This window comes from Leucoraja erinacea, chromosome 36, assembly GCF_028641065.1.
Source record: "Leucoraja erinacea ecotype New England chromosome 36, Leri_hhj_1, whole genome shotgun sequence".
Taxonomy (NCBI): Eukaryota; Metazoa; Chordata; class Chondrichthyes; order Rajiformes; family Rajidae; genus Leucoraja; species Leucoraja erinaceus.
The window spans coordinates 7,766,385-7,900,635 of NC_073412.1; the positions used below are offsets into that span (position 1 = coordinate 7,766,385).

At 45.5% G+C, this 134,251-nt stretch overlaps 1 protein-coding gene across 1 annotated transcript; it reads right to left on the reverse strand.

The window, feature by feature from the left end:
* Positions 1 to 4,451: 4,451 nt before the first annotated feature.
* furina (furin (paired basic amino acid cleaving enzyme) a) lies at positions 4,452 to 112,126 on the reverse strand. Its single transcript, XM_055662599.1, has 15 exons — positions 111,855 to 112,126; positions 56,239 to 56,337; positions 42,756 to 42,851; positions 38,427 to 38,555; positions 36,128 to 36,204; positions 35,095 to 35,183; positions 31,957 to 32,129; positions 30,923 to 31,135; positions 29,118 to 29,218; positions 24,886 to 24,989; positions 20,124 to 20,241; positions 12,867 to 13,046; positions 10,282 to 10,406; positions 9,136 to 9,261; positions 4,452 to 5,079 (listed from the first exon to the last, which is right to left on the reverse strand). The coding sequence occupies exons 1-15, from the start codon at positions 112,026 to 112,028 to the stop codon at positions 4,511 to 4,513; spliced, it is 2,373 nt and encodes a 790-aa protein (XP_055518574.1). The 5' UTR covers positions 112,029 to 112,126; the 3' UTR covers positions 4,452 to 4,510.
* Positions 112,127 to 134,251: the final 22,125 nt, after the last annotated feature.

The window sequence follows — 134,251 nt, forward strand, 5'->3', positions numbered from 1 at the left end:
CAAAGGTAGACACAAAGTGCTGGAGTAACTTAGCGGGTCAGGCAGCATCTTCCAAGGGGAAAGGATGGGTGCAGTTTCAGGTCGGGACCCTTGTTCGGATCGAGGGGTCCCGACACAACCCATCCTTTTATCGTGGGAGGTGCTGCCTGACCCGCTGAGTTGCTCCTGCTCATTGCGTCTATCTTTAGGTAGATTTGGGCTTGCTTTTTCAGCTGAATGCTGGAACAAGTGGCCCTAGAACGCTGCTGGTTTGCTGAGTGGGGCATCTGGGATTCAACAGACTGGAGCCTAAAGTGCGTTGGCAAATGTCGGAATGTGGAGTTGGCGGACAGTGAGAAGGGTTCGTGGGGGGAACAGAGGATTCGGAGCAGAGACTGAGTTGGTCCCACCAACCCCGACACCGAGACTCCAGGAGCCAGGCTGGTAGAAGAATTGCAGGGAGCACCCCCTGTACAAGATGGTTGCATTGCAACGCCATGTCACGTGCAGCTCTGCTCCCTGCTCCTCCAAATCCCCACACAAGTACCTCGCAAAGCACGACAAACATACCAGTAGAATAGGCAACGTCATTTTGCCTCCACAGCCAACTTAGCACTGAAACAATCAATGCAGGACTCCCTCCTGACAGACACATACACACTGCTCAATTCTTTTACACTTTAAGTTGCATATTATCAATTTAAGGTTTAATATATATATATTACAATTTACAATTACTTCTTACCAACCATACGTCTGCCACAAACCCCAAGGCCCACAATTATATTGCTTTAGTTAAATAAGTCACACGGTGCCAAGTTCAAAGAAGCCACAGTGACCCAGCCGAACTAACGATTCAGTAATGGTGTCGCACCAGTGTTAGTGCTTGGATTTACACGATAGAAAGAGAACTGTGCATATGAAAATAGTGCAAAGTCAGGAGATAACAATGACTTACTTGCAAGGCTGTTAAACCACTCAGGCCTGCACTGTTACTTCCACACCATCACCCACCCCCCCGATTGAGTGAAGCCATGCTGTGGCCATTACCCCATCTACTCATCATGGTTTGAACATTGCAATAAAGTGACTTCTAATCCCGCCCCCCCCCCCCAAGGACATTTCCCTTCCCAATAATTCTCCTTGGGTTATGGTTGCTCTGCACATCAAAGTGTCCCACCCACATGTGAGAAGCCACTGAGTCGACAGCCACTGACTGGAGCTGGACACAGATGTCCACGTGTGCCAACGCATCAATTCTGATCAGGAGCAGAAACTTTGGGGGACCCTTCGACCCACCTTGTGGATCTCATCGCCACTCACTTTGGTCAATGGGGTTTCTATTGCACAGCTCACAGTTCAAACAAGCCCAGCCTCTCGCACCATTTCATTTGGCTTGTCAGAACAAAGTTGTGATGTGGGCGTAGTGTTTCACTGAAAGGCATCACTCCCAATTTACAAAGTTATCCCAAGGAATAAAATCTAATTTCCCACTATTTCCCCAGCCCAGTTAATAAACAAAATCTCCAGCAGTCGAAGTCCATCTAAACTCTTCCCATCCGCTGGGAGGTGAATGTGCTTCCCATGCATTCTCCTCCTCGGCCACACCTGACAGCGAAGGAACTTGCAAAAAGTAAAATACTCAATTCAGGCGAGACCTGTGATAGCTAACACACCGTCTATGAACTCCTCGACCCCCCCCCCACCCCCCACCAAGACCATCCAGATGTGTGGCAAGTGTGTGATATACAAAGGGGGCTAAGCCTGAAGCTTGTGCATTAAATGTGGCTTTTGTCCTGGGCAACAAACCTTGAAGCACCAGGATACAGTGATGTAGGGGACGTGGATAATAGTGGGGGTTCATGTGGCAACGAATTGGGGAAAATCGGTCTGTTGATTGTGTTCTGCACCATACCAGTGCCAATATTTTAACAAAGTCCCGTGACAAACCAAGAATAAAACCCACCAACTCCTCGCTTCCCAATGGAATAGACACAGAGCTTGAACTGCACATGGCATGCAGCAGATTCAGCGGAGCTCCGAGGAAGATTCTGAAACTCCTCCAACTTCTCTTTCAAATCTTCACTATTTTATCGATCCCATTTGTTATTGTTACAAAATTAAAGATAAAGAAACTTAAAAAAGAAAATCAATTCTTGAGACTTTGCTGCACGGCAAGACGGGAGATATCAGTGGCTCGCCCTGAGAGGGATTTGATGATGTGAGGAAAGTTCTCCGCTCCTATTTCACTTTAGCAACCCGCACTCTGAAGAAGACATCTAGCTGGTGGTGTTTTGTGCTCATTGTTTTCGTCGAGGCTCTCTCAGGGCACAAGCAATTTTCACAGCTCATCGTCACAAATCTCCGCACAGAAAATTCCCCTCAGGCCAGGAGGCACGAAAGGTTGATGGGGGAAAAAAATGATTGTTGTCTGAACTCAGCTAATGAGGTAGAAGCACTAGAAAACTGTACAGGACATCGCAGAGGCTACATTTTGTGGCTGCCCATCGGAGGCACAAGTTTGTGGACTTCACATTCAGAATGGGAAATGGCGCTGCACTCTCACAGACGCACAGCTTGCATCGTAGAAAGTCCTTTGCCGTGGTCAAACTGAGGGCAGGGATGGTGTCCTAGCTACTGCAGGTACAGCACAGATTAGATGCTGAGGGGAGTTCCAGAACAGCATTGCTGGAGACAATTTGCTCCTCAACCTGATCTTCAAACCATGTTGCCCATTGAACAAGTTAGGGGGCAGTCTGATTTCAGTAAGTCCATTTTACATCAAGCGGGATCCTTGCAACTCATGGTAGGGGTTCCATCTGTCCAGACCTCTCTGGATTTGGTACCAAACATGAAAAAAGCATCATCTAACCCATTATCAGGAATATCATTCCTTCAATGGCAGCGATGCCTCGAAAATGTCACCTCTGGACATTGCATAGTTGAAATAATGTGATTAAAATAAATTAAATTCTATCTATAATTCCTGGATAGCAGGCTTACCTCAAAAGAAAGTTAAGAACATGGGAAACCCACCGTTTGAAATCACATTTAGTGTTCAATTTAAACCAGCCTGACTTTGGCCCTCTATACAAGACTAACCCATCATTGAAGTAAAACAAAAGAGGTGCTATTGGAAAATTGTATGCTCAGTAGGAATTAATATCTATACAAAGTGCTTTTGAGGAGAGTTGCATCAACCAGCCAGTAACTTGCGTGGAGTGCAATGAATATTACTGAGGTGGTATCCTGTGTTATTGTGGTCCGCGGCTCCTTGGGACGGAGAAGATCTCTAATCAAGACCCTTCTGCCCAAACACGGTGTCGCAGCACTGCTCGCAAAATCGCACCCCGTGACAAGTTTTCATTTACCGCGCAACCCCTCCGATCGCCAAGACAGCCGGAGGTTTGTCCCTTTTTTGGGGATTACACAAAGTATGGGTTTGCAGAGAATTCTGACAGGAGAGGACAGCGATTGTCTCGGTCAGTAAGTAAGGCAGGGATTTAGAGGTCAGAGCGTGCATAGTATGCTACAATGCCAGCTCTTGCTGGGAAGAGCCACACTCAGGCAGCAAGATCAGCCCCATATTGAGGTGGCGGTACTGTTGGGGAACGCTCGCTGTCTATCCGTGTCCTCCATTTCAAGTGCGCTCTGTCCGGATTAAAGGAGGTACCGGGCCATTAGTTGCCGGGAATTCTGTAACCACATCCCTATCCCGGGATAACAGTAACACACGCGTTTACACTGTAGATCTTCAGTTGGCAAGTGCTATCAGATGAGTCGAATCAAGATCAAACCCGGCCGACATCCATATATACTTAGAGCAGGAGCCAATCTGATGGATTCCTTCCCAAGCCCCGAGAATTCCAATTGATCCAAGCCCGTCATCCGGCACAGACCCGGAATATTCCGCCTGAAACGCCGTCACATGCTGCGCGTCACGCGAATCGGAGGGGAAGTTGCAGAGGAAAAAGTTGTTACAACTAAAAATCACTTCCAACTTCAGTGAGAGTTTTAAGGGGTGGATTTTTTTAATTTTTGTTTTTTTTGTTAAAGTGCAAAAAAAAAACCGGTACCCCTTGAAACTCTCGCTGTTGCCACGGCACACACGGGGGGAAAAAACCTGCCAAACATCAGAAACCTGTCCGCACTTTTCAAGGTGGTTAAAATAATTCTAAAATTTTCCAGACTGTAATAAAAATTCCTCAACTAAATGATTTCAATTGATCCAGATTTTTTTTTTTTTTAAAGACACAGGTAGTAGGGGTCTTTCCATCACCACCGTTCCGTCTTCCCGTCCAAATCCTGCAAGGAACTACAGGTTCTAACCTACCTCAGTTCAAAGCTGCGAAAAATGCCCAATTTCCAGTATTAGTTCAGCTGCAGGGAACCAGACCCCCAAATACCCCATTCCCCAGACAAAAGTGAGTGTGTGGATTCCTGTTCCCCAATAGACACCTTTTCCCCCGAACGTCCATGACACCAATAGACACCTAACCCTTCATTAATGAGAGGATACTTCGACGGAAGGCTAGAGGACACTTTGTATTTTCTTTATAAAAGCAATTCTCTCACTTTGGCCCTCGACGTCAAATTCATCGCAATCCGATTCGGATAAATCACCATCCTTCCAGGAGTCAGAAATTCCTTTGTATGATATAATCCCTTTGCCATTCTGCAGTGTGTACACCTTCACTTTGCCAAACTGGAATCCAGACCTGACCTGAAGAACTATAAATATGATAAAAAAAACCATGATGATAAAGGCACAGATAGTCAACGCAAACCACACGGGTACGTGGGACACAGTTAACGGCTCGACCACCTCCTCGTCCTCCAGTGGTGACTCCCTGCTGACCTGCAGCTGAGGCGAGCAGCTCATTTCAGCTTCGTTGTAGCGCGAGTGCGGGAGGCAGGATAGGCAACGGGTGGAGGCGAAGCTGTTGCAGGTGCGGCACGAGGCATGGCAAGACACGCAGGCCAGCACCTTGGGAGGAACAATGTTATTCTCCAGGGGGCCGTCGATGATTCCTTTGTAAAAACCGTCTGGGCAATTCTCCACGCAGCTTTGCTGGTGCAGGAAGTACACATCTTTACATTCTGCGAGAGAAGAGAAGAGAAGTAAAGAGGTCAGGGACAATTCTCGTGGAGAGCACTCTGCAGCTGTAACTGATGGTCTGTAAAAGAACGTAAACGCAGAACCGCTCATTCACGCTAAATTCATTTTTGTTTCATTGCCTGTGGAGCCTCGAAGCTTTTCAACAAACTATAACATGGGGCGGCACGGTAGAGTTGATGCCTCACAGCACCAGGGACCCCGGGTCGATCCTGACCAGTGTTGCCTGCACAGAGTTTGTACGTTCTCTCTGTGACCACGATGCTTCGGATTCCTCCCGCACTCCAAAGACGTACAGGTTTGTGGGTCAATTTGGCTTTGGTAAAAATTGTAAATTGTTCCTAATGTGCAGGATAGTGCTCGTGTACGGGGTGGTCGGCGCGGACTCGGTGGGCCAAAGGGCCTGTTTCCGCGCTGTATCTCTAAACTACACTGATCTTTCAAACTAGGAAGATCCGTCAGATCATTTTAGAGTGTTTCTGTATACCAAGAGAGGATACAGTTCCATAACTCCTCTGCAGTTGTACAGAGCCCTAGTGAGACCACACCTGGAGTACTGTGTGCAGTTTTGGTCCTTAAATTTGAGGAAGGACATTCTTGATATTGAGGGAGTGCAGCATAGGTTTGCAAGGTTAATTCCCGGGATGGCGGGACTGTCATATGCTGAGAGAATGGAGCAGCTGGGCTGGAGCAACATGTTCCCGATGTTGGGGGAGTCCAGAACCAGGGGCCACAGTTTAAGAATAAGGGGTAAGCCATTTAGAATGGAGATGAGGAAACACTTTTTCTCACAGAGAGCTGTGAGTCTGTTGAATTCTCTGCCTCAGAGGGCGGTGGAAGCCGGTTCTCTGAATACTTTCAAGAGAGGGCTAGATAGGGCTCTTAAACATAGCGGAGTCAGGGGATTTGGGGAGAAGGCAGGAACGGGGTACTGATTGGGAATGATCAGCCATGATCACATTGAATGGCGGTGCAGGCTCAAAGGGCTGAATGGCCAACTCCTGCACCTATTGTCTATTGTCAGAGGGCACAGCCTCAGAATAAAAGGATATATCTTTGGAAGATGGGGAACAATTTACTGAGCCAGAGGGTGGTGATTCTGTGGAATTCATTGCCACAGACGGCTGCAGATGCCAAGTCATTGGGTATTTTTAAAGTGGAGATCAGGCATGATCTAATGGCCTAATTCTGCTTCTATGTCTTGATCTTATGATAGATGGATTTGACGACAACATTGTACCATTTCACTTTTAAATGCAAAGATAGGCAAAGACTTTTAAATGCAAAGTTAGGGGCGGCACGGTACAGTTGCTGGCTTACAGCTCCAGAGACTCGGGTTCGATCCTGACTACGGGTGCTGTCTGTACGGAGTTTGTACGGTCTTCCAGTGACCGTGTGGGATTTCTCCGCATGCTCTGGTTTTCTCCCACACTCCTAAGACGTACAGATTTGCAGGTTCATTGGCTTTGGTAAGAACTGTAAATTGTCCCTCGTACTAGTGTGTGGGGATCGTTGGTGGGCAGGGACTCGGTGGGCCGAAGGGCCTGTTCCCGCACTGTATCTCTAAACTAAACCAGGTCAGGATTGCAGGGATTATTTTCGCAATTGCTGCCATTTCTTGGTAACTGTTTGCAATAGTGAACGGTAATTAAATGTTCAGCTATTGGTGAGTAACACTGAAGCAAGACACGGCAGGTTAACCCTTGAATGCCAAGTTTGTCGGAGCATGAATGCTTGTCAACTGGAAGGTATTTAATGCTGTAACTAGCCTAAAGCGCTGTCATTGCTCCAAGTCAAACATTACAGGGCCAAACATTATTAACTTTGTTCTTTTCAATGGATTTCCCTTCTAATTGGTTATCTCCTCCACCACCCCTGCCTCCTGACACTGGCATTTGGAAAGGGCACTAATTAAAATTAAGCCAGTTTTGGACCTTGTCCAAAATAAAAATGATCAACATTCATTTAACAGCAAGTTGAGAGGCAACTTTGTCCACACAGAGGGATATGGAACGAGCTGCCAGAGGCGTGAGTTGAGGCAAGTACATTAACCACATGTTAAAGGCATTTGGACACGTGTTTGGACAGGGAAGGTTCACATGGATACGGGCAAATGGAACTAACATCTGAAGGGCCTGTCCCACTTGGGCGTCATTTGCGCGTCACGCAGATGGGCGCGCGAAGATTTTGTACGTCCCAAAATCCTGGGGCGACCACGTGTCACTGCCTACGTCACCACACACCATGTGCGCATAATGCGCACATCACGTGCGCGTGGTGACACGTAAATGATGTCCCGTAAATGACGCCCAAGTGTGACAGGCACTTTAGTAGTCATAGACAAGTTGGGCCAATGGGCCCGATTCCATTACAACTTAAAGGATCACTGCCATAATTTATATTAAATCGCTTATATATTTAGGAGATTCATTAAGATCACCAAACGATAATACCTCACACAAGCTCTGTACCAAGCTTCATGCTGTACAGACTGTGTCAATACTGATTTCCCAGTTAGACACAAAAAGCTGGAGTAACACAGCGGGTCAGACTGCATCTCTGGATGGCTTGTGATTCAGTCTGAAGAGGGGTCCCGACCCGAAACGTCACCTATTCCTTTTCTCCAGGGATACTGCCTGACCCACTGAGTTACTTCAGCTTTTTGTGTCTCTCTCCGGTTTAAACCAGCACCTGCAGTTCCTTCGTACTGATTTCACAGTTCCTATTTTACATTTTTTTTTAAATCAAAGAATATAAAAAGATGTTGGTTAATTTAAACCAAATATAAAATTGCCTGTGGACAACTTTCTCTAACCCGCAAACTCCAGTAAATATAGGAAGCACAAATGTGAAAGAGGTAGTAAAAATGTCCCAAAGACTAATTAGAATGACAAACTTCAAAGGCAGGCAATTCATTTTTTAAGCCACCTATTAAAAATCCCCCACATCTAAACATGGCTCAAAGGGAGATCAAAACAGCAGATTACTTTTCATGTTTAAGAAGGAACTGCAGATTTTGGAAAATCGAAGGTAGACAAAAATGCTGGAGAAACTTAGCGGGTGAGGCAGCATCTATGGAGCAAAGGAAATTTCCTTTGCTCCATAGATGCTGCCTCACATGCTGAGTTTCTCCAGCATGTTTGTCTACCTGCAAAAATATTGTTGCTGTTTCTCAGACTGATGTAGGGTGGGGGGAGAAGAAAGGAGAAAGGAAGAGGAGGAGCCAGAGGGCTGAGGGAGAGCTGAGAAGGGGAGGAGACAGCAAGGGCTATCGGAAATTTGAGAAGTCAATGTTTATGCCACTAGGGTGCAAACTGCCCAAGCGGAATACGAGGTGCTGCTCCTCCAATTTATGCTGGTGCACACTCTAGCCACGGAGGAGGCCCAGGACAGAAAGGTCGGATTCAGAATGGGAGGGGGAGTCGAAGTGCTGAGCCACAGGGAGATCAGGTTGGTTAATGCGGACCGAGCGGAGGTGTTTGGCGAAACGATCGCCAAGCCTACGCTTGATCTCACCGATGTAGATCAGCTGACATCTAGAGCAGCGGATGCAATGGATATGATTTAGGAGATGCAGGTGAACCTGAGTCGCACCTGTTAGTGTAGCTGCTTGGGTCCTTGATACAGCGCCATCGGCTCACCGAGTCTACACCGACATGCGATCCCCGCACACTAACACACACATCAGGGACAATTTTACACATACACCAAGCCAATTAACCTAGTTAACTTGTACGTCTTTGAAGCTTGGGTGGAAACCGAAGATCTCGGAGAAAACCCACGCAGTCACGGGGGGGAAGGTACAATCTCCGTACAGACAGCGCCTATAGTCGGGATCGAACCCGGGTCGGTCCAGATGATGGTTTACAAAAAAAGACATAAAGTGCTGGAGTAGCTCAGCAGGTCAGGCAGCATCTCGCGAGAACGTGGATAGGTTATGTTTCGGGTCGAGGCCCTTCGTCAGACTGAATCATTTTAATCCTGTCCATAGAGGGCGCTCCAGGGAAGACGGTTCGGCTGGCATTATTTTGCTGACTTACCCACACACACATGCTGAAAGTTCAGAGTCTTGCAGTTGGCAGGCAGCGTGATGTTGGCAGGATCAAGCTGGTCATCGGTCACTGCTGCTGTACCATAGAGGACCAGTGTAAACTGCCTCAGGGTTCCTGAACAAATAAGTATTGGTTGCAATTTAAAAAAAGATACATCTTTTTTTTTAAAACTACACACTTTTACAAAGATGTAAGAAAATGGCAAGAAAGTAAGGGGCTGTCTCACTTGGGCAACCTAATTGGCAAGTTTAGAAGAGTTTAAAAAAAAAAATGACATGTTGAAGACATCCTTTGACTGTGTAGAAGACCTCCTTTGACTATGTTGATGACTAGCTTCGACCAGCTATGACTAACTTTGGGAAAATTGGACAGTGGAGAGTGAAGATGACCTCCTTCAACTATGATGAGGACTATCTACAACCACCTTCGACTACCCTCGATTGCCTACGACTAACATGCCGACCTACTACGACTAAACCTACGAGTAAAAAAAGTATCAAATTTTTCCATGGCGACCTTTTTTTAAACTCGCCGGCGTTTTTTTTAACATATTGATAAGAATGGCGCGACCTAGCTGAGGCCTCGACTACGCGGAGACCACACTCGAGCATGAAGGAGAGGAGGAGCCAGAGGGGTCTCCAAAGTGTTGGAGTTACTCAGCGGGTGCAGCAGCATCGATGGAGCGAAGGAAATAAGCAACATTTCGTCCCGAAACCCTTTGAAACGTTGCCTATTTCCTTTGGGTTTCGGCCCGAAACGTTGCCTATTTCCTTCACTCCATAGATGTTGGAGAAACTCAGCGGGTGCAGCAGCATCTATGGAGCGAAGGAAATAGGCAACGTTTCGTCCCGAAACCCTTCGGGTTTCGTCCCGAAACGTTGCCTATTTCCTTTGGGTTTCGGCCCGAAACGTTGCCTATTTCCTTCGCTCCATCGATGCTGCTGCACCCGCTGAGTTTCTCCAGCACTTTTGTCTACCTTCCATTTTCCAGCATCTGCAGTTCCTTCTTAAACGCAAATGACTGTGAGGGAAGGCAGATACAAAAATGCTGGAGTTACTCAGCGGGGTCAGGCAGCGCCCCCTGGAGGCAAGGATTCAGACAAGATACAATGGCTCTCCATTGGAAATACAAACCATAGTTGTTTTGGTCAGACATGTTCTCCAGTTCCAGAAGCCACTCGCCGGTTGCTTTTTCGTCCCATGAATGCGTGGACATGAAGGCCCAGTCTGTAAATCCCTCAGACGAATAGTCACGTTGTCTGTCAGCATGAAAAACGTACAGCTCAGTACTTCAGGCACAACACCCATCAACAACACACATCCCCCCACCTCCCTGCTTTGTCATTCAGAAATTTCTGGCCACCACGTTATAGGAAAGATCTTCTTCTTGCGTATGGCGTGCACAGCCTAAAGTTGTAGGGCAACTTGTTCTATTTGATCTTACTTGATTCTGCACGGCAGGTTGTTTGCATCCGTCGAAACAGTGCGGACCACGTGAGGTTTGCAATCTCCCCACCCCAGGAAAGACATTGTCAAGCTGCAGAGAAATTGACGAGGATGTTGCCAGGACCCGAGGGTCTGAGCTTGTAGGGATAGGTTGAGTAGGCTGGGACTCTATTCCTTGGAGCGCAGGAGGATGAGGGGTGATCCTGTGGAGGTGTTTAAAGCCATGAATAGATGCACAGAGTCTCTTGCCCAGAGTAGGGGGATCGAGGATCAGAGGGCAGAGGTTTAAGGTGAAGGGGAAAATATATAATTCCTGCTCCTTCAACTCCATAAATGAGTGTACAGTCTGCTTCCCTGCTACCTCAGTTGCAATACAACGCTGAGAACTATATTCTGCACTCCGTATCTTTCCCTTTGCTCTACCTGCGGCACTAGAGTTTAGCTCCATTGCACTTGTGTATAATATTATCTGATTCGATTCGAGAGTACTTGAAACAATAGCGGAGTACTTTTCACTGTACCTCAGTACAGGACAATATAATAAACCTAAACCTATCTACACTGCACGCACAATAGGCAAAGTAATCAAAGACCACTCACACCCTGGCCATTCGCTCTTCCCCTCTCAGCCGTCAGGCAGAACATATTTTAATCTTGAAAGCACGCGCCACTAGATTCAGGAACAACTTCCTCCCTGCTGTTATCAGACTCTTGAATCGACAATAGACAATAGGTGCAGGGGCAGGCCATTTGGCCCTTTGAGCCAGCACCGCTATTCAATGTGATCATGGCTGATCATCAGCCCCCCGTCCCTGTCCTCTCCCCATATCCCCTGACTCCGCTATTTTTAAGAGCCCTATCGAGCTCTCTCTTGAAAGCATCCTGAGACCCTGCCTCCACCGCCCTCTGAGGCAGAGAATCCTACAGACTCTCATGTGCCAAGTTTGTAGGAAGGGGTGGGATATTGCAACCTTCACGTGGTCCACCCTGCTTCGACCAATGCAACCAACCCGACGTGCACAAACAAATACATGGAGTGTTTTGGTGTCTACAACTTTAGGCTGTGCACGCCAAACGCAAGTAGTAGTGTGGGGAGGAAACAGATACCAGTTTAAATCAGATAGGGACAAAAAGCTGGAGAAGGAAGAGTCTCGACCCAAAACTTTGCCTATTCTTATTCTCCAGAGATGCTATCTCCAAAATGTGATGGGTAGAGACTTAATGGGCTGAATGGCCTAATTCTGCTTCTGTCACTTATGATCTTATGACCCGCTGAGTTACTCCAGCTTTCTGTGCCCATCTCATACGCTAAGGATGAATTCCTCTTCACTCCATCTACCTCCGACATAAATCCAGGAGCAAACTTAATAAGTGTTTCCACCAGATTACTTGCACCTAAAGCAGTGCCGCAGTTTAAGAAGTTAGCTCACCACCACTTTCCAGGAGCAAATTAAAAAAAAATATATATATTTTGTTATATGGTTATATTATGCCCTGGCCTTCACTGATATCCAGGTCCCAAAAAACCCCAATAACTTCAGCCTCTCGTTATATGGCATTGCACTAAACTTTAAAATCCCCAATAAAAATAGACAATAGACAATAGGTGCAGGAGTAGGCCATTCGGCCTTTCGAGCCAGCGCCGCCATTCAATGTGATCATGGCTGATCATCCCCAATCAGTACCCCATTCCTGCCTTCTCCCCATATCCCCTGACTTCGCTATATTTAAGAGCCCTATCTAGCTCTCTCTTGAAAGCATCCAGAGAACCTGCCTCCACCGCCCTCTGAGGCAGAGAATTCCACAGACTCACCACTCTCTGTGAGAAAAAATGTTTCCTCGTCTCTGTTCTAAATGGGGGGTATGGAGAGAAGGCAGGTATATGATACTGAGTTGGATGATCAGTCATGATCATATTAAATGGTGGTGCAGGCTTGAAGGGCCGAATGGCCTACTCCTGCACCTATTTTTCTATGTTTCTATGTTTCTAAATGGCTTAATCCTTATTCTTAAACTGTGGCCCCTGGTTCTGGACTCCCCCAACATCGGGAACATGTTTCCTGCCTCTAGTGTGTCCAAGCCCTTAACAATCTTATATGTTTCAATGAGATGCCCTCTCATCTTTCCAAATGAAACAGTGACAATTTAAATTTAATCTATAGAAACTATAGTGTTGAATTGACTGTTTTCAGTCGCTCCAAAGGATATCATTCACGAATCAAAGGATAATATTCACAATGTGTCGCTGATTTTATTCAACAGTAAGTTCATACCTTAGTGGCAACAGAATAGACCTTGTCCCCATGGGGCTGGTGAGGTATAAAGCCAAGTCTCCACGCTTGCTAAATGATAGTGTGATCCTTGCCTGCACATGTTCTAAGGACTGAATAAAATTTGGTGTCCCCAGGCAAGCGTCGACACTCTTCCGTATTTCCAACCGCCTCTCGATATCCCTAAAACGGAAAGTGCAACATCAGACCATCACTTAAATAAAGGAAATGTCACAAAAACCTCTGAAGTCATTGTTCACATATACAATGCACACAAGATCAGTTAATTCTGTCCCAAGCTCGTGTAGAACCAGTCACATCCATGTTGGCTCAGTTTAGTTTAGAGGCACAGTGCGGAAACAGGCAGTTCGGTCCACGCCGACCAGCGATCCCCGCACACTTAAGCTACGGACAGTTTACAATTATACCAAGTCAATTAACCTACAAACCTTTAAGAAGGAACTGCAGATGCTGGAAAATCGAAGGTAGACAAAAAGGCTGGAGAAACTCAGCAGGTGAGGCAGCATCTATGGAGCGAAGGAAATAGGCAATGTTTCATCCTGAAACATTGCCTATTTCCTTCGCTCCATAGATGCTGCCTCACCTGCTGAGTTTCTCCAGCATTTTTGTCTAACCTACAAACCTGTACGTATTTGGAGTGTGGGAGGAAACTGGAGATCCTGGAGAAAACCCACGCAGGTCACGAGGAGAACACACAAACCCCATACAGGCAAGCACCCGAAATCAGGATTGAACCCGGGTGCCTGGCGCTAAGGCAGCAACTCAACTTCTAAGCCAACGTGCCACCCATAAAACTCTGGCCTTAAAAATGAGACAGTGAGAGTTTCCTCATCTCAGTCCTAAATGCCCTTCCTACACCTTATTCTTAAGCTGCGACCCCTGGTTCTGGACTCCCCCAACATGGGGAACATTTTTTCCCTGCATCTAGCCTGTCCAACCCCTTAAGAATTTGTGTAGGAAGGAACTGTAGATGCTGGTTTAAGTCGAAGGTAGACAGATATGTTTTTCCTTATCTTGGTCCTAAATGGTCTAGCCCTTAAACTATGACCCCCCTGGTTCTGGATTCCCTCAACATCAGGAACATTTTTCCTGCATCTAGCCAGTTCAATCACTTAATGGGGTGGGAGATTGCAACCTTCACATGGTCTGCCCGGTTTCGACGAATGCAATCAACCCGGCGTGCACAATCAAATAGAACAAGTTGTCCTGCAACTTTAGGCTGTGCATAGCCACACGCAAGAAGAAGAATCCCTTAAGACTGTTACATGTTTCTACAAGATCCCCTCTCATCCTTCTAAATTCCAGTGAATACAAGTCCAGTCGATCCATTTTTTCCAGCAGGTCGCTGGTACTGCACCACTGTGGCGCCCTAAACTGCATTTAAACTGGGGACAGTTGACAAACACACAGACACAACACAGTGAGCGAATGCAATAGCTGCACATTCACCTCATAGAGAGAGTGACAACTATGAAAGGCACACAGGGTGGAAGAATGGCAGCAACCTCGACACAAAAACCACTTGTCAAAGTCTCACAGTTTTGTGGTTAAAAACGCTGCCGACAATTCACTCCTCGCCCTTTGCGTGGGCATCTAATGTAGCTGTTAGCAAATTAGTAACGAGCAACTTCGAACATCTGCCGATTAGGGATCTGACAGCACACATCAGAGATAAAACTGGAGCAAACATGTTCCCAAAGAATTACATTTCCCAAAATTGCCGCTGGATGTTTGCCATGTACTTATTGTGGTTCAGAGCACACCCTTGAAACCCCGAGGCAAGCAGGTTTGATGGAGCAGGGTACACCTTGTGTGCATGGGACGAGTAAAAAGATAGCACCGCAACTGAAAGCTTTTCACCAGCTCAGTGCATCTCCGGGAGCGGAGGAGATGGCAAAAAGTTGTGACCACTGCCCAGTCCATCACCGGCGCTGACTTCCCCGCCATCGAAGGGATCTATCAAAGTCGCTGCCACAAACAGGCAGTCAACATCATGAAAGACCCACACCAACCTGGGTCATCTCACCACTGCCATCGGGAAGAAGGAGCCTGAAAACTGCAACGTCCAGGTTCAGGAACAGCTTCTTCCCTACAGCTATCAGGCTATTAAACACAACACCAAATAAGCTCTGAACGACAACAGACTATTTTTGATTGATTTTTATTATTTGTTGTCTGAAGAAGGGTTTCGGCCCGAAACTTTGCCTATTTCCTTCGCTCCGTAAATGCAGCTGCACCCGCTGAGTTTCTCCAGCTTTTTTGTGTACCTTCGATTTTCCAACATCTGCAGTTCCTTCTTCAATAGGCTATTTTTATTATTGCACTATATTTATTTATTGAGTATGCGTACATGTGTATATACCACACACTGAACCTTAGATCCCCGTGATGTACTATGTTCACATATTCTGTTGTGCTGCAGCAAGCAAGAATTTCATTGTCCCATCTGGACACATGACAATAAAGCACTCTTGACAATAAACGACACTAGTTTTGTTGTATAGATACACAATAGAGGGAATAACCATTAGTGCAAGATAAAATCTGATTAAAGATAGTCCCAGGGTCTCCAATGAGGTAGATAGCAGCTCAGGACTTTAGTGACTCAGTAGTTCTTGGTAGGATGGTTCAGTTGCCTGGGTGACCCTTCTTCAGCCTGAAGTTCCTTCAACAAATTGGTAGTTGAATCAGCAGTTGCTCGGAATACCCCCCAGGATATGCAGGGAGCTATCAGCTCCATGACTGAAAAAATGCACAGCTGTAAAGATTCGAGGAGCTGCAGATGCTGGAAGCTTGAGTAAAACGCAACATGCTGGAGGAACTTCAGTCTGAAGAAGGATCTCGACCTGAAAGGTCACCCATTCCTTCTCTCCAGAGAAGCTGCCCGTCCCGCTGAGTTACACCAGCTTTGTGTCGACCTTCCCTCTGCAGATGCTGCCGGACCCGCTGAGTTCCTCCAGCATGTCGCGTTTTACTTAAACTTCCAGCATCTGCAGCTCCCGGTGTCATTTCAGTCATGGCGCGAGTCATTCACTGCATATCCTGGAGGATAGTCCTAGCGACTGCTATTGCAACTGTGTACAATTTGTGGAACGAACATCATCGAGAATGGCAAGGATTCATTTATCCTCATTGCAGACACCCCAAAGTATTCAGACAAAATTCAGCATAACCAGAAGGAGCTACTCAAATGCAAGCAACTGTATCTGATGCTCCACACACTGCAAGCCTGTCCACAAGGCCCAGAAATAGCACTATTCTTGTATAATTAGAATGAAGGAAACTACTTATCTCAACAGCTGTTAATTTACTGACACTCCATAAATAGTGATAAGAATTTTTAAAAAGTGACGTTAAGTTCATTAGAAAATTGCACAGAACTGGTTATGTGACAGAAGCTCACATAGAAAATAGGTGCAGGAGTAGGCCATTCGGCCCTTCGAGCCTACATCACCATTCAATATGATCATGGCTGATCATCCAACTCAGTATCCTGTACCTGCCTTCTCTCGATACCCCCTGATCCCTTTAACCACAAGGGCCACAGCTAATTCCCTCTTAAATATAGCCAATGAACTGGCCTCAACTCACGGAGCTGTACATCAGGAATCTGGGCTGACACCCGATTTCATTCCAAGTTAAGGGCCTGTCCTACTTTCACGACCTAATTGACGACCTCTGCCGGGTTTGCCCTTGACTCATACCCGCAGCATGGTCATCATGAGGTCGTAGCAGGCCGTGATGCTAGTCGTAGGTACTCGTGGCATCAAGTAGGTCGGGGCGTTTTTTCTAGCCTAATGAAAAATGTCCACGAGTAAAAAAGGTCGTGAATTAGGTTGTTAAAGTGGGATGGGCCCTTCAGACACAACTGGATGTCACAGCTCATATTTCAGGCATCAATTACTTTTACATGGCACTGAAATTACTCATTTCTAATTTTTCCCACATAATAGGATGTTCACAAACAAATATGTCACGAATGGTGTTCTCTCAGGAGTGGTGGCAAGAAATCTATCATTCCCAGCCAATTTGAGGGGGAATTAGTGCAGAAAGGAACTGCAGACGAGGCTTTAAACCAAAGATAGACACAAAAAGCTGGAGTAACTGCGGGTCAGGCAGCATCTCTGGAGAAAAGGATAAGCAGACATTTCGAGTCTCAACCCAAAAGGTCACCTATCCCTTTTCTCCAGAGATGCTGTCTGACCCGCTGAGCACTCCAGCTTCTTGAGGTAGAATTATGCAGGTTAGTTCAAGAAACTGATAAAGACAATATCACATACGAGCAGAATTAGGCTATTCTGCCATCTGGTCCTCTCCGTAATGGCTGATCTACATTTCCCGCACAATCCTATTCTCCTGCCTTCTCTCTGTAACCTTGACATCCTTGCTAATCAAAAACCTACCAATCTCTGTTTTAAGACATGGTCTCCACAGATGTCTGTGGCAATGAATTCCACAGATTCACCACCATCTGGTTGAAGAAATTCTTCTTCATCGCCATTCTGAAGGTACGTCCTTTTATTCTGAGACTGTGCCATCTATTCCTAGACTTCCCAACATCCACTCCACATCCACTCTATCTAGGCCTGGAGGAAATGTTGGTTGGAAGAAAGTTGCTTTTCCTGACTTTAGACCCAGGACATACAGCGTGGAAACAGGCCCTTTGGCCGCGCCGACCAACAATCTGTACACTGGCACTATCGTACACACAAGGGACAATTTACATTTTTAACCAAAGCCAATTTAAACTACAAAAGTGTACGTCTTCGGAGTGTGGGAGGAAACTGGAGCAGCCATGGAAAACCTGCGCAGTCACATGCAGAACGTACAAACACCACCCACGGTCAGGATCAAACTCGGGTCTCTGGCGCAGTAAAGCCCCTGTTCCACTGTACGAGGTAATTCACGAGTTCTCCCGCGTTTTCCCCCCGATTCGAACTCGGAGAATGTCCATAGCGGGTCCGTAGGAGTTCGTGGATGTCTCGTAATGACCAACTACGAGTAAAAAACAACCATTTTTTTCATCGCGAGTATTTTTTTTTTTTTTAAACTCGTGGACATTTTTTTTACAGGGATGAAAAATCGTCACGAGTTTACCGGACGTCCTGAGTACCTACCGTTAGCATTACGCGCCGCTACAGGACATAGACAGACCCGCTATGGACATTCTCAGAATTCGAATCAGGGGAAAACTCGGTAGAACCCGTGAATTCCTTCGTACAGTGGGACAGGGGCTTAAGGCAACAATACCACAGTGCTGTTATGTTTAAGAAAGAACTGCAGATGCTGGTAAAATCAAAGGCAGACACAAAATGCTGGAGTAACTCAGCGGGTGAGGCAGCGTCTATGGAGAGAAGGAAATGGTGACATTTCGGGTCAAGACCTTTCTTCAGCCATGGAGCCACCCCACAAACTCATCTCCCTCCCAATTTGAGGCCTGTGTTTGTGCTGAATCCACCCATTTCAAAGCCGGGTCTTCTGAGGCGTGTGATTCCTTTCTCCTGTGCTTTATTTAATTGGGTTTGATATTTTCCCCAATAGGAAACAGGCTTTACACTCAAATCTTCTCCACAGAATAACTAGAACTGAGGGGACAAGAGGGGTAAAACTCTTGTGGGAAAAGTGTTTCTGCAGTCAAGAAGTAAGCAGCCTTTTGAAGTTCATGTCAGGATTTCGTTTCTTTACATCCTTGTTGAAGCAAATTGGCAGAAAGACAGAGGGGAACTATGGCAGATCTATTGCAGGGGCTCACTAATCACATGGCTGACAGACACAACCGTCCTTTCATTAGAAATAGGTTGGTAGCCAAATCAGTAGCTTGGTTCTTAAATATATTCACAGCGATTCAACTTTCAACACAACTGCCTTTAACTCTGTTGCTGCACCAGCAGACACTGCTCTGTGGCAACTGATCTGCCAGCTTGACGCTACAAGAATCCTCAGCACAATGACTACACGTATACACTGGTAAATGAAACGATAAAATACCCAGTACCAGCACATTTAATGGCCTGTCCCACTGCGGCGACCTAATTGGTGAGTTTAGAAGAGTTTAATAAATGTCATATTGAAGACTAGCTGCGACTAGCTTCGGGAAAATTGGACAACGAATAGTGGAGTGTGAAGACGATCTCCTTCGACCTTCCTTCGACTATAACCATATAACAATTACAGCATGGAAACAGGCCATCTCGGCCCTACAAGTCCGTGCCGAACAACTTTTTTTCCCCTTAGTCCTACCTGCCTGCACTCATACCATAACCCTCCATTCCCTTCTCATCCATATGCCTATCCAATTTATTTTTAAATGATACCAATGAACCTGCCTCAACCACTTCCACTGGAAGCTCATTCCACACCGCCACCACTCTCTGAGTAAAGAAGCTCCCCCTCATATTACCCCTAAACTTCTGTCCCTTAATTCTGAAGTCATGTCCTCTTGTTTGAACCTTCCCTATTCTCAAAGGGAAAAACTTGTCCACATCAACTCTGTCTATCCCTCTCATCATTTTAAAGACCTCTAACAAGTCCCCCCTTAACCTGCTGCGCTCCAGAGAATAAAGACCTAACTTATTCAACCTATCTCTGTAACTTAGTTGTTGAAACCCAGGCAACATTCTAGTAAATCTCCTCTGTACTCTCTCTATTTTGTTGACTATGATGAAGACTATCTACGACTAACTTTGACTACCCTCGATTACCTACGACTAACATGCTGACCTACTTCGATGAAACCTACGAGTAAAAAAAACAAATTATTTTTTCCATGGCGACCTTTTTTTTTTTACTCGCTGGCATTTTTCAACATGTTGAAAAATCCGCCACGACCTAGCTGAGGCCTTGAGTACGCGGGGACTACTCTCAAGCATGAAGGAGAGTTGCAAAGACCTCCTACGACCTGGTGTCGGCCATACTGTGAGTATGAGTCGAGGGCAAACTTCTAAACTCGCGGATTAGGTCGCCGCAGTGGGACAGCCCCTTTAGGACGCCTAATGGAAAATTGTCTAGTTTATTAGTTGAGTTTTACATTCACTCAGTTGGTCGATAACGTTTGAAGATTAAATTTAGAACATCGACCAGTTGAGTGGTTCTACAATAACAACAATGTAATAGTGACTTGTTCACAAAATCCCATATTTCCACAATCCCACAAACAAACAAAAACGTTTAGGTAAATGGTATCAAATGTTGGTACAACTGCACCTTTGCGAGAAGTGCCATTAATAAAGCTCCACTTACTTTGGCTCAGAGGTGATAACAATGACACATTTGCGCTGATTCCCCACATTGGTCCAGTTTTTAGCCAGTTCAACCATCGCTCCAGCATTCAGAAGTCCATAGCCATAGGAGTGACTGACTGTAAGGACAGGGAAACATCACACTCAGACACCGTAGAGCAATAACCTGCCTCTTTCGCACGGATGCATTACATTAGGGCTGCATACGCTTAGTATTTTAAGAAAAGGGTAAGAGAGATATGGGTCAGGCACGGGCAAAAGGGACCAGACTTTAGAAATACAGTATGGAAACAGGCCCATCGGCCCATCGAGTCCGTGCCGACCAACCATCATCCCGTACACTCACATTATAATGAACAATTTACAGAAGCTACAACCCTGCACGTCTTTGGAGAGTGGGAGGAAACCGGAGCACCCGGAGAAAACCCGTATGGTCACAGGGAGAATGTACAAACTCTGTACAGACAGTGGTCAAAATCGAACCCGGGTCTCTGGCGCTGTAAGACAGCGGCTCTACCGCTGTGCCACTGTGCTGCCCTGACGCCGCTTGGATGGGGCGTGTGGTCAACATAGATTAGTTGGGCCGAAGGGCCGGTTTCCTTGTTTCATGACCATGACTGTAAAACCCATTACAGTCTCTATGATAGAACGAGGCAGAATGGAGTTGGGGGAGGGGGTTGATGAAGAGAAGCAAAGGCAAAAGGAATTGGGCTAAGCAGGGACAGTGGTATTAGTCCACCCAACCCCTGCACAAGTTTTTCCAACTTCTGCCATCAGGCCGCCGATATAAAGTCCCCCTATCCAAGAAAAACATCCACACAAAAACTCATTCATACCCATTGCCATAAACAGCTTAAATAAAAAATGAACAATGGACAAATTAACCCTGACGCAATTGTCACTTTACACGTATCCACAACTTTTATCTTGTCTATTTTTAGAAACATAGAAATAAGGTGCAGGAGTAGAGGCCATTCGGCTCTTCGAGCCTGCACCGCCATTCAATATGATCATGGCTGATCATCCAACTCAGTATCCCGTACCTGCCTTCTCTCCATACCCTCTGATCCCCTTGGCCACAAGGGCCACATCTAACTCCCTCTTAAATATAGCCAATGAACTGTGGCCTTAACTACCCTCTGTGGCAGAGAGTTCGAGAGATTCACCACTCTCTGTGTGAAAACATCTTTATATTTGCTTTTAAGATCGATACACACTGTGTGTGCTCGCAGAAATCTGTGCTGTACGACTGCTTATCAGTACATTGTCCTGTCTATATGTTGAGCCACGTCAAAGAAGTTTTTCTGTTACGACAGACAATAAAGTTTTCTGAATCTGAATCTGATAATGACTGAAAAGTCGATTCTCTTTCCAACGTAACTATAAGAAATCAAATGACAATATCGTCGCCAAAATCAGTGGAGTGGAGAAAGCTCAAGAGATGCGAGGTCATGGTATCCTGCCTTCCATGTGGGGTCCAAACTGATGCAGTTGACACCACAAACACTAAATGCCTTTGCCTGGTTTTATTTTTCCATCTGTGAGCGAACCTGATGTAAAATGACACCAAGAAGGACAACGAATAAAAGGAGTACAAGGGTAGAGTTGCTGCCTCACAGCGCCCGAGGCCTGGGTTCAATCCTGACTACAGATACTGTCTGTACGTTCATTTTCCCTGCGACCACGTGAGTTTTCTCCGGGTGCTCTGGTTTCCCCCCCCCACACTCCAAGGACATGCAGGTTTGTAGGTTTGTGTTTCAAGAAGGAACTGCAGATGTTTGAAAATCGAAGGGAGACAAAAATGCTGGAGAAACTCAGCGGGTGCAGCAGCATCTATGGAGCGGAGGAAATAGGCCCTTTGGGTTTCAACCCGAAACGTTGCCTATTTCCTTTGGGTTTTGGCCCGAAATGTTGCCTATTTCCTTCGCTCCATAGATGCTGGAGAAACTCAGCGGGTGCAGCAGCATCTATGGAGCGAAGGAAATAGGCAACGTTTCGGGCCGAAACCCTTTGGGTTTCAACCCGAAACGTTGCCTATTTCCTTTGGGTTTTGGCCCGAAACGTTGCCTATTTCCTTCGCTCCATAGATGCTGCTGCACCCGCTGAGCTTCTCCAGCATTTTTGTGTACCTTCAGGTTTGTAGGTTAATTGGCTTCTGTAAATTGTCCCTGGTAAGTAGGATAGTGCTGGTGTGTGTGGGCAGTGGCTGTCAGCGGGACTCGGTGGCTGTATCTCCAAAGACTAAAGCAGGTTTACCAGGATGGTGGCTGGAGAGGCCGGGGGTTGTTTTGCCTGGAGCGGAAAAGGCGAAGGGCATGTGGTGGAGGTACACTAAATCGTGAAGGGCACAGACTGTTGGGAACTCTCCCATGACAAAGGATGCAGTTTAAGGCAAGGAGCACGAGGGTTAGAGGGCTTTGGAACAACTAGATTAATTAGCTTGTGTAAATTGTTCATTATAACGTGAGTGTACGAGATGATCGGTGGTCGGCACGGACTCGATGGGCCGATGGGCCTGTTTCCATACTGTATCTCTAGAACACAGTAGTGGAGGAAAGTACTCAGACATTTAATAAATATCCAGACGAGCATTGGAATTATGTAGAAACATAGAAAGAGGTGCAGGAGTAGGCCATTCGGCCCTTCGAGCCTGCACCGCCATTCAATATGATCATGGCTGATCATCCAACTCAGTATCCCACCCCTGCCTTCTCTCCATACCCCCTGATCCCTTTAGCCACAAGGGCCACATCTAACTCCCTCTTAAATATAGCCAATGAACTGGCCTCAACTACCTTCTGTGGCAGAGAATTCCACAGATTCACCACTCTCTGTGTAAAAAAATGTTTTTCTCATCTCAGTCCTAAAATATTTCCCCCTTATCCTTAAACTGTGACCCCTTGTTCTGGACTTTGTCCCCAACATTGAGAACAATCTTCCTGCATCTAGCCTGTCCAACCCCTTAAGAATTTTGTAAGTTTCTATAAGATCCAAAATTAAAGCATCATAGATGACAGACCAAGGGTGGGCACATGGGATCAGAATAAAAAGGTATTAGATGGATAGCATAGCCACGGTGGGCAGAAGGGCCTGCTACGCTGCTCCACACCTCTGAAATTTGACACAATTGAGCTACAGAAGGAAATAAGGACAAAGTGGCCAAAAGTTGGTCAAAGAGGCCTGAAGGTTTTAAGTTGCATTGGCCGTGAAATAGGATGTGTTATTGGAAGGAGGAAGTGAGGTTAATAGGAGGAAGTACATTGTAAAAGCTGGACACAGTGTTATATTGAGGCAAGGCCTCCCTCCACATACAGCATGATGGAAAGATTCACTGAACATACTGTTCTCATTAACACTCTTTGCAAAAGATGTACTTGTCTTAGCAAACCCATTTTGCAAGCTAATGTGAGAAAACAAACACGATTACAATCGACAGAGAGGAAAATGCATACATACCCGATTGAAACGCAGATTTGAATGGTAATGGCAAAACAAAAAATGGATTCAAGATATAAAGAGAATTACCAAACATCTGACCTAACTCTCGGAGGGACCTTTTGACTCATTGACCAGTCGATGCTGAAACCAGCTAGGCAGACGAGAGGGAGAATCATCAGGAGATAGACACAAAAAGGTGTAGTGACTCACTTGAGAAAAGGAATAGGTGACGATTCGGGTCGTGACTCTTCTTCAGACTGAGAGTCAGGGGAGAGGGGAACGAGAGGTATAGACGGTGGGATAGAGAGATGTAGAACATCCTCCACATTTGGTGGATAGCAGGCTGCAGCAGTAGAGTTAGCTGCCCGGGATGAGCTGAATCAACACCGGGTGGGAAAGAACTGCAGATGCTGGTTTAAATCGAAGGCAGATACAAAATGCTGGAGAAACTCAGCGGGACAGGCAGCATTTCTGGAGGGAAGGAGCGGGTGTCGTTTCGGGTCAAGGCCCTTCTTTATTCTGACCCGAAACGTCACCCGTTCCTTCTCTCCAGAGATGCTGCCTGTCCCGCTGAGTTACTCCACCATTTTGTATCTGTCTTTGAATCAACACTCTCTTACCCTTGACTTTGGTTTCATAACCAGCAGCAAACAACGAGTATAAACAGACTCGGCTTGTACTCGCTAAAATTTAGAAGATTGAGGGGGCATCTTATAGAAACTTACAAAATTCTTAAGGGGTTGGACAGGCTAGATGCAGGAAGATTATTCCCGATGTTGGGGAAGTCCAGAACAAGGGGTCACAGTTTAAGGATAAGGGGGAAGTCTTTTAGGACTGAGATGAGGAAATCATTTTTTACACAGAGAGTGGTGAATCTGTGGAATTCTCTGCCACAGAAGGTAGTTGAGGCCAGTTCATTGGCTATATTTAAGAGGGAGTTAGATGTGGCCCTTGTGGCTAAAGGGATCAGGGGGTATGGAGAGCAGGTAGGTACAGGATACTGAGTGGGATGATCAGCCATGATCATATTGAATGGCAGTGCAGGCTCGAAGGACCGAATGGCCTCTACTCCTGCACCTATTTTCTATGTTTCTATAAAGGGCCCGGGGGCATTGTTAGCCGTGGGATAGTTGAGAATGAGTTGCAATGAGACTCAATAAGAGAGGCTAGTTTCTTGCTGCCAATGGCTGCTATGTTTCTATGTTAATGAATGCAGGCAGGCAGGTAATTCATTAACTTTATGTGAAATAGTGCCTGAGCCTCGAGACCGTGCGAACGGTTGTCTCAACTTCCACCACAAAACACTTCAAACAGGCGGTCGTTACCTTTGCGGCCAACTCCATTTGTAATCCAGTCCTTGGAGGAGAGGTGGGCTGGTTTGGATGTCCGGACTACAAGGTGTTGCATGTCCCGCCAGGTCAGGTTCTTACTTTGGAGGGAAGAGAGGAAGAATTGCAGTCAATCTGATGAGCTTCTTAGCAGCACTGGTAATGCCGAGTACAATTTTCCACAGGGAACGGCTCCCTTGTTCTTCTATGTCAGAAATTAAGAGAATAGCATTTTGCAAAGGATGGCAACTGGAGCAATTTAGACGGCCCAGCTTTGGAGATACCTGGCAAAGGTCATCAACTGAACCCGGTGCAGTCTTGGGGAATGGCCACAGCTCACGGGGCCCGCCCACCATCGCATACACAAGGACAAGACCCCATGCAAAAGATAGTTCTGTTTCATTTAGCATTGCCATGTGTACCGAGGTACAGCAAAAAAAAGCTTTTTTGACAGCACTAACATCAGTCTTGGAACGTGCATGAAAAATGTTGATTACATGTGATAAAAAGACAAATAGAAAGTCTCATTCCATGAATGGCGGCATTTGAACGTGGATTATACATTTAGCTAATTGAATTATTTAAATATATGAGGTAGACAAAAGTGCTGGAGAAACAGCGGGTGCAGCAGCATCTATGGAGCAAAGGAAATAGGCAACGTTTCGGGCCGAAACCCTTCTTCAGACTCCGTTTTGTTTCTTCAGATTTTCTTTGATTTTCCAGCATCTGCAGTTCCTTATTAAACAAATGATTTAAATATATGATTGGAATGTCTCTGCTGAAGCACGCCTATGCCGTACGCACTCGTTTTCTGGGAAGGAGGAGAAACTCGCCAGGCAAGATATCATGACTGTAATTAATTCTCTTGAAAGGTCAACAACATGAAGCACCATGTGTAGGAAGGAACCGCAGGTGCTGATTGAAATCGAAGAGAGACACGAAATGCCAGAGTAACTCAGCGTGACAGGCAGCGTCTCTGAAGAGAAGGAATGGGTGACGTTTTGGCTCAAGGCCCTTCTTCAGACTGATCAGACTGAAGCAGGGTCTCGACCCGAAACGTCACCCATTCCTTCTGTCCAGAGATGCTGCCTGTTCCTGCTGAGTTCCTCCAGTATTTTGCGCCTATCTTCAACATGAAACATTATCTCGATGCTGCCTGACCGCACAGTTAAAGTATAAGGAGTAAGCCATTTAGAACGGAGGCGAGGAAACACTTTTTCTCACAGAGAGTGGTGAGTCTATGGAATTCTCTGCCTCAGAGGGCAGTGGAGGCAGGTTCTCTGGATGCTTTCAAGAGAGAGCTAGATAGGGCTCTTAAAAATAGCGGAGTCAGGGAATATGGGGAGATGGCAGGAACGTGGTACTGAATGGGGATGATCAGCCATGATCACATTGAATGGCAGTGCTGGCTCGAACGGCCAAATGGCCTCCTCCTGCACCTATTGTCTATTGACCTGCTGATCATTTCCAACAATTTTGGTCTATAGTTTGGATTCCTTGCATCTGCGGTTCGTTTGGTGGATCATGGAAACTGGTGGGTTGTTGTTGCCTTGGCCGTGAGCCAAGAGCTGCTGCCATTTGAGGGCAGAGGAACTCGTAACAATGCTAAACTCAAACGCGGGATGAGAGAAAGTTAGAAGGCAGAAAGCCCGACTCACTGGCGATCGTATTCATTTGCGATTGAGGTATCAAGCATTGGCCTCCAGCTCTGACAGCATGGCAACACACGAGTCAGGCATGAAAAATGAAACTTGTGAATTTATGGAATTCCCTGCCACAGAGGGCAGTGGAGGCCAAATCACTGGATGGAGAGTTGGATAGAGCTCTAGGGGCTAGTGGAGTCAAGGGATATGGGGAGAAGGCAGGCACGGGTAATTGATAGGGGACGATCAGCCATGATCACAATGAATGGCGGTGCTGGCTCGAAGGGCCGAATGGCCTCCTCCTGCACCTATTTTCTATGTTTCTAGTAGGAACCAAATACCAGGAGGTGGAGAGAGAGAGGAGATGGAGAGTGCAATTGGGCAGCAGACGAGGCCAATATGGGACAACAAAGAATTCCACAGATTCACCTCCCTCTGACTAAAGACATTTCTCCTCATCTCCTTCCTAAAAGAACGTCCTTCAATTCTGTGGCTATGAGCTCCAGTCCTAGACTCTCCCACTAGTGGAAACATCCTCCCCACATCCACTCGATCCAAGCCTTTCACTATTCTGTATGTTTCAATGAGGTCCCCCCCCCCCCCCCCCCCCCCCCCCCCCCCTCCCCCCCCATTCTTCCAAACTCCAGCAAGTACAGGCCCCAGTGCCGACCAACTCTCATCATAGGTTAAAGTGAGAGGTTGTACATTTGAGTAGAAGGAATGAAAAAGCAGACTCTGATCTCAATGGTCAGAGAAAGTAAATAACAGAAGTACAGAGAGATCTAGGTGTTCTTGTGCAGGAAATGTGAAGTTAGCATGCAGGTGAAGCAAGTCATTAAGAAAGAAAATGGGTCACTGGCCTTTATTGCCTGGGGAATGGAGTATAAAAATAGAGAAGTACTGTTACAGTTGCGTTTGTGAGCCGCACCTGTGGCTTTGTGTACAGTTCTGGTCCCCTAGTTTATGACGTGCTAGCATTGGAGGCAGTCCAGAAGAGATTCACTCGGATCCAGGGATGGGAGGTGACTCTTGTCACAAAGGGCGGAAAACGTTGGGACTTCTATTCTACCGAGTTTACAAGGATGAAGGGTGATCTATTGAAAGTACGTAGGGCCATTGCCTAGAGAGGGAAGCCACTGAGCTGGTCCCAGCTCGTCCCCCGAGGACTGGAGATGCGGAGAGAAGGATGGGCTGAGGGAGCCGGCGATGGTGGTAGCAAGAGAGTGAATCTTGAATGATGGGATCACGTTACAAAAGGGCAGTCGACAGATCGATCGGACCACCATAGACACAAAATTGGGCGCTGACCTGGCGGGACATGCAGCACCTTGCATTACAACCGCCAGGTTAGTGTACATGGTGATCGCTGGTCGGCACTAAGTTGGTGGGCGTAGGGGTTATTTCCACACTGCTTTTCTAAAGTCACCCATCGGCATTATCCAGGGATCACAAGATCATAGGACATAGTAGCAGAGTTAGGCCATTTGGCCCATCGAGATGCTGCCTGGCCCGCTGAATTACTCCAGCGCTTTGTGTCTTTTTCATGTGATTGTTTTTAGTTTAGAACTATAGTACAGACACAGGCCCTTCCACACCGACCAGCGATCCCCGCACATCCAACGCTCTCCTACACACACCAGTGACATTTTACATTTCTACCAAGCCAATGAACCTACTTTGGAGTGTGCGAGGAAACCGAAGATCTCGGAGAAAACGCACACAGGTCACGGGGAGAACAAACATAGAAACATAGAAAATAGGTGCAGGAGTAGGCCATTCGGCCCTTCGAGCCTGCACCGCCATTCAATATGATCATGGCTGATCATACAACTCAGTATCCCACCCCTGCCTTCTTTCCATACCCCCTGATCCCTTTAGCCACAAGGGCCACATCTAACTCCCTCTTAAATATAGCCAATGAACTGTGGCCTCAACTACCTTCTGTGGCAGAGAATTCCACAGATTCACCACTATCTGTGTAAAAAAAGATTTTCTCATCTCGGTCCTAAAAGACTTCCCTCTTATCCTTAAACTGTGACCCCCTAGTTCTGGACTTCCCCAACATCGGGAACAATCTTCCTGCATCTAGCCTGTCCAACCCCTTAAGAATTTTGTTTAAGAAGGAACTGCAGATGCTGGAAGATCGAAGGTACACAAAATTGCTGGAGAAACTCAGCGGGTGCAGCAGCATCTATGGAGCGAAGGAAATAGGCGACGTTTCGGGCCGAAACCCTTCTTCCCTTAAGAAAGAATTTTGTAAGTTTCTATAAGATCCCCCCTCAATCTTCTAAAAGTCTAGCGAGTACAAGCCGAGTCTATCCAGTCTTTCTTCATGTGAAGGTCCTGCCATCCCAGGAATCAGTCTGGTCATCCCAGGAATCAGTCTGGTACCACAAACAAGCCCCGTACCGACAGCACCCGTAGTCGGGATCAAACCCGGTTCTCCGGACGCTGTAAGCACTATACCGCGATGTCACCGTGCCGCCCGTTGGAAACAGCAATGCATTTATTAAAATACAAAACTGGCAGACCGCTACAAGAAACAGATGCCGGCAGCCGCCACAGGGAATCTTCCATGTTGCTTACTTTGCTTCCAATGCCAGGGCAATGATTCCAGCAGCAAGCGGAGCTGAAGCTGACGTGCCAGTGTGCGACTCTGTACATTTCTGTCTGAGATCAGTGGTGACCTGGGCGGGCAGAATCACAAGGAACATCTGTTAACGAGGTATAAAAACAACCAGAATTTGCAAGTTCAGTCAGACGTTGGAAACTGGCTCCGAGTTGTAAGATCCCAACATAAAACAGGCAACCTGCTGGAAACGCACAGTGGGTCTGTCTGCAATAGTCTCAAGCTAAGATGAGAAACAATATTCTCTGTTTCAGACGTTACATTTTCTGCCATAATCACAAAACACCAAAAAAAAGACATTTGAGCAGACATGCCCCATTGATTCCGTCTCCTCCTTCCTGCCCATCTGATGACCCAACACTAACGAGTCTTTGGACCCAGATTGAGTCAAACAGTTGCTTTACGTTAGCTGCTATTAATTAACAACACACTCGGGATTACGCTGCATGGGGTCGGAATGAGATCAAAGTGCTTTCATTCTGCAATCACCACAACTTTTAAACAGCAGGTTCCACCTAGACTTTGTGTCCTAATGAGCAGATACGCCTTTGGTGAGCATTTAGACTTTCAACATGCAGCTCGGAAACAGGCCCTTCGGCCCATTGAGTCCAGCAATCACCCCGTACACTAATCTACACACACACACTAGGGCCAACTTACCGAAGCCAATTAAACTACAAACCTGCACGTCCTTGGAGTGCGGGAGGAAACCCGAGCGCTCGGAGAAAACCCATGCGACTAAAGGGAGAACGTACATGCTCCGTACACACGGTACCCGTAGTCAGGATCGAACCAGGGTCTCTGGCGCCATGAGGCAGCAACTTGACCGCTGCGCCACTGCGCCGTTAAAAAAAATATCTTGCTTCCTCAGAAAGCACCAGTTTGGCAAGAAATCTGAATAATTGTCCACATTCGTGGCCGTTTCACAAAGGCTCAAAACCGTTTGCAGGCTGGATTTGAGTTGCAGCCAAGTTAACCCTGCGTTTATCACCCACCAGTTAGTAATCGTAGAAGCAGAGATGTGCAGCCCATTGCTCGTTCATGCCCAACAGCTCGCCTATCCATCTTCTCCAGATATGGTGGCTTATCTGTGTACCTGGCCAAATTTACTGTTCTTGTTGCACCTACCTCAACTACCTCCTCTGGCAGCTCGTTCCATACACCCACCAGAACCCCTTTAAATGCTTTTCTCACATGCCCTCCAGCTTTGGACTCCAAAACCGTGTGGAAAAGACCACTCACCTTATCCATGACCCCACGTCTACTCCAGGGAAACAGTCCCAGTCTACCCAGCCTCTCCTCACGACTCAAGCACCCCAGACAGTGCAACATTTTTATGAATCTAAAATCTTGTAAACTTTATCATGGGATAACAGTTAAGTACAAGGTGGTTCAACGGCCCACAGCCAACAATGGACCATTGTGGACTCTAACGTTATTTTTTGCATACCTTTCATTCATATTGCTCTCTATATCACCATCAAAATCTGGAGCAAAGTAAGAATTTCATTGTCCTATCTGGGACACATGACAATAAACTCTCTTGACTTGACACAAAATGTCACCCATTCCATCTCTCCAGAGATGCAGCCTAACCCGGTCGGTGAGTTACTCCAGCTTTTTGTGTCTATCTACGGACAAAAGGAACTGCAGATGCGGTTTTACCCCAAAAAAAAAAAAGTTCTGGACCAACTCAGCGGGTTTATTCGGCGGTCCCGCTGAGTTACTCCAGCACTTGGTCTTGCCTTGAACTATTACTTACAATCTGCTTTTCAAATTGTTCTCCGCTGCTGTAGGTGGTAGCGAGCGTTGAGGAGCACGCCTCACTATACCAGGGCACGTTGCCGTTCTGCGTGGTGCTGCTGATGGATAGGGTGTAAATGCTGTTCGTGTAGCCGTCACAGTTACAGCTGTCCCGCTCCCGACCACCGTTTCCAGAGGCCCACACGAATATCGAGCCGCGACCTCCGCGTCCCTGCAAACATTCAACCAACAGGCAAGTTAGACCTCCCGCCCCAACCCTAGACAGGACTTTAGAGATACAGTGCAGACACAGGCCCTTCGGCCCACCAGTTCATCCCGTACACTAAAGGTCCTGTCCCACTGTACAAGGTAATTCAAAAGTTCTCCCGAGTTTCCCCTGAATCAAAGTCGGAGAATTACGATAATAGCCACTCGTAGGTACTTGTGGCTCTCGTGGACATTTTTCACAGTGCTGAAAAAAATTCACGAGTTACCACGTTTCCCGAGTACCTGCCGTTAGCGATACGAGCCGCTACGGGACATCCCTGAGCTCCGACGTTGCTGCTACGTAATTCTACGTCCTTACCACGAGTTTGATTTCTTTTAAACTCTGGAGCGCTCTTGAATTACCTTGTACAGTGGGACAGCCCCTTTAGACCTCCCGCCCCAACCCTAGATAGGACTTTAGAGATACAGTGCAGACACAGGCCCTTCGGCCCACCAAGTCCATGCCCACCAGTTCACCCCGTACACTGACACTTTCCTACACACTAGGGATAATTTTACAACTTGCCGAAGCCAATCAACCTGCAAACCTGTGCGGCGTTTGAACCGCAGTTCCCGGCAGAAACCCACACTGTCATGGCGGGATCGTGCAGACTCCGTTCAGACAGCACCCGTGGTCAGGATCAAACCCAAGTCTCTGGTGCTGTAACTACCGCTGCGCCGCCCTCCAAAGCTGAAGCTAATTTAGTGACTGGGTAATTCTTTGGAGGTTATATTTTCCAGACCTGCTGATGTTCACCTTCCACAGAAACGCAGCATGCACTTTACCTGAGTAATGCCTTTGAAGAATGCTGCCTGTGCGAGCTTAGCGGGCCCATCCACTGTCTTCCCATCATCTTCCGGGCCCCAGCTGGCGCTGTAGATGTCAATGTGCTGTGGATTCATGCTGAGGGACTTGGCTTCGACCGCATCAGTCACCTCTCCGTCCAACATTCGCACACCTACAGAGTCCCAAACAACAAATGGCTGAACCAACTACTGTGGAAGAAAGCTTTAAGCCCCTGTCCCACTTTCCCCGAGTTACTCACAAATTCTCCCGAGTTTTCTCCTCGATTCAAACTCGGTGAATTACAGTAATAGCCAGCCGTAGGTACTCGGGGTTATTTATTTACTCGTGGACATTTTTCAACATGCGGAAAAAACGTCCCGACTTACCTGATGCCCCGAATACCTACGGCTGGCATTACGAGCTGCTACGAAATATCTACGGCCTCCTACGGACATTCTCCGAGTTTGAATCAAGGGGAAAACTCAAAGAAAGGAAGGCGATTGAACTTGTTTTGCCTGTCATCACAGTGAGGAATATGGGGGGAGTCGCTGTGGTGGATGTTCATGTTAAACATTTATTTGGGCGTCTTGTTGCTCTCTATTGGTATAACTGTATCGCAGATCAAATTCCTCGAAGGTCGCAAAACATATTTGGCTAATAAAGTATCATCATATCGCTATATTTCATCACATTGTATATTTTCACAGGGTTTTGTTTTCAGTTGCACTTCCCAAATCTGATATCTACCTTCCACAAAAACAAAAGCAAGAAGGCTCTGGGGTCTGTACATGCCGGAGTTTCGAAGGATGACGGAATATCTCACCGAAAGCTACAGAATCATGAAAGGCCCAGAAAAGGTGGATGTGAAGCGGGTGTTGCCACTAGTGGGAGAGTCTCGGACCAGAGGGTTCAGCCTCAGGCTAAAAGGACGTACCTTTAGAAAGATGAGGAGGAATTTCAGGTGAATTTATGGTATTCATTGCCACTGATGGCTGTGAAAGCCAAACCATTGGGTGCTTTTAAAGCGGAGATTGATAGATTCTTAGGTAGACAAAAGTGCTGTAGAAACTCAGCGGGTGCAGCAGCATCTATGGAGCGAAGGAAATAGGCAACGTTTCGGGCCAAAACCCTTAAACATTGCCCATTTCCTTCGCTCCATAGATGGTGCTGCGCCCGCTGAGTTTCTCCAGCACTTTTGTCTACCTTCGATTTTCCAGCATCTGCAGTTCCCTCTTAAACACATTGATAGGTTCTTGATTGGTAAGGGTGTCAAATGAGATGGGAGAAAGCAGGAGAATGAGGTTGAGAGGGAAGACAGATCAGTCACAATAGATTCGATGGGCCGAATGGCCTAATTCTGCTCCTGCCTTATAGACACGTGAACAGCATCATCAGGAGCTATGTCCTCTGCAATATTACCAATCCTTTATCCTGGCTAGATCTGAATTCTGGAACGTCATTGGGAAAAAGTTCACCAATACATTGCAGAGGTTCAGGAATAGAAAAAGAAGAATAGAATGCCTTTTATTGTCATTCAAACAGACAAGGTTTGAACAAAATTTCATGACATTACAAAAAAAAAAACCAAGACACACACTTAACACAATTTACACAAACATCCATCACAGTGAATCTCCAACACCTCCTCACTGTGATGGAAGGCAAAAGTCTTATCTCTTCCCTTTGTTCTTCTCCCGCGGTCCAGCAGTCCAACTGCAGGGTTGAGGCGACTGGGGCTCCCGATGTTAAAGCCCCCGGCGGGCGATGGTAAGTCCCGCGGCCGTTTAAGCCGCGCGGGGCGATGTTAGATCCCGCTCCGAGTCATTTAAACCCCGCGATTCCAGCGGGAGAATTTGCCGTTGCGGGAGCTCCGAAAAGCAGTCTCCCACCAGGGACCCTTGAGCTCCCGTTGTTCCTGTCCACCGGGCCTGCAGCTGGATCCTCCGAAACTCCGAAGTCGGGTTGCAGCCGCGTGCCACCACAGCTCTCCCGTTCTGAAGTCGGCCAGCTCCACGATGGCGAGTCCGCAGGCTCCGCGACTGGAGCCCTCAGGTTGGTTCCGGTTGGAGGCCACGATGTTAGGCCCAACGACACCGGAGACCGGACAGGGAAAAAGTCTGGTCCCCGTACAGGGAAGAGATTAAACGGTTTCCCCCACCCCCCACCACATATACACAGCTAAAAAATAATAAAAACTAGAACCAGAAACATACATCTAACGGGATAAAAATTAAAAAAAAGACAGACGGACTGCAGTCGAGCCGCTGCCGTTAGGCGCCGCAACACTCCAGGAAATACTTTAAGGAATGTAACTGGGGAAGGGCAATCATATTGTCCTTGCCATTAACGCCCAGTCATCTCAAGGGAATTAAATGAGTCATTGTTTAACAAGTCAGACAACAATAACATCTAACAGGCACTTGGTACAATAACAACATTATTAAGTGCATGGATAGAAAAGGTTTAGAGGGCTATGGGACTAGCTTGGTTGACATGGATAAACTGGGCTGAAGGATCTGTTTCCGTGCTGTTTGACCTGACGACTTTCTCTCTGACCAAGTCAGGAGGCCATCAATGCCACTGACCTTACTGAGTGCAACAGGAAAATGTAAACCAATTTCCTACTTCTTGCTAAGTTTATATAGAATAATGATTCCTCAAACTTATCGATATTAGTCAATAATTGGGTCAGTTGCTGGCAAATCTGTGGAATTCATTGCCACAGACGGCTGTGGAGGCCACGTCTGGGTATTTCTGAAAGTGGACATCAGACATGTTCTTGGATAGCAAGGGTGTCCAAGGTTACGGGGAGAAGGCAGGAGAATAGCATTTGTCTATCTTGAGATTTGTCTATCTTGAGAAAAGCAATAGCATTTAGGGAGAGAGATAGAGTGGACTTGATGGGCCAAATGGCATAATTCTGCTCCTATGACATGAATTGGGCTTTCAGTTTGAGTGGAATGCTGTTCATAAGTGATAGGAGCAGAATTAGGCCATTCGGCCCATCGAGTCTACTCTGCCATTCAGTCATGGCTGATCTATCTCTCCTTCCTAACCCCATTCTCCTGCCTTCTCCCCGTAACCTCCGATACCTCGGTAGCACTACGCAGTGATTGGAAGAGAATCGTTGAAGGTACCTCCTATTTTGGCATTGTAGGCCACCCCCACGCCACATATATTATTGTTCGCAGCAGCAGCGACTTCCCCAGCACAACGAGTTCCGTGCCTGTGAAATGGAAAACACAAGAACATTGTAAATCATGGATGCAACTATTTACATATACAGGTGTTTTTCGATAAATACATTTGCACCTCACCACTCCGATCGCTTCAGTCCCATCTTCAACCCTGTCTTCACATTTGCACCAACATCTGAACCACCGCAACTGAACCACACAAGACAAAAACAGGCCCTTCGGTCTCAGGGCCCTGTACAACTGCAGTAGGACCTCTTTGCTCCTATACTCAATTCTTCTTGTTAGTAAAGGCCACCATGCCATTCGCTTTCTTCACTGCGTGCTGTACCTGCATGTAGGTGAGTTGGCTTCAGTAAAATTATAAATTGTCCCTGTGTGTAGAATAGTGCTAGTACGCATGGCGATCGCTGGTCAGCGCGGACTCAGTAGGCCAAAAAGCCTGTATCTCGAATCTAAAGAGACTCAAAATTTCGTAAAATGCCCCAATTCCCACACAGGTCTCCATTTGATGCGTTGCTCGCATTGGAGTCCTGTCATTCACACCAATAGGACCTTTTAAACTGATGTGCAGGAAGGATCTGCAGATGCTGGTTTAGACCGAAGATAGACACAAAATGCTGGAGTAACTCAGCGGGACAGGCAGCATCTCTGTAGAGAAGGAATGGGTGACGTTTCGGGTCTGAAGTGGGGTCTCGATCCGAAACGTCACCCATTTCTTCTCTCCAGAGATGCTGTCCCTGTCCCGCTGAGTTACTCCAGCATTTTGTGTCCATCTTTAATGTTTTCTTCCTGCAGCAAACCTGGTGTAGAAATTATGTGCAGGTGATCAAATGCAGGGTTTCGCTTGAGGAAATATTAAATTATCGGCATACTGAGCTCGTCATCAAGTACAATCTTGCCCCCCTCTCCCCAATGCTGCCACCACCATCCTTCAGACTCCATTTCAAGCAGGTCTTTCAATATAATAACCCACCGGTTATCATTCAGCTGTGTGTAACGAGGTTGAGGGTCAGAGTCCTCATTGTTCACATCGTAACTGGCGTCAGCATCCTACAAGAGGGAAAGAAAAGACTGCTTTAGTTGCCTTGTCTCTCTTTCTCGCTACAGAACACTTCAAGACGGGCAAAGGATTGAACATTGTTCCGATTCCTGAGCTGATGCTTAGTAACCGATTTATCGGTGAGATCATCCGAGATGGAACCATTCGACAGCGAGATAACATGGAACTAGTGTGAATCCCCGTTGGATCGCAACCTGGTCGTGGTCGTGTGTCTCAGTGACCCCCAGAGCTACGCCAGCGGGAGATTTGTCTCCTGTTAGGGTCTCCCATGCTGGACGGGTCGAAGGGTCGAGGCAAGACGAAGAGTGATCCACTGGTCCTCCAGGTTGGAGGTTGAGCACTAGGGCTAACAACCCTGCCTCGTAAAACAAATATGTTAAGGAAACAGCAACTGAAGGAATCTACACTGCTGGGCGTGATGGACTTCCAGGGCTATCGACCGGTGCCAGGATGAATGTACAGCATCCCAAGAATAAGGTTCTTATAATTTTAATAAGATTTAAGGATAAGGGGGAAATCTTTTAGGACCGAGATGAGAAACACATTTTTCACACAGAGAGTGGTGAATCTGTGGAACTCTCTGCCACAGAAGGTAGTTGAGGCCAGTTCATTGGCTATATTTAAGAGGGAGTTAGATGTGGCCCTTGTGGCTAAGGGGATCAGGGGGTATGGAGAGAAGGCAGGTACAGGATACTGAGTTGGATGATCAGCCATGATCATATTGAATGGCGGTGCAGGCTCGAAGGGCCGATTGGCCTATTCCTGCACCTATTTTCTATGTTTCAATGTTTCTAATAGCCCTGCACTGGACACCGGAAGGGACAAGGACTATGGACCTGACCTGGGGGTAGTGTTCAGGAGCTAGCCCAGAACAGACAGGAGTAGAGGACCTTCGTTGCTGCCCTACATGCCAGGAGGCATCATAGGCAGTAAGTAACTAGTGTGATCGGTGGTCAGCGTGGACTCGATGGTCCGAAGGGCTTGTTTCCATGCTGTGTCTTTCAATCAATCACTTTGGGAGTTGCTCAGATGTCAGATGCCTGTGGCAACAACTTGTCCCGAGGTCTGGCAATCAATGCCTCCACATCTCTTCATCAGAGGTAAATCAAAGGGTGGAGCGGGGAGGAGGGAGGGCGAGATTCTCATCCAACTCATTTGACAGTAAAGTCCATTCCGGTTCCAATATCAAATCAGATGCCAATTTTTTAATGTTTAAGAGGGAACTGCAGATGCTGGAGAATCGCAGGTTACACAAAAAAGCTGGAGAAACTCAGCAGGTGCAGCAGCATCTATGGAGCGAAGGAAATAGGCAACGTTTCGGGCCGAAAGGGTTTCGGCCCGAAACGTTGCCTATTTCCTTCGCTCCATAGATGCTGCTGCACCCGCTGAGTTTCTCCTGCTTTTTTGTGTAACCTGCCAATTTTTTAATGTTTGCCTTTATGGACTGAACGGACTGGATTTTATTTATTATTTCTACATTGCTGGGATGACAGTGATGTGCTCTGCCCTTGAGCAATGTCAAGTAGATTAATTGGTTACTAAATTGCCTCTGATGTGGGCGGATGGCATGAGAATGAGCATGTTGATAGGTATTTAAATCAGAACAAGTTACAGGGAAGTGCCTGGGAAAATAGGATTGTTTGGAGCCAGTTAAAACACAATGGATAAAATGGACTTCTATGCAAAAGGATTAACTTTGGGCTTGATTTTTACGTGGAAGAAACATTATACATGATTGAATTATTCATTGGTTTATGATTAGCAAGTTTTAAAGATACGTTTTTCCCCTAGCTGTATTTTAGGACGATTCTGCGATGTTTTTTGTTTTTTAAACCAGCAACCTTGTTCAGCAGCATTCCTTAAAAGATCATTATCTTGGAATCTTCAAGAGCGAGTCCCACTGTAAACTGGAGGAGCAGCACCTCATATTTCGCTTGGGTAGTTTACACCCCAGCGGTATGAATGTTGACTTCTCCAATTTCAGGTAGTCCTTGATTTCTCCCTCCTTCCCCTCCCCTTCCCAGCTCTCCCACTGTCTCAGCATCTTCCTTGCTTCTTCCCGTCCCCCACCCACCCCCACATCAGTTTGAAGAAGGGTCTCGACCCGAAACGTCGCCATATCCTTTGCTCCATAGATGCATTTTTATCTACATTTTGGTCAACCTTATCTTGGAATCGGTTGCTGTAGCAAGAATGTAATACATCCACTTACATAATTATCTTTTAAGTCCGGGTGATCCTTCTCGATTCCATCATCCAGAATAGAAACCACCACACCCTTCCCTGTGAAACCTTGTCTCCAGGCATCTTGCACATTCAGGTCATGACGATTTGAATTATGCTAAACATAAAAAACACAGAATAATATTAAACTTGAAGAACCGTTTTGATAGCACGTGGACTGAATGAAGCCTTAAAGCCGTCCCACGGTACGAGTTCATTCCAAGAGCTCTCCCGAGTTTGCCCTGATTCGTACTCGCAGATTTACGGTCGTCGGTACTCGGGGCCCTCGTGGACATTTTTCATCATGTTGAAAAATCTTCACGAGTCTTCCCGTGCTTACCTGCCATTAGCGAGTCTTCCCGAGTACCTGACGTTAGCGCTAAGAGACGTCCCCGAGCTCCGACGTACCCGCTACGTTCATTCTCTGTGCTTGCCACGAGTTTGATTTATTTAAAACTCGGGAGAGCTCTTGGAATGAACTTGTACCGTGGGACAGGCCCTTTAAGCTTTGCTCTTTCGAAAAGTATACTCTAATTACTCGAGTCTTGGGATCCCCTTTGAAAAGTTCCTAAGTAGTGGAAAACATTCCAATAAGTTTAAATTTCAGCACAGGCGAGCAAAACTCTGATAATTCAGCATCTGATTGTTCAGAAATCCTGATAACGTGATACCTGGCTTACTGATTAGTGTGGTATATCCCAATGGGGTCGCAGAGTGCAACAGGATGAAATGGCACTGTTTGGAGCAGTTACAGTCAGAGCCTAGACTGTGGCTGGATACCCAGTCTGGTATGTGGTAGAGGTCGGGAGCGTGTGTGAGATTTGCAGCCGGAGCCAGAAACCAAAGAGTTTGTTCATTTACCAATTGCATTTTAACTCAAGGGTTTCTTTGGACAATTTATCGTACAGCAGTGTAGCACGTGGTGGTGGCAGCAGAGGGGCGCGGTGGTAGAGTTGCCGCATTACAATGCCAGAGACCCGGGTTTGATTCTTACTACGGGTGCTCACTGTATTGAATTTGTACCTTCTCCCCGTGACCACGTGGTTTTACTCCAGTAGCTCCGGTTTCCAGCGGGTCAGAGCTAACCCAACAAATAAACAATATGGAACCAATGCCTGCATACGGTTGATCTTAAAAGGTTTTATTAGAGCATTAGGGCAGCACGGTGGCGCAGCAGTAGAGTTGTTGCCTTACAGCACTTGCAGCGCTGGAGACTCGGGTTGGATCCTGACTACGGGTGCTGTCTGTACGGAGTTTGCACGTTCTTCCCGTGACCTGCGTGGGTTTTCTCCAAGATCTTCGGTTTCTTCGCACACTCCAACGACGTACAGGTTTGTAGATTAATTGGCTTGGTGTATGTGTAAATTGTCCCCAGTGTGTGTGGGATAGTGTTAATGTGCGGGGATCGCTGGTCGGTGCAGACTCGATGGGCCGAAGGGCCTGTTTCAGCGCTGAATCTCTAAACTAAACTAAGCAATCTGAGCTGCATCTCTGAACTGGCGAGGAGCCAAACTTCCCCACCATGCACAAAACAGACCAAAAGCAGTTTAAAAATCACACAACTGAATCCCCGTTGTGTTTGTCTGAGTAGCAACACTATTTACAAGGTCAAGCTTTACAGAATTCTTTGTAACATATTCATTAACATGGGAAGGTTCAGGGCTGGAAACTAATAAATAAAGGCGTCAATTATTGTTTAGTAGCAGAGTTAAGGGGATGGTTACATTGTTGAAGCGAGCATCAATTCTCTAAGGTAGACACAAAATGCTGCCTCACTCAGCAGGCGAGGCAGCATCTCTGGAGAGAAGGAATGAGCGACGTTTCGGGTCGAGACCCTTCTTCAGACTGATGTCAGGGGAGGGGAGGGGAGGGGACGGGACAGAGATAGGATGTAGTCGGAGACAGTAGTGGGAGAACTGAGAAGGGGAAGAGGATGGAGAGAGAGGGAAAGCAAGGGCTATATGACGTTAGAGAAGTCACTGTTACCGCTGGGATGTAAACCACCCAAGCGAAATATTTCTCTAAGCACTTGCTCACCTCAGTCTTAAATGGCCCCCCCTTTATTCTAAGACTGTGGCCCCTGGTTCAGGACTCACCCAATGTTGGGAACATTTTTCCTGCATCTAGCTTGTCCAGTCCTTTTATATGCTTCTATAAGATCCCCCCCTCATCCTTGTAAACTCCAATGAATACAAGCCTAGTCTTTTCAATCTTTCCTCATATGACAGTCCCGCCATCCCAGGGATCAATCTCGTGAACCTACGCTGCACTGCCTCAATCACAAGGATGTCCTTCCTCATTCTCCTGCCTTCTCCCCATGACTTCTGACACCCGTACTAATCAAGAATCTATCCATCTCTGCTTTAAGAATATCCATTGACGGCCTCCACAGCCGTCTGTGGCAGTGAATTCCACCGATTCACCAACTTCACTCAATTGTTTTCAAGCTCGTCTGAATTGTTTGCCACGATATCTTTGCCTCTGAACCAGTTCTGCAACTTCTACCTTCTGCAACGTCTAGTTTTCTTAGAACACGCTGCAGTTCCTTTAGCTGGAATCCTTTACCACAGTGATGCAAGAGTTGCACTGCTAGCAACCAATTCTGCACCAAACTGAATATCATCACAGCTTGTCCAAAATGGGAAATAAGATGTGTTTAAGAGGGGTTTCGGCCCGAAACGTTGCCTATTTCCTTCGCTCCATAGATGCTGCTGCACCCGCTGAGTTTCTCCAGCTTTTTTGTGTAACCTGGGAAATAAGATGGCTAGTTACGAACCCACTTCAGCAGAAGACACACGACTCTATCTCAAATCCAAATCATGTGTTCAACATTAGACAAGCATGGGCGCGGGCTGGTGGAATTTTCTCTGAATTTTCTACCTCAGAGTTTTCTCTGACAACAATCTCTTGAATTTCTCAACAATTCTGTACAAAGCTCTTCTTTCATAATTTGAGCGTGTCTTGCTGTTTTCCCTCCTCATGGGGACAGAAGGACAGCTCAATTCCAGCATATGCAGGAATAACTAGAACAGGGGTGGGGGAACCTGAGGCCTTAGGGCTGCATGCGGCCTTCTAGGTCATTAAGTCCGATTCAGATTCAGATTCAGATTCAATTTTAATTGTCATTGTCAGTGTACAGTACAGAGACAACGAAATGCATTTAGCATTTCGTTGTCTCTGTACTGTACACTGACAATGACAATTAAAATTGAATCTGAATCTGAATCTGAATCGGACTTAATGACCTAGAAGTGTGGCATTTTGAATGAATCCAAATTTTGTAGAACAAATCCTTTTATTTTTATTAATATGCTTTTGTTCGTCTTTTATTATTTTTATTTTAATCTTAAAATGAACGTATTTAAAATACCAAAGAGTAAAAGAAGATTCAACAAAATAATCCCATATCAACTTGAAGTTTCTTGGGTGCAGCCTTATTCGATTACAGCTAACTTAATGCGACCTTCCAACATGAAAAGGTTCCCCACCCCTGAACTAGAACATGAGATAAAGACACAGGAGCAGAATTAGGCCATTCGGCCCATCGAGTCCGCTCTGCTATTTGATCACGGCCGATCTATTTTTCCCTCTCAACCCCATTCTCCTGCCTTCTCCCCACAACCCTTATACCCTTACTAATCAAGAATCTGTCAATTTCCACCTTAAGAAATACCCAAAGACTTGGCTTTCGCAACCATTAGTGGCAATGAATTCCACAGAATCACCAGCCTCTGACTAAAGAAATTCCTCCGCATCTCCTTTCTAAAGGTACGTCCTTTAATTCTGAGGCTGTGCCCTCTGGTCCATTGCTCTCCCCCTAATGGAAACATTCTCTGCACAACCACTCTATCCAGGCCCACCTCTCCAGGTTCACAAATACCCAATGACAGTGGCGCAGCGGCAGCATTGCTGCCTTCCAGTGCCAGAGACCCAAGTTCAATCCTGACTACGGGTGCTGTCTGTGTGGAGTTTGCATGTTGTTCCTGTGACCGCGTGGGTTTCCCCCGGGTGCTCCGGTTTCCTCCCACATCCCAAAGACGTGCGGGTTTGTAGGTTAATTGGCTTCTGTAAAATTGTCCCCAGTGTGTATTATAGAACTAGTGTGCAGGTGATCGCTGGTCGGTGTGGACTCGGTGGCCCGAAGGACTTGTTCCCACACTGTGCTTCTAAAGTAAATTTGGCTTCCACTGTTGCCTGTGGAATGAGATTCACCACCCTCCCTCTGGCTAAAGAAACTCCTCTTCATCTCCATTCTAAAGGTACGTTCTTTTATTCTGAGACTGTGCCCTCTGGTCCTAGACTCCCCATTATTACTTACCAGATACCACTGCAGTGAAAACTTGGGGTCATTTGGCTCAATGTAAGTATCACGCTTTGTTCTTTTTTTCGCAACTTGCTGTTCCAGCCATTTGACCTATTACAAAAATAAAAGAGCATCTTACAGCAAAACAATCCATACAATAAACAATCCATCTCTGAAGGACAGGCAGCATCTCTGGAGACCCGAAACGTCACCCATTCCTTCTTTCCAGAGATGCTGCCTGTCCCGGCTGAGTTAAGGACCTGTCCCACTGCACGACATAATTCAAGAGCACTCCCGAGTTGAAAAAAAAAATCAAATATGTCGGAGCTCATGGATGTCTCGTAGCGGCTCGTAACGCTAGCGGCAGGTACTCGGGAAACGCGGTAACTGTGAAAAATGTCCACGAGAGCCCCGAGTACCTACGAATGGCTAGTGCCGTAATTCTCCGAGTTCGAATCAGGGGAAACTCTTGAATTATCTCGTACAGTGGGACAGGCCCGTTAGTCCAGCATTTAGTGCTTACCCTCGGTTTAAACCAGCATCTGCAGTTCTTTCCTGCACATCTCCGAAAGACATTGCAGATAAGCTATTGTTTAACTGAAGTTAGAAAAACAGCTGGTGCACAAATTGAAGTGGAAGGAAAAGGTGGTGGATTTTGTATTTTGTTCAGAAAACTCCACCAAAGTATGAAAAGTTTACAAATAAAAGCTTTGTTTTTGAATTACAAAATGGTTCAAAACTATTTGGTCAAATGGAAATGCAGCCTTTCAGAACTCCTTTCAAGATGATTACATTTTTGGACATTTAGAATCTGAGGCGCCCAGCATGGAAACAGGTCCTATGGCCCACTCTGTCCATGCTAACCAAGTTGGCACTCTTGGTATTGAGGGAGTGCAGTGTAGGTTAGACAATAGACAATAGGCGCAGGAGTACGCCATTTGGCCCTTCGAGCCAGAACCGCCATTCAATGTGATCATGGCTGATCATCCCCAATCAGTACCCTGTTCCTGCCTTTTCCCCATATCCCCTGACTCTGTTATTTTTAAGAGCCCTTCTAGCTCTCTCTTGGAAGCATCCAGAGAACCTGCCTCCACCGCCCTCTGAGGCAGAGAATTCCGCAGACTCACCACTCTCTGTGAGAAAAAGTGTTTCCTCGTCTCCATTCTAAATGGCTTACTCCTTATTCTTAAACTGTGGCCCCTGGCTCTGGACTCTCCCAACATCGGGAACATGTTTCCAGCCTCCAGTGTGTCCAAGCTCTTAACAATCTTATATGTTCACCAGGTTAATTCCCGGTATGGCAGGACTGTCATATGTTGATAGAATGGAGTGGATGGGCTTGTGTACTCTGGAATTTAGAAGGATCAGAGGGGATCTTATTGAAACATGTAAGATTATTAAGGGTTTGGACACGCTAGAGGCAGGAAACATGTTCCCGATGTTGAGGGAGTCCAGAACCAGGGGCCACAATTTAAGAATAAGGGAGAAGCCATTTAGTTGTGAATCTGTGGAATTCTCTGCATCAGAGGCCGGTGGAGGCTGGTTCTCTGGAGGCTTTTAAGAGAGAGCTAGACAGAGCTCTTAAAGATAGCGGAGTCAAGGGGTATGAGGAGAAGGCAGGAACAGGGTACTGATTGTGGATGATCAGCCATGATCACATTGAATGGCGGTGCTGGCTCGAGGGGCCAAACGGCCTTCTCTTGCACCTATTGTCTATTTAACTGGAGAAGCAATTTTGGCCGTAGAGTTAAAGTAGTGTGAGTAAATACTGAAAACATCCCCACAAGCACACAGACTCAGAACCATGGCTTCTGAACAATAAGTAGGAGCCCTCTTGACACTCAGCTACAATAAATGGGCGGCACGTTGGTGCAACGGTAGAGTTGCTGCCTGACCGCAGCAGAGACCCGGGTTCGATCCTGACTACAGCTGCTGTCTGTAGGGAGTTTGTACGTTCTCCCCGTGACCTGCGTGGGTTTTCTCCGGGATTTCTGGTTTCCTCCCACACTTCAAAGGCGTGCAGGTTTTGGCTTCAATGGCATTGGTAAAATTGTAAAATTGTCCCTAGTGTGTGTAGGGCAGCGTTAGCGTGTGGGGGTCGCTGGTCGACACGGACTCGACGGGCCGAAGGGCCTGTTTCTACACTGCATCTCTAAACTAAACTCATTTCTTGAAAAGATAACCGATAATTAAACAGAGGAGAAGAAATCTCACTTTTTTTTCCCCCGATCCTTTCTTACTGTTATTGACAAGACATCTAAAATTGGCCATTTATACATTTTGATACGCTGACCAAGAGCTGTGACCAAGTTATTTAATGGTGCAAAATCTATTCGGAGACACCAACATTTTAGCTGATGAGTTATGGACAAGGGAATTCACGGAGGTTTTGTGTTGCATAAGAGCTAATCTAATAATGATGAACATTAGCCCAACATCAGGATAATTCATAGCAGCCACACAATCACAAACGGCATCATCTCAATGGTATGTACTGCCACGTAGACATGCTTAGCGTCGACCCTAGGATAGGCCACTGTAGCATTGCTAATGAACATTTCAGTACCAAGCAGGATATCTTCGCTGCTTGTCCAAGATTCCCTACCAAAATCAGCAGAAGACCCACTGTTCTACATTACAATTTAGTTTATTGTCACGTGTACCACGGAACAGTGAAAAGCTTTTTGTTGCGTGCTATCCACTCAGCAGTAAGGCAATACATGATTACAATTATGCCATTAACAGCGCATAGATATGTGAGAAGGGAATGACGTTCAGTGCAAGGTAAGGCCAGCAAAGTCCGATCAACGATAGTCCGAGGGTCACCATTGAGGTAGACAGTGGTTCAAGACTGCTCTCTGGCTGTGGTTGGATGATTCATTTGCCTGATAACAGCTGAGAAGACACCGTCCCTGAATCTGGAGGCGTGCGTTTTCACACTTCTATACCTTTTGCCCGATGGGAGAGGGGAGAACAGGGTGCGACTCGTTCTTGATTATGCTGCTGGCCTTGCCGAGGCAGCGTGAGGTATAGATTGAGTCAATGGAAGGGAGGTTGGTTTGTACGATGGTCTGGGCTGCAAATTCGCTGCAATTTCTTGTGGTCTTGGATGGAGCTGTTCCCAAAACAAGCCGTGATGCATCTTGATAAAATGCTTTCTATGGACCCTCCCACCACGTCCACTCCCCTCTGTTCCTGTTCTTCTAGACTGCAAAATATTTTGTCTGCTAACTTTGTCACTCCGATGAAAGACCGTCAACTCGTCTTGCTGACAGCAATTGTTTTCAAAGACTTCCACCACCATGCACAGTTTTTGCTTTTAGAACAAAATACATAAATCATTGAACCATCAGAGCTTTTCACTACTGCACAGTGAAATTAGCAGCCTTGTTCACAAGCCATCCAGTCGCATGTAACATTATTTGGACGATAATATGTAAAGCACTTTGGCCAACGAGAGTTGTTTATTAAGTGTGCTATAGAAATAAAAGTGACTTGACTTGACACTTTAGACTGAAGAAGGATCTCGAGCCGAAATGTCACCCGTTCCTTCTCTCCAGAGATGCTGCCTGTTCTGCTGAATTACTCCCACTTTTTGTGTCTATCTTCGGTTTAACCCAGCATCTGCAGTTCCTTCCTACACATGATGGATAGAGAGCCCTATCCATGTTCTCCTGCGATGTTGCCAGACCCACTGAGCTACTCCATTGCAGTCTCGTCTGATCTACATCAGCAACTTGGAGGGTCTGGGAATATGTGACAACAAACTGATTCTGCATCTGGGATGCCAGGGTGGGAAAAGGGAAGGTGATAAGCAACCATCTGTTTTCAATGAGGCAACTTTGAGAAATGTGAGAACCCAGCAACTTCGAGAAATAAAAACCCGAGTATCAGTTAGTAACAGCCTGAGGGAGATCAGGCCACACAAAAAAATATACAGTGACCCTTTTAAAAAAGAAAATGTGCGTGTCCTTCTGGATTTAGACAGCAGCTGCACATTCACAAACCAAAACTGCGACTTAGGGAAATATTCCTCTCCTCGTTATTCAAAAATATTTATATGATAGAGTCATACAGCATGGAAACAGGCCCTTCGGCCCAACTTGCCTACACCGACCAACATGCCTCATCTACACTAGTCCCACCTACCTGTGGCCCACATCCCTCTAAACCTATCCTATCTAAATGTTTCTTAAACGTTGCGATAGTACCTGCCTCAACTATTCTGTTCTATACACCAACCAACCTGTGTGAAAAAATTACACCTCATAAATCTTTCACCCCTCACCTTAAACTAACGTTCCCTGGTTCTCAATTAGCAGACTCTGGACAAAAGTGTGCATTTACCCAATCTATTCCTCTCGGCAACTGCCGGTACCCGTCATAGTCGCAGCAGGTCGCCGAAAATGTTCAACATGTTGAATGTCCAGCGGCGACCAGAAAAAGGCACGACTCTTTGGGCGACTACTCACGACCAAACAGGCGACACATGGGGTGACGCCTGTATTGAGAGCATGCTGACCGGTTGCATCGTGGCTTGGTTCGGCAACCTGAGCGTCCAGGAGCGGAAAAAGCTGCAAAAAGTTGTTAACATAGCCCAGTCCATCATCGGCTCTGACCTCCCTGCCATCGAGGGGATCCATCGCAGTCAATGCTTCAAAAAGGCTGCTGGCATCATCAAGGACCCACACCATCCTAGCCACACTCATCTCTCCCCTGTCATCAGGTAGAAGGTACAGGAGCCTGAAATCTGCAACATCCAGATTCAGGAACAGCTTCTTCCTCACAGCCATAGGACTAATGTCATGTCCTATCTGGGACACATGATAATAAACTCTCTTGACTTGACTTGTCTTGAGTCCAAGGGTTCATTTTGGCAGGTTACATTGTCCGCTTTCAGAGTTTGCTCCTTTTCCTTTTATTTCGAGGTCATTCAAAACCCAACAAGTTTTACAAACCCACGATGGGCATCTAGCCTGCATTACTTGATAAACCATTTTATTTTGGTGCTGGGAGTGATGATTTGGTCTACAAAGAAATCTAATCTGCATGAATTCATAACAAGAGGCCAATTGTTTAAGGACATTGCAAGGACTATAACAAAGGGCCTGTCTAACTGCTGACTGCTTTCTGCAGTCAAATCAAAACATCTGCCTCCAAGATAGGAGATTCCTCTCCCTGTCCTCTATCAAGTTAGAAAGCCATCTTGGCTTCATTAAAGAAGTCGGATATTTTCTGTCATTGCTTTTCCGCACAAACACAAGAGATCAATTCTCTGCAGGAGAAAACAGATTTGAATAATCCCGGTCCAATATAAATTGTTGCTTGAAAATGGAAAAATATTCAATTCATGTATCATATTCCCATGGTATAAAGTGCAGTAGAGGGCGATCGTTTCACTGAGCACCTGCGTTCAGTCCGCCTGGACCTACCTGATCTCACGGTTGCTAAACACTTTAATTCCCCTTCCCATTCCCACACTGACCGTTCTGTCCTAGGCCACCTCCATTGTCAGCGGGAGGCTAAACACAAATTGTTGGAACAGCATCTCTTGGGCAGCTTACAACCCAGTGGTATGAATATTGATCCCTCTAACTTCCATTAACCCGTGCATTCTCTTTCTCACTCTCTCTATCCCTCCCCCACTCAAGTCGCACCAGCTTCTCGTTCTCACCCAGCAACCTGTTCAAAATGGTCGGTTTCCTTTATCATCGTTACGTTTCTGCATCTTTCATTCATTGTTCTCTCGCTCTCTCTGCATCATCGATTATATCTCCCGTTTCCCTTTCCCGTGCCTTTCAGTCTGAAGTCGGGTCTCGACCCGAAACGCCACCCATTTCTTCTCTCCAGAGATGCTGCCTGTCCCGCTGAGTTGCTCCAGCATTGTGTCTATCAGAGTGCAGTAGAGTTGGATAAAATGAAGTCTTAACTTGAAGTCGCAAGCAAGAAATGAAAGACCATGAAATACATGGATAGGAAAGGTTTAGGTCCTCTGAGGGAGCGCAGTATGTATGTATGTATGTATGTATGTATGTATTGTAAGTATGTATTTATGTTAGATCTATGTACCTGCACTGATGTAAAGCACTTTGGTCAACGAGAGTTGTTTTTAAATGTGCTATAGAAATAAATTGACTCTACTTGACTTGACTAGAAGGACACGAGCCACACGCAGGGAAGTGGAACTAGTTTAGATGGGGCATCTTGGTTGGTGTGGACAAGTGGACTGTTTCCGTGCTGTATAATTCCATGATTAAGACCCGTGAACGAAAAGGGTTCATGCCAAGACTTGTTGAGGGATAGACCAACGCCCAAAACCTCCGCTGCAGATCATTCCATTGGCATTATAGCAGCCAGTATGTCCCAATTCTTTCTTCCCCCAGCAACCAGCTGTTTGGAAGCAAATGAGACATTGGTGTTCATTTCAACTGCTATTATTGGAAAACACTTTGCACCCACCTGCTGCTGCACTTCAAACACATGGCAGATTGCAACATGCCCCAAGGACTACTTGCTCTAGTGATTGAGGAACCCGAGCAAGTGCCAATGCTCCACTTAACGGGTCAACTTAAAGTGAGGGTGATTGTCAGGGTTATGAGGAGTTATGCCTGCCAGCAATGAGCAATAGAAGGCCATGAGGAGATTGAGAGGGGATCTTATAGAAACTTATAAAATTCTTAAGGGGTTGGACAGGCTAGATGCAGGAAGATTGTTCCCGATGTTGGGGAAGTCCAGGACAAGGGGTCACAGCTTAAGGATAAGGGGGAAATCCTTTAAAACCGAGATGAGAAGAACTTTTTTCACACAGAGAGTGGTGAATCTCTGGAACTCTCTGCCACAGAGGGTAGTTGAGGCCAGTTCATTGGCTATATTTAAGAGGGAGTTAGATGTGGCCCTTGTGGCTAAGGGGATCAGGGGGTATGGAGAGAAGGCAGGTACGGGATACCGAGTTGAATGATCAGCCATGATCATATTGAATGGCGGTGCAGGCTCGAAGGGCCGAATGGCCTACTCCTGCACCTAATTTCTATGTTTCTATGAGACCAGTGAAGGGTAGTGTACAGCTTTCCCCCCTGATGGGTATAGGACATTTATCCTTTGGAAGACCTTCTCAGGACAGGAGTCTTGTTTAAGACCTGACCCATTCTTCACTCTTCAGCCTTGTGGAGGGGGTGGAAGATTGCAACCTTCACGTGGTCCGCTCTGTTTCGACTAATGCAATCAACTCGACGTGCACAAACGGAAGATCAAATAGAACAAGTTGTCCAACAGCTTTAGGCTGTGCACGCCACACGAAAGCAGAAGAAGAAGAAACCTTGTGGAGGTGGATGCGAGGAATCTATGCACACTTCTCCAGGAAGACTGCATCTGATCAACACTAATGATAAACCTGAAGATGCTTGGTTGAACAGCCTCATGCACAAATTATCATAGCAATTAAAATCCAAGCTCACACTTGTCTCCTGTTAATTTATTATTTATAGAGTGGCAAACTCATTAGGTCAAATTTTCCCCCAAACAGGTGCATCTACATACATGTCCTCATCGGGGAACCAATTATTCTTGTGTAGCAAGGAACGGCAGATGCTGGTTTAAACTGAAGATAGGCACAACATGCTGGAGTAACTCAGCGGGACAGGCAGTATCTCTGGAGAGAAGGAATGGGTGACATTTCGGGTCGAGAACCTTCTTCAGACTCGACACGAAACGTCACCCATTCCTTCTCTCCAGAGATGCTGCCTGTCCCGCTGAGTTAATCCAGCATTTTGTGTCTATGACCAATTATTTTTGTTATGAATGTGGTGATCCATTTCCAGACCACTTGGATCCAGAGGTAGATAAAAATGCTGGAGAAACTCAGCGGGGTGAGGCAGCATCTATGAAGTGAAGGAAAAGGTGACGTTTCGGGTCGAGACCCTTCTTCTGATTTTTCCAGCATCTGCAGTTCCTTCTTAAACACTTGGATCTGGATCAAGAGGCTCTGTTGTGTGTTGAGCAGTTGCACCCTTCGCCATTTCAAAACAGATCACCGGTTTTAATATAATAGTCGTTTCTTAGCCAAAATCATTTCCTTTTGGCAATTCAAATGTCGGAAAAGTCTTCAGCAATTGAAGAGTAACTTCCTGGCTCTGCATTGAGTAATCCAGGAGAAATTCAAATGAACATTCATAATGAAGTTACTTCAAAGACTTGCTTATTAGTTTTAATATATTAAAAGACAGAAAAAGATAATAGTGTGCCTGCACAATGTTATTAGCAGCAAGGGGCAATGATTGAACACTGTGGAAACATTGGACTGGGGTAGAGAGGGAGTGAACAAATACTTCCACGTGAAGTTCCTCGGGATAATTGTGTGCCCGAGGCAACGGAAATGACAAAGAACTTCATTATCCCTACCCACCACAGCAAGTGAGCAGAGAGTACACATTGTGTAGGAAGGAACTGCAGATGCTGGTTAACAACAGGATAACAAAGGGTAGTTGAGGCCACAGTTCATTGGCTATATTTAAGAGGGAGTTAGATGTGGCCTTTGTGGCTAAGGGGATCAGAGGGTATGGAGAGAAGGCAGGTACGGGATACTGAGTTGGATGATCAGCCATGATCATATTGAATGGCGGTGCAGGCTCGAAGGGCCGAATGGCCTACTCCTGCACCTAATTTCTATGTTTCTAACAAAGACAGACACAAAACGCTGGAGTTACTCAATGGGACACAGTGAGACATCAACTTCAGACGGAGAGTCAGGGGAGAGGGAAATTTTAAGGAGAGGGAGCTGCATGGGTGTCAGAGGTTACGGGGAGAAGCCACGGTGGCGCAGTTGTTGCTTTACAGCGCCAGAGACCCGGGTTCGATCCCGACTGCGGGTGCTGCCTGTACGGAGTTTGTACGTTCTCCCCGTGGGTTTTCTCTGAGATCTTCGGTTACCTCCCACACTCCAAAGACGTACGGGTTTGTAGGTTAATTGGCTTGGCGTACGCACATTGCCCCAAGTGTGTGTAGGACAGTGTGACTGTGCGGGGATCGATGGCCGGCAGGGACTCGGTGGGCCGAAGGGGTCTGTTTCCGCGCTGTGTTTCTAAACTAAAAACGGGGTTAGGAGGGAGAGAGAGATCGGCCGGCCGTGATTGAATGGCGGAGTAGACTTGATGGGCCGAATGGCCGAATTCTGCTCCTATCATTTATGACCTTATGATGATCTCTGCACACCTGACAGGGGTGGATGGTTTGCCCTGTGACAGCTGTACTTGGGAGTTTCTATTTTGATCTGACAGAACGGCAGAATCCAGGGGGGTCTGCTTTAGATGATTTGTTTACCTTAATTACAAGGCAGTTTACACACAATGAGTAGACTATAGAGAACAGTGAACACCCAGCTTTCACAGTGATCGGCAGACAAAGGGTGGATTAAGTACAAAGCACGTTGCAGCTTTGCTCTCTTTGCATGCAAATCTCAGGTCGCATGTTTGGCGTGCATTGTTTGCCTTTGCCAGCTGCTTCCTGCTGGGTACGCTCACAGGGAAATGAAGATTAATAATGAAGCCTTTGTACTTCAAAATCCACCCATCCCCGCCATTGTTTCCTTAACAGGCTAATTTACCTCAGCCTCTCGTTGAATGGGGATAGTTATGGCAACATAGCAGGCAGGCAGCAAACACAAATAGTAAACATACAGGAAGCTTTCCGGAATCTCCACCCCTCCCGACTCTCAGTTCAGAGAGGTTTCTGCACCAATTACTCTCGACATGGCAACAGCCTCACCCTCTGCGGGCTGTGCCACAGGCAAAGTTGAACCATCGACCCACCTCAAAACCTGATGCAAGACGAGCAATGGAGAAATGCGTGAGAAGAACTGCTGGTTTAAACCGAAGATAGACACAAAAAGCTGGAGTAACTCAGCGGGACAGGCAGCATCTCTGCACAGAAGGAATGGGTGACGTTTCGGGTCGGGTGGAGAACTAAAATTTTAGACGAATCAATGATGGCTTTTTTACAAGATGGTCAATCAACGTTTCCTTTCCCCAATATGGAGAAAATCATGTTCTGATCGCCAACTGCAATAAAGTAGAAAAAGTGTATCTCAATCACTGCTTCACTGTGGAGTGTGTTGGGTTCCAGGATGGTGAGTGGAAAAGTGAAAAAAGAACATGCGCAGCTTCCAAATCAAGTTGCATTAAGGGCCTGTCCCACTTATGGCCCTGTCCCATGGTACGAGTTCATTCCAAGAGCTCTGCCGAGTTTGCCCTGATTCGAACTCGGAGATTTACGGTAATGGCCGCTCGTCGGTACTCGGGGATCTCGTGGACATTTTTCAACATGTTGAAAAATCTTCACAAGTCTTCCCGAGCTTACCTGCCGTTAGTGAGTCTTCCCGAATACCTGCCGTTAGCGTTACGATCCGCTAAGAGACGTCCCCGAGCTCCAACGTACCCGCTACGTTCATTCTCCGTGCTTACCACAAGTTTGATTTTTTTTTTATAACTTGGGAGAGCTCTTGGAATGAACTCCCGTGGGACAGGGCCATTAGGCTATTTTTAGGCGACTGTCATAGTCGGACGGACCAAGTCGCCGAAAAAACAGCAACTGGATCCCTCCTTTGACATAAAATTTGAAATAGAATCATTACTTTAACAACAACAAAAAAACATAGTCAGCATCGGCGACAACCTATGTCACCTGGCGACAACCTACGACAGCGCCTACGTCAGGAGAAGTCAAGCTACGCTCATTGGCGTCAAACCCAATGTCGCCGAATGTTTTGGAAAATATTTGAACATGTTAAAATCCAGCGGCGATCAGAAAGACGCTACGACTCTTTGGGCGACTGAGGAGACGACTCACGACCATACAGACGACACCCCGGCAACCATGTGGCGATAGCCTAGTTGCCTGTAGTCGCCTAAAAAATTGCCTAAGTGGGACAGGCCCTTTATTCTATTTTGTATGTACTCGGGTAATGGAGGCTTTAAGAAATTAACGCCTCTCACGTTGTCAATAAAGTGCAACATGACATAGTTCACTTTTGAGACGGATGAAAGGTTTAACTGCACTTATGAGTCGATGCAATTTGTACAAGCCCTTGTTGCAGTTACTCCTAACAGCATTATTCACTGTGTTCTCAATGTCACCGCTGCACAGCTGGTTTAAGTGTTGCGTCCAAAAGTCACAACAGGATCCATCCGAGATATGAATAATAGGCTCTGCTCCAGGAGTTGTACATGTAGCATTATTCACAGAGAAGACATAGGTTTGAGGTGAGGGAGGAAAGACAGGATCCTGTGGGGCAACTTTTTTTTATACAAAGATGGTAGGTATATGGAATGAGCTGCAGGAGGAGGTGGTTGAGGCACGTCCTATCACAATGTTTAAAAAACATTGGGGGGGGGGGGGGGGGGGATTGCAAACTTCACTGTGGAGATGGAGAAACTCAGCGGGTGCAGCAGCATCTATGGAGCGAAGGAAATAGGCAACGTTTCTGGCCGAAACCCTTCTTCAGACTTTTTTTTAAAACTTCTTGAGGAATATGCTTCTCACTTGCAAGACACTTTGGAGCAGAACACACAAACATGACCTTGTCTGATTTGGTGCATTTTTAAGCAAATCTGGGCCAGTTCGTGGGTAAAAATGATTTCAACAAATGTTATTAGATCACATGTAATTAAGTTTAGATTCATAAAAAGATAACTGAATTTGTGGTGTAAAGGAACTAGAAATTTAAACATACAAAATAAAATCAGTCAAGTCGACAATATCTTGAATTTAGGGAGCCACAAAATCTTCTCTTGCTAAGCCCATAAGACATAAGAGCAGAATTAGGCCATTTGGCCCATCAAGTCTGCTCCGTCATTTGATCATGACTGACCTATTCTACCCAATTCTCCTGCCTTCTCCCCGTAACCGTTGACGCCCTTATTAATTAATAACCTACTAATCTCCGCTTTAAAAATACTCAGTGACTAGGCCTTTACATCAGTCTGTGGCAAAGAATTCCTTCGCTGCATTGATGCTGCTGCACCCGCTGAGTTTCTCCAGCACTTTTGTCTACCTTCGATTTTCCAGCATCTGCACTTCCTTCTTAAACACTAGTGTAGATGGGGCAAGTTGAGCCTGTTTCCACGATGTATGGCTCGATGATATTTGACGCTATCTTATAAGTGAGCGATAATGCCTAACCTTGCCTGCAAGACACTGCACCTCAATAACAAAGCTTTTTACCAACAAGAGTCCATGCACTTAATCTATTCGAGTCAATAGAAAGATGCTTCTGTTTGGTTCCCAGTTGAAAAGTTGTTTTTGTTTTTTTGAACATGGGAATTAATGCCCCTGTCCCACTTAGGAAACCTGAACAGAAACCTCTGCAGACTTTGCGCCCCACCCAAGGTTTCCGTGCGGTTCCCGGAGGTTGCAGGTAGTGGAAGCAGGTGGGGAGACTGACAAGAAACCTCCGGGAACCGCACGGAAACCTTGGGTGGAGCGCAAAGTCTCCAGAGGTTTCTGTTCAGGTATCCTAAGTGGGACAGGGGCATAAGTAACAGCAAACAAGTTACAACCACCCAACCCAGCATAGGAACGTCAGAGCAAGCAAATCCAATTATGAAACTTTCAAATTCCTCAGGAATAGTTTTCCCATCAGGAGGTGTGTTGAAACTAAAGCACGCAATCAAAATACCACGGGAGAATATTCTGGTCACTCAGTAATTATCCACATGTATAATCTGCAGTAATTCTCAAATGGTAAACAACTTAATGCATTTTCTGCAAATAAGTCCCAAGACTTGGTTAAAAAAATCTGATGGTTGCATTACTGGATATGCAGCATAGTGGTGTAGCGGGTAGAGCTGCTCTCTCAAGAGACTCGGATTCGATCCTGACCCCGGGTGCTGACTGGGTGGAGTTTGCATGTTCTTTCTCGGACTGTGCAAGATTCCTCCGGGCGCTCCGGTTTCCCACGTCCCGGTGATAGGTTAATGGGCCTCTGTAAATTGTCCCTAGTGCACAGGGGGTGGATGGAGAAGTGGAATAACATCCAACTAGGCCGAGCTGGTGATCAATGGTCAGCGGGGCTCAATATTTTCAATAGAATTACACAGTGGAGTTGCTGCCTTACAGCGGGGCCAGAGAGCCGGGTGCTTGTCTGTACGGAGTTTGTACCTTCTCCCCGTGACTTGCGTGGGTTTTCTCTGGGATCTCCGGTTTATTCCCACATTCGAACGACGTGCACAGGCTTGGTATAATTGTAAACTGTCTCTAGTGTATTTGGGACAGTGTTGGTGTGCAGGGATCATTGGTCGGCACGGACTCGACGGGCCGAAGGGACAGTTTCCGCGTTGTATCTCCAAACTAAACTAAAATTAGGAGCATCATTGTCGTCCCACTAATGTGTAAATGTATTGAAAACCATGCACTTACCTGGGAATAACGTCCCATATAATAAACTAATTCACAGGTTAATAGAAACAATAGAAAGGACCAAACTGATCCAAATGTGGTTGAGACTTACCTCAGGTGCCTGCCGCAGTCTATTGTGATGGTGAACATGGGCATTCAATGACCGTTTCACTACTCCTTGATGCCGAAAATGATGGTAATCATCGAAAATCTGCAGGACATACATAATATTCAAATATTATAAATTTAATATTAAAGAAAACAGCCGTAGCCTTGATGCCACAGAGAATTACGCAAGGCAGAACTATTTTATACCAGTCAAGATAACCATACGAATTTTTTTTTTTTTTTTTTTTTTTTTTTTAAACTAGATAGAACTAAAGAGATAGATGAAGTAAAGAAAAAAAAAAAAGAAAAAAGAAGAAAAAAAAAAAAAGAAAAAAAAAAAAAAAAAAGAAAAAAAAGATAACCATACGAATAACCAACACCACAAACTTGACGCGTCTTCATTCAATCTGCTTCAGTTTCTGTATTTTACAGTGTATTTTACAAATAATAAATGAACTGCCTCGGCATGTAACTAATAGAAGGCCAGGTCATCAAATGGCAAAGGTGCATTTTTATGGCATTGATATTAATTGTCCCTCATCTTTCCAGGCGAGATCAGCATCAAACACATACCGATTTGCCCTGTTCCAATGATCTGTCTACACCGTAGCAAGTGTGGATGAGTTATTCCACCATGAAGGGGAGCCGCAGCTGACTATCAATTTCCATCAAGGTCTACATCTGATACCACACCCAGGTTTTTTCCCAACCATTGGTCAAGAACACAAGGCAAACTGTAAACCAAAAAGCCCTCAAACCTGCGTGACCATTTTGCAGGATTACTAGATGCAATGTTGGCTTTCATATGCGGGATGACCGCAGGCAATATGTACCGTTAGGCTTGTGCCAACTTGGCTGATCAAAACTTTTCCCTGCATGTAGAATCAACACCCGTGGCACATATACCAGCTTGACTCTGCCTTCAGGGAAAATGAGGGGGCAGGGAAGCAAGCGGGCCTGTGAATGAAAGTGAGTCATTCCATTCATTTGGGATTCGCACTGACTACAAGCCATGGGCAATAGACTGGAACAACTCCCACTATCAACCAACACTGGCTTACCTTGGACCATATGCTTCTCCCAAAAGTAAAGCACTTGGTAATGGCTGAAATTATTACTAAATAATATTAAATACAACACCCTGCAAAGCCTGCAAGAGACGGTAGACAAAATTGCTGGAGAAACTCAGCGGGTGTGGCAGCATCTATGGGGTGAAGGAAATAGGCAACGTTTCGGGCCGAAACCCTTCTTCAGCCTGCAAGAGACTTTTATGCTTCAGACTTATAATACGCGTGAAAGGTTTCTCTGCTGATTGGAGAAGCTATTTTAAAGTGCACACCACCAACTTTGAACTTTCAGCAAAACTTAAATTATGGGTAAAGTAGATTAAAATAAATAAAATATTGGCAATATTTCGGGCAGAAACCCTTCTTCAGACTTTCTTAAACTTCTTGAGGAATATGCTTCCCACTCACAAGACAATTTGGAGCAGAACACACAAAACATGACCTTGTCTGAATTGGTGCATTTTTAAGCAAATCTGGGCCAGTTCATGGGTAAAAATGATTTCAACAAATGTTATTAGATCACATGTAATTAAGTTTAGATTCATAAAAAGATAACTGAATTTGTGGTGTAAAGGAACTAGAAATGTAAACGTACAAAAGAAAATCAGTCAAGTCGACAATATCTTGAATTTAGGGAGCCACAAAATCTTGCTAGGCCCATAGGAGCAGAATTAGGCCATTCGGCCCATCAAGTCTGCTCCGCCATTTGATCATGACTGATCTATCCTACCCAATTCTCCTGCCTTCTCCCCGTAACCTTTGACGCCCTTATTAATTAAGAACGTATTAATCTCTGCTTTAAAAATACTCAGTGACTAGGCCTTCACATCAGTCTGTGGCAATGGATTATATGGATTCACCACCCTCTGGCTAAAGAATGGTGCATAATTCTCCATAATCTGGCAACAATTTGTACAAGATGGTGAAAAATGAAGACAGTTTGACCCACTTTAGTTCATCCACTTTCTAAATCTCTGTTTCAACATCTGCGTCTGGTTAGATTGAGCCGTTTTAACCAGACATTTGTATCCCCAATGTGCCATGTTGGAGCATCCCAACTACTGTATGGTTCAAGATTATCTTCTTCATTTCATTCATATCACTTGTGCCTGATATCTCTTCATATACAAGTAGAAAGCTCTTGCCTTGCTGACAAGTCTTTCTTTGTAAGTCAGATTCAACAGTGGGGATTAGGCTTGTGGAACTGTACTGCAGAATTCAACGTTTAAATAAACATTTCCACTGATTTGCACAAAACAGTGTTTAAGGTGTTGTCAGACTTGAGGGCGGCAAGGTGGTGTATCGCTGGAGCTACTGCCTTCGTGCCAGAGACCCGGGTTCTGACTATGGGTGCTTGTCTGTACGGTGTTTGTACGTTCTCCCCGTGACCTGCATGAATTTTCTCCAAGATCTTCGGTTTCCTCCTACACTTCAAAGACGTAATAGCTTGTAGGTTAATTAGCTGAGTATGAATGTAAAATTGTCCCTAGTGTGTGCAGGGTAGTGTTAATATGTCAATGTGTTGTTAATATGTCAGTCTCCCTACCTGCTTCCACTACCTGCAACCTCCGGCAACCACCTGCAACCTCTGGGAACCGCATGGAAACCTTGGGTGGGGCGCAGAGTTACCAGAGGTTTCCGTTGTGGTTTCCTAAGTGGGACAGGGGCATTAATGTGCGGGGATCGCTGGTTGGCGTGGACTCGGTGGGCCGAAGGGCCTGTTTCCGTGCTGTATCTCTGAACTAAACCAATAAAGGAATTGAAATAGGAGCAAATCTTTGCACTGAAATTGACAAAATAGATCAGCCTGAATAATGATTAGGAAATGCCGAATATTGTGGGAATGCTGGAGTGACTAAGCAGCTCAGGTAGCATCTATTTCCAGGTGAGACAGAGGTTCACGTCCACCTCTTCTAACCTCATCCACTGCCTCCAGCGTTCTCTATGTGGTCTCCCCTACATCAGCAAGACCAAGCGTAGACCCTTTGTGAGTTGATTTTTACACCAGCATCTGCAGTTTCTTGTTTCTCTATATTACCGTTAATTTGAGGTGATGTGACAGTGCTCAATGCCCTGAGGATTCGGAGCTTCCAACAACAACCTGTTTAAGAAGGAACTGCAGATGCTGGAAAATCGAAGGGAGACAAAAATGCTGGAGAAACTCAGCGGGTGAGGCAGCATCTATGGAGCGAAGGAAATTGGCGACGTTTCGGGTCAAGACCCTTCGTCAGACTAATCTGTTAGTCAATATAGAAATTAAAAATGCCATTTTACCTCAATGTTTTTTTCAAGTTTACCTTCAAATTTGCCTCATTCACCAGTTAGTTAATTAAATAAACAAAATATCCAGAAATGAAAAATCTACTTGGCACAACACAATTGAAGACGCAAGCAACTGCAGATGCTGGAATCTTGCGTAGAACACAAATTGCTGAAGTTACAGTGGGCCACTCAGCATCATTGGAAACATGGATAGGCCGTTTTGGGTCAGAAACCTTCTTCGATTGAATTGAATAGAATAGAACTCAATTGACTTCAAACCAGGACTAGAGCATCACGGCTGGTAACTCAGTAGAAGACCAAAGAAATGTTTGCACTGAGCGAGGAACTATCATTAAATCAAAGTAATATTAACTTCCCGGGAAAGGGGTCACAGCTTAAGGATAAGGGGGAAATCCTTTAAAACCGAAGGAGAAGAACTTTTTTCACACAAGAGTCTGAATCTCTGTCTCCTGCCAAAGGGTAAGTTCATTGGCTATATTTAAGAGGGAGTTAGATGTGGCCCTTGTGGCTAAGGGGATCATTAGTCACAAAAGGCAGGACATACTGATTTAGCCATGATTTTGATGGTGGTGCAGGCTCGAAGACCGAATGGCCTATTCCTGCACCTAATTTCTATGTTTTTTTTCTATGTTTACCAATTAAACTTTTCCAAAAAAAGATTAAAAATTTGCTCATGGAAAAAAAAAATTCAAATCATTATTCACAAACTGTAATTTAGCTGATTGATATGAAGGAACAATTTGTGTTTGCGTGACCTAACGGTCAGCACTTTAAAAAAGTTAATTTTGCCCAAGCATTTCCTGTTTAAACACTGTATAAGTTTGTGAAGGAAGGAACTGCAGATACTGGTTCAAACCAAAGTATAAGTTCAAAGATAGGCAAAAATGCTGGAGGAACTCAGCGGGTGAGGCAGCATCTATGGACAGAGGGAATAGGTGACGTTTCGGGTTACGATGTTTAAGTTTAATTTTTGTTTAGAGATGTAGACTCTAATTTATAGGCATGTACGATAATACTATTCTTAAACCCACCATTTTGATTCCAGATGACAAGGTGAGAGGAAAAAAGGTTGTCTGCATATCAGACCGAACCAAACATACAGAATGGGGTTAGCATTACACAAGTAAATAGCTTCTGGGCTCACAATAAACTGCCAATAACAATATTGACAAGAATCATGCTTCCTGATATGCTCTTCATATTTGAGTCTTGTGTTGACATAGAATACATTAACATGACAAAATGGTACACAGAAAAAGGCCACGTCTCATTGACGTTGTTGTGATAACGCAGTTTAAAAAACCGCACCTGCCCACCAAATACATCAATCATACTTAGTAGGAACTCAGTCACAGTTCAAACGTTAGAGTCAGACCCACTCTGGTGCGATCAGTGTCTTGTGTGCATTGAAGGCTGGCCGCGGGCTGCAGTAACATTGATCACAGAAACTTCAAAAGAAAAGACAAACATAAAGCATGAAGAGAGAGTTCATGGACTCTGTAAACTGCGTTGACTTGCGTTGCAAGCCGTTAGCGTGACATCTGCCTTGGCTGTGGATGGAAAGTCACCCATTATTTAGACATCAAACCAGTGACACAGACTACAGAAGTCTTACATCTGAGACGACAACTTAAATAAGGGCCTATTGATTACAGTAAAAGCAGAAGAAGAATTATTCAGGAAAGGGAACAAATCAGATGTTTCATGACGTGAGACCCTAACCCCCTGGTTCAGATGACCAGCACCTGAACAAACCTGATAGAGAGCTGGTCGATGGCTCCACTGTTATGCCCCCGTCCCACTTAGGAAACCTGAACGGAAACGTCTGGAGACTTTGCGCCCCACCCAAGGTTTCTGTACGGTTCCCGGAGGTTGCAGGCCAGCAACAGAGGATGCAGCAAAGCCTGGTGTCCCTCCATCATATCAGGCTCCTCCAACTGATTCAAGTCAGATGCATGTAATGTCATGTACACAGCGTGCCACCAACTTCCTAATTCACACGGAGCTCACAGCAAATGATAAAAGTAGTGGTGGGTATATGGAACAAGCTGCCTGATGAGGTAGTTGTGGCTGGGACTATCCCCAACATTTAAGAAACAGCTAGACGGGTACATGGATAGGACAGGTTTGAAGGATGAGGCAACATCTCTGGAGAGAAAGAATGGGTAATTCTATTTCGGGTCAAGACCCTTCTTCAGATTGAAACATCACCCATTCCTTCACTCCAGAGATGCTGCCTCACCCGCTGAGTTACTCCAGCATTTTGTGTCTACCTTCGATTTAAACCAGCATCTGCGGTTCTATCTTACACAGGTTTGGGGGTTATGGACCAAGCGCAGGCAGGTGGGACTAGGATCGCTGGGACATGTCCCCCGATGTGGGCAAGTTGGGCCGAAGAGCCTGTTTACACACGGCTCTATGACTCTATGACTCTTCCCCCAAGACACATTTTATACAGCACCAGCCGAAGGGACTGGGATTCAACCGGAACAAATGAATGTTCACAACGGGCCAATGTAATTCTATGAGTGGCAAGTGAGTCTACCCCACGACAGCAGGGGCAGAATTGTACAGTTTGATGGCCACAGGGAAAAGGAATCTACTGTGGTGTTCTGTGCTGCATCTTGGTCTGCTCAGCTCTTTCCTCACCTGACCAGCCTTGATGGTCAGATGCTACAAAGGTGCACCTCTGAGTCTCCTTATATAAGAATGTGCTATACAAAGGCTCACTCTTTGTCAATATTAAGCTGTGATGTCGGAAGAAGGGCCTCGACCTGAAACGTCACCCATTCCTTTTCACCAGAGATGCTGCCTGTCCCGCTGAGTTACTCCAGCATGGTAGACAAAAGTGCTGGAGAATTTCAGCAGGTGCAGCAGCATCCATGGAGCGAAGGAAATAGGCAACGTTTCGGGCCGAAACCCTTCTTCAGACTCACTTAGATGCTGCTGCACCCGTTGAGTTTCTCCAGCACTTTTGCCTACCTTCGATTTTCCAGCATCTGCAGTTCCTTCTTAAACACCGAGTAACTCCAGCATTTTGTGTCTACCTTCAAAGTGATCTTCAGTGTCACTGAAGTGGAATATAAAAGCTACACTAAAAATCCTCTAAGTTTACCTCAATAGATTAACCCACTCACACATTTCAAGGTTCAAGCCCGATTGCATGTTAAGCTTTCTCATCTCATGCAGCATGGTGCAATGTTGCTGCAATTGGCCTCAGGGAAGGACATTGTTAAAGATGATAGAAGGTACACAAAAATGCTGGAGAAACTCAGCGGGTGTAGCAGCATCTATGGAGCGAAGGAAATAGGTGAAGTTTCGGGCCGAAACCCTTCTTCAGACTGATGTGGGGTGGGGGGGGGAGAGAAGGAAGGAAAAAGGGAGGAGGAGGAGCCCGAGGGCAGGGGGATGGGAGGAGACAGCTTGAGGGTTAAGGAAGGGGAGGAGACAGCAAGGGCTAGCAAAATTGGGAGAATTCAATGTTCATGCCCGCCGGACGCAGGCTACCCAGGGGGAATATGAGGTGCTGTTCCTCCAATTTCTGGTGTTGCTCACTCTGGCAATGGAGGAGACCCAGGACAGAGAGGTCGGATTGGGAATGGGAGGGGGAGTTGAAGTGCTGAGCCACCGGGAGGTCAGGTAGGTTATTGCGGACTGAGCGGAGGTGTTCGCCGAAACGATCGCCCAACCTCCGCTTAGTCTCACCGATGTAGATCAGTTGGCATCTAGAGCAGCGGATGCAGTAGATGAGGTTGGAGGAGATACAGATGAACCTTTGTCGCACCTGGAACGACTGCTTGGGTCCTTGAATGGAGTCGAGGGGGGAGGTGAAGGGACAGGTGTTGCATTTCTTGCGGTTGCAACGGAAAGTGCCCGGGGAGGGGGTGGTACGGGAGGGAAGGGAAGAATTGACAAGGGAGTTGCGGAGGGAGCGGTCTTTGCGGAAGGCAGACATGGGGGAAGATGGGAAGATGTGGCGAGTGGTGGGGTCACGTTGGAGGTGGCGGAAATGGCGGAGGATGATGTGTTGTATTTGCCGGCTGGTGGGGTGAAAGGTGAGAACTAGGGGGACTCTGCCCTTGCTGCGAATGTGGGGATGGGGAGAGAGAGCACTGTTGCGGGGTATGGAAGAGACCCTGGTGCGAGCCTCATCTATGGTGGAGGAGGGGAATCCCCATTCCCTGAAGAGCAAGGACATTTCCGATGCCCTGGTGCCTAGGCATCTTAAAGATGATGCCTAGCCAGCGACTATAAAAGGAAAGCCTACGTCAAGCAAGATCTGCATTCGTCTGCACATCTGACTCAGCTATGATGTGGTGCCTCAAATAGCAGATGCTAATTAATTGGAAGAGCATTACCACACCAGAAATTTTAATTATTCTCTTGTGGAAAACTGTAATGGGCAGAAGTCACACACAGTGACATTAAGAGCATCGATGCTGAGCCTGGTGGAAGATGGAGGCAGGAAGCAGAAGAACCATTCTTACTCATTACTCATCACCAGCTCAATTCAAACACTTAAATTATGGCCTCAAGCATGCAAAAATTATTTCACCATCCAAGGATAACAATGTCAGTTCCAACAAATTCTCCTACATTGACACTTGGCCTGCAGATCGCCAGAAAATATTTTCCCCATTTAACTTTGGACACAAAATATCATTTCCTACAATTAACGCTGACATTTCTCAAGGGCTGCTGGCTAGGTTAGAGTGAAGTGGTGCACTCTCATTTTGACATTAACATATGCAGCAACAGGGACTGCTTTTTTCCCCTACTTTCTAGATAACCTCGGTTCTTTAATCCATGCATTTAGCAAACTGTAAACACTGAGCGGTGTTGCGCTGGTGGGCCAAAAGCTGTAATTTCCACATGGTGAAACCAAAATGTATAAAAATGGCCTTTATTAAAATCTAACAATGTGCACTTCAACCACATGTTTTTTTTTCTAGAGAGTATAAAATCTCAGATTTTGGAGTACAGAGGCAAACATCCCAGGAATCATGGGTTTAAGAAGGTCTCTGCAGATGCTGGAAAAGTCAAAGTTACAACAAAAAAACATTGACACTTGGCCTGCAGATCGAGAAAATATTTTCCTCATGCAACTTTGCAGCATCTATAAGCAAAGGAAAAAGGCGACGTTTCAAGGGCTGCTGAAACACTTCTTGAAGACTCTCATGACGGGTTAACTTTGTCCCAAACATTATTTAGGGGCACTTGTCCCACTTTCTCGGGCCTTGGAGTTGAATTTCTGCAGTGGTAAATCTAGACTAGTTGAAGATGGAAAAATGAGTATTTGCTAAATCAACCAGTTTTTTTAAAATAGCAAAATGGCCTTTACTACCCCGACAGGAACCACATCCTTCAAGCCTGACACTTAGCGTTACCTCAGATGACAGCTACATGACCCTAAGATGACAGAGGGGGACGTTTAAAGGAGACATGCAGGGCAAGAGTTAATTTTTCACACACAGTGCGGTGGTGGAGGCTTTTAAGAAGCTTTGGGATAGGCACATGGAAGTGCAGGGAATATCAGGCCGAAACACTTCTTCAGATGAGAATGACTTGGCATTGTCTTTGGCACAAACATTCTGGCCCAAAGGGGCCACTAGTACCCCTCCTCTCTTTAGAGTGAATTTCTGCCCCTCTAGACTAGTTGAAGATGGAAATTCCCCCCCACCACCCTCTGTTGTAAAAGGTCTCGGTGTTTGAAGTTTTAGACTGCAGGTGGATTAGTTTCGTCAGAAATAATACTGTTTTTGTGGAGAACCGAAGTGCTTCACAATGTTTCACGAACAGGAAATACTACACACAAAGTTAATTTTCAAAGTTAAAACAAAAATTTTTCACACATTGTTAATTGAGTCAAATTGTTTAGAAACTTTGGGATAGGCACATGGAAGTAGGTGCAGGAGTAGGATCATTCGGCCCTTCGAGCACTGCACCACCATTCAATACAATCATTCTGGCCATCCAGCTCCATAGTATCCCGTACCTGCCTTCCCTCCATACCCACCGATCCCCTTACACACAAGGGCCACATCTAACTCCCTCTTAAATATAGCCAATGAACTGGCCTCAACTACCCTCTGTGGCAGAGAGTTCCAGAGATTCACCACTCTCTGTGTGAAAAAAAAGTTCTTCTCATCTCGGTTTTAAAAGGATTTCCCCCTTATCCTTAAGCTGTGACCCCTTGTCCTGGACTTCCCCAACATCGGGAACAAACTTCCTGCATCTAGCCTGTCCAACCCCTTAAGAATGTTGTAAGTTTCTATAAGATCCCCTCTCAATCTCCGAAATTCTAGAGAGTATAAACCAAGTCTATCCAGTCTTTCTTCATAAGACAGTCCTGACATCCCAGGAATCAGTCTGGTGAACCTTCTCTGCACTCCCTCTAAGGCAATAATGTCCTTCCTCAGATCTGGAGACCAAAACTATACGCAATACTCCAGGTGTGGTCTCACCAAGACCCTGTACAACTGCAGTAGAACCGCCCTTCTCCGTGGATTGTCACCTTGTCGTGGTGGAGAAGCTTGTGTGGTCCCGAGATCCTGAGAGCGATGCCGTCTGGAGCTGTGCTCCTGGTAGGGTCACCCTTGGAGATATGGTCGAGGGGGAGGTCCCTGACAAAGAGCAATCCAACCAAGACCTCAATGGTGGAACAGGCGGAGGACGATGGCTGACTTTAGTGGAGCGTCAAGGATCAGGCCAAAGCCATGTTAAAAGCGAATAGCACAGAAAACACGTGTAGGGAGGAACTGCAGATGCTGGTTTAAACCGTAGACACAAAAAGCTGGAGTAACTCAGCGGGACAGGCAGCATCTCTGGAGAGAAGGAATGGGTGATGCTCTTGACCCGAAATGTCACCCATTCCTTCCAGAGATGCTGCCTGTCCCGCTGAGTTTTTACTCCAGCTTTGTGCGTCTAGCACAGAGAACACATTCTGCAAAGAGTTGCGGTTCATTTTACTGTCTCAATCACCCTTTGTGGAATGGAGTTGACACATCAGCATGCGAACATACATCAGCAGGTCACATTGGACTCACAGCAAACTCCTCATAAACTAACAGCAACAACTTTGTACAGTTCTGAAAGAGATTAGCTGGATCACTTCGATTTAGATTTTAATGCAATTACTCTTGCTGTCACACAGTGGTCTATGTTTTAGTTTAAGAGGCAATAAATCTCACTTTCTTGGGATTAATAAAACTCTAAATTGTACTGCAATCTCTTCAACTGGATTTGTTCATTTAGTTGATGTTTATTACACTTTGATATGCAAGATACAGCAAAGGGAAATAATACCATTATCCATGGTTAGACAGGTAGACAAAAGAAGGGTTCGACCCGAAACGTTGCCTATTTCCTTCGCTCCATAGATGCTGCCTCACTTGCTGAGTTTCTCCAGCATTTTTGTTTACCTTCAATTTTCCAGCATCTGCAGTTCCTTCTTAAACATTACCCATGGTTAAATCATGGCCATTTCCCAATTGCCAGGTTGGAGGTATCTTTAATTGCCAGGTAGCTATGTTTAATTACCAGGTATGTGGTATGGATTTAGTGCACCTTGCTGTTTACGTCCCACTAAAACCCAGCCTGCAGTCAGAGTTTATTTTCCCCTTTCCTGTCCTTGACGTCCTGGTTACGATGACCTAACTAAGATAAATGGAGTGCAATCTTGCTGATTTTGCTAGCCTTGACATTAAACAAGTGCTTCACACCGAGTCTGTGTATTAAAGCACTCATTGCTCGGATGCCTGCCATTTTAAATCCCCTTCCCATTCCTACACTGATCCATCTGTATTAGACTGTGGAACAGCATCCCTCTTCCCATCAGAACCGCCCCCTCCATCGACTCCTTTAAGTCGAGACTAAAAACTCATCTCTACTCCCAAGCCTTTCTTGACGTCCTCTGAGTGAGGGCTATATGTATGTAGCGATGTTTGTATTTAATCTAGGAACCACTGTTGTTTGTTACACTATTCTTATACCAATGTAAAGCACTTTGGCCAACGAGAGCTGTTTTTTAAATGTGCTATATAAATAAAACTTGACTCGACTCCCCCCATCAGGTCGAGGCCAAATGGAAACTGGAGGAACAGCACCCCATACACACCTGGGTGGTCTGCAACCCGATGACACGAACTATAAATTCTCCAAATTCAGGTAATCCACACCACCTCTTGTTCCTTCCTCTCTCCCCACATCTAACCTGGTAACAGCCGACTCAGGGATAAGGTAAGCAGATATCATCTGCATGAAAGGAACCATATCACTTTCAATTAGCCTTGAGAATACATTTGCCTGTCGTCCCATGAAACATAATTAGCAACAGAGACTGTTGTTTAAGATGAGGAATCAGGATCTGCTCCCTTCGTTTCCCTAAACTCACCATCGCGAGCTTCGCCAATCTCCCCAACAAGCTACAAGACCACGTTGCCCCATGTGGCTCTTCCAACACCTCACACTCACCAGGGCGGCCCACAACCCAATGATGTGAACACTAAATTCTCCAAATTCAGGTAACCCTTAGCTCCTCTTGTTCCTTCCACTCTCCTCCCATCTAACCTGGTAACAGGTGACTCAGTCATATCTGAGTAAGTAGTTATACCTGCATGAAAGGAACCATGGCTCTTTCAATTAGCGACTTGAGAAGAAACTCGCCCATAGTCCCATGAAAATAACCAATTCTTGGTTCAATAACCAATTAAATACTGGTGGAAGACAGTTGTGAGGTATCGGAACTCTTGTTAAATTATACTGGTTGGTCTACAACTTGTCCCCTCAAAAGTCACAGACTTGAAGTGGAGACTGCCATTATCTTGGTCAAAGAAAAACTGACTTGTATCCACACAGCATTTGAAGACCTTAGAGACTTAAAAGCATTTGCAGCTGTTTGAAGTGTAGTCATTCTGTAACATGAGCTTTTACAAAAATAAATTCGACCAAGTTGCTACTGGATTTTCACATTGTAATTCGTATCCTTGAATAAAACAAGCAAAAATAAAGTTTTATCCTCAAATTCAACTGTTAAACGGGTAATAAAGTACTTTAATTGCACCTCTGGTGGATTTTAAGTCTAGATAGCAATTCAAGAAGGAAAACCACAATTCCTACTGATTTACAGATAACATTATGTCACAAAAGACATGAGAGACGACATTAAGTTTCCACATCAAAGATTGAACAATTTGCTGATTATGGCTAATCACAAAAGATGACGTCAAACATTCGTGAGGCACGATATATGAAACTAAAGGGAAAAATAAAAGCGCTATTTAGTTATTGTGCTCGATACCATTTCAACCTTGTGCTCCATTCATTTCAGGAATCTATTCGTTCCGGTGCATTGCGAGCAAGTGAAAATATTATGCGTGTGGCTGCAGGGTTGGCGTGATGTCTGCAAAGATAATACCACAAAACCAATGCAGAACTTGCATGACACAAGATGCACTGCAAATACACTGTTGGAATATTTTCACAATGCTAAAGGTTTGCAATCCCCCTCTGTACGGCAACTTTGCAAAGTTACACGCAATGTCAAGTTTGCATCCAAAGGCAGCAGAGGCATATTTATTGCAAAAGATTGACACAAAGTGCTGGAGTTACATAGAAACATAGAAAATACGTTCAGGTGTAGGCCATTTGGCCCTTCGAGCCTACACCGCCATTCAATATGATCATGGCTGATCATCCAATTCAGTATCCTGTACCTGCCTTCTCTCCATACCCCCTGATCCCTTTAGCCACAAGGGCCACATCTAACCCCCTCTTAAATATAGCCAACAAACTGGCCTCAACCACCCTCTGTGGCAGAGAATTCCACAGATTCACCACTCTCTGTGTGGGGGAAAAAAAAAAAAAAATAAAAATCTCGGTCCTAAAAGACTTCCCCTTTATCCTCAAACTGTGACCCCTTTATCTGGACTTCCCCAACATCGGGAACAATCTTCCAGCATCTAACCTGTCCAACCCCTTAAGACCCCTTACTCAGCGGGTCAGGCAGCATCTCTGCAGAAAAAGGATGGGCGACATTTTGGGTCGGGATCCTTCTTCAGACTGTTCCGATCCAAAATGTCATCCATCCTTTTCCTCCAGAGATGCTGCCTGGCCGGGTGAGTGATTCCAGTACTTTGTATCTATCTTCAGTATAAAACAGCATCTCCAGTTCTTTCCTACACATATTTATTGCAAATTGTTCTAAATCATCTATTAGGATATTACGCTATCTTAATACACGAGCCTGTAGTATAAGGTAAGAATACAGATTCACTCTCTTTTCCACGTCCTTAAGGTTTAGTACAACAATGTTTTGGATTACAGGGCTTTCGAAGTTTTAATGACCCAAAACATGAACTCAACTTTACAGGTTGAAACCTGAAACGTACTTATTCAGGGATCTAGCATTAATTAGCAAAGTCTGCTAGGTGGATCTTGTGTTAAATCTATTCGGATTGTTCTAATCGTGTCTGAAACGGCTACAACAAAGATAATGCGGACAATCAAATATACATTCCACCACTATTTTTGCCACTTTGCCATCCATTGCAACCAAAAAAAACCAAAAGGGCGGCTCGGTGGCGCAGCGGTAGAGTTGCTGCCTTACAGCGCCAGAGACCACTGGTTCGATCCCGACTACGGGCGCTGCGTACATGGAGTTTGTATGTTCTCCCCGTGGGTCGTCTCCGGGATCTCGGGCTTCCTCCCACACTCCAAAGACGTACAGGTTTGTAGTCTAATTGGCTTGGTATAACTGTAAATTGTCCCTAGTGTTTGTAGTGTAGGAGATGGTGCTAGCATGCGGGGATCGCTGATCGGCATGGACTCAGTGGGCCGTAGGGCCTTTTTCCACGCTGTATCTCTAAATTAAATTAAACCTGGAGCTCACACTGGTTTGAGACACTTCGCTGCTGTGTTTTCTTGAGGATGACGTTTCTCGAAGGTGATATACAAATACAGTACCACCATTCTTCTGCGCTATAAAATTGCCACTCCTGTAAGAATGTACTAGGTGCAGTGCATTTTAACTCGTTAAAATAACTTGTTAAAGGAATGTGCTAATTGTTGATCCTTCTTTTCTTAGTGCTTTTATGCTAAAGTAAGAAATTTAGCACAAAAACACTATTAAAACAAGAATCACCAATTAACACATTTCTTTAACAAGATATATATATTACGGAGGACTTCAAAAGCAATCCGTTCCTACAGCCAACTTCCGTGGCCGACTTTGCGGGTCTGTATCACGGACCCCGAAGCCGTGAATCCTGTTGGTCTGGCAAAACGGATATTCCAGATAGGCTGTGGAACCAAGAGTGCTGGAAAATCGGTGGTGGATCTGTATAAACCAAGTATTTTGTACATGTGATCAACTACTTGAGAGTAAAGCCCCTGTCCCACGCTATAAGTTTATCCAAGAGCTCTCCCGAGTGTAAAAAAAAATCAAACTCATGGTGCTTCATCACGAATATTTTTTTACTCTTGGAAAATTTTCACACTGTTGAAAAAGCTTCATGAGTTTCCGCATTTCCCGAGTACCTGCCGTTAGCATTACGAGCTCCGACGTACATTCTACGTACTTACCACGAGTATGATTTTTTTAATATATATATATTTTTATTAGAAGCAAGCACATATCATAATAAAAACATTTCATGTCTATCAGTCGTATATCAATAACATTATCAGTTGTGTATTGACTCTGCTTCTAGTTTTTTTTTTAAATAGAAAGAGAGCAAGAGAGAAAGAAAAAAAAAGGCATGATGAAGAATAGAATAATTTACTAATAATACATCATTGGAGACAGGTTTGTAAATTATAAAGTATTCTTTTTTAAACTCGGGGGAGCTCTTGGGTGAACACGCATCGTTGGACAGGGCCTTTAATACTATGCGCAAAAATCAATGTTTGTACCCAAAACTAGATAGCTATTGTCAAACTTCTGGCTGGATTATGTAAAATAATATGTGTGTTATGATTGTGTTTATAATTTGTTTGGTTGTTTTGTTGTTCCGCGAGCATTGCCACTTTCATTTCACTGCACATCTCGTATGTGTATGTGACAAATAAACTTGACTTGACATAACTAGATAGCTATTGTCAAACTTCTGGCTGGACAGGAAATTCTTAATCCTCTCAAGTACAAGTCACACGCAAACATCTTACTAATTCACAACAGTCTGGTGATCGGACATTTTCATGGACACTCGTTCAGTATGTGCAGTGATGCACAGTGCAAGGACCTCGCCAGTGGCCTCCAAACCCTCCTTAACACTCCGATCACTACTTGGGTAACCAAAAGGTCGTAACACAGCAGGGTTGTTTCTCTCTTGGAGAAAAGGAATGGGTGACGTACTAGATAAACATTCCAATCCTTTTGTGCTTTGCCCTGAAAATCAGCAGGAACTGAATGTCCCTAACAAAACTCAAACACACGTCCCAATTGTATGCAAAAACTGTACATAGCTGCATTTCATTTCCCCATACGATTAAATTGCACGTACTAGCTTCCAACCACCTCATATTTAACAGTAAGTGACCTCCGCATTATGGCCGTTCAAATGACAGCAATTTCACAAAAATTCATCAAGTGATTTGTGATAAAGTATATATAAACATATTTTGCTTTACAACTCGTATTTTGTGATGTATGTGCAGACGATGTAGATTTATATTACGGACAAATCGCCAATGTGGCCTCCAAACCCTCCTTAACATGGGGGCCACACGTACATCATCTACTTCAAAGGTAGAGACAAAATGCTGGAGTAACTCAGCGGGACAGGCAGCATCTCTGGAGAGAAGGGATGGGTGACGTTTCTTCAGGCTTCAACATTCACAATCCTTTTGTGCTTTGCTTATTAAAATCAGCTATTAATTTATTGTATACTAACACACACACACACACGTGCTTTCCAGGCCCCCATCACCGTGTAAAAAAAAAAACTTGGCGGTGAGATAATGTCCCACACATCTCCATTAAAGCTTCCCCCAAGGGCAACCAAACTCAAGTTCCACAGATCGCCAATGATCATGATGAATGATATAACAAAATTCTGAAAGATTCACCATTCCTGCATTTTACAGAATCGGTAGAAAGGAACTGCAGATGTTGGTTTATACTGAAGGTAGACACAAAGTGCTGGCGTAACTCAGCAAGTGCTGGAGTAACTCAGCAAGGCAGCATCTCTGGAGAAAAAGGATGGGCGACGTTTCAAGTCGGGACCCTTCTTCAGACGACTTTGGGTCCCTACTCAAAACATCCGGCGTCCTTTTTTCCCAGAGATGCTACCTGACCACTGTGATAGTCTGAAGAAGGGTTTCGACCCAAAACGTTGTCTATTTCCTTCGCTCCATTGGTGCTGCTGCACCCGCTGAGTTTCTCCAGCGCTTGTCTGCCTTCGATTTTCCAGCATCTGCAGTTCCTTCTTAAACGCTGTGTTACTCCAGCACTTTGTGTTGATCTTATTTTGCAAAATGGTATTGAGTTGCAGAGCGCACATTGTAATTTATTGACTTCTTGCCTCATTAAATTTATGATATAAAATTATTTGGAATTAAAATATCTATTTGGGGGGGGGAGGGGGGGAGGGGGGGGGGGGGGGGGGGGGGGGGAGGGGGGGGGGGGGGGGAGGGGAGGGGGGGGGGGGGGGGGGGGGGGGGGGGAAGGGTTATGGCGAACATCCCTGGTCAAACTATCGGTTCCATTCAGCCTATGTCAAGATAACTTCCCTCGTTACAATTCCTCACACTGGAAGTTGTAACTATCTTGCTCTTAGGGGAATTAGTACCATGCCAAATGTGATTTTAAGAAGAGGCACAAGATAGAGAAAACTCAGTTGACATCAAGGCTTTTGTTTCATGCTAGTCAGTGGTGCAATACATAGATTATTTGCTTTGCTTACATCTCAGTGACGCTTGATGGACTGTACAAACACTGTGCCAGTGGTTTAAGTTTTTTTGCTGGCTTCATTGATCTAATTAATCAAAAGGATAGCTCTCATTTATCAACAAACTGGATGTTCTTATTTTTAAATTCTTGCTGAAAGAATTCAACTTAATGAAGCAGCAGCACGACAGTTCATGTTCAATGATGAAGGAAGATTCAGCTGATTCGAGGCTTTCGGAGTCCAGTAGTTTTCCTATTTGGCAGCTTGCAGAAAAGAAAATTAAATGAGTGGGAGGAAAATTAAAAGGAAGGCAAGAGGATGGCCAAGAAACAGGGGAACGGAAAGGAACAACAACATCCGTGGAGCACCTTCAGCAGTGAAGGCACCCACATTTCTACCATTTTTACATTTCTAGAAATTTCACATTTTTTTAATAAATAAAAAGGAGTTTATTTGTATTGCAAAAAACCCCCCATCTTTTAGGCACAACAGCCACTTAGAAACATAGAAACATAGAAGCAAGGTACAGTCTGGTGAAAGATAGTCCGAGAATCTCCAATGAGATAGACAGAGGCTCGGGACTGCTCTCTATTGCAGGAAAAACATAAAAAATAGGTGCAGGAGGAGGCCATTCGGCCCATTGAGCCAGCGCCGCCATTCATTGCGATCATGGCTGATCGTCCCCAATCAATAACCCGTGCCTGCCTTCTCCCCATATCTCTTGATTCCACTAGCCCCTAGACTCTATCTAACTCTCTCTTAAATCCATCCAGTGAATTGGCCTCCACTGCCCTCTGTGGCAAGGAATTCCACAAATTCACAACTCTCTGGGTGAAAAGGTTTTTTCTCATCTCACTCTTAAATGGCCTCGCCTTTATTCTAAGACTTTGGCCCCTGGTTCTGGACTCGTCCAACATTGGGAAAAATATTCCTGCATCTAGCTTGTCCAGTCCTTTTATAATTTTTATGTGTTTCTATAAGATAACCCCTCATCCTTCTAAACTCCAGTGAATACAAGACTAGTCTTTTCAATCTTGCTCAGGAAAAGTTGGGATTTTTGGGCAGGGTTTCTGAATCCGATCCGTACCTCCAGCTCAGTTTGCAAAATTGCTTGCAATTTGACCCCACGTGAAGCCTTTAAGCCATATAATCGCATCAAAGGAGAAAGATGCTGTAGCACTCCTAGATTACATGGATGCTTCCAGGAGACTGCTGGCATCCGCAGGCTATAACCTTGTTGGTCTGCCTTTCATCCCTTATTCTCAATATGCAATTGTGCATCTTAACAATTTCAGCCTTTCCCTCTCATCCCAAGTTTCACTCCATCAATCTCACCTTGCAACATATTGTTTCTAGTTCCCTTAAGGGTCTGTCCCACTTTCCCGAGTTATTCACAAATTCCCCCGAGTTTTCACGTTGATTCAAACTCGCAGAATGTTCGTAATGAGCCCGTGGGAGTTCGTGGATATATCGTTGCCGCTCGTTATGCCTGCCGTAGGTACTCGGGGCTATTTTTTTTTTACTCGTGGACATTTGTTATCAGGCTGGAAAAAACGTCCCGATTTACCCGATGCCCCGAGTACCTAGGGCTGGCATAACTAGCCGCTACGATATATCCACGGACTCCTAAGGAATTGTTACGAACATTCTGTGAGTTTGAATCAAGGGGAAAACTCGGGAGAATTTGTGAATAACTCAGGAAAGAGGGACAGGCCCTTTAAGTTCGCAATCTACAATTCTCACATTTTTGTGTTTAAAATCCTTTCATTTAGACGTTTGCGATACAGCGTGGAAACAGGCCCTTCGGCCCACCGAGTCCGTGCCAACCCAGCGATTTCCCCCTCACGTGAGCACTATCCTATACACATTTTACAATTTTTACCGAAGCCAATTAACATACAAACCTGTACGTCTTTGGAGTGTGGGAGGAAACTGGAGTACCCGGAGAAAACCCACGCGGACACAAGGAGAAAGTACAAATATCATACGGACAGCACCGGTAGTCAGGATCAAACCCAGGTCTCTGACGCTGTAAGGCAACAACTCTACCGCTGTGCCACTTATCAGCCTTTAAAACGCTCACATTTACCTCTCTACAGCCTCCTCCAGATCAATAGCCTTCCAAAACAAAATGTTCCCAACTCTTTTCCACTCCTTGCCCCAGTTTGAGGCTATAATTTGTGATTTTTGCTGCCTCTAGAACTTCATTCTAGAATCCCACCATCCTTTCACTTTCCTATCTCCCACACCCACCGTTTTCAGCATGATTTGGTCATTCATAATTCCACTTGTTTCCTTGTGGAAAAACATCAGAACTTCCTTGACAATGTCATCACACAATTGGTGATATCTGCATAATCAGCGATAACAAGACCACAGCTGTGAATTCATTCATTTTTCTCTTCACCTATTGGACTCTAATTTCCATAGAAAACCAGCATTCACGGCACAACATGACCACAAGGATACAAATTCCAATACCTGATGGATGCTTCTGGAACTATTCTCCTGTATAACAACCTCTGGGAGAACAAAACAGGGGAAGGGGGAAACAAAACTGCTGAGAGAAAGTGTGTTTGGAATATCCGTTCCCAATACTGCTCTCGATCATGGTATCACATCCAAAATGGCACTGTTAGAATCGTCCAACATTAATAAACGATCAAATGATTCGATGCTGCTGTAATTAATTTACATTATATTTTACTCCCGTCTCCTTTCCCTGGTGGGTGACATGGTTTTACATTGTATTTCTGCGTGACCTGATTGAATGTTTCCATTTGAGGATGAAAGGTGGAGGCTGAGGCGGTGGAGGAGGAGAAGGAGAAAGGACTGGGCTGGTAGCAACAGCACAAAAGAGCTGCTGCAATGCCAAAATATTTCATTCCTTTTCTTTCCTCCTAACCCTCTCCAGAGGTTGTACTACACTCAGTATCACAAATTCCAAGAAGACACATTCCTATAACTATATATTCCTTTTGAATATATGAAGAAGGGTCTGAAAAAGGGTCTTGACCCAAAACGTCACCCATTCCTGTCCCGCTGAGCTACTCCAGCATTGTGTCTACATTTGATTTAAACCAGCATCTGCAGTTCTTTCCTACATATATTCCTTTTCACTGGCGGGGATAACTCCATTGGTGCATTGACAAAAGGTCCATTTTGAAGAACCTTGCATATCCTCAAGATCAGCTGAGGGTAACATTTCACCCCGGGGAACTTGGGCTGAAGAGGGCCATGCAAGGAGAGGGACGACAGTTGATCAGACGACCAGAACGGAGGTGACGACTGCAACAGGACTTTGTGGACAGCTACATCTGGGACTGTAAAATGGCGCTACCATGGTGACTCGTGCATATGGACTCAATGGGCTGTTCTGCACATTCTGGAGGGAATTGTGCTTATGTAAGGTGATAGTCTTGCTGATCTGTAAGCAAAAAAAGCTTTTCACTGTACCTTGGTAGATGTGATAATAAACCAGTGAAACTAGACTCCAATTTAACAGCACTTTTCAGTTCAAGTGAAAGGAGGAACACTCCCAGTGGAAGCCTGGATCTGATAACAGGGCATCAACAAGCGTCGAGAGAGAAGTTCGAATGGAAAGCAAGGCTTCCAATAGTGATTTTTATTAAAATCATAAGAATGTTTTACAGTAGTGCAGTTCAGACATGCACTCAACTACACTGGTTAAACAAAACCTCTCCATTCCCTTGACTCAAATAAACGCAAGACCTCACACCTAAACAAACTGCTTCAATCCTTAAATACACAACAGCTATTGTACTACAAAAGACCAGTTAAGGAATCCGATATTCCCCTGCAGACAAAATGTTCAAATGGTTTCAAAGACTCTCTAATATACACACTAAAAGAATTCAGTTTAGATTTTTTTTAAACCACGTGAAAGCCAAGTGAGGAGTGACCTTTCAAACTGTACTCGTGGGTTTACACAGCAAACTCCCACTACCCGACGATAATTCTTATCAATCGCAAGTGGAAACCAGCGTTAGTTCTAACAAACAAATGAAACTTTAACAGAAAAATCACTAACATTTACTTTTCACATCTCAGATATTTATTGGTTTGGTCACAAAGTTCGAACCACAATTACGCTGCAAATGCTTATTTAACATGACATATGTATCTCCTCCATCTTTTGATGCAGCCATGTACAAGTTCATTTTCTTTACTCAGAGTAAACTTTATTAATATATAACATTGGAATGAGTACAGGCAGTTCTGCTAGAACGTGATGGTTATGCTCCTAAGAAACCTCAAGTTGAATTCGAGCAGCCTAGTGGGGCAGCTGTTAGCACAGTTGTTTCACCCTGGTTCCACCTTGACCTCAGGGGCTGTCTGTGTGGAGTTTGCACGTTCTCCCTGTGACTTTGTGTACAGATCAGATCGGGTAAATGCACAGACTCTCTTGAACAGAGAAAGGGAATCTAGAACCAGAGGAATAAGGTTTAAGGGGAGGGGGGAAAGATTTAATAGAAACCTGAGGGTTAACTTTTTTTTACACAAAGGGTGGTGGGTGAATGGAATGAGCTGCTGGAGGATGTAGTTGAGGCAGGTACTAACGCAATGTTTAAGAAACATTTAAATAGGCACGTGAATAGGATAGGTTTAGAGGAATTTGGACCAAACTCAGGCAGGTGGGACTAGTTTAGATGGGACGTGTTGGTCGGTGAAAGCAAGTTGGGTTGAGGCAAATGCCTGTTTCTACACTGTATGACAATGACAGCACAGATTTCCTCCGTCAAGTCAAGTCAAGTTTATTTGTCACATACACATACGAGATGTGCAGTGAAATGAAAGTGGCAATGCTCGCGGAACAACAAAACAACCAAACAAATTATAAACACAATCATAACACACATATTATTTTACATAATAAATAATAGAAGGAAAAACGTTCTGTACAGTTAGTCCCTGGTGAGAAAGGCGTTTACAGTCCGAATTGCCTCTGGGAAGAAACTCCTTCTCAACCTCTCCGTTCTCACTGCATGGCAACGGAGGCGTTTGCCTGACCGTAGCGGCTGGAACAGTCTGTTGCAGGGGTGGAAGAGGTCTCTCATGATTTTGTTTGCTCTGGAGTTGCACCTCCTGTTGTATAGTTCCTGCAGGGGGGTGAGTGAAGTTCCCATAGTGCGTTCGGCCGAACGCACTACTCTCTGCAGAGCCTTCTTGTCCTTGGCAGAGCAATTCCCGAACCAGATGGTAATGTTCCCGGACAAGATGCTTTCCACCGCCGCTGCGTAGAAGCACTGGAGGATCCTCGGAGACACTCTGAATTTCCTCAATTGCCTGAGGTGGTAAAGGCGCTGCCTTGCCTTACTCACCAGTGCTGAGGCGTGTGATGACCATGTCATATCCTCAGAGATGTGGACTCCCAGATATTTAAAACAGTTCGGGTGCTCCGGCTTCCACCCACGTCCCATAGACGTGCAGGTTTGTAGGTTAAGTGGCTTCTGAAATTCACCCTAGTGTGTAGGGAGTGGATGAGATAGTGGGATATGAAACTAGTTTGAACGGCTGATTAATGGCCCGTGTGTACTCAAGGGTCGGGCTTGTTTCCATGCTGTATCTCTGCACCAAACTAAAACATGCCTTCACAGCACAGAGTTAAACACGTTTTCCCCAATCGTGCTCATGCTAAAAGCAATGAGGCCCACATAATGCAAATAGTGTGCCCTAATCCATCAACCACATTATAACCAATTTGCATGATGTACTCACACACTACAGCAGGCCTATTTGTGTTACAGTTTCCACTCCAGCCAATTTTAAGCTGAGCCAGTGCAATAAAGAAAAAGTGCACTTAATATTTAAAGGAACCAAGTAAATTATTCCCAAACACAAAGTATTCTTGATTTAAGGCACAAACCAAGAATCGAAGCAATAGGCTACCAACAATGTCCAAGGTTAAAAAAAACCCATACCATTTTATTGGTACCCGTTCCACCATTCAATGTGTTCATTCCCTTCACCGCAAGCACCATCCAAATGAAGTGCAGTTGCTCACTAATATTCTTGCTATTGAGGGAGTGCAGCGTAGGTTCACAAGGTTAATTCCCGGGATGGCGATATTGACACATGATGAAAGAATGGATCGACTGGGCTTATATTCATTGGAATTTAGAAGGATGAGAGGATATCTTATAGGAACTTGTGCAATTCTTAAGGGATTGGACAAGCAAGATGCAGGAAACATGTTGCTGAAGATAGGGGAGTCCAGAACCAGGGGTCACAGTTTAAGAGTAAGGGGTAGGGCATTTAGGACTGAGATGAGGAAAAGTTTTTTCACCCAGAGAGTTTTGAATCTGTGGAATTCTCTGCCACAGAAGGCAGTGGAGGCCAATTCACTGGATATTTTCAAGAGAGAGTTAGATATAGCTTTTAGGGCTAATGGAATCAAGGGTTATGGGGAGAAAGCCGGAACGGGGTACTGATTTAGGATGATCAGCCATGATCATATTGAATGGCGGTGCGGGCTCGAAGAGCAGAATGGCCTACTCCCGCACCTATTTTATACGTTTCTAATGCTATCCCAATGCACTTCTCAACTGTGAGCAGCCTCTATCAACAAGGGCAAAGGGAACAGGCACATGGAAACACTGGATGGTCCACCTCCAAGTTACACACTGGTCCTTCACCGTCACTGGGTGATTCCAACTCAAAGACACAGAGAGTACCTTCAGCAGGACTGCAATGGTTAAAGGTGACAGCTCATCACACCTTCCCGGGGCAAGGATGAGCAATACATTTCTGCCCTCACCCAGTGTCTACATCTTCATAAATTTATACGTCCCAAGAGCAGAATTAGACCCTTCGGCCCATCAAGTCTACTCCATCATTCAATCATGGCTGATCTATCTTTCCCTCTCAACCCTCCTCTCCTTCCATGGTCTTAAAAAACCTTGAGAAATATTTCAAATGGGGTGTAAATATGAAATGTAAAAAAAGAAAATTGTACCTTGTTGTACAGAGCATAAGTTAATGATTCAGGCTGATGCATTTTCATCAGAAATATGACATTTAATATACAGGGAAAGCGGATGGGGAGAAAGAAACAAAGTAGGAGATTTGGGCCAGGGTGGAAGGAGGATACAAATGAAGGGGGGAAAAAAAAAAAGTTGCGAATTGGAAAAAGATTGTTCAGGGACAAATAAAGAAACTGAAATGCCATGGAGAACTATAAAAAGTGAAAATGCTACATTTAAACTTGATTCTAGAAATTGATGTGTTAAGTGAAAGGGGAAGTATTCATATTCACACTGAACATCTTTGTGCCAGCACAGAAGGCAATTGAAAATGAAATAGGACAGAATTGAGCTGAACGGTGGCGCAGCGATAAAGTTGCTGCCTTACAGCACCAGTGACCCGGGTTCGACCCTGACTACGGGTGCTGTCTGTATGGAGTTTGTAAGTTCTGCCATGTGACTGAGTGGGTTTTCTCCGGGTGCTCTGGTTTCCTCACACACTGCAATGACGTACAGGATTGTAGGTTAATTGACTTCGGTAAAATTGCTCCTAGTACGTAGGATAGTGTTAGTGTACGGGGTGATCGCTGGTTGGCACGGACGCGGGGGAGGGGGGGGGGGGGCGAAGTGCCCAATTCCGCGCTGTATCTCCAAAGTCTGAAGAATTAAAGTAACAGCTAAACAGAAACCTAGGCTCACATTTTTAGTTAATATCGTGGCGTTCTCAGAAAGATGACCCCACCTGCATTGGACCTTACCAATGTAGAAGAAACTCCAAATATGATATTGTATGTTATATCACTGGGAAAAGTTCAGGTCGTCGTTTCACTTGAAAAGAGGTGTTCAGAGTTTGAATAGGTACGAGGGGACAAGGTGAAATGACGGTGTTATGTCTGTCTACTCCCGTGTAGGAATGTGTCGTCAGATATTCCAAGATTGAGGGGGGAATCTTATAGAAACTTACAAAACTCTTAAGGGATTGGACAGGCTAGATGCAGGAAGATTGTTCCCGATGTTGGGGAAGTCTAGAACAAGGGGTCACAGTTTAAGGATAAGGGGGAAATCTTTTAGGAACGAGATCAGGAAAACATTTTTCACACAGAGAGTGGTGAATCTCTGGAATTCTCTGCCACAGAAGGTAGTTAAGGCCAGTTCATTGGCTATATTTAAGAGGGAGTTAGATGTGGCCCTTGTGGCTAAAGGGATCAGGGGGTATGGATAGAAGGCAGGTACAGGATACTGAGTTGGATGATCAGCCATGATCATATTGAATGGCAGTGCAGGCTCGAAGGGCCGAATGGCCTCTACTCCTGCACCTATTTTCTGTGTTTCTAAGCTTCTAAGTGATCCAGACATCACCAGATCAAGCGCAGAAAAATGCAAGTCAAGTCACATCTGAGACCATTGTCCAATCCTGACTACAAGTTTACCAGAATGTTTGTTATCATTAGTCACAGACACATTCCACTTCAATTCTGCCCGATCGTTGGCAGCTGAGAGCCGTACGGAACCCCACCTCTCCAACTTCCTTAGCTCGGGACTGACATGAAAACAATTTAAGTGTTCTCAAAGGCCGCAAGCTGAAATCCTTCAGTACAAAGCAAAGCATTTACCAGAATGCATTTACGCCTGGATTACTGGGTATTAGCTCTAAGGAGAGAGAGCTTGGACAAACTTGGGATTGTTTTCTCTGCAGCTTCGGAGGCTGAGAGACCTGGTAGAAGTTTGTAAAGTTAGACAGGGCATTACTTGGACAGGGGCCACAGAGTGGCACGGGTGGGGGACTGTTTGGTGAAATTTGACAAATGTAATAAAAACTGTACTGGAAAAACTTGTATAGTCTCCGAAAATGTCGGATGAATTCTGTTTGTTTGAATGGTTCAGGAATTGTATATATTTATCAATTGAATAAAGTCTATTTTGAAAAAAAAAAAAAAAAAAAAAAAGATAGGGCAGACAGTCAGAAGTATTCCACCCCCCCACCCAACCCAACCCCAGGGTGGCAATGTCAAAGACTAGAGGGCATAACATTAAGGTGAGTGGGGAAAAGTCTCAAGGAGGAGATATCTCCTTTGAAGAAGGGTTTCGGCCCGAAACGTTGCCCATTTCCTTTGCTCCATAGAAGCTGAGTTTCTCCAACACTTTTGTCTACCTTAAAAGTCTCAAGGAGATATGTGGGGCAAATGGACATGTTTGCTTTAACTGACAGATGGCTCCCGAGACCTAAAGTTGTCTATGTTTTCAGGCTCACATTACAAACGTTTGCTGTCCGAGAACGAGATTGAACAATGCCAGCAAATTGATAGTGGTATCGTTTTGCAAATATTGTTACGGGCTGGAAAAAAGAACACTTGTGAGTGCTGTGTCGGGGGCTGAGCCTGGATCATTTACAGGCTATATGGCATAAAGTCAATGTCATGGATATTTTAATTGCCAAAGACCTTCTCAGTGAGCAATAGGCCTGACAGCAGAGGAACCGCTTTGTGCCATGGTTACCAGCAATTTACTGCTCCTCTTTACTACCATCATCAATTCTTTAGCTTACTCCATTTCCCACATGGTTAAAAGTGAAAACTGCATGCACAATAAAACAGAGATCATATAAGGGGTACGTATAGGAAGCAGGTGCTGGTTTACATCGAAGGTAGACATAAAATGCTGGAGTGACTCAGCGGGACAGGAAGCATCTCTGGAGAGAAGGAATAGGTGACGTTTTGGGTCGAGTCTAAGGAAGGGTCTCAACCCAAAATGTCACCCATTCCTTCTCTCCAGAGATGCTGCCTGTCCCGCTGAGTTACTTCAGCACTTTGTGTCTATCATCAAGAGGTATGTTTGCTACACTACCTGGGGTCTGGGTACTGGTAATGCATTGGTGAACACTATAGAATATTTAACATTCAAGAAGGAACTGCAGATGCTGGAGAATCGAAGGTAGACAAAATTGCTGGAGAAACTCAGCGGGTGCGGCAGCATCTATGGAGCGAAGGAAATAGACAACGTTTCTTCCAGCAATTTTGTCTACCATAGAATATTTAACTACAGATTTACAACAAGAGGTTAGATGGTGTAGGGCAAAGAGATACACAGCGGAAACAGGCCATTTGGCCCACCGAGTCTGTACTGACCAGCGACACCCACACATTAACACTATCCGACACACACTAGTATAATTTGCATTCAGACCAAGCTAATTTATCTATATACCTGAACGTTTTTGGAGTGTGGGGGGAAACCAAAGATCTCGGAGAAAACCCACGGGGTGAAAGTACAAACTTCGTACAGACAGCACCCGTAGTTGGGATCGAACCTGGGTCTCCGGGGCTGCAAGCGCTGTATGGAAGCAACTCTACCGCTGCACCACCGTGTAGCCTGAAGGTTATGGATTCCAACATGGCCAAATGTTTCCTTGCTATACATGCATTGCATGAACACAGAGTATCGGAAGCAACTGCAAACTTTAAACCGAAGATAGACACAAAAAGCTGGAGTAGCTCGGCGGGTCAGGCAGCATCTCTGGAGAAAAAGGAGTCTGAAGAAGGGTCAACCTGAAATGTCACCTAATCCTTTTATCCAGAATTGCTGCCTGACCCGCTGAGTTACTCCAGCTTTTTGACCCGCTGACCCATCTTCTATGCACAAACATGAATTCCACTGACGAACACACTTCATGTATTGGTCAGCATCCAAATAAAACATCTTTTTCAGATCCCTGCCAGTCTTAAAACGTTGCAATCAAAAGAGATAACTTGTAACATCTCAATTACACTCAAATATTATCTGAAGTACCAGCGACACGCCAAGACAATCGAAGTGCTAAAGTACACAGCTTTTGGGATTTTATATGCATGTTCTGTCAACCCCGACACTCTTTTGTGAAGTATGGCATCTTTAATCTTCTGGTGACTGGTGCGGCAAACTGCAAATCATCAGGAGACAAATGTAATTAATTGTACACGCAAACCAACAAGGAAAAGTAAAAAACAAGTAACTGCACATGCCGCATTAAAAAAGAAATCAAAGTGCTGGAGTAACTCAGCTGGTGAACATGGAAATGGTGACGTGGTGACGGATAGGGACCCTTCTGTCTTAACCTGCAATTTCACCTATCCACGTTCTCCAGGGATGCTGCCTGACCCACTGAGTTACTCCAGCACTTTAAGGAAAAGTATTCAGCATCTTTTTTCAAATAATGCCAATCAGGTTACAGGAAATATCATTACGTCTGTTGGTCTATGTTTGAATTATGCATTGAATCGTACCCTGTCCTCTGCTTCTCAAGCCAGAGGGGAATCCGATTTGATTGCAATAGAGCCGTCCACAATGTACAGGTACAGGATAAGGGGAATAACGTTTAGTGCAAGATAAAGTTCAGTAAAGTCCGATTGTCCAAGGGTCTCCAATGAGGTAGATGGTAACTCAGGACCATTCTCTATTTGTTGGTGGAATGGTCAGTTGCCTGACAACAGCTGGGACCAGGGACTAACTCTACTGAACGTTTTTCCTTCCATTATTTATTATGTAAAGGTATATATGTGTGTTATGATTGTGTTTATAGGTTGTTTGTCTTTTTGCACAAAAGTCCGCGAGCATTGCCACTTTCATTTCACTGCACATCTCGTATGTGTATGTGACAAATAAACTTGACTTGACTTGGATGAAATTGTCCCTAAATCTGGAGATAGGCATTTGCATACTCCCGTACCTCTTGCCTGAGATTCAAGAGAGTTTATTTTTAATTAATATTTTTATTTATTCAAGAGTTTATTGTCATATGTTCCTTATAGGACAATGAAATTCGTGCTTTGTTTCAGCACAACAGAACATAGTAGGCATTGACTACAAAACAGTACAGTGTGTCCATATACCATTATATAAATATATACACACATGAATAAATAAACTGATAAAGAAGCAAATAACAGATAATGGGCTATTAATGTTGAGTTTTGTCCAAGCCAAGTTTAATAGCCTGATGGCTGTGGGGAAGTAGCTATTCCTGAACCTGGTTGTTGCAGTCTTCAGGCTCCTGTGCCTTCTACCTGAAGGTAGCAGGGAGATGAGTGTGTGGCCAGGATGGTGTGGGTCCTTGATGATACTGCCAGCCTGTTTGAGGCAGCGACTGCGATAGATCCTCTCGATGGAAGGGAGGTCAGAGCCAATGATGGACTGGGCAGTGTTTACTACTTTTTGTAGTCTTTTCCTCTCCAGGGCGCTCAAGTTGCCGAACCAAGCCACGATGCAACCGGTCAGCATTCTCTCTACTGTACAGCTGTTGAAGTTAGAGTCCTCCTTGACAAACCGACTCTCTGTAATCTTCCCAGGAAGTAGAGGCGCTGATGTGCTTTCTTAATAATTGCATCAGTGTTCTCGGACCAGGAAATGGGGGATGGGAAATATGAGTGGGGAATACTGTGATTCACATGGTTTAAAAAAATATCTTCATTTTATTATTGTACGATTAGAGAGGCTTCTTGGAGTTAACACCCTCCCTGCTCCCCACCCTCCTTGGCTTCTCCCAGGTCAGGAGCGGGAGGGAGGAGCTCGGAGCAGGGAGAGAGTTCACAGGCTGCTGACGCATGCACTCACTTGCTGCAGTCATCTGTGCAGATGAATATCTGGCATTTAAATGACAAGTCACAACGCAAAACATCTTTTGGGCTAGGATTCAATCGCGACCTACATGTATTTGCACCTGATTCAGGTCTTGCCCAAATGCAAGACTACTTGTCCCAAGTTGCCATCATCAACAAATCCCGCTTCAACCTTGTCAAGATGGCAAGAGGAAAACAAGATGAAGGAATGGGGAGGGGAAGAGAAGGTTGGTCTTTAAAGGAAAAAAAAACAAGTGGCAAGAAAAGCCACTAAAAAGGATTTAACTGGAGGTCGGAGGGGACATATAACGCAGTTCAATTTCCATTTCCATCAATGCACGCTATGCAGAACATCAAAGACAAGGAAGGCCAACCAGCATTGCCTTTAATTGTTTTTGGACCGGTTATGTAACCATGTAAAGAAACCAACAACTATTTTGAGAGATTCCAAATAAAGCTGTGGGAAATCTGCAGGGATTGGTGTATTAGTTGCAAAGACAACAGTGTTCCTTTTTTTTTTTTTTTTTTTTTTTTTTTAAAATTGCAAGAAAATTTGCTTACAGGATTTAACTAACTTCTCTGACCAAGTGATGTGCAAAGAAGATGTCATTGGGGTCAGATGCTTCTTGCGCCTGCAAGAGAGCACTGACCAATTGCTCCACGTGCTGAAATATTATAGAACCGTTTGCGTTCAGAAATAGGTCTAGGTTTGATAGAGCAGCCCGAAACCTCAAAAATATTTGGAAAATTATACAGTACATGGAGCTCAGTACAGGGAGGGTTTTTTTTAAACTTCCCACAAATATGCATGTATCTGCACCCTTTTCCTTGAGGAAACACAGTCTAAAAATAGTGTTGTTTCTGTTGGTGAAACACTGCTGCGCACAAATGAGCTGTGAATTAGCCACCACCATAAATATGTACAGCTTTGCTTTCATAAGATTTCAATTCTCGCCTAGCTAATGAAGTGCTCTCAAATCTGTGGAAAAGGATAAGAACATTTAATGGATAACCCCTCTACGTTCTACGTCTCTGGGGGCACTATGGACTTTGTTTTTCTTTGCACTATTATGAACGGATAAGTTTATTGGCCATGTATGTTCACATACAAGGAATTTGCCTTGGTGCTCCGCTCGCAAATGACATCACGACATACATTGACAATTAAGAATGACACATAAAACATTAATAATGAAACATTATCGATTAAACATGTGAATTTAAAAAAAAATACCAGAGTAAAAGGAGGCTACAGATTTTTGGTTATTGAGTGGAGCTACTGCTCGTGGAAAAAGCTGTTTTTATGTCTGGCTATGGTGGCTTTGACAAAGCTGCCTTGTATTACTTTTTATGGTTACCTTATTACTTTTATTAATTTACAGTAATATTGATTATCATGTTATTAATGTATTATTCATGTGTTTGCAAACCTGTTCTTGGTTCTTGTGCATTATTGTGTTAGCTGGTCTGTTAAGCTGCAGCAACTAAGAATATCAATGTCCTACAGGTAGTACATGAGACTCTTGACTTGATTTTCTTATTCTCAGTGATATAGTGCAAATAAGAACCCAAAGATTTTTAAAGGTGCACAGCTGTGGAACTTTGTACCCGGGAGATGCATTGGGAGAATGGCAGTCAAGATGAATGAAAACGGTATTTTCAGTAATCCTCCGACATTTTGCCACCTCCATCGGTATCCTGCCATTATTCACAACTTCCCATCTCCACCCTTTTCCGCCTTCCACAGAGACCGCTCCTTCCGCAATTCCCTGGTTAACTCATCCCTTCCCACCCAAATCACCCCCTCCCCAGGTGTCTTCCCCTACAACCACAGGAGATCAAACACATGTCCCTATTCCTCCTCCCTCGACTCTGTCCTTTCAGGTTAGGCAGAGGTTCACTTGCCCTCCTCCAACCTCATCTACTGTATCTGTTGTTCAAGATGTGGACTCTTGTACATCGGCGAGACCAAACGTAGACTGGGCGATCGTTTCGCTGAACACCTTCGCTCAGTCCGCCTGGACCTACCTGATCTCTAGTTGCCAAACACTTTAATTCTCCTTCCCATTCCCACAGTGACCTTTCTGTCCTAGGCCTCCTCCATTGTCAGAGTGAGGCTAAACGCAAATTGGAGGAACAGCATCTCATATTTCACTTGGGCAGCTTACAGCCCAGTGGTATGAATATTGATTTAGCTCACTTCAAGTAACCCCTGCATTACCTCTCCCTCTCTCCATCCCTCCCCCACCCAAATCACACCAGCTTCTTGTTCTCACCTAGCAAACACTAACAATGGCATATTTCCTTTATCATCGTAACTTTTTTTGCAGATCTTTCATTCACTTGTTCTTTATCTCTCTACATTACCGTCTATATCTCTCGTTTCCCTTTCCCCTGCCTCGAGTCTGAAGAAGAGTCCCGACCCAAAACGTCACCCATTCCTTCTCCCCAGATATGCTGCCTGCCCCGCTGAGTTACTCCAGCATTTCGTGGCTATCACTGGTGAATAGATGATGGAATTTATTTCCGCAGACTTCCGAAACTACAAGGTAAAGCCATCGTTTCTCTTTCTCATTGATGTTCTGAAATATTTGGGACCTTGCCTCAAGGCTTTTCAATGAAAACATTGTCCAAGTACCGAGATAACATACAGCTGCAAATTCAGCTACAATTCTGAAGTAGTCTGCGTTCAACCATTTAACAATTCCTTTGCTCCGCACAAAACTGTCATACAAATGGCGCTTTGGTGAAAATAATTTACTCAGCATGGAGAAAGGTTAAACGTCGTGTCTCCCGAGGTCAATGAAACCTGATAGCTATTGAAGTATAAAGGGATAGACTAATGCATTTTCCATGTGAGGAATGTATTACCAAAATGCAAACCATAAATCACTGATGGTTTTTTGCCAAAGTTATCAATTAATTACATGGAATATTTCTTTGCTGCATACATTAATTTGACTAAAGCCTCAAATCATTTCTAATGACTGTTGAATTACACTCTCCCACTAAGACAATTAAGGATGGACACAAAGAGCTGGAGTAATGTCCCTGTCCCACTTAAGAAACCTTAACGGAAACCTCTGGAGACTTTGCGCCCCACCCAAGGTTTCCATGCGGTTCCCGGAGGTTGCAGGTAGTGGAAGCGGGTAGGGAGACTGACAAAAACCTCCGGGAACCTCACGGAAACCTTGGGTGGGGCGCAGTCTCCAGAGGTTTCCGTTCAGGTTTCCTATAAGTGGGACAGGGGCATTATTCAGCAAGCCAGGCAGCATCTGGAAAAGCATAGTCGGGACTCTTCTTCAGACAAGAAGACAATTAAGGACCCAGAAGATAGACAGGAAAAAAAACTGAGTAACTCAGCGGGTCAGGCAGCATCTCTGGGGAAAAGGAATAGGTGATGTTTTGGGTCAAGGCACTTCTTTAGACTGAGTCAGGCGAGAGGGAAATGGCAGATATGAAAAGATACAAAGAACAAATGAATGAAAGGTACGCAGGAGGACAAATCAAAGCCAGCAACGACGATCAAGGAAAGGTGGAGAATAAAACTACAGATGGCGGGGAAAAAAAAGAGTCAAAATATGAGGAAAGTAGACTGAATAAGCCATCAAAAATTAAGACACCTATCCTGAGTCACGGCACCGAGGGTGGCATGGTGGCGCAGTGGTAGAGTTGCTGCCTTACAGCGCCAGAGACCCAGGTTCGTTCCTGTCTATGGGTGCTGTCTGAATGAAGTTTGTACGCTCTCCATGTGACCGTGTGGGTTTCCTCTGGGTTCTCCGGTTTCCTTACACACTCCAATGACTAATAGGTTAACTTGGTTTCATCAAAATGTAAAATTGTCCCTCGTATGCGTAAATCAGTGTACAAGGTGATCATGGGCCGGCGTGGGCCTCGGTGGGCCTGTTTACACACTGTCTCTGTAAAGTCTAAAGTCTAAGTGAGTCAGCACTGATCTCTGCTTTGCAACAGAGGCCAGCTCATGGACAGATTAATCTCAAATTAAAAAACATCAAGGTGTGACTCATAAATCAGATCCCCCTGCACAGTAACACAGCAATTTTAATGTTAGATAGATAGATAGCCTTTTATTGTCATTCAGACCGAAGTCTGAACGAAATTGCAGCAGTCATACATATAATACCATACAATAAAACAACAATAAACACATATTAACATCCACCACAGTGAGTCCACCCAGCATCTCCTCACTGTGATGGAGGCAAAAGTCTTAGGTCTGCAGTCTCTTCCCTCCTCTTCTCCCTCTGCGCTGGGGCGATAGATGAGCATGGGCCAGAATGAATAGGCAAGTTAGCAGGATCCGCATGTATCACTGTGGACAACTTGCAGGAGAAGACCTAAAGCAGGGTGAACTCAGAGTGCAATAACAATGGTGTCAATTCCACAATCATTTCTCTGGGTACTCAAAAATGCCGGAGAAACTCAGCAGGTGCAGCAGCATCTATGGAGCGAAGGAAATAGGCAACGTTTCGGGCCGAAACGTTGCCTATTTCCTTCGCTCCATAGATGCTGCTGCACCCGCTGAGTTTCTCCAGCATTTTTGTGTACCTTCGATTTTCCAGCATCCGCAGTTCCTTCTTAAACATCATTTCTCTGGGTGACCTCTGAACCAGTTACTGATTATTATTATGCAGCAGCTCATCTCTTTTGTCATTCATCTATCTTGAGAAATAGTCTTACAGCGTGGAAACAGGACCAACTTGCCCACACCAACCATCTACACTTGTCCCACCTGCCTGTGTTTGACTCGCGTCCCCCCAAACCTATCCTATCCATGTCGCTGTCTAATTGTTTCTTAAACGTTGCGATACTACCTCCCTGCGTTTCATAAACCAAAACGCTACTTGACTATGTTTCACTACTTGAACTTGAGTTGACACAGTTCTGTTGCAGACCTCAGAGGAGATGAATGCATTTCGTTGTCTCTGTACTGTACACTGACAATGACAATTAAAATTGAATCTGAATCTGAACTGTGGGCAGCATTTTTGTTGGTGGCGATGACAGTCAAGCAACAGACAGAGAGAGAGAGACGTACAGCATGAAATACACCCACTGAGTCAACGGTGACCTTCAAGAACCCTCTCACACTAACCCTATGTTAATCGCACTTTATATTCCTCCCACATACTCATTAACTCCCCCACCTTCCCAAGGTTTACCACTCACCTCCACACACGGGAAAATTTATAGTGGCTAATTAACTTACCAACCCACACATCTTTGCGACGCAAGAGAAAGCCAGAGTAGCCAGAAGCAACCCACATGGTCACAGGGAGAACTTACAAATACTAATACATTCATATTAATTTACAATAGACAATAGGTGCAGGAGTAGGCCAGCACCGTCATTCAATGTGATCATGGCTGATCATCCCCAATCAGTACCCCGTTCCTGCCTTCTCCCCATATCCCCTGACTCCGCTATTTTTAAGGTTTTTACGTTTCTCAAAGCTGTCCGCTAGGCTGTATTGGCGATGCTTTGCATTTTTAATGGTTAATTATTGGGTCTTTTTTTTTTTTTTAGTATTTATTGCTTTCAGGTATTGTCCATATTGTATTTTATGTATTTTTCGTTCTGAATGTGTGGGTTTGTTGGTTGTTGGCTTATGGAAATCTGAATTTCCCTGAGGGGGATCAATAAAGTATTTATTATTATTATTAGTTATGGCACAGAACATAATCAGGGCTAAACCAATAGCCTCACCATCAGACAATACAATCTATTCTGAAGACATGAAGCAAACCACCCAAGTCAAAATATTTCTTGGGACACACTATCAATTCAACGTGGTAAAGAATCAAAACTTGGTCATAGAACATAGAAGAGTACAGCACAAGAACAGGAATCAGAACTTGCTACGTGCAAAATGGCTTCCGTCATTACTACTTCAAACCACCTGCACTTCAAGTGTAGTACAGAGATTTGGAATAACAAGATTTAGTCAAAGCTGATTTTACTAAGGTGCATGCTGGGGTAGATGAAAAATGCTTAGTCAAAAAGAGATTGTCCAAAGACATTTTAGAGGCGAGATGGAGGTTTAAAAACAATGAAGTAATTTCAATTTCTTTATTGAGAGGTACAGCTTGCAAGGGTGAAGTGAATACATTCAAAGATAACCAGAAGACATGAAATGAACACTAAAAGCCCTGTCCCACTGTACGGGTTCATTCAAAGAGTTCTCCCGAGTTTGCCCTGATTCGAACTCGGAGATTTACGGTAATGACTCTCGTGGACATTTTTGAACATGTTGAAAAAAACGTCACGAGTCTTCCCGAGCTTACCTGCCGTTAGCGTTACGAGCCGCTAAGAGACGTCCACGAGCTCCGACGTACCCGCTACGTTCATTCTCCGTGCTTACCACGAGTTTGATTTTTTTTTTAAACTCGGGAGAGCACTTGAATGAACTCGTACAGTGGGACAGGGCCATAAATATCTTCACGGGTCAGAGAATTGAAGGAAATGAAACATATGATGGGCACATACTGTGATATGGAAATAAGAATGAGAACTTTGTCAAAAGCAAAATGCGGCAGATGAAGGACATTAAAATTCTCGACAAGGCAGACAGCACCATGGAGAAAGAAACATTTGAGGTTGATGACCTATCATCAGAATTCAAAACCTGAACTCGCACTTCTCAGTCTAAAGAAGGGTTTCGGCCCGAAACGTTGATATAATTCCTTCGCTCCATAGATGCTGCTGCACCCGCTGGGTTTCTCCAGCACTTTTGTCTACCCTCGCACTTCTCTTCATAGGTTGGGTAACCTATGGAACAATTCCACCATTCTTTTCTGAGGATGCATTCAATCTTCACACCAATTAAAACAAAATATAAAGCTGCAACCAAAACACAGCCAAGACGTGAATGAATGCGTTGAAAGTTGCCAGAATATTATAGAAATTAAAGGCAACAAACCACAAGGCTTGATCTCTGAAATTATATTTTAATTGCACTGCAACAATCCACCTTCAGCTAGATGCTGCATCAAGTGTGAATGTAGAGTAAACGGGGAATTTATTGCATCCAAGTTTAGAAAATTCATTGCTTGCTTTGTTCAAACTTCCCCGAAAGGTTTTCTGGGAAGGCCATCAAAGGTAAACCAAGCAATTAGATTCCTTGCGCTGCTGAGTGAATTTATGGTGACTAGATGATAGTTTATTCTGATCAAATTCAAACACTGAATGTTCCAAAATAAATAGCAGATTTAACATATTTATGGCTTCAGCTAATTGAGTTCAATTTCGCCGAGAGTTATGAAGCAGAAATGAATAAATTGCATAATCCTCCAGCATTTATAAATTTCAAATTAATAGAATAACCTCCAACCTTTTGTTCATGTCTGTCATTAACAACCTAACAGTTTCAATTTACAGCGACTTATCGTGGTTATATACAAAGGTAAAGTCAGCTGTTCGTCCCACCTCCCCCTCCCCATCACCCTCCCCCAAATTAACTAATACTAAGGGAATTAGATGTTGCCAGATGCCTTTCACTATATGAAGAACCTAAAATAGAAGAAACACCTATGCTGGCCATTCAGCCCTTCATTGCTGCCCTGCCTTTCATCGCTATTATAGCTGATGGTAGACTGACTTCCCAGCATATCCATTGATTCCTTTAATTTTTTTTTAAACTCGCATACCATTATGAATACCTTCGTGTGACTGAACCTCCACATCAATCTTGGGTGGAGAATTCCAAAGATTCAGCAGATAATGAGCAAAGAAATTACCCCATCCTTCATGCGGCGCAGCGGTAGAGTTGCTGCCTTACAGCGCCAGAGACCCGGGTTCGATCCTGACTACGGGTGCTGCCTGTAAAGAGTTTGCACGTTCTCTCTGTGACCCCGTGGGTTTTCTCCGGGAGCTCCGGTTTCCTCCCACACTCCAAAGACATACAGATTTGTAGGTTAATTGGCTTCGGTAGAATTATTCCGAGTGTGTAGGATAGTGTTAGTGTACGTTTGATTGCTGGTTGGCGTGGATTCGGTGGGATGAAGGGCCTGTTTCCATGCCAATACAGAAGGGAGATCTGGGGGAGGAAAAGCATCGACGTTTTTGGTCTCCAAATCTGAGGAAGGACATTATTGCCATAGAGGGAGTGCAGAGACGGTTCACCAGACTGATTCCTGGGATGTCAGGACTGTCTTATGAAGAAAGACTGGATAGACTTGGTTTATACTCTCTAGAATTTAGAAGATTGAGAGGGGATCTTATAGAAACTTACAAAATTCTTAAGGGGTTGGACAGGCTAGATGCAGGAAGATTGTTCCCGATGTTAGGGAAGTCCAGGACAAGGGGTCACAGTTTAAGGATAAAGGGGAAATCCTTTAAAACCGAGATGAGAAGAACTTTTTTCACACAGAGAGTGGTGAATCTCTGGAATTCTCTGCCACAGAGGGTAGTTGAGGCCAGTTCATTGGCTATATTTAAGAGGGAGTTAGATGTGGCCCTTGTGGCTAAGGGGATCAGGGGGTATGGAGAGAAGGCAGGTACGGGATACTGAGTTGGATGATCAGCCATGATCATATTGAATGGCGGTGCAGGCTCGAAGGGCCGAATGGCCTACTCCTGCACCTAATTTCTATGTTTCTATGTTTCTATGTTGGTGGCATGGTGGAGTCATCAATATGCAGTCTGTTAATTGGGTTCAAGTCATATTTTGAGGTGCCGAATTCATTCTAGCTTCAGGAAAGACCCAGTGGACAAATGCTGTGTCGCTGCTGAAGGGTGGTTTTGGACAAGATTTCAGGGTATGAGAGTCATTGTCTCGTTGCCAAAGCCACAATCTCGGCTGCGGCCTTTTCTCATTTTTCACTTGTGTGTCACTTGGCTTAATTTCAATGATCAAAGATGAACCAGGCTTTCCAAGGAAGCTTACAAACATGGGTCTTTCATAGTTCTGGTAATGTCCAAGGGTAGAGTTTGTGGGGGGGTCACTGCTTAAACAGGAGTTACACAGAGAGGTATTTCAACAAAAAAAACGTCAGCAAAAAATAGCAAAAGGAAAAATCACAAAGGAGACAAAATCGAGGTTGCAAGAAATATTCTGCGGCTGAATCACCCATAAAGATCAAGGAGAACTGAAGGGACATTCATGGCCACCTGAATCACCAGGGAGCTTAACCTCACCCTCACTATTGCATCGAGAAACATCAGAGGAAACTTTCCAAAGGAGGAGGTCCACAGCTACCACAGAGAGCTTTACGGCACAGAGGAGCTGTTGTCCATAGCTATCTTGTTCAAGAAGGAACTGCAGATGCTGGAAAATCGAAGGTAGACAAAAATGTTGGAGAAACTCAGCGGGTGAGGCGGCATCTATGGAGCGAAGGAAATAGGCAACGTTTCGGGACGAAACGTTGCCTATTTCCTTCTCTCCATAGATGCTGCCTCACCCGCTGAGCTTCTCCAGCATTTTTGTCCATAGCTTTCCTGTTGGCTGGAAAAGTTGTACCCACTCCTGTCTCTCAACCCCCGGCACTGCCAGTGCCAGCCCGGCAGCACCAGCTGAGACCCCTGGCAACACACGCCCTAGGCACTGCCAGCGCAGCACCCAGCACAGCCAGGATCACCCTGGCAGAGCCAACCCCTCCCCCACGGTACATCTACCTTCCAAATGCGACAACAATATTTAGTTTTGTTTATTAAATTGTATCCAAAGTGTACCCTGTGTAATTGAACCAACAAATGTGGAATTTTCTGCCTCAGAGGGCGAGGAGGCAGGTTTATCTGGATACTTTCAAGAGAGGGGTAGATAGGGCTCTTAAAAATAGCAAAGTCAAGGGATATGGGGAGAAACATAGAAAATAGGTGCCGGAGTAGGCCATTCGGCCCTTTGAGCCTGCACCGCCACAGGACGACAGATAGCACAATGGGCTAAGAGTTCGGCTGGCGACCGGAAGGTAGCCGGTTCAAATCCCGCTTGGAGTGCATACTGTCATTGTGTCCTTGGGCAAGACACTTCACCCACCTTTGCCTGTAATGGAATGTTACGGCGGCAGGCGCGGGCACACAGCGACGCCCTGTGTCTCCCTTTCAAGGGAGATGCTAAAAATGCATTTCGTTGTCTCTGTACTGTACACTGACAATGACAATAAATTGAATCATTTCATTTTTTTCATTTCATTTCAATATGATCATGGCTGATCATCCAAATCAATATCCCATACCTGCCTTCTCTCCATACCCCCTGATCCCTTCAGCCATAAGGGCCACATCTAACTCCCTCTTAAATCTAGCCAATGAACTGGCCTCAACTACCTTCTGTGGCAGAGAATTCCACAGATTCACAGAGAAGGCAGATACGGGGTACAGATTGGGGATGATCAGCCATGATCACATTGAATGGCGGTGCTGGCTCGAAGGGCCAAATGGCCTACTCCTGCACTTATTGTCTATATCTACAGGAGACATATCACCTTTGAGACGACACAGTGACGCAGCTTCAAAACTGTTTGAATATAGATAAATGACACCCATCAGAAAGTAATGTTTCCAATTCCAATGTAAACTTCCATGCAGCCCAAGTGACACCCACACAGCCACAATCTATATTTTGCAGGCATGGTGCGTAGCTGATCACAAGGACTGCCTCTGGTAAATGGAAAATTACTAAAAAGGGAAAACTTCCTCTCCTGCATTTTGCAAGTAATAATCATGTGGATTTTTCCAGTTGGTATACAAAAATGCTGAGCCTGCCAAACCCCTCAAAATTGAAGGGGATAAAAGCCCTCAATGTTAGCAGTGTTGAACAGCCATAGTATTGTCAGTATACAGACCAGCTGGAATTTAAAGTGCAAGCTCAAAATGAATAGGTAATTCAAATTAATAATTATGCTACAGTCACTGTGGGAATTGAAACCTCAGTGATATCCCATTTCAATTGCCCTACATTAGGTAGATTAAAATGCTCCAGTCTCCTCTTGATAAGTCTTTCAAAACTAGTCATTAAACATTTTGAAGACCTATGTGTTTAACGCTGTAAATAAATTGCTGTCCTGGTTTCATTTCTGTAATTATTTGATCCTAATAACCTTCCTATGGGAAACATTTGCTGTAGCACTTCCTGGCGCTACGATCATTAATCCAGTCGGAGGAGACAGGGATACCAGTGTTGTCACACAGCTTATTTAGCTATCGAAAACTCCACCGGAAAAGATTCATTTGCTAATTCACTTTAAACGTCCACCATTAGATGTCTTACACCACCTCCAATTGCTTCCATGGTTTTTCACTTATTTGCTTCAGCTCATCTCCATCCCCTTTACTACATAGCTCCGTTTCAAAGTGACCGAGGATAAAGATGCAAATGTTATGAATAAAATTGCGGAGATATGAAATTATTAAAATTAATTCCCAAGCAAAGAAGAATAAACACATCAAAAGGGAAAACAATATAAGAATAAGGGAGAAGTCTTTTTTGACCGAGATGAGAAAAACATTTTTCACACAGAGAGTGGTTAATCTGTGGAATTCTCTGCCATAGAAGGTAGTTGAGGCCAGTTCATTGGCTATATTTAAGAGGGAGTTCGATGTGGCCCTTGTGGCTAAAGGGATCGGGGGTATGGAGAGAAGGCAGGTACAGGATACCGAGTTGGATGATCAGCCATGATCATATTGAATGGCGGTGCAGGCTCGAAGTGCGGAATGGCCTACTCCTGCACCTATTTTTTATGTTTCTATGAACATAGACACATGGTGCTGGAGTAACTCAGCGGGCTTCTTTGGCCCCCAAACCGAAACATCGCCCATCCTTATACTGCAGAGATGCCGCCTGACCCACTGAGTTACTCCAGCACTTTGTGTCTATCTTCAGTATAAACCAGCATCTGCAGTTCCTTTCGACACTATTTACGAATAAGTGAACAAATATCTTAAGTTTAAGGCAAAAGGAAGATGTGCAAATGTCAGTGTGGGTTCCTTACAGAGCGGGATATATCAGGGGAGAGGAAATGCCAAAGAAAATAAATCAACACTGTGCCTTTGTCTTCATGGAAGAGAGAAGCGACCTTCCTGAAAGCATTGCTAACTAAAGTCTTCGACGAATTAGATCAAAGAAACTAACATTTGTTTAAAGAAGAAATTAAAGTGATTTAAAGATGATAAATCCCCAGGACCCAGTGACTTACAGCCAAAGGCTTTGGACAGGGTGGGAATGAGAAAGAGTCATATAACTTCCAGAGTCATACAGTCATATAACTGCCAAGGAATAAGAAGAAAATGTAATCCTTTAAAGGAGAGGGGAAAGAAAAGAGGGAACCACAGACAATTTACTCTGACGTGAATAGTACAGGAAACTCTCAACCCTAGGAAGGAAGTGGTAATGAGGCACTTAGTAACCGATCACATTTGTCAAAGAATTTACAAAAGGGAAATGTTCGACGAAACTTGGAATTTTTTTTTAAGCTTGTAACTGGCAGAGCTGTCATGGGGAGATGAGTGGTAATGACATATACATGGACTCCAAATGCCCGAGATAAGTTACCACAGGATAAGATATTAAATAAGACAAGAGCACATGGGAATGGAGGCAATTTACTAGCGTGGATTATAGATTAAGATGACGTGGATAAGCTTTTTCCATTGAGAGTAGGGAAGATTCAAACAAGAGGACATGATTTGAGAATTAAGGGACAGAAGTTTACAGGTAACATGAGGAGGAACTTCTTTACTCAGAGAGTGGTAGCTGTGTGGAATGAGCTTCCAGTGGAAGTGGTGAAGGCAGGCTCGTTTTTATCATTTAAAAATATTTTGGATAGGTATATGGACGGGAAAGGAATGGAGGGTTATGGTCTGAGTGCAGATAGATGGGACTGGTGAGAGTAAGTATTCGGCACGGACTAGAAGGGCCGAGATGACCCATTTCCGTGCTGTAATTGTTATATGGTTATATGGTTATTAGTTTATAGTCAGAAAACAACAGACATAAATAGATTCTTTACAGGTTAGGAGGCTCTAGCACAGTGCAGTAAGGATTGATGTTGGGGCCCATCAGCGATTTAGATCAAGGGGACACGTTTGCCAGAGATCAAGAGGCAGCATCAATTGGGGGGAATATGCAGAGAGGCTTCAGGGCGAAGATAGACCACTTTGGTGAATGGGCAAGGGCATTCAATGAAGTACATTGAGGAAAAGCAAGGCCATCCATTTTGGCAAAACAAAAATGAAAAAGTGCATGGTTTCTTTTGAAACTAAAAGGTGTTGGCATTCAGAGGAAGTTGGGCTTTCACACACACACGCAAATGAAAGTTAACAAGTACATCAAAAATTAGAAAATGATGTTATATGTTAGAATCAGAGAGATGGAGGGTATAAACAGGCCCTTCGACCCACAGACATGTTGCCTATCAACCACCATCCATTCACACTGATCTGACGTTAACGCCATGTTTATTTCCCCTGCTGCCTCACTGCCCCATATTCTAACATTCCACTACCTGCTAGGGCAATATACGACAACTAACCCAGCAAGCTACACATCTTTGGGATGTAAGAGGAAAATCCAGTAATGGGAGAACATGCAAACTCCACGCAGACAGCACCCATGGTCAGGGCTGAACCTGGGTGCTTCGCGTTTGTTGGATGTAGCAGCTTTACTCGCTGCGCCACTGTGCCACTCCCAAATCCTTTAATCTCTCGTCCTCTAATCTTTTAATACACAAGGATTAGCGGTCAAGAAATGCTTTACTACAATTATACAGGCCCCTGGTGACATCGTATCTGGATATCATATTGTGCGTTTAGGGATCTGATTACCCAACCAAAACAAGGAATATACTTGAAGACGGACACAAAATGCTGGAGTAACTCAGCGGGACAGGCAGCATCGCTGGAGAGAACGTGGGTGACGTCTCTGGTCGAGACCCTTCTTCAAACGGAACATGTTTGAAGGAATAACGGAAAAAGTTGTCCAATTTGATTCCCGGGATGGTGGATCTATCCTGAGGATGGGTTAAGAAGGGTTTGCTTGTCCCCCTAGTTTAGAAATATGAGGGTTGACCACATTGAAATATGCAGTCGATACTCAACAGGACTGAGACACAGATGGGTTTTCTAGAATCACGGGCCATCCATCAAAATAAGAGGGTAACCGTGTAGGACAGCAATGAAGAGAACTTCTTTCACCCAGAGGATAATGAGGCTTTGAAATTCTCTGTACTAGAAGGCTGAAAATGCCCAGTTGCTGAGTATCTTCAAGACAGGCAGGTCGATTTTTAGATATTAAGTAATCGAGAAATAGGAGGCTGGTTCAGGAAAGTGACAGAGGTGAAAGGTAGGGTCATGATCTTAATGAAAAGCAAGTTGAGTTTATTGTCATAGCCAGTACAGAGATGTACAGGTACCATGGAAATCTTACTTGCAGCATCACAGTCAGACTCAAACACACAACATATGCAGAAAATAGACAAATTCTGCATGGCAGTGAAAAGAAAAAGTCTATGTTTATCAAACCACCTATTCAGAGCAGATGAGGGGCTTAATGGCTCACTCATAAGTTCACAAGACATAGGAATGGTGGTGTTGACAAGACAAGACAAGAATGTCGGTGCTGGCTCGAAGGGCCGAATATCCTCTTCCTGCACCTATTTTCTATGTTTCTAGGAGCAGAACTAGGCCATTCAGCCAGTCTCCGCTGCCATTCAATCATAGTTGATCAATTTTTTCCCTCACAACCCTATTCTTCGGCCTTCTCCCCATAACCTTTGACACCCTAACTAATCAAGAACCCATCGCTCTCCACTTGGCTTGGTCGGTACTAGTCTGTGGCAATTAATTCCACAGATTCACCACCCTCTGGCTTCCTTTCCAAAGGCACGTCCACTCCTATTTCTCACATTTTTATATTCTTCTGGTCCAAATGAATGACAGTGTTGCCTCTCATCTCTCTTATCCAACGCTGCTCCTCTTCCTCAATAGCGTTCACACATAGCTACACACTAAAAGATCAAGCCAAAGTAAACAGCTGCTAAATTTTGATACTTTGCAACCTCCTGATGTCAGATTTTATTAACATCCCGTATTTATTCTAGGAAATGTGGTTAGCAATCTCCCAGACTAAAAAATATTTGGACATTTCATTAATATTCGTAGTATCACAGAATGTTTCTCCAGTTTTCTGAGACAAATTCTACAAGCATGAAGTACTGCACTGTTGAATCAAACTGTTTATTCAAATCCCTTAAAACCATCGCTCAACTCCCTTTATGTAGATTTGCACAGTTCGCACATTGAATCTATTTTCTTTGAGATGATCAACAACCTTGTGAGCAAAGTTACATCAGTAAGAAATTTGCACAAACTAGAAAACCCCAGATTACAGGCTTTTTTACATTGGTGCTGCTGTTCCAGACTTTAATTCGGGAACAGTTAGGGGTCGGCCCAAGATAGAAACAAAGTGCTGGAGTAACTCTGCAGATCAGGGGGCATCTTTGGAGAAAAAGGATGGGCGACATTTTGGGTCGAACCCCTTCTGCAAACCTGTGTGAGGAGGAATGACTGGGGTGGGACAAGTCTTTGATTATAGTTATCCGTAGGAGAATGCTGGAGTAACTCAGCGGGACAGGCAGCACCTCTGGAGAGAAGGAATGGGCGACGTTTCTGGTCGAGCCCCTTCTTCAGACATTGATTATGTTAGTTGCTTTTCCGAGGTAGCGTGAAGAGTTCCTCCAAAGCAAAATTTAAGTGAGAAAAAAGGAAATTGTCAAAATTACTTGATGGTTTCGCCCGTCACGGGCGAAACCATCATGTAAATTTGACAATTTCCTTTTTTCTCACTTAAATTTTGCTTTGGAAGAAATCTTAAGTCAAGTCACTTTTATTTCTATAGCACATTTCAAAAACAACTCTCGTTGGCCAAAGTGTTTTACATTGGTGGAGGTACTAACGTTATACAACATTGGTTCATAGATTAAGTGCATACATAAATACATACATATAGCCCTCCCTCAGAGGACGTCAAGAAAGGCTCGAGAGTAAAGATGAGTTTTCAATCTCGACTTAAAGGAGTCGATGGAGGGGGCAGTTCTGATGGGAAGAGGGATGCTGTTCCACAGTCTAGGAGCTGCAACCGCAAAGGCGCGGTCGCCCCCGAGCTTATGCCTAGACCGCGGGATGTTCAGTAACCCCAAGTCTGCCGATCTGAGGGAGCTGGAGGTGGTGTGGTGGGTGAGAAGACTTTTGATGTAGGTGGGGGCAAGCCCGTTAAGGGCTTTGTAGACATAAAGAAGGATCTTGAAATGTATTCGGAACCGCACAGGGAGCCAGTGGAGAGAGGCCAGGATCGGGGTGATGTGGTCCCTTTTTCGGGTGCCCGTCAGGAGTCTCGCTGCGGCGTTTTGGACCAGTTGCAGGTGGGACATGGAAGATTGGCTGATGCCAGTGTAGAGGGAGTTGCAGTAATCTAGGCGGGAGGAGATAAATGTGTGGATGATCTTTTCGAGGTCATCAAACTGGAGGAATTGTTTTATTTTAGCTATCGTCCGAAGCTGGAAGAAGCTAGCTTTTACCACGGCATTGACTTGTTTGTCAAATTTCAATGCCGAGTCAAATATCACGCCAAGGTTTTTGACGCAAGGATAGAAAAAGAACCAAAATACCATCCCAATTTAGAATTACATTTCTGTAACATCCAGAATTTTCCATACAAAGTTTGACTGGTTTTCTTCTAGGAAAGTCAGAAAACATTTGGTAGTCATAAGAAACAGATTACATTGAGTGAAAACTAATATTAGTGAGGCAAGAGGCAAAATGACAAGACACTGTGACATTCTAGCCCAATGTGTGATAGAGAAGAGTAATCATAGGTCGCTTGCAAAGTTTGATGCTCCTGTAATGACAGCAAAGCAAATGTTCCCACAGTTGTTTTAACACTGGTGCAAAATTTTACTCTTAACAATTAAAATATCACACCTACACGTGGTTAGTGTTAAAACCAAAATGCCACATCTCTGTAACGTGTAAAAAGAAAACACTTGCTGATTTTTGCCATTCAGGTTTAATTTCACAAGTAGCGTCTCCAGTCTAATAAAAATAGAAGCTTGCATCCTTCTGCAAAACTCATACAACATGCCTCAGCGGGTTCAGGCAGCATCTCTGGAGAAGAGGTATAGGTGACGTTTTGGTCCGAGACTCTTCTTCACTCAACACATTCCCTGAAGTTACAGCGAGTGAAATTCCCGTCACACTGGAATGATGGGAAATGTAATATTTTTGTTGCAGTCATAATTCATTTTGAAGGTCAATGCAAAGTGAACAAAATTGCAGTGGAAAGCCCACTTAAACGGTTGTTAATCATGAGGCTAAGGTGCTCCCAGGTGGAACAAACTTTTACAACGGAGGCTTAACAAGCTACTTCACAGTTTAACCGCATTGTTGCAAGTCTACAGTCCCACGTAGATCCGACAGGTTCATATAGCAAATTGCCTTCCCTGAAGGGCAGTGGGATTTTCTAACATGATCATTACAGTTGCTGATACAACCCTTCTAAAAAAAAAAAATGTAAGTACATTTTAATGAATGTGGTGGAATTTGAACTTGCATTTCAAACAGTCGTGCACTGATGGACATTCACACTGCTACTGTATCTATTTAACAGAGGACAGTTTCCCTTTGTCAGCAATATGCTTTCCCCAGCCAGTGTAAAGTCACGTCTGGAGAGGCTATTTTGAGTTCTGCAAGACTGCGATGTGGTTCTGATCTGTGTTGCTTCTGATGTAGGTTGGGGCACTTGAGGGGTTGAACTGAAACAAAAGCACGAGGTACAGGGATTTACCACTTGCTGCTCATCTGCTTCTCACTTAATGACCATCCGGTCGCCTCAACTCGGTGGGCGGCATGTGGCACAGAGGCATGGGTTCGATCCTGACTGCGGGTGCCGTCTGTACAGAGTGCAGGGTGATTGCTGGTCGGTGTGGACTCGGTAGGCTGGTGCCTGTTTCCACACTATATGTCTAACTCTAAACTAATCTCCACATTCCTATCTCTCCCCAGAACCATTAGATCACCTGCCTCAAATTTTTTTTTAAATAGTCAGGCTCGCTTGCACTGTCGTTGAGGAATGGAATTCCAAAAGGTTCTGGAATAAAGGCTGCAAACTCCATTTGGCCAGGTACATGGATAGGAAAGGTTTAGAGGGATATTTGCTGGGTCCGTGCGATTTGGACTAGCTTGGATGGCAAAGATGAATCGGCCAAAGAGCCTGTTTTCCATACGCTATAACTTAAAAACAAAATGGGCCTCATTTCAGTTTAAATGAGCAACCCTCTTTAAACAGTGGCCCCATTCTAGATTCTGCTACATGAGGAAATATTCTCCCTACAGCCACGCTGGCAAGGTTATTGCTAATGAGACAATATAAAACCAAATGACCTCAAATAGAACATGTTACAGCTTGCGGATATCAATACACTTCATCCGCCTGTGAAATTGATACTTTCAAATCTGCAGAGCTGCACAGTGGAAGTATTGTCAAAGTATAGGAGAAAAATGACACTGACAATTAGCAAACTTTAATGATGACTGTACGCTGAGCTAGATTTAAACATCACGCATTAAAGCCATGGGTACAGTGGCCCGCATGCCCATTGCCAATTACGTAACATTAAGAAAGCCTTAATTTCAGCCTGCTCTGTTTCAAAAGAAATTCTCTTTCAGCTCGACTATTGTTTCTCCCATTGTCCAGTCCCTTCCCATTCAGATCCATGACACAGTAGAGCAGCGATAGAGTTGCTGCCTTACAGCGAATGCAGCACTGGAGACCCGGGTTCGATCCTGACAAAGGGTGCTGTCTATACGGAGTTTGTATGTTTCTCACTTCCCAGGTTCTCCCATGCCATTGATCCCCACCTCACCGGTTGTGTATCCCTGGCATTGTTTTTATTTCAGAATTCAGCATCTGAACCATTTTTGTTTTAAAATGCAGCAATACTACTTTTCAGGTTATAATTTGTTATAATATTCGATTCCATGATTTTTTTGTTTTAAAGTCCTCCAATAGATACATTCTCTTCAAAAAGCAGCAACTACTTGCAAACAAGCTTACTGTCCAACTGCTGTGTGACAACTCACACTAGAAGCCCACTGCTTCAAGCTTACCATCTCCTTCCTGGAAAGTGGCTATTGTTTTTATTGGGAACCACTCCTGAGGTTGCAGGAAATGAGCGCAGGCTTTGTTTAACCCAGGAAAGTGAACACAGTCAATGGGAAATTTGCAGGGTGGGTGGAGAGCAACTAAAATAAATATTTATATATTTTTCCATATTCAATAAGAGCTTCTGTATTCACTCCAGAGATTTGAAATGAATCCAAACAAGAACTAAAGGGCGAGACGCATGAAACTGCAGATGCTGGAAGCTTGAGCAAAAACAGTGTGCTGGAGGAACTCAGCAGGTCAGGCAACATCTGGGGAGGGAAATGGGCAGATGACGTTTCAGTTCAGGACATTTCTTCAGACTCTGCCTAAAATCTCTCCAGAACATCACCTACCCATTCCCGAGGCTAATTCCCAGGATGGCAGGACTATCATATGTTGATAGAATGGAGCGGCTGGGCTTATACACTCTGGAATTTAAAAGGATGAGAGGAAATCTTATTGAAACATATATAAGATTATTAAGGGTTTGGACACGCTAGAGGCAGGAATCATGCTCCCGATGTTGGGGGAGTCCAGAACCAGGGCCCACAGTTTAAGAATAAGGGGTAAGCCATTTAGAACGGAGATGAGGAAAAACTTTTTCACACAGAGGGTTGCGAATCTGTGGAATTCTCTGCCTCAGAAGGCAGTGGAGCCCAATTCTCTGGCTGCTTTCACGAGAGAGTTGGATAGAGTTCTTAAAGATAGCAGAGTCAGGGGATATGGGGAGAAGGCAGGAACGGGGTACTGATTGTGGATGATCAGCCATGATCACAGTGAATGGCGGTGCTGGCTCGAAAGGCCGAATGGCCTACACCTATTGTCCACAGATGCGGCCTGACTCGCTGAGTGACTCCAGCACTTGGTGTTTTACTTAAGTACTTCAGTGCACTGCAGCGATAACTGCATTATCAGGGATCAGTCTTTAACCTGACAGGACGCAACATGACCACACGAATACTTGCGTCATACAATGACAGTGAAACTGTCGACTAATCCCACTCCATTAATAGGCAAGAACAAGGTTTCATGTGAAGAAAATCCCAGTGATGCATGGCTTCCTGAAGCAAAAGGTACAAAAGATTATCAGTTCCTTCCAAACACTGCACATCACATGATGTCTCAAATTACTCTGGACCCATGCACTAACATTCGGGAAATGATCAGTATCCAGGGTTGAATTTCCAAATGCTCTTAGAAGAGCATGTGCGTCCTGGCTACAACAAACATTAACAGGACACTTACTACTGGATCCTGCCTTTTCTTGTGCATTAGAGAGCTCGATTTTACTTATTTCCATCCATGCTTGTAAAAATGAAGACCCACTCTTCAGACAATGCTAACACATCAGTTTCAATACCGATTTACGCATTAAGCAATTGATCAGGCAAACCCGTGGTTTCCACAGTGATAACATGAATACGAATTAAATGTGTTTAATTGTCATAAGTGCTGATAGCAGAACAATGAAATTCTTACTTGCTGCAGCTTAACGGGTAAATTAATGTAATAACACAGATAAATATACAATAATCAATAATGAAGTCAATTAATAATTTGTTTTGCCAGGTAAACAGATTTCAGGCCAGAGTTATGGGCAGACATATCCGCAATATCTCAGATAGCATTTGATAATTTCATAATTAACAGTGGGTTACTTTAAGCTATGGGAGGCTGTTCCGCAGTGAATTGCAGATGCTGGTATATACAACGAAGATAAACACAAAGTGCTGGAGTAACTCAGCGGGTCAGGTAGATTCTCTGGAGAAAAAAGATGGGTGACTTCAGAAGAAGGGTCCCGACCCGAAACGTCACCCATCCTTTTTATCTAGAGTTGCTTCCTCACTCACTAAGTTACTCCAGCACTATGTGTCTCTCTTCTGTGGTAGGATGGAATTGTGCAATGGTCAAACATGAAGTGCATGATTAAGTGAGCACAATCCTGCCCAGTGTTCTAGCCCATGGTAGAGTTTAGAGGCAACAGGAAAACCCAATGATTTTAATTGTTTCTAACAAAGGTATATTTTCCTCTCCAGTTAATCCAAGACATTTTAATCTTTCAGGACTTTATAAATACATGCAATGTTTTAACATTAAACATTCCAGAAGCTGTAAACTCAGGTACAGAATGAACTAAGCAAATAATCACCCGGACAGGTAATTATTCCCTCCCACCCCACATGCCACAATATTTGGGCTACTATTCATGGTTTATTTCTCTAATCTTTAATTTTGTTTCAAAGAATCTAAACCTTTGAATAGTCAGTAAAAGCCACTTGCCAAATCAGAACTTGATCAAACTGAATGGCAATATATTGAACGATACATGTGCATCAAAAAACAACCAAACAACGGACATTTTAAACAAAAACAAAATGCCAGGAAGACTCAGCTGGCCAGAGTGCAAAAACTTTGCAGGAAAAACAAAAAGTTACTTGTTAGTTGAACGTTGCATCAATTAACACTGCAACTTCCTGGGGTAGAAACCGAGAAAGGAAAAGCAATACAACTATTTAATTGTAACTAACTTGAGATAAACACTGCCAATAAATTTAGGTGAACTGCAAAGGTGTCTGTACAAAATTGAATCTTCTGGATCTGCCCGGGCAATTACAGGTACTGCCATCCCCACCATCGAAGGGATCTACAGGAAATACCACCTCAAAAAGGCAGCCACTATCCTCGACCCACATTATCCTGGCTCTCATCTCGCTGGTACCATCGGGAAGAAGGTGCAGGAGCCCGAAAACGGTGATCACCATTTCCAAGAACATTGAACAAGAACAGAAGGAACTGCAGATGCTGGTTTACACCAAAGATAGACAGACACAAAAAGCTGGAGTAACTCAGACAGAAATGTCACCCATTCCTTCTTTCCAGAGATGCTGACTGTCCCGCTGAGTTACTCCAGCTTTTTGTGTTTATCTTCAGTTTGAAGAACAGCTTCTTCCCAGCACCCATCAGGCTCTTGAACACAGCACAAGACTAACAACAGCAACTATGATTTTCTACCGACTGTGTCTTTAGTTGCACTACGCATTATTATGACTACCTGGTATTACTGATATTAATTTATTGTATTATATATTACCTGTATATTATTACATTTACAGGCCTGTTAAGCTGTAGCAAGAATGCCATTATTGCGTTGTCTGAACACTTGACAATTAAACATTCATGACCCTTGACTTCTCAGTGAATACAGAATAGGCTCAAGAGGCTGAATGGCCTTTTCACAATCCTACTGTGCAAAAGTAAACCACTCCTAAATGATTACCAAGGTCAAATATGGCTTTGGGCGCAATTAAACCCACAAATTATTAATGACTTTAAACCACAATTATCCTATTTAATTGTCTGTAAATTACTCAATAGAATGGCAAGTACACCTTCGGATGCATCATGTTTTGAAGATGACTGTACTGCGATATAACTAACCAGTTGTGGAATTTGCAAAACACTTCCTCCTGCACAAGCAGTCAGTGTGTGTTTCAGAAACAACATTTCCAAAAAACATTCCCTGCCTGATATCGAGTTAAGATACAAGAAAGGTCAAGCCAGACCTTCCGGAGCTGATAGCAATCCAGAACAAAAATATCCAACTGCAACAGAAACACACTAGCCAACTTTTCTGTGTAGTTACATTGCTTCCAAACAAACAAAAACTGTGACGGCAGATTTATCCCACCCTGTTATTACAGACTGTTGGCTTTAAACAGGTGCAGAACACAAAGTACTGAAGGAATTCAGCGGGTCAGGCAGCATCTGTGGAGGGAATGGACAGACCATATTTCGGATCAGGAGCCTTCTCAAGATAGATGGGCGTAGAGCAGCTCTATCTGGCAGAAAGCGAGACAGGGAAAACACTGGCTTTAAACAAGTCCTGACCGATAACACTAGATGAGTCAGAACAAGAGACAAGTCTTCTTAACTCCCAGGAATATTTGCAAAAAGAGCACAGTTTATTCATTTTGGGCTGCCATCGGAACCTTGTATCAAGGTCACTGATGTTACAATGAGTGTAGACTCAAAAAGCTGGAGTCATTCAGCAGGACAGGCAGCATCGCTGGAGAGAAGGAATGGGTGACGTTTCTGGTCGAGACCCCCACTACCTCCCATATTTTCTCAGCCACACAAACAACATACCACATCGTACTCCAGGATTGTCTAGCTGTGAATTGCCTTACAATTCCTTGTGGACTTAGATGCCCTCAGACCAGAAGATGGATGTAATGAAGAATACACCTTTTACAGAAATAGTCACTCTCTGCGACACATACTCATAAAATAACCCAATGTGTAACAAGCAAAAAAAAGCAGTTGGCTCACTTCAGGATGAACACGTTTCAAAAGATGAAAATATTTGCACTTTAAAAACTAAAATCTTCGAGGATAGCTGACAGCACAGTAATTTTAAAATTATTTATTTATATTTTATAGAAAACTCTTAAAATACACCTAATCAAAAATTGAGATATTTTAATAATATTACAAATCTTAAACTGTGAAAATACATACAGTAGTTAAAATATATATCTAAGAAACTTTAAAGATCTGAATTATCATAACCTTGAGGCTTACATGAGATTTGAAACAAATAGCTGTGCTTTAAAGTATTAAAGCTCCTATGGAATGGTTTTTTTTGGGTCCTTTTGTTGAAGATCACAAAATGTACGGCAAAATATGAAACTGCAGCTTTACCGTAACACTGAAGTAGTATTGATCAACATGTTAGTGGCGCAGTAGTCATATTACAGTCTGGCAAAGACAGTTCTATTGCATTCATGGAAGAGGAGTTTTCAACATTTGTATCACAAGGAACAAACAGGCAATGAAACCAAACTACGAAAAACCATTGTCCACAGATACGATTTGAGGGCAAAATTATTGCTGATAGAAAGAATTTAAAAAAATTCATTACTACCACTCATTCACACAAGGACAGAACATTGTCATACTTTCAGGTAACACTTTAAAATGATGAATCTCCTAGAGCTAATCACTAGCCAATAAAACTGTTATCAACATTCAAACAAATGTGTATCCCAATCTGCAGCGCCAATGGAAGTTACACTCAGTCTTTGATTCTTTAATGTCTAACAGTAACTTAGGACATGCGGGTGAAAATTATGAACACCAAGAACAAACTTTGTTGGCCCAAATGACAACTACGACACTACAACACACCTGTTTGCAGCAACATCGTACTTCAAGAATCAAGAGAGAATGAGTCAAGAGTGTTTTTTATTGTGCTATGTCCCAGACTTAACAATGAAATTCTTCCTTGCAGCAGCATAACAATATATATATATACACACACACACACACACACACACATATAATCACAAAAAGCTGGAGTAACTCAGCGGGTCAGGCAGCATCCCTGGGGAAAAGGAATAGGCGATGTTTCGGGTCGAGACCTTTCTTCAGACTGAGAGTCAGGAAAGAGTCTCGACCCAAAATGTCACCTATTCATTTTCTCCAGAGATGCTGTCTGACCTGCTGAGTGACTCCAGCTTTTTGTGTCAATATTCGGTTTAAACCAGCATCTCTGCATGCATACATATACACACACACACATATATACATACATATTTATAAACACACACACACACATATGTACACATACATAAAGATAAACAATAGTACAAAAATACAAAACTAATGCCCCCAAATCGATGTAATTCAGAGCTTATTTAAAGGTTGTCGTGTTTAATAGCCTGATGCCTTAAGACCCAAATTACAACCCTAGAACGTAGGAAGAACATAACATTCAAACATCATCAGTCACGCAAGTCCCTTACTCACTGATGATTCCTCCAGAGCCACAACATGTCACAAACAAGGACGAATAACAGAGAACATGCAGAAACAGGGAACTGTTCGGTCACAGTTCTACGCAGAACGAAATTATGTGTTACGGGGAGGGGGGAGCAAATTGAACCAGGCGAAAAACATGTCTCCCACAGGGGCTCTTGCAAAAATAAAGGGCATTTAAAGTGACGACGTGAATTCGTTGTGGCAATTTAACTGGACAGAGGAAACAAAACAACTCGGGGTTTGTGTCAGTATTCTATGAACAAGTTGAATTCACGTTATTAGAAGTTTAACATTATTTCGAAGTTTGCAGGGACATTAATCGCTCTCACCGACTTCTAACAAAACAACTCAGGGTTAGTGTCAGAATCCCGTAACTTTTCTTCTCTACCAAATCAACAGGATTTGTGTCAGTATCCTACAAACACATTTATTACAAGATTGACATTATTTTGGAAGATTAGACTGACAATAATCGCTGTCACTAACTTGGAAGTAAACAACTCAGGGTTTGTGTCAGAGGTGATAACACGTTATTAGAAGTTTAACATGAATTTAGAAGTTCAGAGTGACATTAATCGCTCAAGCTAACTTCTCCCGGGGTGAGGGGGGGTTGGTGGACGGTGCTGCCCAGGCTTGGAGCACCTGAAGCCGGGGGTAGTTGCGGATGTCAACCGGGGGCCGGAGCCGGGACCGCGGCTGTCCGGGGGCTTAGGGCCGGGGGTAGCTGTGGGTGTCAGCCGGGAGATGGAGCATGGGACCGGGGGTAGTTGGAGATGTCAGGCCGGGGACAAGAGCTGGAGAAGCCCACCCGTCCCGCCGCTGGCTCGCTCGCTCACCTGGCCCAGGTAGATGAAGCCGTGTTGCCGGGCGAGCCGCTCCGCCTGCTGCCTCCCGCCCGCCACCTGCACGGCCCAGGTGTTGGTGTAGACGCTCGGCCCACCGCCCGCCGCCACCGCCGCCAGCAGCGCCCACAGCCACACGGCGGCCCCAGCCCCGGCTGCCTGCTCCATAGCTGGCTGCCCGGCCGTCGATCGCTCTGCCTCTCGCTCACCCTCCTTCACACGCCGCCTCAGCGCCGGCTGTCCATGGCGCCGCTCGGGCCGCGCTCTCCCCCCCTCCCCGCCGCCATGACCCGCCCCCGGCCCGGCCCGGCCCGGCCCCAGCCCCGCCCCTCCCCCCCCCTCCACCGGGCCCGCCGGAAGCGCGTCAGCCACCACACACAGCGCGAGAAGCCGGCCTGGCCCCGCCCCCCACCCCCGCCTGGCACCGCCCACACGGGTAAAACCACGCCCACCCGATCTGCCTCGTGACCAAACACCATAGACCACGGGCCAATCCCCGCCCCCCATACAGCCTGGCACCGCCCACACGGATAAAACCACGCCCACCCGGCTGGCCACGCCCCCAAGAGCACTGCCATGTGACCACGTGACCATGGGCCAAGCCCCGTCCCCCACCATTAGACCCCGCCCCCCAACGCCAGGCCTCGCCCCCCCCACAGTCTGGCACCGCCCACACGAACAAAACCACGCCCCTAGAACGCTGCCATGTGACTACGGGCCAAGCCCCCACATGACCCGCCCCCACAGCTAGGCCCCGCCCAACGGAGCATGACCCCGCCCCCCACGACTAGGCCCCGCCCCCACACAGCTACTAGGCCACGTGACCATTGACCAAACCCCGCCCCAAAGGGTCTATAAGGCTCCGCCCAATGGTGCTGGCCCCACCCCCACAGCAATGCCCACGTGACCTTAAGCCGAGCCCCCCCCCCCTCCTGTGCAGCCCCACCCCCACGGGGGAATGACCCCGCCCTGACCCCGAGGGTCCAGGCCTGTCAGGGGAGGTGGCAAACTAGAGGGTACGGAAAGGTGTAAAGAACAAAATGGTCTGAACAGAACAAATCCAAACCGGCATCACTGACCATGGAAAGGTGGAGCCCACAATGGTCCATTGTTGGCTGTGGGGTAGGTGACAATGAGTTACATAGAAAATAGTTGCAGGAGTAGGCCATTCGGCCCTTCGAGCCAGCACCGCCATTCTATACGATCATGGCTGATCATCCAAAATCAGTACCCTGTTCCTGCTTTCTCCGCATAAACCTTTGATTCTGTTAGCCTGAATTCTAACTCTCTTAAAATCATCCAGTGAATTGGCCTCCACTGCCTTCTGTGGCAGAGAATTCCACAGATTCACAACTCTTAGTGTGAAGAAAGTTTTTCCTCATCTGAGTCCTAAATGGCCTACCCCTCCCTTATTCTTAAACTGCGACCCCTGGTTCTGGAATCCCCAACATCAGGACTTTTTCCCCGCATCTAGCAGTGAAAGTCAGTTATACAGACAGTGAAACTTAACAGGACAACAGTGAAACTAGTACGACGACTGGAATGGGGGGGATGGAGAGAGAGGGGGTGCAAGGGCTATTTGAAGTTAGAGAAATCAATGTTCATACTGCTGGAGTGTAAGCTGCCCAAGCGAAATTTGAGGTGCTGTTCCTCCAATTTGCGCTGGGCGTCATTCTGACAGCGGAGGAGGCCCAGGATAGAAAGGTCGGTGTGGGAATGGGAGGGGGAGTTAAAGTGTTTAGCAACCAGCAGATCAGGTGGGTTTAGGCAGACTGAGCGGAGGTGTACAGCGGAACGATCACCGAGCCTACGCTTGGTCTCGCTGATACATAGGATTCCACACCTGGAACAGTGGATACAGTAGATGAATTTGGAGGAGGTGCAAGTGAACCTCTGCCGCACCTGAAAGGACTGTCGGGGTCCCTGGACAGGGTTGAGGGGGGAGGTTTTGGGACAGGTGTTGCATCTCCTGCGCTTGAAGCCAACCTCCCCTCTCCTGACCAGGTCCCCGCTCCCGGACTTCACCCCGCCCCCTCTGTACCCTCTTGGCCTTGACCTCACCTGCTCACCCCCTCCTCCCCCCCACCTACCCACTCCCACCCACTCCATGCTTTCAATCTGAAGAAGGGTCCCGACCTGAAACATCACCTATCCTTTTTCTCCCGAAATGCTGCCTCACCCACTGTGTTACACCAGCATATTGTGTCTATCTTAACTTAAACTAACTCCACATCTAACAGCTCACATTAACTGTAATGCCCGAAGACTTGTCTACCCTGGAAAGGCAAATAACAAAGAAAATGCAAATTGGAGGAACAGCATCTCATATTTCGCTTGGGCACTTACATCCCAGTGGGATGAATATTGATTTCCCCAACTTCAAGTATCCTCAGCATTCCTTCTCTTCCCATCCGGCCTGCACCGGATGTTTATGTGAATTGTGTTGGTGTGTGTCTTGGTTCTTTTCTTGTATGGCTGCAGAAACCAAATTTCGTTTGAACCTCATGCGAGGTTCAAATGACAAATAAAAGGTATTGTACTGTAGGTATTGTATTGTACTGGCTTCTTGTTCTCACCTAGCAAACAGCTCACAATGGCCTATTTCCTTTATCATTTCTTGCATGTCATTCATTCTTTTGTTCCATATCTCTCTACTTCACCATCTATATCACGCGTTTCCCTTTGCCCTGACTCTCAGTCCGAGTAAGGATCTCGACCCGAAACGTCACCCATTCCTTCTCTCCAGAGATGCAGGTGATTTGCAGGCTGGGGAAATTCCACAACTCAGGACTGCTGAAGGCTCTCTCACATTGTGATAGGGTCAAGGATACCGTGGAGGACTGGCACAGTGGTAGAGTGGTAGAGACCCAGAGACCGGGTTCGATCCTAACCACGGGTGCTGTCTATACAGAGTTAGTATGTTCTCACTTCGTTGTCAATGCATTTCGTTGTCAATGCATTTCGTTGTCTCTGTAGTACACTGACAATGACAATTAAAATTAATTAATTGAATCTGAATCTCACCATGACCGCATGGGTGATCTCTGGTTGATCCAGATTCTTTGCACACTCCAAAGACGTACAGGTGTGTAGGGTAATTGGCTTTGGTAAAAACTGTAAAATTGTCCCTAGTGTGTGTAGGATAGTGTTAGTGTATGGGGTGATCACTGGTCGGTGTGGACTCGGTGGGCCGAAGGGTCTGTTTCCACGCTGCATCTCCAAAAGTAAATAAAAGAGTAAACATGGGTCGACAAAAATGCTGGAGAAACTCAGCGGGTGAGGCAGCATCTGTGGAGCGGAGGGAATAGGCGATGTTTCGGGTCGAGACCCTTCTTCAGACACGGTGTGACTTATAACCTATAAATACCTATGCCAGGATCCTCTTCATTGACTTCAGCTCTGCTTTCAATACAATCATTCCGCAGCAGCTAGTGGAGAAGTTGGAGCTATTGGGGGTTGATGCTGGCACATGCAACTGGGTCCTGAACTTTCTGTCGCAACGGCAGCAGACAGTCAGGGTGGGCAGTAGGACATCAAAAACCATAGCCGTGAGCACTGGCTCACCCCAAGGCTGTGTCCTAAGCCCCCTTCTGTTTAGTCTGCTGACACACGACTGTACTGCCAGACTCAATAACAACTTCATCAACAAGTTCGCTGATGACACAACAGTGGTGGGTCTCATCAGTGACAATGATGAATCGGCGTACAGGATGGAGGTGGAGCTGCTCACAGGTTGGTGCAAATCCCACAACCTCATTCTTAACGTGGGAAAAACTAAGGAGATGGTGGTTGACTTCAGGAGGGCGGGGAAACAACACCATACACCTCTGCACATCGACGGAGCTGATGTGGAAAGGGTCAGCAGCATGAAGTTCCTAGGACTACATCTGTCTGATGACCTGACGTCCACGGCGAACACCACAGCTCTGGTCAAGAGAGCCCAGCAGCGACTTCACCCTCTCCGAATACGTAAAGCAGGCCTCCCCACTACACACCTACGGACTTTTTATAGGGGGACTGTCGAGAGCACATTGACCTACGGCATCACTTCCTGGTTCGGGAGCTGCAAGGCGTACGAACGGCACCAACTAGACAGGATAGTGAAGACCGCCAGCAGGATTATTGGTGCTCCACTCCCCTTCCTGCTGGACATATACAGGAAGAGATGTATCAGCAGAGCCATCTCCATCATCAAAGACCCTTACCACCCATCGCATGACATTTTCTCCATCCTGCCATCTGGGAAGAGGTACAGGAGCATTAGCTGCAAAACCAGCAGGATGCTCCTCAGCTTCTTCCCACAGGCTATAAGACTGTCAAATGGACTTTGCCCCCTGCCAAGTATCGCGCACAAACCCCCACACTGCAGCACAGCCACTGTTGTGCCGCTGCCGGTCGGAACGCCTGTTGAATGTTTAGTAGAGTGTTAAATTTGTTCATGATACATGTATTTTTTTTTATTTCTATTTATTTTTCATGCACACTGAATGGACACTGGTTGAGCAACGTTTTTTTTGTTTCCTCTGGGTATGTGAATACTCAGGAAATGACAATAAAGATTTACAATACAATACAATACAATACAATAACAGAAAGTTGTTCCATTATTTGCCTCTCGTTGAGAATTTTACACGGAATGAAAATAAAGAGCTTTGTGGTCCGACATTTGAGGCTAAAGGAAGCTGTGGAAGGGGAGGGGGCTTTGCGGGAGCCACATATCGTGACAAGGGTAAACCTCAGAGCAGAGGGCTTTGACCGAGAATGCGAACAGGAAGCCAAATTGGGGCAGCCCTCCAGCCCACATTCAGCAAGCTGACTCGTGCAATCTCCAGACACGGGAGCCTCTGACAAAGTGCGGAGTCATGCATTTTGGTCGTCGGAGTAAAGGCATAGACTATTTTATAAATGGGGAGAGAATACAGAAATCTGATGTGCAACGGGAATTGGGAGAGCTGGTGCAGGATTCCCAAAAAGTTAATTTGCGAGTCGAATCGGTAGTAAGGAAGGCAAAGGACATTTATTTCAAGAGGGATATAATACAGAAGAACAGGGATGTAATGCTGAGGCTCTATAAGGCGCTGATCAGACCGCGTTTGGAGTATTGTGAGGCCACAGTGGAGATGCACGCTCTGCCAGATGCAAGGTACCAGATTGAGGATGGGTGCAGTCATGGTGCCAGGCTCAGCCTGGTAAGTGTAGGAAGGAACTTCAGATGCTGGTTTAAACCGCAGACAGACAATGCTGGTGTAACTCAGCGGGTCAGACAACATCTCTGGAGGGAATGGATGGGTGACGTTTCAGGTCGAGACCCTTCTTCAGTCTGATCAAGTGTCAGGGGTTATGGGGAGAAGGCAGGAGAACGTGGTTAGGAGAGATAGATAGAAACATAGACAATAGGTGCAGGAGTAGGCCATTTGGCCCTTCGAGCCTGCAACGCCATTCAATATGATCATGGCTGATAATCTAACTCAGAATCCCATACCTGCCTTCTCTCCTTACCCGCTGATCCCTTTAGCCACAACGGCCACATCCAACTCCCTCTTAAATATAGCCAATGATCTGGCCTCAACTACCTTCTGTGGCAGAGAATTCCAGAGATTCACCACTCTCTGTGTGAAAAATGTTTTTCTCACCTCAGTCCTAAAGGATTTCCCCCTTTATCCTTAAACTGTGACCCCTTGTCCTGGACTTCCCCAACATCGGGAACAATCTTCCTGCATCTAGCCTGTCTAACCCCTTAAGAATTTTGTAAGATCAACCATGATTGAATGGCGGAATGGATTTCATGGGCCGAACGGCCAAATTCTGCTCCTATGACATTGCAGTAGAACCTGCCTGCTCCCAGCTGTGGGGCAGTCCAGATGTGCGGCCTGATGACGCACGTTTCTCCGTGTCCCCAGTCCAGATGTGGGAACGCCGTGCCGTGGATCTCACGGAACATTCCGGGTTCCCGCAGCCCGACCCACCTCCTCACGGGTTTACAGCAGTAGAGAAGCGGGATCTTTTTTCCTCATTGTCCATTCGGGGGGGGTTGCCTCCGCTCAGTCCGCCCAGTCCTGCATGGTCTCCATGTTGCCAAATACTTTAACTCCCATTCCCATACTGATCTTTCTGTCCTGGGCCTCCTCCACTCTCAGACCGAGGCCCAATGCAAATTGGAGGAGCAGCACCTCATATTTTGCTTGGGCAGCTTACACCCCAGCAGTATGAATATTGACCTCTAACTTCAAGTAACCCTTGCTTTCTCTCTCTCTCCATCCCCCCCCCATCCCAGTTCTCCAACCAGTCTGACTGTCCTAATACAATTTTTACTCTGTATGCTTTGTTGTCAGCTACCCCTAGCTAACAATGATCCAATAGACAATAGGGTGCAGGAGTAGCCCTTCGGCCATTTGAGCCAGCACCACCATTCAATATGATCATGGCTGATCATCCCCAATCAGTCCCCGTTCCTGCCTTCTCGCCATATCCCCTGACCCATGACTCCACTATCTTTAAGAGCCCTATCTAACTCTCTCTTGAAAGTACCCAGAGAATTGGCCTCCACTGCCTTCCGAGGCAGAGAATTCCACAGATTCATAACCAAAGTTTTTCATCATCTCTGTTCTAAATGGCTTACCCCTTATTCTTAAACTGTGGCCCCTGGTTCTCGACTCCCTCAACATCGGGAACATGTTTCCTGCCTCTAGTGTGTCCAAACCCTTAATATTCTTATACATTTAGATTATAAGATTATTATTATTATTATTATTATTATTATTATCCATTCCACATTTTCCTTGACCTTCGTTCCCCTTTTTCACACCTTGCTCTTCCATATCTCTCATTTCCCTCTCCCCTGGCTCTCAGTCTGAAGAAGGGTCTCGACCTGAAATGTCACCCATTCCTTCTCTCTGGAGATGCTGTCTGACCCGCTGAGTTCCTCCCGCACTTAGTGTCTATCAACACCTACTACCAACACACACTCATGAGTTACACCGTGCTAAACTCCCATGAAGTATTTCTTCAACAATTATATATGTAAATCATAACTCAATTTGTGCCAACATTGAACAATGGAAGAACATGAATTGTAATGAAAATACTGGGGTTTTTCCATATATTTGCATTTTTTAATAAATAAAAATATGTATGAATAAAACATTATGAATTCTCCATAATACATTACGACAGATGATTAAAAAAACATTGTTCCATCATAAAGTATTATGTAAATGTACACAAGCAATGTGCAAATTATTATTTACCTGAGGTAAATTACTATTTACATAATATTTAAATCATAATAAAATATTTTATTTAAATTATTTCACAACAAAATATCTGCTTTCATAATGCAGGAACTGCAGATGCTGGAAGCTTGAGTAAGACACAAAGTGCTGGAGGAACTCAACGGGTCAGGCAGCATCTTTTGTTTGCAGCAGGCTGTGGAGGCCAAGTCAGTGGATATTTTTAAGGCAGAGATGTATACTGTGGATTCTTAATTAGCACGAGTGCCAGAGGTTATGGGGAGAAGGCAGGAGAATGGGGTTTGGAGGGAGAGATAGATCAGCCATGATTGAATGGCGGAGTAGGTTTGATGGGCCGAATGGCCTAATTCTATTTTATCCTTTATGGCTAGTTCTACTTGCCTATATTTGGCCCATACCCATCTAAACCCATCCTGTCCATGTACCCGTCCAAATGTTTCTTCAACGTTATGATAGAAGTTGCCTCAACTACCTTCTCCGACAGCACCGGGGCACCCAGAGAAAACTGGTGGTCTCATTGAGAGCATGCAAACTCCACACAGACAGCATCTGAGGTCAGGATCTCTGACTCTGTGAGGCAGCAGCTCTACCTGTCGCATGATGGGGAGGGTTGGGGGATCTTGAGAAAAGACCGTTGAACAATTCGAAGCATGGTCTATGTTTAGTTTTAGAGATACATCACGGAAACAGGCCCAGTCCACACGGACCAGCGATCCCCGTACACTAGCACTATCCTATACACAGTAGGGACAAGTTACAATCTTTACCAAAGCCAATTAACCTACTAACCTGCACGCACATCTTTGGAGTGTAGGAGGAAATAGGCAACGTTTCGGGCCGAAACCCTTCGGGTTTCGACCCAAAACGTTACCTATTTCCTTTGGGTTTCGGCCCGAAACATTGCCTATTTCCTTCGCTCCATAGATGCTGCTGCACCCGCAGAGTTTCTCCAGCTTTTTTGTGTAACCTACTGATATTGAATGGTGGTGCTGGCTCGAAGGGCCAAATGGCCTACTCATGCACCTATTTTCTATGATTCTATGAAATATTGAGCGGTGGAGGTGCCCAGCGGACCGGGCAGCATCCAGAGAGGCGTGATCTCACATTGGGGACTCTTCTTCCCCATCCATCGCCCATCCTCTACCTCCACTGATGCTGACTGATACTTTCAAGAGAGAGCTAGATAGGGCTCTTAAAAATAGTGGAGTCAGTGGATATGGGGAGAAGGCAGGAACGGGGTAGTGATTGGGGATGATCAGCCATGATCACATTGACACCCCCCCCCCCCCCCCCCCCCCCCCCCCCAGGGCCACATAGCGTGCTTGCGGCAGGTCTTTCACCGTAGGCAGTGGCTGAGAAAACACGCTGTGGTCGGCGAACCTTCCCGGAACAGATCTAGAGTACGGGCTGTCACCCAACTTCCTTCCCCGCCGGTTTCCTCCACGGCGAGAATTCACTCTGTCGGGTTTTACTGCAAGGTGAGGCTGGATTTCCCCCACGTTACTGAGCGATAGATCATTGCCTCCTGCCCCACACACGCTGGTCAACCCATAGTGTCATCACACACACTGACCCACACTGGGAGAGGGTCTCACACAAACACACACATACACACCCACAGACCCACACTGGGAGAGGGTCTCTCACACACACACACAACACACACACACACACACACACACACACACACACACACACACACTGACCCACTCTGGGAGAGGGTCTCTCACACAACACACACACACACACACACACACACACACACACACACACACACACACACACACACACACACACACTGGGACAGGGTCTCACACACACACACACATGCACACACACACACACACGCACACACACACGCTCACACCCACACACACAGACACACTCTCGCACACACACACACACACACATGCACACACACACACACTCACACACACACACACACACACACACACACACAGGGGGGGACACACTCTCACACACACACACACTGGACACACACACACACACACACACACATACAGGGGGAGGGTCTTACACACACACACACACACACACACACACACACACACACACACACACACACACACACACACACACACACACACACACACACACACACACACACACACACACACACACTGGCTCAGCTGGTTCAACAGCATCTCTGTAGAAAGGGAAAAGGTGATGTTTCGGATCGAGACCCTTCTTCAACATTTTGTGTCTATCTCCAATTTGTTAACATTTGGTTCACGTCCCTCTGAACCCGTCCGAATCATAGATCTGTCCAACCATCTTTTAAACATTGTAATTTGTAGCAGCTTGTATACCTTCCTCAGGCAGCTCATTCCAGCCACGGACCACCCTCCGCGTGAACAAGTTGCCTCTGAGGTCACTCTTATATCTCTCCTCTTTCACCTTAAGCCTGGGATGTCAGGACTTTCCTGGGATGTCAGGACTTTCCTGGGATGTCAGGACTTTCATATGAAGAAAGACTGGATAGACTCGGCTTGTACTCGCTAGAATTTAGGAGATTGAGGGGGGATCTTATAGAAACTTACAAAATTCTTAAGGGGTTGGACAGGCTAGATGCAGGAAGATTTTTCCTGATGTTGGGGAAGTCCAGGACAAGGGGTCACAGCTTAAGGATAACGGGGAAATCCTTTAAGACCGAGATGAGAAAAACATTTTTCACACAGAGAGCGGGTGAATCTCTGGAACTCTCTGCCACAGAGGGTAGTTGAGGCCACAGTTCATTGGCTATATTTAAGAGGGAGTTAGATGTGGCCCTTGTGGCTAAAGGGATCAGGGGGTATGGAGAGAAGGTAGGGATGGGATACTGAGTTGGATGATCAGCCATGATCATATTGAATGGCGGTGCAGGCTGGAAGGGCCGAATGGCCTACTCCTGCACCTAATTTTCTATGTATCTATCTATGTAAGCCTGTGCCCTCTAGTTGTGGAATCCTCTAATCTGGGGTGGAAGACAGCGGCCGTTCATTTTGGCCATGCCCTCCCCCCCCCATGATCTTGACCACCACGCCTGGTGTGGGGCAGAGCCACAGGTTCCTGCAAGGTACAGGGCAAAGTCCTGCCAGTGGTGGGATAGTTGTGTGCGTCTGATGAGGTGCTGGCGCATTGACTGATGAAGGGGGGAGATGAGGGAGGGAGAGGGGCCGCCGAGATCAAGTCAAGTCAAGTCAAGTCAAGTTTATTTGTCACATACACATACGAGATGTGCAGTGAAATGAAAGTGGCAATGCTCGCGGAACAACAAAACAACCAAACAAATTGTAAACACAATCATAACACACATATTATTTTACATAATAAATAATAGAAGGAAAAACGTTCTGTACAGTTAGTCCCTGGTGAGAAAGGCGTTTACAGTTCGAATTGCCTCTGGGAAGAAACTCCTTCTCAACCTCTCCGTTCTCACTGCATGGCAGCGGAGGCGTTTGCCTGACCGTAGCGGCTGGAACAGTCCGTTGCAGGGGTGGAAGAGGTCTCTCATGATTTTGTTTGCTCTGGAGTTGCACCTCCTGTTGTATAGTTCCTGCAGGGGGGTGAGTGAAGTTCCCATAGTGCGTTCGGCCGAACGCACTACTCTCTGCAGAGCCTTCTTGTCCTTGGCAGAGCAATTCCCAAACCAGATGGTAATGTTCCCCGGACAAGATGCTTTCCACCGCCGCTGCGTAGAAGCACTGGAGGATCCTCGGAGACACTCTGAATTTCCTCAATTGCCTGAGGTGGTAAAGGCGCTGCCTTGCCTTACTCACCAGTGCTGAGGCGTGTGATGACCATGTCATATCCTCAGAGATGTGGACTCCCAGATATTTAAATCAAGTGGGGACCCGGCAGGAAGCCGTCGCAAGAACGTCGGGGGTCCGCCCGAGAATGAAGGGGCCACCCAAACGGGTCTTTGAAACTTCACGTTTGTGATTTCCGTCGCAAAAGGGAACTTTTGTAACTTTGTTGGTTCCTGGAAACCTGGCGACTCTTGTGTGCTGCCTGGGAGAGGCCTGGATAGAGTGGATGTGGAGAGGATGTTTCCACCGGTGGGAGTCCAGGACCAAAGGGCACAGCCTCAGAATTAAAGGACAATATACAATAGGTGCAGGAGTAGGCCATTTGGCCCTTCGAGCCAGCACCGCCATTCAATGTGATCATGGCTAATCATCCCCAATCAGTACCCCATTCCTGCCTTCTCCCCATATTTACTGACTCTGCTATCTTAAAGAGCCCTATCTAGCTCTCTCTTGAAAGGATCCAGAGAACCGGCCTCCACCGCTCTCTGAGGCAGACAATTCCACAGACTCACCACTCTCTGTGAGAAAAAGTGTTTCCTCGTCTCCGTTCTAAATGGCTTTCTCCTTATTCTTAAACTGTGTGGCCCCTGGTTCTGGACTCCCCCAACATCGGGAGCATGTTTCCTGCCTCTAGCATGTCCAAGCCCTTAACAATCTTATATGTTTCAATGAGATGCCCTCTCATCCTTCGAAAACTCCAGAGCGTACAAGGAGATGAGGAGGAATTTCTACAGTCAAAGCTTGGTGAGTCTGTGGAATTCATTGCCACAGAAGGCTTTAGATTTTAGTTTTACAAGAGGTACAGCGCGGAAACAGGCCCTTTGGCCCACCGAGTCCACGCCGACTAGCGATCTCTGCACATTAACACACTCAGGACAATTTACATTTATACCAAGCCAATTTACCAACAAACCAGGACGTCTTTGCAAAGTAGGAGGAAACGGAAGATGTCGGACAAAACCCACGCAGGTCACGGGGAAAACTCCGTACAGACAGCACCTGTAGTCGGGATTGAACCCAGGTCTCCGGCGTTGCAAGCGCTGTGAGGCAGCAACTCTACCACTGGGCCACCATGCTGTGGCCAAGTCAATGGGTATTTTTAAGACAGAGACAGGTAGATTCTTGATTAGTATGGGTGTCAGGGGTTATGGGGAGAAGGCAGGAGAATGGGGTTAGGAGGGAGAGATAGATCAGCCTTGATTGAATGGCGGAGTAGACTTGATGGGCCGAATGGCCTAATTCTGCTCCTATCACTTAAGAACAATGCAAAACAAAGTATGTCACTGTACCTAGGCACGCATAACAATGATGCATCAGTGACTCATTAACCTTGGAGATCTCCAGTAGAGACATGATGACCGTTCAGAGCAGGGACTCGATGGCACCCGGCTGCCCTTGGAGTGGAGCCAAACCCCAAGACAAACACAAGTGAATCATTTGACATCATCCCAACGCAGCAACCGAGGTCACTGCATGCTGGGGCTGCAGGAAACAGATAGCAAAGGACATGGACGTACTCAACAAATGAACTCCAGGTCACCAATGCAACCCTGACTGAGGCCAGGAGATCTCGGCCTATTCGCCTCCCACACTGACCAGATAGGTCTGTCTTGGTCATCTGTGATAGTGTACCTGCTCACTGCATCCATGCTTACAAGAGAGGGGAGGAGGGGAGGGGAGGGGAGGAGAGGGGAGGGGAGGAGAGGGGAGGAGAGGGATGAAGAGGGGAGGAGAGGAAAAATGAGGGGAGGAGGAGGGGAGGAGAGGGGAGGAGAGGGGAGGAGAGGGGAGGGGAGGAGAGGGGAGGGGAGGGGAGGAGAGGGGAGGAGGAGGAGAGGAGAGGAGAGGAGAGGAGAGAGGAGGGGAGGAGAGGAGAGGAGAAGGGAGGAGGAGGTGAGAGGAGAGCAGAGGAGAGGAGAGAGGAGGGGGAGGAGAGGATGAGGAGTAGAGGGGAGAGGAGAGGAGAGGAGGGGGGAGGAGGAGTGGAGAGGACAGACGCGGAGAGGAGTGGAGTGAGGCCAGGGGAGGAGAGGGTAGGAGAGGAGAGGAGAGGAGAGGAAAGGAGAGGAGGGGAGGGGTGTGAATGGAAGGAGGGGTGAGGGGAGTATGGAGGAAATGGAGAGGGGAGGGGGATCGATGGGGGGGGGCTGCCAACTCGACCAAAGGAGTGTGTGCTGTTTGCCGCTGATAAAGCATGGGGGCGCAGCGGTAGAGTTGCTGCCTCACGTGTTCGCCTCAGAGACACGTGTTCGATCCTGACCATGGGCGCTGTCTGTACAGAGTTTGTATGTTCTCCCCGTGACCTGTGTGTGTGATTTCTCCCGAGATCTTCGGTTTGTAGGTTAATTGGCTTGGTATAAGTGTAAATTGTAGGATAGTGTTAGTGTGCGGGTGATCGCTGGTCGGCACGGACTCGGTGGGCCGAAGGGCCTGTTTCCGCGCCGTCTGTCACTCTGAACTAAACCACAGTAGTCACTGTGAACGCGAGTGGTGCTGAGAATGCAGAGAGGTTTTGAGAGGATGTAGACAAGCCGAGACAGACACTGGCGGAGCAGTGTGAGGTTTACCACGTCCCGTGTTCCTCGAACGGTGACGGGATTAAGATAACGGCTCGGTGAGTCTCACCGTTTCCGCTGGATCTCAGACCGCCCACAAACCCAACTCCGCAGTAGGAAGGAACTGCATCAGATGCTGGTTTGAACCAGTGCTGGAGTAACTCAGCGGGACAGGCAGCATCTCTGGAGAGAAGGAATGGGCGACGTTTCTGGTCGACACCCTTCCTCAGAGCCCTGACTCTCAGTCTGAAGAAGGGTCTTGTCCCAAAACATCACCCATTCCTTCTCTCCAGAGACGCTGCCTGTCCCGCTGAGTTACTCCAGCTTTTTGCGTCTATCTTTGGCCAGAGGTTGTGACTGGTTACAATACCCCGACACTTTATGGCATTAGTTTAGTTTTAGAGATACAGCGCGGAAACAGGCCCTTCGGCCCATCGAGTCCGCACCGCCCAGCGATCCCCACACACTAACACTGTCCTACACACTGGGGACAATTTATAAACAGCCTACAAACCTGCACGTCTTTGGAGTGTGGGAGGAAACTGGAGCTCCTGGAGAAAACCCACGCAGGTCACGGGGAGAACGTACAAACGCAATACAGAGTAGATCGAGCCCGGGCTCTGGCGCTGTAAGGCAGCGACTCCACCTCTGCGCCACCGTGCCACCTGGGAGGCGTTACAGGTCTCTCCGTTGCTGGACCAGCAGGTTCAGGAACAGCTTCTTCCCTGCGGCTGTTAACTCTGCACCTTGGTGCTTGCCAATCACCCCCCCCCCCCCTCAGACACTCCTTCCCCCAGTAAAATGGCACTACTACTGCTGTTGTACATATATATCTTTTACTGTTCCATTACTCTATGTTTGCTCTTCTGGGTGTGATGCTAACTGCATATCATTGTAACTGTACTGTACACTGTAGTCAAGATGGGAGGGAATACATCGAAGTCCCTCACCCTGAGCACAGGATCGCCCCAGGGTTGCGGCCTCAGCCCCCTATTGTACTCCCTGTACACACATGACTGTGTGGCTAGGCTCAGCTCCAACTCAATAATTAAGTGTGCTGATGACACTGTGGTGGTGGGCCTGATCTCAGACAACGATGAGAAGGCCTACCGGGAGGAGGTGGCTGGTCTAGCACTCTGGTGCCAGGATAACAGCCTCCTCTTGAACATCAAAAAAATGAAGGAGCTGATCGTGGACTTTAGGAGGGCACATCATCCGAGGACGTACACTCCATTGAGGATAAATGGGGATCCTGTGGATAGGGTGAACTGTTTTAAATATCTGGGAGTCCACATCTCCGAGGATATGACATGGGCATCACACGCCTCAGCACTCGTGAGTAAGGCAAGGCAGCGCCTTTACCACCTCAGGCAATTGAGGAAATTCAGAGTGTCTCTGAGGATCCTCCAGTGCTTCTACGCAGCGGCGGTGGAAAGCATCTTGTCCGGGAACATTACCATCTGGTTTGGGAATTGCTCTGCCACGGACAAGAAGGCTCTGCAGAGAGTAGTGCGTTCGGCCGAACGCACTATGGGAACTTCACTCGCCCCCCTGCAGGAACTATACATCAGGAGGTGCAACTCCAGAGCCAACAATATCATGAGAGACCCCTTCCACCCCTGCAACGGTCTGTTCCAGCTGCTACGGTCAGGCAAACGCCTCCGTTGCCATGCGGTGAGAACGGAGAGGTTGAGAAGGAGTTTCTTCCCAGAGGCCTATCGGACTGTAAACGCCTATCTCACCAGGAACTAACTCTACTGAACGTTTTTCCTTCCAATATTTATTATGCAAAATAATATGTGTGTTATGATTGTGTTTATAGTTTGTTTGGTTGTTTGTCTTTTGCACAAAAGTCCGCGAGCATTGCCACTTTCATTTCACTGCACATCTCGTATGTGTATGCGACAAATAAACTTGACTTGACTTGACTTGCACAATGAAAATAAAGATTGAATCTGAATCTGAATCTGTATCCTATAGAGGTGTATAAAATCTCGAGGGGATTAGATCGGGTGAATTCTTTCACCCAGAGTACAGGAATCTAGAATTAAGATCAAAAGAAAGATATGTTGTAAAGATATGGAGGTAAATTGGCTTGGTAAATGTAAACATTGTCCTTAGTGTGTGTAGGATAGTGTTAATGTGAGGGGGTCGCTGGTCGGCACAGACCCGGTGTGCCTGTTTCCGTGCTGTATCTCTAAATGAAACTAAAAAAGACCTTACAGACAGAAGGTGTGAGACAAGAGGATTGACGAGTTGTGAATCGTGAAGCCGGAGGAAGGAATATGGGTGGAGGGGGAGTAATAGTTGCGAGCCCAGGTGGGGCACAGGGGAGAGAAAGGGGGATGGGGAGGGTAGGGGGAGGGTGTTAGAAGTTACCTCAATTTGGAGAATCCAATGATCATGGCTTTGGGATGGAAGCTAACCAAGTGGAATATGAGGTGCTGTTCCTTGCTGTTCTCTGAGGCCTCACTCTGACAATGTAGGTGGCCCGGGACAGAAAGGTCAGTGTGGGAATGGGATGAGTAGCTAAAATGGTTTAAGGGTGGCACATTAGCACAGCGGTAGACTTGCTGCCTTACAGTGCGAGAGACCCAGGTTCGATCCCGACTACGGGTGCTGTCTGTACGGAGTTTGTTCGTGACCCGAGTGGGTTTTCTTCGGGAGCTCCGGTTTCCTCCCACACCTCAGAGACGTACAGGACTGTCGGCTAATTGGCTTGGATAAAAATAGTAAATTGTCCCTCGTGTGTGGGATAGAGCGAGTATGCGGGGATCGCTGGTCGGCGCAGATTTGGTGGCTTAAGGTCCTGTTTCCGCACTGTATCCTTCACTGTGCCTCAGTGCATGTGACCACAAACTAAACCCAAACTCATCCTGAAGTCTAAAGTTCAAGGGTAGCAACTGGGAGAGATTTAGCGGGGCTTGGCGCATGTGTTATCCGAGACGGTCGCTGAGTCTACACTTGGCCTCGCCAACGCCAACGCACAGGAGACCACATTTCAAGTTTCGAGGTGTAAATATTACCAACAGCGAGGCCTGGTCCAACCACATTGACAAATCAGCAAAACTAAAAAGCACAAGAACACCTCCACTTCCACCGGAAACTCAGGAAGCTCAAGATGTTTCTCATAACTCTGACCGATCTCTGTATCACAGTCTGGGCACATCTGCCCAAGACCACAACAAACTGCAAACGTAACCCAGCTGATCACACAACACACCATCTACTCCATCCATACCTCACGCTGCCTCGTGGAAGACAGCCAACACAATCGAGGACCATTCACACCCTGGCCGCCCACTCTGGCCATTTACACTATGGCCATCCACTCTCCCGTCAGGCACATGATACAAAAGATGGAAAGCATGTACCACTAGATATTGGAAAACAGGGAGGCACGAGTTTCATCGCAACCACAGGTACTGCCTGTTGCAGAGTCTGTACGTTCTCCCCGTGACCTGCCTGGGTTTTCTCCGAAATCTTCGGTTTCCTCCCACACTCCAAAGACGTACAGGTAGATTCAAGATTCAAAGGAGTTTATTGTCATGTGTCCCAGATAGGACAATGACATTCTTGCTTTGATGCAGGTAAATTGGCTTGGTAAATGTGAACATTGTCCCCAGTGTGTGTAGGATTGTGTGAGTGTGCGGGGATCGCTGGTTGGCGCGGATCCGGTGGGTAAAACAGCCTGTTTCCGTGTGTATCTCTGTTCTGTATCTCTGAAGAAGGGTCTCCGCCCAAAACATCGCCCATTTCCTTCGCTCCATAGATGCCGCCTCACCCACTGAGTTTCTCCAGCATTTTTGTCTACCTTTGCGTATCTAACCTGTATCTAAGTGCTTATGTATAGTGATACTTGTACAGAACTGTCTACAAAATTGAATTTCACTGTCCCTAGGTACATGGGTCAAATAAATGACCAGTACCATTAGATAGACACAAAAAGCTGGAGCAACTCAGCGGGACAGGCAGCATCTCTGGAGAGAAAGAATGGGTGACGTTTCGCGTCGAGACCCTTCTTCAGACTATTATCGTTAAGCAGTTGTGCTGCTGCAAGTAAGACTTTCATTGTTCCAATAGACAATAGACAATTGGTGCAGGAGTAGGCCATTCGGCCCTTCGAGCCAGCACCGCCATTCAATGTGATCATGGCTGATCATCCCCAATCAGTACCCCGTTCCTGCCTTCTCCCCATATCCCCTGACTGCGCTATTTTTAAGAGCCCTATCTAGCTCTCTCTTGAAAGCATATGTTCCGTCTCGGGGCAATATGATAATAAAACACTCTTGTCCTTTAATAACTGGCACTGGCCACTCAAATCAGCGGCCCCGGACATTTTTTTTATGACTGGTTTATTGTATTTTAACATTGTGTTTTTACCTGCTTTTAACTATTTATACTGTTCCATCAGGGACAGGATTGTTTTTTAGTGTTATTATGTGTGAAATGTTTTAAATTTCATGTGCGACGCTCCGCTATTCACTGGGAAACGTCTTTTCATTTTGCACTGTACAACTGTTGCTTGCAAGATGACAATAAAGGTTGATTGATTGATTGATTGATTGATTGATTGACTAGCCACGACTCCACACAATAGACGGGGCTCTCAGCTAGAGTGTACCCACGCCCTGGTGTCTGACACCCTCTCCTGGGCATCCTGTGTACTGCAAGGCTCGCTGCCCCTCGCGGGTTTCCAGCAGTGGAGAGCAAAGACCCTGCGCTCATGGGCAGATTCACGGGTAGTTTTGGGCCCCATTTCCGTAACCGGCTTCCGTCTCTGCACCAAAGATCCCGTAGCGGAGAAACGATACTAGTGTGGAGACGGAAGCCGGTTACGGAAACATCCTCGTCAAAATAAAAGTTATTTGGTAAAAATCTTCTCCTCATTTTCAGAATTATAACACAAACTGTTCCCCCGCAACGTTGATTACACTGCGGGTCGGGTCGGGTCGGGTTACTGAAATGGATGAAAAAAAGGCCCACGTTCCGCTCCGTTGCGTACTACACGTCAGCCCATTGCATTTAGAAGTAGTGGTCTATCTTGCTCCGCTATAGGGTCTTTGGCGGAGAGGTGGGATCCTTTTTGCTCGCTGTATCCAGCTGGCCCTCCATTCGACAGGGCCACCTCCGCTCAGTCCGCCTAGCCCTACATGAAATCCCAGCTGCCACTTTCCCAGTCCCACACTGAGTGAATGAATGTCCATAGCATTTTATCTGCTTATTTATGTGTGTATGTGTGTGTGTGTATATATATATATTCAATGGTATATGGACACACTGATCTGTTCTGTATTCATGCCTACTATATTCTGTTGTGCTGAAGCAAAGCAAGAATTTCATTGTCCTATCTGGGCAATAAACTCTTGAATCTGGTATGAATATTGATTTCTCTCACTTCAAGTAACCCCGGCATTCCCTCTCTCTCCATCCCTCTCCCCCACCAGCTTCTCGCCTTCACCCAACAGCCAACAATCGCCAGCTCCCTTTAACATCTTTACTATTTTGCATATCTTACATTCATTGTTCTTAATCTAACCTACCTGGGGTGGGAGATTGCAACCTTCCCGTGGTCCGCCCTGTTTCGACGAATGCAATCAACCGGGCGTGCACAATCAAATAGAACAAGTTGTCCGACAACTTTAGGCTGTGCACGCCACACGCAAGAAGAAGAAGAATCTCCCTACCTCATTGTTTTTTCTCTTTCGATTTCCTTATCCCTAAAGGGCCTGTCCCACTTTGGCGATTTTTTGGGTGACTGCCCCAAACTTTTCAACACGTTGAGAACTGTTCGGCGACAGTGGCCATAATTTCTGCTGTTATAGGTTGTCTCCAGGTGTCGCAGGTGAATTCAATAGACAATAGGTGCAGGAGCAGGCCATTCGGCCCTTCGAGCCAGCACCGCCATTCAATGTGATCATGGCTGATCATCCACAATCAGTACCCCGTTCCTGCCTTCTCCCCATATCCCCTGACTCCGCTATTTTTAAGAGCCCTATCTAGCTCTCTCTTGAAAGCATCCTCCACCACTCTCTGAGGCAGAGAATTCCACAGACTCAACACTCTCTGTGAGAAAAAGTGCTTCCTCGTCTCCGTTCTAAATGTCTTACTCCTTATTCTTAAACTGTGTGTGTGGCCCCTGGTTCTGGACTCCCCCAACATTGGGAACATGTTTCCTGCCTCTAGTGTGTCCAAGCCCTTAACAATTCCATTAAAACTGGTCCCTGGCAGCCACCTAAAGAGTTGCCTAAGTGGGACAGGCCCTTAACTAGTCTGAAGAAGGGTCTCGATCCGAAACGTCACCCATTCCTTCTCTCCAGAGATGCTGCCTGACCCGCTGAGTTACTCCAGCATTTTCTGTCTACCCACACTGACCTTTTTGTCCTGGGCCTCCTCCACTGTCAGAGTGATGGCCAGCACAAATTGGAGGAACAGCACCTCACGTTTTGCTTGGGCAGCTTACACCCCAGCGGAGGCCCCATAGCAGAAGAGTCCACATCGTGGGGCTGGGAACTGGAAGTATCCCGAGCTAATTCTGCCACCACCATCATCTATTGCAACAAGTGATGGCTCCCACCGATTGTCGATGGAAGCTTGTGGTGTTTTCAGGATGTACGATGACAGCAATGTCAACATTTGAAACATGGAAGATGGACACGAGAGATGGACCCCAGATGTATGAACATTGACTTCTCTAACTTCAAGTAACCCTTGCTTTCCCTCTCCCCATCTCTCCTCATCCTAGTTCTCCAACTAGATCCACTGTCCTCCTGAGTCAATGTTAGTTTGTACACCTCGTTGTCATCTTCCCCTCAGTGAACAATGAGCCGTTCTACATTTTCCGTGAACCTCCTTCCCTTTGATATCTCGTTTTCACACCTTACCTTTCCATAAACCTTACCTCTCGTTTCCCTCTCCACTGACTCAGTCAGTGAAGAACTCAGACTGAAGTATCTCAGCGGTTCAGGCAGCATCTTTGGAGAAAAGGAACGGGCTTCCAGTCCAAAGAAGGGTCTCATCCCAAAACGTCACCTGTTCCTTTTCCCCAGAGATGCTGCCTGACCCACTGGGGTACTCCAGCTTTGAGTGGCTGTCTTTGGCTCGATTGTAATCACGTTTCAGTCTTTCTGCTGACTGGATAGCACAAGTGGCTGTGCCCTGCCCAGTTCTACAAACACACAGTGTTAAACAATAGGCAATGGACAATAGGTGCAGGAGTAGGCCATTCGGCCCTTCGAGCCAGCACCACCATTCAATGTGATCATGGCTGATCATCCCCAATCAGTACCCCGTTCCTGCCTTCTCCCCATATCCCCTGACTGCTATCTTTATCTAACTCGCTCTTGAAAGCATCCAGAGAATTGGCCTCCACTGCCAAGATTCCACAGATTCACAATGTGTGAAAATGTTTTTCCTCATCTCCGTTCTAAATGGCTTACCCCTTATTCTTAAACTGTGTGTGTGGCCCCTGGTTCTGGACTCCCCCAACATCGGGAACATGTTTCCTGCCTCTAGCTTGTCCAAACCCTTAATAATCTTACATGTTTCAATAAGATGCCCTCTCATCCTTCTAAACTCCGGAGTGTACACAAGCCCAGCTGCTCCATTCTCTCAGCATATGACAGTCCCGCCATCCCGGGAATTAAACTGGTGAACCTACGCTGCACTCCCTCAATAGGAAGAATGTCCTTCCTCAAATTTGGAGACCAAAACTGTACACAATACTCCAGGTGTGGTCTCACTAGTAACAGCCCTCCCCGGTACCACAGAGGCGTTACTGAACGGTGAACTTCTGTGACCTTGTGGGTGTGAGGAGCGTGGCAACTTCGGGCACAGCCCAGGTGAGGTCTACTGTATGATTTTAATAGTAGGATTGTCTGCAAAATCTGCCTAGGTAGTAATAAAGTATCACTGAACCACCGAAGGTATCATCGAATCACGACGTCCTCTGGTTGACCATCCTTCTGTGGACGACACAGATTTTATTTCTCAAACTATAGAAGCTGGGATGTAATGTTAAAATTGTACAAGGCATTGGTGAGACCAAATCTGGAGTATGGTGTACAATTTTGGTCGCCCAATTATAGGAAGGATGTCAACAAAATAGAGAGAGTACAGAGGAGATTTACTAGAATGTTGCCTGGGTTTCAACAACTAAGTTACAGAGATAGGTTGAATAAGTTAGGTCTTTATTCTCTGGAGCGCAGAAGGTTAAGGGGGGACCTGATAGAGGTCTTTAAAATGATGAGAGGGATAGACAGAGTTGATGTGGACAAGCTTTTCCCTTTGAGAATAGGGAAGATTCAAACAAGAGGACATGACTTCAGAATTAAGGGACAGAAGTTTAGGGGTAATATGAGGGGGAACTTCTTTACTCAGAGAGTGGTAGCGGTGTGGAATGAGCTTCCAGTGGAAGTGGTGGAGGCAGGTTCATTGGTATCATTTAAAAATAAATTGGATAGGCATATGGATGAGAAGGGAATGGAGGGTTATGGTATGAGTGCAGGCAGGTGGGACTAAGGGGGAAAAAAAAATTGTTCGGCACGGACTTGTAGGGCCGAGATGGCCTGTTTCCGTGCTGTAATTGTTATATGGTTATATGGTTAAAACTGTCCGAAGAAGTCAAGTGAAGTCAAGTCACATTTATTTATATAGCACATTTAAAAAACAACTCTCGTTGGCCAAAGTGCTTTACATTTGTTATAAGAATAGTATAAACAAACAAACTACATACATATATACATGTAGCCCTCACTCAGTGGACGTCAGGAAAGGCT

Coding starts and splice junctions, on each gene's coding strand:
- furina (XM_055662599.1), bottom strand. CDS start 112,028: ATGGAGCAGGCAGCCGGGGCTGGGGCCGCCGTGTGGCTGTGGGCGCTG. Junction 36,205..38,426: donor CGGACTTAAAAGATAATTAT/GTAAGTGGATGT, acceptor TCCCTCTTGTAG/GATGCTGACGCCAGTTACGA. Junction 24,990..29,117: donor GCCCTGGCATTGGAAGCAAA/GTAAGCAACATG, acceptor TTCCCTCCAAAG/TAAGAACCTGACCTGGCGGG.